The 144,179-nt window shown below is 42.1% G+C and overlaps 2 protein-coding genes and 2 long non-coding RNA genes across 5 annotated transcripts; 2 read left to right on the top strand and 2 right to left on the bottom strand.

The window, feature by feature from the left end:
* Window positions 1-6,095: 6,095 nt before the first annotated feature.
* On the bottom strand, window positions 6,096-24,402 carry LOC144672344 (uncharacterized). Its single transcript, XR_013574097.1, has 3 exons — window positions 24,265-24,402; window positions 23,508-23,591; window positions 6,096-7,625 (listed from the first exon to the last, which is right to left on the bottom strand). It is a non-coding gene; the product is annotated as an uncharacterized LOC144672344 (long non-coding RNA).
* Window positions 24,403-58,458: 34,056 nt separating this feature from the next.
* LOC144672404 (uncharacterized) lies at window positions 58,459-79,269 on the top strand. The gene is made up of 5 exons (XM_078534249.1): window positions 58,459-58,883; window positions 59,004-59,300; window positions 63,606-63,911; window positions 68,207-68,305; window positions 79,235-79,269. The coding sequence occupies exons 1-5, from the start codon at window positions 58,730-58,732 to the stop codon at window positions 79,267-79,269; spliced, it is 891 nt and encodes a 296-aa protein (XP_078390375.1). The 5' UTR covers window positions 58,459-58,729.
* A 451-nt stretch (window positions 79,270-79,720) lies between these two features.
* Window positions 79,721-109,419, top strand: LOC144672345 (uncharacterized). Of its 2 annotated transcripts, none has more exons than XR_013574098.1 (3): window positions 79,721-80,351; window positions 81,023-81,106; window positions 107,881-109,419. It is a non-coding gene; the product is annotated as an uncharacterized LOC144672345 (long non-coding RNA). The 2 variants fall into 2 exon arrangements; XR_013574099.1 differs by lacking the exon at window positions 79,721-80,351 and adding an exon at window positions 80,395-80,469 and having other exon boundaries at window positions 107,881-109,404.
* Window positions 109,420-119,831: 10,412 nt separating this feature from the next.
* On the bottom strand, window positions 119,832-142,628 carry LOC144672403 (uncharacterized). Its single transcript, XM_078534248.1, has 8 exons — window positions 142,589-142,628; window positions 140,335-140,628; window positions 138,480-138,776; window positions 137,481-137,771; window positions 137,064-137,360; window positions 133,306-133,611; window positions 129,229-129,473; window positions 119,832-119,888 (listed from the first exon to the last, which is right to left on the bottom strand). The coding sequence occupies exons 1-8, from the start codon at window positions 142,626-142,628 to the stop codon at window positions 119,832-119,834; spliced, it is 1,827 nt and encodes a 608-aa protein (XP_078390374.1).
* Window positions 142,629-144,179: the final 1,551 nt, after the last annotated feature.

Here is a 144,179-nt window from a genome sequence, read left to right as displayed (position 1 = left end):
CAGAGAAGCGGCAAGAGGCGTCTCCCATCCGACACGGATGACAAGGGCAGCAGCTCTTCGGATGATGAAGTGCCAGAGCGGCACCGACAGAAGAGGCGGCAAAGCTCCAGGGCGTTGGAGGACGAGACACCCGAGCTCCAGAAAATTGGAGACAACAAGGAGCCCAGCGCACCCCAACTTTGCCTGCAACCTGAGGAGGCCAGTGCACCACAGCCCCTGGAATCTGGGAGCAGTGAGGCAATCATCGCACCCCAGCTCCAGGAAGCCGGGAACAGCAACCCCCCAGAGGGGGTGAGTTTTGGAGAAGCTTCTCCAGCAAAGGTCACCTCAAAACCCGCTCACTACGTGAACCTCCAGATGCCACTGGAGCAGAACACGGCCAAGGAGATCTACCTCAGCCCATCCAAAGTGAAGGAATTTGAGCTCACTACGGGTATGAAGGAGCAGACTAAAGGTCTGGGACTCTCAGAGACAGTGGGTTTGGTAGGAGAATAAATGCTTTAATATGGGTTTAAAGATTGTATCCATAAATGTGCGTAGCATTAAATCTACTACGCGATGTGTTGCGACCTTGGACTACCTAGCCAAGGTCAAAGCTGACCTGTTGTTTCTGCAGGAGTGTGCGATACCGCACCTCAGCTCCTACAGGCAATGGTCACGATGGTGGTCCCACGGGCCATCGATCTGGTCGGGCGGAAACGACTCTCGTTCCTCCGGCCTGGGTATTCTGCTGCGGGGAGGCAACTTCACCGTCTCCGAGGTCAAGGAGGTGGTGGGCGGGCGACTCCTGGTAGCAGACGTAATGTACAAGAACGCTCCACTCCGGTTAATTAACGTGTACGGCCCGGCACAAGGGGCTGAGCGGCTGGAGGTTTTTCAGCAGCTCCCACTGCTGCTGGCGACCTCCAGGCCGGTCATTCTGGGCGGGGACTTCAACTGCATCATCGATGCGGCTGGACGATCCGGCAGGGCCGGAAGCAGATTGGACGCTACGTCCAGATCCCTGATGGAAACAGTTAAGGATGCCAAGCTGCACGACGTCTTCAGCAACCCTGCAGACGGAGCGCAGCGTAGATACACCTGGTCGCGGCCAGACGGGTCCATTCGTTCCAGGATAGACTTCCTGTTTGTGTCCCGTGCATTCACAGTCAGATCCACCGACGTCAAGCCGGTGTTCTTCTCTGACCACTGCCTCCTACTGGCGGACTGCCACTTGGAGGAAGACCTGAGGGTGGGCAGGGGGGCATGGAAGCTAAATGTGCAACTGCTGACCCCAGAGAACATTGAGGAGCTCAAGAGGGATTACAAAGGTTGGAGAACCGTGAAACCCCTCTTTGAGTCCCTGACACACTGGTGGGAAGTGATCAAGGGAAGCATCAAGAGGTTTTTCATCCTCAAAGGCACCCAGAAAGCTAGAAAGGAACAGAGGGAAATGTCCCGACTCCAGGAAAAGATGCAGAATCTGCTCCGGCTGCAGTCGATGGGGGTCGATGTCAAGGAGGAGCTCCAAGAGGTGAAGGGCCAGCAAGCCTCGCACTTTGCCTCGGAGGCCTCCAAGATCATCTTCCGTTCCAGAGTCCGCTCCGTGGAGCAGGATGAGACGTGCTCACGTTTCTTCTTCCAAAAGGTACACAGAGAGCGCTCTGTGATCAGCAGCCTGAAGGAAGAAGACGGCTCAGTAAAGTCATCACGGTCCGACATTCTGAGGATCAGCAAATCCTTTTATGCCGGACTGTATGACGTGAAGCCCACGGACAGCACGGCCTCCCAGTCCTTCCTGTCCTCTATCACGGAGGTCCTAGACCACAGTACGCGGGAGAGCCTAGACAAACCGCTAACCCCTGACGAACTGACTAAGGCCCTCGAGTCCTTCGAGAAGAGTAAAACCCCCGGAAGCGACGGCCTGCCGGCGGAGTTGTATTCGGCTCTGTGGGACTTGATCGGCCCAGACCTGCTAGAAGTGTACGAGAGTATGCTCCTGGCTGGCAGCATGTCAGAATCCATGAGGAAAGGCATCATCACCCTCATCTACAAGCACAAGGGGGAAAGGGAGGAAATTAGAAATTGGCGACCCATTTCACTGTTGAATATGGACTATAAGATTCTGTCCAAGGTCATCGCCAACCGGGTCAAATCCGCTCTGGAATTGGTGATTCACCCTGACCAGACCTGCTCTGTGCCAGGCAGGAAGATCTCTGACAGCCTGGCGCTGCTCAGGGATACGATTGCCTATGTACAGGACAGGGGTGTGGATACCTGCCTCATCAGCTTGGATCAGGAGAAGGCCTTTGACAGAATATCGCACACCTACATGGGGGATGTGCTCTCCAAAATGGGCTTTGGGGAGGGAATTCGAAATTGGATCCAACTGCTCTACACTAACATCAGTAGCGCAGTCTCAATCAATGGGTGGGAAACAGATAGCTTTCCGATTAAATCTGGAGTCAGGCAGGGCTGCCCTCTCTCGCCTGTCCTTTTTGTGTGCTGCATAGAACCCTTTGCCGAGTCCATCAGGAAGGATCCGGGCATAAGAGGAGTGACGATCCCAGGCAGTGGAGGCACTCAGGTAAAAGCCTCCCTGTACATGGACGACGTCGTCGTCTTCTGCTCGGATCCGCTGTCGGTGCGCAGACTGATGCACGTCTGCGACCAGTTCGAACTGGCCTCGGGAGCCAAGGTAAATCGTGGGAAGAGCGAGGCCATGTTCTTTGGGAACTGGGCTGACCGATCCTTTGTCCCCTTCACTGTCAGGGCTGACGGCCTGAAGGTGCTGGGGATATGGTTCGGAGGGACCGGGGCATGCGTTAGAAACTGGAAGGAGCGAGTGGCTATGGTGAAAAGGAAACTGGGCATGTGGGAGCGACGCTCCCTCTCCATTGCGGGTAAGAACCTGGTCATCAGGTGTGAGGTACTCTCGCTGTTGCTGTACGTGGCGCAGGTCTGGCCCATTCCACACTCCTGCGCGATGGCGATCACTCGAGCCATCTTCCGCTTTATCTGGAGGTCGAAAATGGATCGTGTCTGCAGGGACGCGATGTACAAGCCTCTAGATAAAGGGGGAAAAAACGTGCCCAACATCGCCCTCATCCTGATGGCCACCTTTGTGTGCGGCTGCATCAAGCGGTGCGTAGACCCTCAGTACGCAAACACCAAGTGTCACTACGTGCTGAGGTTCTACCTGTCCCCGGTGTTGCGAAGGATGGGTCTGGCCACGCTGCCGCGGAACGCTCCAAGTAGTTGGACCGTGCCGTACCACCTGTCCCTGGTGGAAAAATTTATGCAGAAAAACACCTTTGACCACAAGTCCATCAGGCAGTGGTCAGCACGTAACGTCCTAGAGGCCCTGAGGGATAAGGAGAGGGTGGACCCTGTGGGATGGTTCCCCGAGCAGACTGTCAAAGTCATTTGGCAGAATGCCTCATCGCCAGAACTTTCCAACAAGCACCAAGACGTAGCTTGGCTGGTGGTGAGAAAGGCCCTCCCCGTCAGATCCTTCCTACACGCCAGGAGTCTCACCCCCTCTGCACGATGCCCTCGAGGTGGCTGTGGTGGGGAAGAGACCGTTGTTCACCTCCTTGTGGATTGTGCCTTTGCAAAGAAAGTCTGGAGAGAGATGCAGTGGTTGCTGTCGAGGTTCATCCCGAGCAGTTCTGTGACACAGGACTCTGTGCTCTACGGGCTGTTCCCAGGGACACACACCGAGACAAACATCAACTGCAGCTGGAGGATCATCAACTCGGTGAAAGAGGCGCTTTGGTCTGCCCGAAACTTGTTGGTCTTCCAGCACAAAGAGTTGTCCCCGACCGATTGTTGCGGACTGGCACAATCCAAAGTCCAGGACTACGTGCTGAGGGACGCACTAAAGCTTGGGGCAGCTGCCGCAAAGGCGCAATGGGGAAGGGTCGCTGTCTAAGACCTTTCTACCACAGCGCACCGAGAGACTGGGAACTGTTTAGAGCCCCTCGGGCTGTACAGATCAAAATGAAAGGCTGTAAATGACTGTAATATTGTTTGTACTGATGCACCTGGTGATACATTTTGTAAAAGTTTAACCTGGATTGTACCCTTGTAATGTTGTTTTTGAAATGGTTTTGAATGTGATTGAAGATTTTTATGAATAAAGTATATTTTTACAAAAAAAAAAAAAAAAAATATATTGGCCGAGAGTGTGGCTCAGTTCATAGCACCCTCGCCTTTGAATCAGAGGGTTGTGGGTTCATGTCCCACTCCTGGAAACCAAGAACTGTGAATGTACTCGAAAAGAGTTACATGCGATCTGTTGATAACTCGAAAGGATATATTGGCCGAGAGCCCCAGCTCACAATGAATGTCTGCATTGAATATTAATTGTATTGAAGCACCTCAGAATGCAACATGACGTATGTTGATAACTCCAATACCATTGTCTGATTGCCTGTAATGACCATATTAAAATGATTGTAATATTCATTGACTGTATTGAAGCACCTCATGATCCATGTGTAAAAGTTGAATCTGATTGTACATTTGGTGATGGTGATTTTGAAATGTTTTGTAATGTTCTTCCAGATATTTTGTGAATAAAGTATATTTTTCAAAAAAAAAGCCTACTAAAGTTGCTGGGGATATGGTTCAAAAGGGAGCAGGGCATGTGTTAGGAAATGGAAGGAGCGAATGGCTATGGTGCAAAGAAAACTGGGCATGTGGGAGCGACGCTCCCTCTCCATTGCGGGTAAGAACCCGGTCATCAGGTGTGAGGCACTCTCGCTGTTGCTGTACGTGGCGCAGGTCTGGCCCATTCCACACTCCTGCGTGGTGGCGATCACCCGAGCCATCTTCCGCTTTATCTGGAGGTCGAAAATGGATCGTGTCCGCAGGGATGCGATGTACAAGCCTCTAGACAAAGGGGGAGAAAAAGTGCCCAACATCGCCCTCATACTGATGGCCACCTTTGTGTGCTGCTACATCAAGCTGTGAGTAGACCCTCGGTATGCAAACACCAAGTGTCACTACGTGCTGAGGTTCTACCTGTACCTGGTGTAGCGAAGGATGGGTCTGGTCATGCTGCCGCGTAACGCTCCAAGTAGTTGGACCGTGCCGTACCTCATGGAAAAATTGATGCAGAGAAACATCTTTGACCACAAGCCCATCAGGCAGTGGTAGGCACGTAATGTCTTAGAGGCCCTGAGGGAAAAGGAGAGGGTGGATCCTGTGGGATGGTTCCCCGAGCAGACTGTCAAAGTCATTTGGCAGAATGCCTCATTACCAGAACTTTCCAACTAGCACCAAGATGTAGCTTGGCTGGTGGTGAGAAAGGCCCTCCCCGTCAGATCCTTCCAACACGTCAGGAGTCTCAGCCCCTCTGCACGCTGCCCTTGAGTTGACTGTGGTGGGGACTAGACCGTTGTTGACCTCCTTGTAGATCGTGCCTTTGCAAATAAGGTCTGGAGAGAGATGCAGTGGTTTCTGTCGAGGTTCATTCCGAACAACGCAGTGACACAGGACTCTGTGCTCTACGGGCTGTTCCCAGGGACACACACCGAGACAAACATCAACTGCAGCTGGAGGATCATCAACTCGGTGAAAGATGCTCTTTGGTCTACCCAAAACTTGTTGGTCTTCCAGCATAATGAGTTGTCCCTGACCGAGTGATGCAGACTGGCACATTCCAAGGTCCAGGACTACGTGCTGAGGGACGCACTAAAGCTTGGGGCAGCTGCTGCAATGGCCCAATGGGGAAGGGTAGCTTTCTAAGACCTTTCTGCCACAGTGCACCGAGGCCCTGGGAATTGTATAGACCCATTGGGCTGTATGACTCACATTGAATGTATGCAGGGAATACTACATGGATCACAATTGTATTGAAGCTCCTCAGAGTGCAACATGATCGATGTCGATAACCTGAGTACCATTGCATTGTCTGACTGTAATGACTATGTTGAAATGTCTGTAATGTTCATTGGTTGTATTGAATCACCTCATGATCTATGTGGAAAACTTGAATATGATTACACTTTTTGTGATGGCCATTTTAAGATGTTTTGTAATGTTCTTCCAGATATTTTATGAATAAAGTATATTTTCCAAAAACAAAAGTATATTGTAAACACCAAAAGTTGAATTCTATTGCACTTCCTCTAATTTTCAATTTGAATCTTTTGCCCTCAGCCTGTATGTCTGATATGAAATGAATATTGTAAATCTGAAGAGAATTTCAATTGCACTGAGAGAATCGAGATTGGAATGTGTTGTATGGAGACCACTTGAATTTTAATGCACATTCTGGCATTTCCAAGTCAATGTTTTTTAACGTAATGTTACAAATTTTAAGGGTCTATATTTTTAGAGACACAAACATATGTGCACACTCTCTTGGTATCTCAGTCTCTCTCAAAGGTCGGTGATGAGACCCCTCTCTAACTCCGCTTCATTGACCCAAGGTGGTTGACAGGGCCCTCAACCGAGTCTGGTCCACCTCCCGCGCCTCTGCCCTCACACCATCCTCTCCCTCCCAGGACCATGATAGGGTCCTCCTTGTCCTCACTTAACACCCCTCCAGGCTCCGCATTCAAAGGATCATCCTCTGAAATTTCCGCCAACTCCAGCATGATGCCACCAGCAAACACATCTTCCCTTCAGACCCCCCGGTGGCATTCTGCAGGTATCGTTCCCTCCGGGACACCCTGGTCGACTCCACCATCACCCCCTACACCTCAATCCCCTCCCATGGCACCTTCCCATGCAATTGCAGAAGGTGCAACACCTGCCACTTTACTTCCCCTCTCCTCACCGTCCAAGGGCGCAAACACTTCTTTCGAGTGAAGCAGCATTTCACTTGCACTTCCCTCAATTTAGTCTACTGCATTCACTGCTCCCAATGTGATCTCCTCTACATTGCAGAGACCAAACTCTATCCGTCACTTGCTCGTCCTGCTTTCTACCCTTAATGTCACCATTAGCATATTCCTTAGCTAATATCACCACCATCAATACCCCTTTGTCCTTTTGTCTATGACATCTTTGGCAATCTCTTCTTTGCCTCCACCTATCACTGGTCCTCTATCCAGCTCTACCTGTCTCTCCTCCCTCAACCAGCTTATATTTCACCTCATTTCTATATTTCCATAGTTCTGACGAACAGTCATACAGACTCGAAACGTTAACCGTGTTCCTCTCTGCAGATGCTGCCAGACCTGCTGAGTTTTTCCAGCTATTTTTGTTTTTGTATGTTATTTCCGTTCCCCAGGTCACTCTCCTGTTCACTCCGGTATGTTTAATCGATGGGTTGTACTAACAGTGTCTGACTTCTGCGAAACTCCCAATCCAGAGGGGGGGGCGCTAGACTCCAAGTCGAAGGGTTGCTGAAATGGATAAAGCTCTCTGCCAAGAGAGTTGGAACATGGCTATTCAAAGAGCCCTACTGTTCTTGTTTTCCACAGTGCACAGTGGAGTTTTACTTGAAGCTGGCGCAGTTGGTCCTGGCCTTTGACCCTCTCTTCAACCTTCTTTGGCCAACTTCCCAGGTAGCAGCGGCCGCACAAAGCTCTGGACCTTTGGGGAGCTGATGGTGTGGCTGGTCTTGCAATATGTCAGGGGGGGATCATTCACGAAGGAATGCTTGATGCTCAGGCCTCTGGAGGACTTCCCTGTGTTGGGATGAAAATGTTTCATCATTTGGCAGTAGTGGAAAAATCACCAGATATTTTTACACCTGCATTAGCGGGTTTGGGAAGGGGTGTTGGTGGTGAGACGGTGACATATAGTGGTAATGTAAAGTGGGCTGGTAGTCCAGGAGGCCGGGCTAATGATCTAGTTACATGGTTTCACAATTGAATTTAATTCACTTAAATCATTTTTACAATCTGGAGTTGAAAACTAGTCTCACTACTAGTGAACCATGAAATTATCATAAGTCGCCAAAAAAAAACCCATCGTGTTCACTAATGTCCTTTAGGGAGGGAAATCTGCTGTCCTTACCCGGTCTGGCCTACACTTGACTCCAGACCCAGAGCATATGTGCTTTACCTCTGAAGTGGCCTAGCAAACCACTCAATTCAAGGGCAATTAGTGATGGGCAACAAATCCTGGCCTTGCTATTGACCCCCCATGAACAAATAACATTTTGCTGAATGTGAATCTGTGCTTTATATATCTCTGTTTATTCTAATGCTGGCAGTATCTTGTTTGTGATTTTTGGCTTTTTTTCGATATCCATTGGCATTTTCATTTCTCTCTACATGGCAATGTCTGCTGTGTGAATCAGCATTTTATTCTGTAGCATCAGTCCCTGGTAGTGAGTGTGGATTTTACACTATGTCTGTCAGTTTCTGGTACGTGGCCTTGGTCTCATTCTGCCTCTGTCATTTTGGACTAAGGCAGTGTAGATTTTCCTTTATGTCTGTCAGTTTTGGTGTATATGAGTGGATTAGCTTGGCCCCTTTCAGTTTCTGGTATGTGTGAGTGTCAAATCAGTCCCTGTCCTCTTCTAACATAGACACATGTGATTTTATTGTGTATCTGTTTGTCTCTGCTATGTATGTGTGTTGTGTGCTCTGCACCTGTTTCCTCCCTGGTTAGTCAACATAGATTTTTCTTTCTCTCTGTCAGTCTTTGGTGTGTGAGGGTGGGCTCCATATGTACTTCTCAGTTCAATCATGTAGGAGTGTTATTGCAATAATGCATCTTTCAGTTTCAGGAACAAGAGTTCCAGTTTAATACTGTCTCTGCCTGTGTTTTGTATTGGAGTGTTGGTTTTCTTCCATCCTGGCCAGCTCTGGCACAAGAGTGCTATTTTTCCTCTCTCTGTGCATCTCCACTATGTGAATATATGTTTTATGAAGCAACTCCCAATCACTGGTATGGGACTTTTGAGTTTCATACTGTACTTGTCAGTGAATGGTGAGAGTGCATCTTTTATTTTGCACCTATCTGTTCCTGTCATGTGAGAGCGGTACCTAATCTGTAACTGTCAGTTTCTGGATTGTGGATTTTATTCTGTTTCTGTCACTACCTGGTATGCATGTTTTTTTAAACATGTGTATATTTAATCATTTATGGGATGTGGGTATGTCCGGTTAGGCCAGCATTAATTGTCCATCATGAATTGCACTTGAAAAGGTGATGGTGAGCTGTCGTCTTGAACTGCTGCAGTCCATGTGGTATAGTTATGCAAAGTGTTGTTAGGTAGGGAGTTCCAGGATTTTGACCCAGTGACATTGAAGGAACAGCGATATATTTCCAAGTCAAAATGGTGAGTGGCTTATAGGGGAACCTGCATGTGATGGTGTCCCCATAAGTCTGCTGCTCTTGTCCTTCTAGATGGCAGCGGTCATGGGTTTGGAAGGTTCTGTCTAAGGAGCCTTGGTGATTTGCTGCACTGTATCTTGTATACGGTACACACACTGCTGCCACTGTGCATTGGCGGTGGAGCTAGTGAATGTTTGTGGATGGGGTGCCAATCAGGTGGGGCTGCTTTGTCCTGGATGGTGTCAAGCTTCTTATGTTGTTGGAGTTACACTCATCAAGGCAAGTGGAGAGTATTCCATCACAAACCTAATGTGCCTTGTAGACGGTAGACAGTCTTAGGGACTTGGGAGGTGAATTACTCTCCACAGGATTCCTAGCATCTGACCTGCTCTTGTACCCAAGGTATTTATTTGGCTGGTCCAGTTCAGTTTCTAGTCAATGGATACCCACAGAATGTTGATAGTGGGGAATTCAGTGATGGTCATGTCATTGAATGTCAAAGGGTGGTGGTTAGGTTCTCTTGTTGGAGAAGGTCATTGCCTGGCACTTGTGTGCCGTGGATGTTACTTGCCACTTGTCAGTCCAAGCCTGGATATTGTCCAGGTCTTGCTGCATTTGGACATGGATGTGGACACTGTTTCAGTATCTGAGGAGCTGTGAATGGTGCTGAATATTGTGCAATCATCATCAAGCATGCCCACAGTGAAGATTTTACTCTGCATCTGTCACTTCCTGCTGGCTGATTGTATCTTCAATCCAGTTACTGTCATTTACAGAAAATGACATAATTTTCACTCTGTTTCTTTCGGACTCTACTATTAGAATGCTAATTTACCCTGGCAAGTTTGTAGTCTGTGAGTGTGCTTCTAACTTATAACCAGTCTTTTCCACGTGCGTATGAGTTTCACACTGCCCTGTTGGTATGTGGTTTGTGATTATGGGTTTAAACTAGTACCTGTTAGTTTCTGGTGTGTGATATTGTGTTTTACTCTGTGCTTGTCAATCTCTGATACACTAATGGTGCATTCAATCTGTACTCGTCAGTATCTAGGATGTGATTCTGAGTTATGATGAAAAACTTTATTTTGCAGATATTGGACCATGTCTTTTTATATTCAGTTACTGATGTGGGCATGTGTCTTTTTATTTGGTAGCTTTTAGGTTCTGATAATTGACTGCGGGTTTTACTCTTTACATGTCAGAGTGTGTGCTATTTGAGTATATATTTTCTTCTCTAGCAATCCCCCTCTGCTATGGTTGTATTTAGCTCTCTTCCCACAGGTACCTAATCTGTGAATATGGATTTTATAATGTACCTGTCATTCTCTTGTCTGTGCTGGCCAGTTTTACTCTGTAGAAGCAAGCTTTTGGGATGATTTTGGATTTTAATCAGGACCAGCCAGCATATGGTTGGTAAACATGTTCTTGTTATCCATGTGAGAGCTTGTGTCATGCGAGTGTGTATTTTTGTATGTGTGCCTGTTAGGTTCAGGTTAGTGAGTGGAGCCTTGATAATGTATCTGACAGTTTTGTCTATATGCATGCGGAGTTTCCTCTTGTTTCTCAGGTTTTAATTTTCCATTTGAGTGTGGAACTTACATAGTTCAATCTGCTTCTGGTATGTGAATATATGTTGCATACATTGCTCGCCCACTTGTTTTACATGACAGTGTATTTTATTTGGCTTCTCTCAGTCATTACCATATCTATGCATGTTCTGTTCAGCCCCTGCTCTGGTGTGTGCCTGCACTTTTTCTCCATATCTACCACTTTTAAGTAGTTGGGTAAGTGTTGTAATCTGTACCAGTCAGTTTCTGCATATATGTGTGGTTTTACCCAATGTCCATCAGCTTCTAAGACCTGAGTGTATTTTTGCCACGGTAATTGACAGACTTAAGCATGGAAAGTTTACCCTGCAAATGCCAATTCCTGATATGTAAGTGTGATTTGAAAATATATATGTTAGTGTCCGGTAAGAAAGTTGTTTAAGAATTTTATGTTGCTCAGTGTTTTACTGGTGATTGTCCATTGTTCTCTTTCTCGTCCCCTTTCTGGTATGTGACCCTGGGCTATTCTGTGTACCTGTCAGTCTTTGCTATGGATGTTTCTGTGCTTCTCGCTCTCCATTGGGCTCTAGCAGGTGAGTGCAGCTTTCAATCTGCTCTTTCTGTTCCTGATTTGCGCTCGTGTGATTTATTTCGTCCCTCTCAGATTCTGACATTTGAATGTGTGTTTTTATTTCTCCCTGTATCTGTCAGTGTCTGGTCTATGAGTTGGTATTTTATTCTGTTACTGTCTGTCTCTGTTAGAAACATAGGTATATCGGCCCTTCGAGTCTGCTCCACCATTCAATAAGATCATGGGTGATCTAGTTGTGGTCTCATCACCACTGTCCTTTCTGTCCCCCATAACCCTTGATCCCCTTGCCTAACAAAAATATTTCAAACTCTGCTTTAAATAAATTCAAAGACACAACCTCCATGACTTTCTGGGGAATAGGCTGTGTGTGTGTGTGTGTGTGTGTTTTGTAATGTCTCTGTCAATTCCCAATATGTTTTTTGTGTTTTAATCTGTGCTTGTCAGATTCTATTATGTAAATCTGAATGTTGCTCTGAGCATTTAAATTTCAAACATGTGAATCTGTATTTTCATACTGTACCTCTCAGCTTTGGATAAACTGGGTTTTATACAATACCCCTCAGTTTCTGCTATGCGAGTATGTTTTTTTTTCCTGCATTTGACGGTCTCTGGTATTTGTCTATTTAACAATCTCCCCATCAGCATTGTATGTCAGTGTGGGTTTTATAATACATCTTTCATTCTCTGGTTTAAATTTTACTTTGTAACTCTCAGTTTCTTATCTGATTTGGGCTTTTACTCTGCAGACGTCAGCTTCTGTTATGTGTGAATTGTGTTCCGCCCACCCCCCGCTTCCTTGAGAGTTTCTTGTATGTGACTGTGGATTTAAATCTGTACCCGTTCGGTTCAGATTTGTGATTGTGAGTTTCATAATGTCCCTTCCAGTTTCATGTCTGGCATGTGTGACTTTTCCTTTTATATCTCCGCTTTAATTTTCCTTCTGAACCTACAGTTTCCTTTGTCTCATTCAGTTTCAGCTATACGAGCACATGATTTATACAGTGCTTGCCAGTCTATGGTGTCTGAGTGTAGATTAATTCTGTATGTGGCAGTTGCTGCAAATAATGTTTATGTTCTACTTTGTCCCTCACAGTTTCTGGATTGTGAGTTCAAATTCTAATCAGTAACTGCCGGTTTTTTATGGTGGGTGGGTCCATAATTGAATCAGTGATGGATTCACTTATGTAAGTGTGGCTTTTCTCTGCACCTGCCTGTTTGAGTTGTGAGTGTGGTTTCAATAAGGCTGGTGTCAGTGTCTGACATGGGAGTGTGGGCCATTCTCTGCATCACTCTGTCTTTGCTATGTTTGCATGGATGTTTCTCTGGCTCCTTCAGCTCTGGTATGCCAACGTACGTTTTCTTCCATATCTGACAGTCTCTGGTAGGGATTGTGCAGTTGATTCAGTATGTGAGTGTGGATATTGTAATGTAATTCTGACACTGTGTGTGAGAGTGGATTCCACTAAATACCTGTCAGTCTAAGGTGGAGAATTTTGATTCTTACTCTGCTAATGACTATCCCATGTATGGGTGCATAATTTTATTCAGCACCTGTCAATATCTTGTGTGTTTGGGATTTAATCAGCCTCTTTTAGTTTTTCCAATGTTTTTACATGTTCTACACTGTCCCTGTTTGTCTCTTGGGTGCAATTGCAGGCTGTGCTCAATAAATGCCCATTTGTGGTAGATGCTGAATGTTTCAAACAATACACCCTGTTGCTGGCAGTTTTACACTGTGTTTGTCAGTTTCTGAGATTTGTGCCTGTTCTCTGCCAATTTCAGATATGTGAGCAGGGTTTTACATTGTACCTCACTGTGTCTCATATGAAGGTCCACACCATGCCCACCCAACCATTGATATTCCTAAGTGATTTATTTGTGAGTGTGCATTGCTCCCTGCCTGTTCCCATTTCTGGTTTGGACTGTGAGTTATTCCGTGTGACTGTTTGTCTTTGCTTTCTGTTTTGTTTTATGCTCTGCTATGTCCCTCTCAGTTTCCAGTATGCAAGGGTGGCTTTTAAACTGTTTCTTCAGTTTCTAATTTGTCATTGGGTGAATGATTCAGTAGTGGCCAGTTTCTGGCATGTGCCTTTCTCTCTCTCTCTCTCTGCTGGTCAGTTTCTGATGTGAGTCTGTGTTTTATTCTGTATCTGTCAGTTTCCACTAGGTGAGTGTTTTGGTTTTCATCATCATATGTAATTGCATGTTTTAATCTGTACCTGCTATTTTATGATTTCTGTGTGCAGGTTTACATCCATATCTATCAGTCTCTGGTATGCAATTATTCATTTCACTCTGTACCTGTCAGTTTTGGAATTATGGGAGTACCTTCTAAACTGTAACTTTCAGCCTGTGATAAGTGAGTTCAGCTACTCCTCTGAGTGCATGTTTATTACTGCACCAGAGTGTCTTTGTTATGGCAGTGAGGGTTTTCTCTGAAATTGACTTTTTTGTGTCTATGTGTTTATTATAGTATGGATTTTTATGTAATTTCTTCAGTTTCTGCTGGGAGAGTGTATGATAATTATATACCTGTCAGTTTATGGTATACAATTTTGCATTTTAGTCTCTCCTCCTCAGGCCCTGGTGTGCAATAACAGATTTTACTCTGTACCTGTCTCTTTCCTGCATATGCATTTTATTCAGTTTCTAAGTCAGGAGAATACATTTTCCTTTGTATCCATCAATCAAGTGAATATGGATTTTACTCCAGTACTGTAATTTTGAGACATATGGATTTGGGTTTTACTCAGTACCTGTTAGAATCTCTTGGCTTGTGTTTGGGTATTAATCTATCTCTGTCAATCCCTAGTATAATGTACCTGTATCATTCTCTACCTGCCAGTTCTTGTTACATGCATTTGTTTTTTTTTCCCCCCATTTCTGCCACTGTCACTCTCTACTGCAGTATTCTGTGTTCTGCTGTCTCTCGGTCAGTCTCTGATATGTGAATTCTGGTTTAATTAGTCCCTGTCTGTTCCTGGTATGTGACTTTGTGTTATATATTGCCTCTGTCACATTTAGCAATGTGGAGGTAGGTTGTTTTCACTACCAATCAGTGTTTGCAGGATATTTGAATAATAATCTATCCCTGCCAATCTGAGTGTGTTTTTCTCTCTCCCTTTCAGTCCCCAGTATGAGGGTATATGTTTTAATCTGGAGCAACCAGTTCTTGGTGTGTGAGTGAGAGCTTTACACTATTTGACACTTTCTGGGGGTATGAATTTTGTTTTATCTGTCTCTCAGTCACTGGTAGGGCAGTGTGGATTTTCCTACACATCTCAGTTATTTCTCTGTGTTTGAGTTTTACTGTCCCCCTTTTAGATTCTGCTATGCGAGAGTGTGCATTCCATACCTGACATTTCCTAATGTAGAAAATACTTTGTTTGTGTTAGTCTCTGCTGTGTAGGTGTTTGTTTTACTCTGACCCTGTTAGTCCCAGGTATGGCAGGGAAGTGTTTTTTTTGGGTTGTCAGTCTCTTGTATGAGAGTCTGGAATTCATAATGTTTCTCTCAATTCACTGTAGCAGGAGTGTGGGATTTATACTGTGCCATTCAGTTCCTGCTATCAGAGTCCCAGTTTTATAATGTCCCTGTCAGTGTCTGATATGGGAGTGTATCTTTTCTCCCATATTGGCCACCACCTGGCATGTGAGTGTTAACTTTGCCCTGTGTCTCAGTCTCTGGTATGTGAAGGTGTGTTTTATGATGTGCCTTTCAGTTTCTGGTGTGACCCTGTATGTGTCATCCTTTACATGTCATGTTACGGTGCAGGTGTGCATCTTTTTGTTTTACACATGTCTGCTTTTGTCATGTGCGTGTGATACGTAATCAATATTTCTCTCTTTGTGTGGTTTATTCCATATCTGCCACACTCTGGTATGTGAGTGAGGATTCTTCTCTGCACCTGTCAATTTCTGCTGGCTGATTTTGTGTTTTATTCAATACCTGTCTTTTTCGTGTATTAGAGATTTTCCACTCTATATCTGACAGGCTCTGCTATGTGAGTGCTGACTTACAGAGTACCTGTCAAGTTTCTGGTTTGAGAGTGTAGTTTTAATATGTATCTGGACCTGGCTATGTGGGTGTGAGTTTCACACTGGCCTGTCCATATCTAGACTGTCGTTGTGGTTTTTAACCTTTACTTATCGAGTTTCTGGTATGTAACTTTGAGACGTTACTCTGCCCTTGTCATTCACTGATCGGAAAGGATTTTGTTTCCTTTGTAGCTGCCAGATTCTAGGATGTGATTCTAACTTGCTTTGTACCATTAATGTCTGGAAATGTGAGTATGTCATTTTTATATTCGACCTCTCAGTCTCTGTATAGGACTGTGGATTTTTTTGGCTGATTTCAGATTCTGATCAGCAGGGTTCTTACTATTTTCCTGTCAGAATCTGATATGTGAGTGTATTTTGATTAATACAGAAGCAGTCTCAGGTAGAGTGTGTTTTTACCTCTCTCCCTATCAGGTCTTGGAACAGGAGTATGGAAGTTGTAATGTACCTCTCATTCACTGGTGTAACCTGGCAGATTGTACTCTGTAACTTTTGACTTAGCTTGATTTGGGATTTTATTCTGTATTTTCTGTTTCTGATTTGTAAGCATCTTTTTTCTATGTATTTTTGAGCTCCCTGGAATGTGAGTGCAGGTTTTATTATGTACCGATTATGTTCAGATTAGTTTGTGGGGTGCTTCATAATGTACCAGTCAGTTTTATATATAAGCGTGTGGCTATTCAATTTGTTTCAATTTTTATTTTCCTTTTTTGGGTGAAGTTTTCTTTGTCTTGTTAAGTTTCAGGTATATGACGAATGTATGTTCTATCCAGGATATGACTCTGGGTATTAGAATCTCTCAATCTCTGACATATCCATGGATGATCAATTCTGTCCCTGTTAGTCTCTGGTATGTGAATGCAGATTTTTCTCCTTATGCCACTTTTTGGCAGTTGAGTGAATGTTTTCACCTTTACCAATTGGTTTCTGGCATTTGTGTGTGTTGTTACCCTGTGCCTGTCCATTGCTGAGATCATATGGTACCTGTCAGTCTTAAATTTGGAAGTATGGTTTCCATTTGAGACTGTCAATGCCTGATATATTAGTGTGGTGTTACAATGTTAATTTCAGTGATACATGATTTTTTACTGTGGTGTTACAATATTAATGTCAGTGATACATGATATATTAGTGTGGTGTTACAATGTTAGTGTCTGGTAACAGTTTTCTTTTTCTCTTTATAGTGCCCAGTTTTTTTTTTACTTGTGATTGTGTGTTGTTCTCTACATGTTCCCCTTTCTGGTATGTGACTGAGTGGTATTCCCTGTATCTGTCAATATTTTCTATGGCTGTTTATGTTCTGTTCTATTCCTGTCAGGTTATAGTTTGTAAATATGGCTATAAATTTGTCCCTTCAGTTTGGACTTTGTGGTCATGTGATTTCTTCAGTATTTATAAGGATCTGATATGTGAATATGTATCTGTTTTGTTTTTCTCTCTGTTTCTGTCAGTTTCTAACCAATGAGTCTGTGTTTATTTTTTCTTTATGAGTCTGTGTTTACTATACGAGTGTGTGCTTTGTGCTGTATTTATCAATCCCAGGTATGTACCTATGTGCTTTACACTGTAGCTGCCAGACTCTAGTATGTGATTCTGAACTTTCCTTCACGCATTTCATTTCCAGGTATGTGTGAGTGTGCATTTTTAGATCGGCCTCTCGGTCTTTGATACAGGAATGTGATTTTTATTTAGTAACTTTCAGCTATTGTGATGTGGTTATTTGTTCTCCTCTTTTTCCTTTTATTTGTTCATGGATGTGGGTGTCTCTGGCTGGGTCAACATTTATTGCCCATCCCTAATTGCCCTTGTTCAGAGGGCATTTAACAGTCAGCCACATTGCTCGAGTCTGGAATCACATGTAGGCCAGGCCCAGATAAGGACAACAGGTTTCCTTCCCTAAAGGACATTTTATAGATATGACAATCGGCAATGGTTTCACGGTCATCATCAGGCTCTCAATTCCAGATTTTTAGTGAATTAAAAGTTCACCATCTGTCATGATGGGATTCAAACCCAGGTCCCCACAGCATTAACCTGGGTCTCTGCAATGTTATGGCAGTTGTCAGCTTCTGGTACCTGAACATGTTTTTAGTTCTGTTCTTGTCAGCTTCTGGTATGAGCTTGGATTTTAATCTGTACCTGGTGGGAGCAGAAATCGGAGTCTGGACTTTCTAATATACCGCCAGTTTTAAATATGGGTGTGGGGCTTTTCCTTCTGTATCTCCACTTTCCTTTGCCCTTTGCATGCAGGGGTTACTTTGCCTCATTTATTTTCAGTTATGTGAGTGAATGGTTTACTCAGTACTTGCCAGTTTCTTAATGCGGGGGTGGGTTTACTCTGGATATGGCAGTTGCTGCAATTTCTGTTTTTTTTTCTGTCTCTGACTGTTTCTGGTTTGCGATTACAAGATTTGCTCAATACCTGATGGTTTTTGGTGGGTGTATGCATGATTCTATCAGTGAGATACATTCTATCATGTAAGTGTGGTTTTACACTGTACCTGCCAGGTTCTGAATTGTGTGTCTGATTTTGACATGGTGCATTTCAGTTTCTGACATAGGAGTATTGGATTTTCTGTCTCTGTCTGTCCTTGCTCTGCTTGTTTGGATTTTGGTCTGACTCTGAGTTTCTGTATTATTCCATATCTGGCAGTTTGTGGTACCCATTGTGCAATGTGTTCACTCCCTGGTATGTGACTGTTCTGCAATGTACTTCGCAGATGCTGATGTATAATATTGGTTTTCACTAAATAGCTGTCAGCTTCTGGTAGAAAATTTTGCTTTATTTACTCTGTTCATGACAACATGAGGTCCAGGTGTGTTTTACTCCTTACCTGTCACTTTATCATACGAGTGTTTTTTTTTTCTTTTTACCGGTATCTTTCAACATTTGCTAAGTGTGTGCAAGTTCTAATGTGTTCCTGTTCGAATGTAATTGTTGGTTTTACTCAATACCTGCCTGTTTTTGATAGGGCAGTGAATGTTTTAGTCAGTGTCTGTTGTTTTATATTTGCTGGCATTTAAGTGAAGTTTTAAACAATGCCTATTTGTTTTGTGAGATCTGCATGTGTTTTTCTATGATGCCAATTACTCTGAGGTATAGGAGTGCTGATTCACTCTGAAAATGCTCATTTCTGATCTGTGATTGCTGTTTTGCTTTGTACCATGCAGTGCCTAGCATGAGAGTTCCCCTGCCCAATTCCATGTATTCCTTCTATTCCTCACCTGTTTCCCTTTCTGGTATGAGGCTGTGGGTGATTCTCTGTTTATGTCAGTCTTTGCTAAGGGTGTTTATGCTCTGCTTTGACCCTGTCAGGCTCCAGTACTCAAAATCTCTCCTTCAATTTCCGGTTGTGAACAAACCAGACACCCACAAACCATTCAGTTTATGAGGTGATTTTAGTTTTCTTTGTGTCTGTCAGTTTCTGATTGATGTGCATGTTTTTTTTAAAACTTTAATTATCTAGTTATCTTATATCCTTTCGCCTCTACTAGGACAGTGCGCTTTGCCATGTCTCTGTCAGTCTCTAGTGTCTAACTGCATGTTTCACTTTGCACCTGCCATTTCCTGGTTTCTGAAAGCAGATTTTACACAAATATCCGTCAATCTCTGGTATGCGATTGTGCATCTTACTCTGTACTAGTTTCTGACATATGGGTGTGAATTTCTTACTGTACCTTTCAGCCTTTTGTATGAGAGACTGAGTATCATTCTGTATCCTTCAGCTGTTCATATGAGAATGTGCACATTTGACTGCCCTGATAGAACCCAACACTGCCTTGACAGACACTCTCTGTATTGCACAGTTTCTGTATGTTAGTGATTAGTTTTATGTACTTAACCATCACATGGCAGAAACTAATGTATGTTTATTCTATATCTGCTGGTTTCTGGTATGTGTGTATTTTAATGTCTCCCCATCAGTCTCTGGTATGAGGGTGTACCTTGTATCATTTACTGCTCAGTCCCTGGTGTCTAATAATGAATTTAACACTGTAACTCTTATTTGTTTGGTGTTTGTTCTGTTTGTCTCTCAGTTCCCTGTGTGCGTGCATTTGCATTTTCATTTCTGATAAGAGACAATAGTTTTCCCTTTACACCTGTCAATCAATGCAAAGTGAGGGTACATTTTACTCTGTCCCTCTAAGGTTCAGGTTTGTGGTTTTGGGGTTTTACTCAGTACCTGTTGGTGGCTGTTGTCATGTATTTGGATTTTAATTTATCCCTGGCATGTTAGTATATGTTTTCACCGCTGCCTGCCAATCCTTGCAATACAATTGTACTTTTGAATCTGTGTCATGGTCTGCTACATCATTGTGTACTGGAAACTCTTCCACTCAGTCTCCAGTATGTGAATGCTAGTTTAATTAGTACCTGTTCCTTTTTTGTGTGTGATTTTTTTTTATTGGACACTTTGCCTTTAAGATTTAACCTATGGGTGTAGGATTTATTCAGTATCTGACAGTTTCCGTTGTTTTATATTTGGAAGCTAATCTATCCCTGTCAATTTCTGAGTGTCTTTCCTCTGTGTCTTTCATGCTCTATTATGTGAGTGTGTGTTGTCTAGTGGAGCTGCCAGTTCTTGGCATGAGAGTGCTGCTTTGCATCCTGCAGGCTTCGTTACATTATTTTATTTTCTTTGGCCCTACCAGTCTGCAATTTAGCAGTGTCGACTTTAACATGATCCTGCCAGTTTCCTGTTTGTGAATATGTGTTGTTTTCATTATCGGTCACATTCTGGAATGTGATTGTGAGTTCTCGAGTGTGCATGCCAGTCTTTGTCATTTGAGTGTCAGTTTTCATTTACACCTGTCACTCTCAAGCATGTCCCATTCTGTGTCTGTAAGATTCTGTGATATGAAAGTAGGTTATTCTCGATACACTTAGTTTTGGAGCTGTGAATGCATATTACATCCAGTACCTGTCAAGCACTGGTATATATGTGTTTGTGACATACTGTTCATCTCTGGAGTAGCAATGCATATCTCATGCTCTTCCTGTTGGCTTCTGGTATCTGTGACTGAAGTGGCAGTTCCTGAGGCTTAAGTGAGGGTTTAAAACTGTACCATTCAACATTGTCATCTAAATGTTACAGTTAGCATCTCTGGGGTAGTATTTGTTATGCAAGACTTGAGTTGTGAGCTGTACTCATTTTTCTGGTCCATATACCCAATGTTATTTTTTCTGCACTGCTATTTTGTTGAGAGTTTGTGATTAAACTGTATCTGTGATACGTGAATTTGAATTTCATTAGTCTCCCTGCTTACAGCTTGCCTTCCAGCCCTTTCTTTTTGACTGGGGGATTCATGCTATATCTATAACTCCCTCACAGTGCCTGTGAGTGTATGTAGGAACTTGTTTACTTTTATTATGTGTAAGTCTTTCTTTGGTGCTGTAGGTGTGTGTGTGCCATTAATGATGTGTCTGATGCTGTCTGGTCCTGCATCTGGGTGAGATGTATTCCATATCTGTCAGTACCCAGTACAGTAGTTCAATTTGGATTGCATATTATATCTCTCAACCAATGATAACTGCACGATGGATCATTTCAGTGATTCAGAACCATTCATCAGATTTGGATTTGATTTGAATCAGTTGGTCTTATTATTTTCTATGTATTTCATTCAGAAAATTATGATTCACAGTATATGGTCCAGAATGCATGAGAAATTTATTCTATAGTACTACATCCATTGATTCCTGTCTGATTGTTGCTATATAAGTGTGGGATTCAGTATGTTGCTATCATATTTTGTTTATTTTAGTTAGGTATTATTTCTGTATCTGTCACTTGCTTATATTTTCTACAAATACTGGATTGATTTGACACCTAACAACATCTGTCCTTTGAGTGTATGCTTAAAAAAAATGTTTAGTCTCTGATATTGTCCGAGATTATGGCTTCATGGAACAGATACAATTCACAGCCAATTTATGCATTTTGGCTCTTTCAGCAACTCTCTTCTATTGAAAAAGCTTCTGTTTGTATACCTGAGACTTTTTAAAAAATGTGTTATATCTGTCTATGTATTCCAATATGACTCAGTGAACTAACGTTCTATATGAAGCCTGATTCTCTTGACCTGAATTCTGGTTTGAAATTATATTCGAGTTCAACAAAACATATGTGTAGGACATATGGAGGGACTGATTCTTGGTCTTTCCCTAAAATTGTCATGTGGATATGTAGCTGGTCTGTCCTACACATGTATATGGATTGACAGTGTCTGTAATAATCCAAAGCAGTGCAAGTGCCACCCTGTTAATACATGGGAAAGCAAGATATGCAGTGCCTGTATAATCCCACAATAACTGTGACACTTTCTGCGGACTGCTACTGCACATGAGCGTGAGATGCCTGCTGTATGATACTCCCATACTTTTGAATGGTTTTTGTTTTCAAAAGAGTATAGAATTACTAGTGTCTGTGGTATTCCATGGTAGTCTAGAAATGATCCAGTTGCTGAATGCTGATTTGATCGGAGGTAATGCAGAATCATCTGTATGATTCCTGGCCTATAATATGATTTGTTCGTCTGGAATCAAGAATTATACTACCAGGATCAGAATACAGAACTAATTGGGACCTTGATGCGTTGAAGTAAGTTACATTCAGAAAAAAACAGCACACTAAAAAAACCCAAAATACGATAGCAACACACTGACTCCCACAATTGTCTGGCAACAATCAGGCAGGAATCGATGGATGTAGTACTAAAGAATTAATTTCTCATGCATTCTGTACCATAGACAGTGCATCTTTTTTTTTCCGAATGAAATACGTAGAAAATAAGACGATGAACTGATACAAATCAAATCCAAATCTGACGAACAGTTCAGAAGTACTGAAATGATCCATCGAGCAGTTATCATTGATTGAGTGATATAATATGCAATCCAAATTGAACCACAGTACTGGAGACTGACAGATATTGAATACATCTCACCCAGATGTAGGACCAGAAGCATCAGACGCGTAATTAATGGCACACACACACCCACAGCGCCAAAAAAGACTTGCACATAATAAAAGAAAAAGGAATTCCCAGATACACTCTCAGCCACTAATAGATACAGCATGAATCCCCCACTCAAAGAAATAGGCTGGAAGTCAAGCTGTAAACAGGGAGACAAATGAAAACCAAATTCACATATCACAGATACAGCATAAATCACAAGCTCTCACAACAAATATAGCAACACAGATACAATAAAATCAAGTATATACCAGAAAAATGAGTACAGCTCATAACTCGAGTCTTGCATCACAAAGACTGCCCGGGAGATGCTAATGGTAACGGTTAGATTACACTGCTCAATGATACAGTTTTAAACCCTCACTTAATTTTCAGAAATTGATCCTATCACTGTAAATCATTCAACATTGAATGGCTACTGTTCAACATAGAAATGTTTCTGGGAATATTTATCCACACACATGGATGGAAAGTAGATAAATGGAGTTGAGTTGCAAAACTACGACGTGTAATTGGCAGAACAGATGGGCTAGAAGGTCTGGATGTCCTCTTTCTGATCCTCTAATTCTATGATATGTTGGTAATTTGGGACTGGAATCTAAATTTGGATAGTTGATGACAATAATAATCGAATGCACTGTAGAAGCACCACTTTTATTGCTCAACGTAACTGATAGATGCAGTTCTCAACTCCCTCACCCCCTCACCCCCTCCCCCCTTATCCTCCCCCTTCAGTATATCAGTGATTGTTTGAGATTATTTGTTTCTGTCTCTGGAGTTGTGTTGGTTCAAGCAATGACCTCATTTACTCTGGGGTGTGGGGGTCGTTCATTTTAAGAATACACATGCAGCCGAAAAAATGTGAACTGGTACCACATTAGTGTGCATCTGTTCTTGTGTCTGACCGAGAGAGTCAAAAGGGAACCTGTGAGCATGACTGTTTTTTACGGTTAAATTGTATCTGATTCTGCTGCTCTGGGTCACCGCAGGATTTACAGTGTGGCTCAAGAACTTTGTATCTCTGTGAGGCTCTCTGCTTCACCTGCCCATAACAGTACAAGTGATGCCAGTTCTGTGCTAGTGTGATTTGGGAGATAGTCCACCTACCGTTTGTCAGGAGGAGTTGACTGTAGTCTTCCTGCACCCCCAATGTAGTAACAATCCCAACTAGTCTGTGCCTAGCGAAGGACACTGTGAAGAGATTGGGAATGAAAATAATATATGTTACTCCACAGAGCAAGTTGCAGACGAGAATATCAATTGAGCTGTAAACTAATATGCCTGTTCCTAATAAGTTACACTATTTGGAGAGGGAAAGCAGAGATGCAAACTTTGCAATGTCTGGCAGCACTGCAATGCTGGAGCACTCAGCTTCAGAACACCAGTGTTATTTTAAAGGAAAGTGATACATAGTGAGTTTTCAATATTTATTCACAACCTAAAACCGTGCACTGGTCCAAGGCTGGGTCTTTATCAGACAGGACAATAGCTACGAATTAGTCAAGGTTCACATCTCCAACTCCTAAAGGACATTTGACAAATTCGTATTCACTTCCACGGATATAAGCAAGTGTTACACATCCATTGTTTTCTGTTGAAATTGAGTTCAAGGCTTTTGTTATGAACATAATGTCCTAGCCCCTGATGTAGCGTTAATATAGCTCTCAATCACCAACATCACACTTCTGGGGGATCCAATGCTCTGAAACAGATTTTCTTTTATACAGAGAGTCTTTTTTTACACACTTCTAGGTGCACTTTGAGAAACCCGACACTCAGTTCAATTCTCACGAATCGCTGCCACATAACGCGACCAGGACTCTCCTCTGGGGCAATGGTTTTCAGAGCAAGAATATTGACTCACCAACAGAGGGGGTCCCTCGCTGCCCAGCTCACTCCATGTCCCGGTAGCACTTCCTGCTCGCACTCTGAAGTCGGCTGCATCTGAACCAGACTGTCTAACGCCACCCGAGGAGGCGGTCACAAGGCGAGGTGCTGCTGGAAGGAGGCTGCCACCCCTACCCCTGCTGTGTCCAGCGATGCGGAATCGAGTAACTCCACAAATAGTCCCCGCTGGCAGTGCAAGGGGAGAGGTACACGCATGCGCCTCTCTTGTCAGTTTCCAGGATTATGTGTGTGTTGGGTGGTGTGGGTGGTAACAGCTTGTCTTTGGCGCATGCTCACTTTTCCTTGCGTCAATTTCTGTGCGTAATCCAGACGTCACAATGGTCCAGGAAACAAGACACGTCCTCTGGCTGGAAACTGCTTAATCACATTCATAGAGTCACAGAGATAGGCAGCACAGAAAAAGGCCCTTCTGCCCATCGAGTCACTTATTTACCATCCTCTCCATGGAATTCTTAGAACTAATTCCAGCACAGAAGCAGGTCCCTGCTGAAGTAAAAATGACACAACATTATTTTCATCCACATGTTTCCAATGTGAAATTTTTTAGCTTGATGGAGTCACAGAGGTCTACAGCACAGCAAAATGCCCTTCGGCCCATCCAGTCTGTGCCGGTCAAACATGTACCTAACTCTTCTAATCCCATTTTCCAGCACTAGGCCCATAGCCTTGTTTGCCATGGCATGGCAAGTGCACATTCAAATACTTCTTCAATGTTATGAGGGTTTCTGCCTCTACCATCCTTTCAGGCAGTGAGTTCCAGATTCCCACCACCCTCTGGGTGAAAAAAATTCTTCCTCACATCCCCTCTAAACCTCCTACCCCTTACCTTAAATCTATGCTATAGCGATGGCACTTTGAGTTTATGACAACATGTGAACGAATTTTGAAATGAAGCGGCAAATTTTTTTTTTTAATTAAAGAAGATTAAAGCAAAGTACTGCAGATGCTGGAAATCTGAAACAAAAACAAAAATGATTTGAAAAACTCAACAGGTCTGACAGCAGCTGTGCAGAGAAAGACAGAGTTAGTGTTCCAAGTCCAGATGCCTCTCCTTCAGAACTGAAGAGAAGTAAAAATGTGGTGAAATATATACTGTTTAAGGGGGAGGGGGGGACAGGCGAAGCTGGATAGAAGACCAGTGATAGGTGGAGACAAAGGAGAGATTGTGAAAGATGTCATAAACAAAAGGTCAAAGGGGTGTTGATGGTGGTGATACTGGTTAAAAGAGTTGCTAATGGTGACTTTAAGTGTGGAAAGTAGGATGAGCAAGTGACAGATGACCCTAGAGGGTTTGAGATGGGGGAATGGGATGGTGTGGAAGAAAAGATCAAAATAGTCTAAAAAAAGTAGGGATAAAACAATGAATGGAAATAAACTTAGATTTTTTTTTTAAAAAAAAGAAATAAGGGAGAAAAATATGTTAAAATTTAAAAACTAAATATTAGAAAAAAGGGGATCAAAAAGGGGTTGAGGATGGAGGAGAGAGTTCATGAATGGAAGTTGTTGAACTCAATGTTAAGTCCAGAAGGCTGTAAAGTGCCTAGTCGGAAGATGAGATGCTGTTCCTCCAGTTTGCGTTAAACTTCACTGGAACATTGCAGCAGGCCAAGGATGGGCATGTGGGCATGAGAGCAGGGTGCTGTGTTGAATTGGCCAGCGACAGGGAAGTCTGGGTCATGCTTGTAGACAGACTGAAGGCATTCCGCAAAGCAGTCACCTAGTCTGTGTTTTCCCTCTCCAATGTAAAGGAGACCCCACGGGAAGTAGTGAATACAGTAGACCAAATTGAGGGTAGTGCAAGTGAAATGCTGCTTCACTTGAAAGGAGTGTTTGGGCCCTTGGACGGTGAGGAGAGGGGATGTAAATGGGCAGGTATTGCACCTTCTGTGGTTGCATGGGAAGGTGCCATGGGAGGGGTTTGAGGTGTTGGGTGTGATGGAGGAGTGGACCAGGGTGTCCCGGAGAGAATGTTCCCTACGGAATGTCGATGGGCGGGAGTGGAGGGAGCTAACAGGAAGATGTGTTTGGTGGTGGCATCATGCTGGAAATGGCGGAGGATGATCCTTTGAATGCGAAGGATGGTGGGGTGAAAACTGAGGACAAGGGGGACGATACATTGGTTCTGGGAGGGAGAGGAAGGTGTGAGGGTGGATGCGCGGGAGATGGGCTGGACACGGTTGAGGGCCCTGTCAATGCCTGTGGGTGGAAAACCTCAGTTAAGGAAGAAGGAAGACATGTCAGAAGCATTGGTTTGCAAAGTGGCATCATCAGAACAGATTCGACAGAGGTGAAGGAACCGAGGAATGGGATGGAGTCCTTACAGGAAGTGGGGTATGAGGAGCTGTAGTCGAGGTAGCTGTGGGAGTCGGTAGGTTTGTAATGAATATTGGTGGAGAGAATCTTGCTGCAATATGGTGTAACTTGCAAATCTATTGACCAAAGGCTGGAAAGTGCGATTGTCAGGAAGATCCAATAATTTTCATAATACTATTGGAATTTCTTGTAAAGTAGGATCTATACCTATAGGCCTGTGTGTAGGTATGCATGTGTGTTTGTGTGTGGGACTGCCATGAAGCTATTAATGTATATAGTATTATTGGAACATATTTTTCTTTTAACATCGAGGTTTATTCTGTGGGTGTGTCTTAATTGGATTAAATCCAGCTAGTCTTGTGTGCTTTGAAGTGTACTAGTTTTGAGATGTAAGAGAGGCAGAGTCCATTTGCATTTTTGAATAGCGCCTTCAAGAAGAGGGGTGAAAGCTACCACCTAGCTAGCAGAGACCAAGCAGTACGTTTATACTACTTATAAATTTGGAACTATGAAAGTGGTTTTATTGTTAGAAGAGGTGGAGTTCAAAGAAGCGGGTGATACAGTGAGAAGTTACATTCAATGAGCTGTGCTGGACATAACAGACAGAAGCTTTGTGTGAGGGGCAGAGGCAATGTAAGATCAAAGTAGTTGTAAGCCTACAACTGTCTCCACAGAAACCAAATTGAGAGGAACCTCATTTTGAATTTTAAGGAAAAACCAAATGTTGCCTTTACACCGATGATTACTTATTTAACATTTCAAACCTAGCTCATCTTCCATTACATCAAAGCCTTCAGACCTGCTGCCTTTAATTTAATTAAGTCCCTGTTAGGACCCAGCAGACGCTAAAACTGATTTATTTAAAAATCTCAGAGGGAACCTTTAAATAACTGTTATAACCTATATTTTAAGTGGTATATTTGAGATGCAGCTCTAAATTCAGGAATCAGACAGCCATCTCTTGAAATATTTCATACTAAACTCAATGAAATATTTGGTTAAATTACAACACACTAAACACATATACATGATTACAAATGTACTACTTTCATAACTTTTAACCATTTTCCAAATTAATCAGCATTAAGGCAACAGCAACCCAATAGACTTAACCAGACACCAGGCAAAGCGAGAGGGACCTCATTTTGAGTTTGTAAGGTGCAAATGCTGTGGCAGCTGCTTTAAGTTTCCTTCTGGGATTTGGGTAGCTTGGCATTTTTCATCCACCAGCCATAACAGGGATTACACTTGATGGCTTTTTGTTGATAAATCTAGGCAAGATACGACAAATAACCTCCTTGCGTGCAGTACATTTCTATGATTCAAAGAGCGGGACATTCGTTATTTGTGCAATTGGCTAATTTTGTGCTGCATTATTTTATGATTCAATGATAAAATATAATATAATATGAAAAAGACACACATCTAGACCCAAAGGCTCTTTTCAGAGCAACTCCATCTTCACCTGAAAGAGCTGAGACTGGAAGAGGATGTGCCTCTCAACCGAGCTAATTTTGCATATCAGTGGCTTACAATAAACATTATTACCCTGTCCTTACCCCATCACACCGCATTTTAATGTGATTAAGATGGTACAACTGCCGGACCCGCAAATTCTACTAACACTGAACCCCAAAATGACAGTAACATTTAGGCCTGAACATCATTATTACTGATCCCCCAAATCCCACTAACACTGAGGCATGAAATCCAACCATTAGTGAAACCCCAAACACCACTAACATGGAAGCCCAATATCCCATGAATACTTAGGCCTGGAAGTACACTATCACTGAACCCCCAAATCCCACTAATACTGAACCCCAAATTGCACTAACACTTAGGCGCCAAAACCCACTATCACTGAACCCCCAAATCGCAATAATGCGTAGGCCCGAAAGCACACTTTCCCTGAAACCCCTAATGCCACTATCACCGAACTCCCGAAACAAAAAACCCACTAACACTTAGGCCCCAAACCGCACTCTCACTTAACCCACAAATCCCACTAACAATTAGGCACCAAATCAGACCATGACTGAACCCACAAATTCTACTAACACTGAACCCCAAAATGCCAGTTACATTTAGGCCTGAAACTGCACTATTACTGATCCTCCAAATCCCACTAACACAGAAGCATGAAATAGAATTATTACTGAAACCCCATATCCCACTAACACGGAGGCCAAAAAACCCACGAATACTTAGGCCTGGAAGCACATTATCCCTGAACCCCCAAATCCTAATAACACTGAACCCACTAACTCTTAGGTGCCAAATCCCACTGTCACTGAACCCCCAAATTGCAATTACATGTAGGCCCAAAAGCACACTTTCACTGGAAACCCTAATCCCACTATCACTGAACCCACAAATCTCACTACCACTCAGGCCCCAAACTGCACTATTACTGAACCACAAATCCCACTAACACTTAGGCCCCAAACTACACTATCACTGAACCCACAAATCCTACTAACACCTAGGCCCCAAACTGCACTATTACTGAAACCACAAATCCCACTAACACTTAGGCACCAAACGACACTATCACTGAACCCACAAATCCCACTAACACTTAGACCCCAAACTACACTATCACTGAACCACAAATCCCACTAACACTGAACCCACAAATCCCACTAACACCAAAACTCCAAAACCAAATAACACTTAGGCCCTAAACCACACTATCATTGAACCCACAAATCCCACTAACACTTAGACACCAAAACACACAATCACTGAAATGCCAAATCGCACTATCACGGAACCCCCAAATCCCTCTAATACTTTGGCCTGAACATAAACTATCAATGGAAATACAAATCCCATTAACAATTTGGCCCTAAATTCCACTATCACTGAACCCACAAATCCCACTAACACTTAGGCACCAAATCACATCATCACTGGACCCACAAATTCTACTAACACTGAACCCCAACATCCCAGAAATATTGAGGCCTGAAACATCATTATTACTGATCCCCCAAACCCCACTAACACTGAGGCATGAGATCCAACTATTACAGAAAGCCCTAACCCCACGAACACGGAAGCACAAAATCCCATGAATATTTAGGCCTGAAAGCACACTATCTCTGAACTCCCAAATCCCAATAACACTGAACACACAAATCTACTAACATTTAGGCCCATTATTCCACTATCACTAAACCCACAAATCCCACTAACTCATAGGTGCCAAATCCCACTATCACTAAACCCCCAAATTGCAATAACACATAGGACCGAAGCATACTTTCACTGAAACCCCTAATCCCACTATCACTGAACGCACAAATCCTACTAACACTTAGACTCCAAATCGCACTCTCACTGAAACCAAAAATCTCAATAACAGTTAGGCCCCAAAATCCAGTATCATTGAACCCACAAATCCAAAAACACGTAGGCCCGAAAGCACACTATCACTGAAATCACTAGTCCCACAAACACAGAACCCACAAATCCCACTAACACGTGGGCCCCAAGCCTCACTATCACTGAACCCGCAAACCCCACCAGCACTTAGGCCTCAAAACGCACTGTCACTGAATCCACCCAAATCTCAATAACATGTAGGCCTGAAAGCACACTGTCAGTGGACTCCCAAATACTTCTAATACTGAGGCCTGAAAAGCAACTATCAATGGATCCACAAATCCCACTAACACTGAACCCATAAGCCCCACTAACACTTAGGCCCCAAATCCCAATTTCACTGAACCCACAAATCTCACTAACACTGCATCCGCCAACAATTATCACTGAACTCACAAATCCTACTAATACTAAGGCCCCAAATCCCACAAACACTGAATGCACAAATCCCACCAACACTTAGGCCCCTAAAATAATTATCATTGATCCCACAATTTCCAGCTAAACATTGGTCTCAATTCCACTATCACTGAACCTTCAAATCCCAATAACACGTAGGCCTGAAAGCATACTGTCAATGAACCCGCTAATCCCACTAACACTAAACCCACAAATCCCACTAATACTTAGGTGCGAAATCACAGAATCACTGAACCTACAAATTCGACTGACACTGAACCCCAAAATCCCAGAAATATATAGGCCTGAGACATCACTATTACTGAATCCCATTAACACCGAGGCATTAGGTCCAACCATTACTGAAACCCGTAACCCCATGAACATGGAGGCACAAAGTCCCACAAATACTTAGGCCTGAAAGCACACTATCTCTGAACCCCCAAATCCCAATAACATTGAACCCACAAATCCCACTAACACTTAGACCAATAATTCCACTATCACTGAACCAAAAATCGCAATAACATGTAGACATGAAAGCACAACTTTCAGTGAAACCCCTAATCCCACTATCCCTGAACCCACACATCCTACTAACACTTAAACTCCAAACCGCATTCTCACTGAAGCCACAAATCACACTAAAACTTAGGCTCCAAAATCGACTATCATTGAACATACAAATCCCAATAACATGTGGGCCCCAAACCTCACTACCACTGAACCCAAAAATTCCACTATCACTGAACCCACAAATCCAACCAACACTTAGGGCTATAATCGCATTATCACAGATCCCACAAATCCCACTAACTCTTAGGCCCCAAACTTCACTTTCACTGAACACCCAAATCCCACTAACTCTGAACCCACAAATCCCACTAACACAGTGAAACGCCAAATCCCACTAACACTGAACACCCATATCCCACTAATACTGAACCTCCAAGTCCCACAAATACAGAACCCCAAATCCCACATTGACTGAACCCCCAAATCACAATATCACTGAACCCACAAATGCCAGTAACACATGGATCTCAAACCACCTAACACTGAACCCACAAGTCCCACTAACACTGAACCCACAAATTACACTAACACAGAACCCACAAATCTGACTAGCACTTAGGCCCCAAACCACACTTTCATTGAACCCACAAATCCTGCGAACAATTAGGCCTCAAAGCCATAACACTGAACCCCCAACTCCCACCAGCACTGAACCTACATATCCCTCTCACACTTAGGCCTCAAAACCCTAACACTGAACTCCCAACTCCCACTAACACTGAACTCCCAAACCACACTTTCACTGAACCCACAAATCCCACTAACAGTTAGGCCTCAAACCCCTAACAATGAACCCCCAATTCAACTAACACTGAACCCAGATATCCCACTAACACTGAATCACCAAGTCCCATGAACACTGAACCTACAAATCCCACTAACACTGAACCTACAAATCCCACTAACACGTGAGTCTCAAACCACCTCAATGAAACCCCACTAACACAGAAACCACATGTCTCAATAATATTTAGGTCTGATATGCAACTAACACTGAACCCCCCTATCCCACTAATACTGAAACCAAAGTCCCACAAGTGCAGAACCCCCAAATCCCACATTGACTGAACCCCAAATCCCAATATCAAAGAACCCCCAAATCCCACTAACACATGGAGCTCAAACCACCTAACACTGATCCCCCAAGCCCCACTAACACTGAGCCCACAAATCCCATTATCACTGAACCCACAAATCCCACTAACACTGAAACCCCAAGTTCCACTAACACTGAACCCAGAAAGCCCAATAACAAAGAAACCCCAAATCCAACTAACACTTAGGCCGGAAATCGCACTATCGCAGAACCCACAAATCCCACTAACACAGACCCCACTAATCCCAGTAGCACAGAACCCACTAATTCCACTAATACTGAACACCCAAATCCAAGTAACACTTAGGCCTGAAATTGCACTATCACAGAACCCACAAATCAAACTAACGATGAACCCCCAACTCTCACAAACACAGAACCCACAAATCCCACTAACACTGAACCCCAAATCCAACTGATATTTAGGCCTGAAATCGCACTATCGCAGAACCCACAAATCAAACTAACACTGGACCCCCAAAAATCACTAACACAGAACACACAAATCCCACTGAAACTTAGTCCACACACCACAATTTCACTGAACCCATAAATCTCACTAACACTTGGGCTCAAACCTCTAACACAGAAACCCAACTCCCACTAACACTGAACCCCAACTCCCACTAACACTGAACCACCAAATCACATAACATGTGGGTCTCAAATCCCTAACACGTGAGTCTCAAACTGTCTAATACTGAACCCCCAAGTCCCACAAACACTTAGGCCCCAAACCGCACTTCTACTGAACCCACATATCCCACTTCCACTGAACCCACAAATCACACTAACACTGAATCCCCAAATCCAACTAACACTGAATCCCCAAATCCAACTAACACTGAATCCCCAAATCCAGCTAACACTTGGACTTGAAATCGCACTCCCGCAGAACCCACAAATCACACTTATATTGAATCCCCAAATCCCTTAACACTGATCCCCCAAATCCCACTATCACTGAACCACAAATCCCACTAACACTGAACCCACAAATCCCACTAACACCAAAACTCCAAAACCAAATAACACTTCGGCCCTAAACCACACTATCATTGAACCCACAAATCCCACTAACACTTTGACACTAAAACACACAATCACTGAAATGCCAAATCGCACTGTCACTGAACCCCCAAATCCCTCTAATACTTTGGCCTGAACATAAACTATCAATGGACATACAAATCCCATTAACCATTTGGCCCTAAATTCCACTATCTCTGAACCCACAAATCCCACTAACACTTAGGCACCAAATCACATCATCACTGGACCCACAAATTCTACTAACACTGAACCCCAACATCCCAGAAATATTTAGGCCTGAAACATCATTATTACTGATCCCCCGAACCCCACTAACACTGAGGCATGAGATCCAACTATTACAGAAAGCACTAACCCCACGAAAACGGAAGCACAAAATCCCACGAACATTTAGGCCTGAAAGCACACTATCTCTGAACTCCCAAATCCCAATAACACTGAACACACAAATCTACTAACATTTAGGCCCATAATTCCATTATCACTGAACCCACAAATCCCACTAACTCATAGGTGCCAAATCCCACTATCACTAAACCCCCAGATTGCAATAACACGTAGGACCGAAAGCACACTTTCACTGAAACTCCTAATCCCACTAGCACAGAACCCACAAATCTCACTAACATTTAGGCTCCAAACTGCAGTCTCACTGAAACCAAAAGTCTCAATAACAGTCAGGCCCCAAAATCCAGTATCATTGAACCCACAAATCCAAATAACACGTAGGCCCGAAAGCACACTATCACTGAAATCACTAGTCCCACAAACACAGAACCCACAAACCCCACCAGCACTAAGGCCTCAAACCGCACTGTCACTGAATCCACCCAAATCCCAGTAACGTGTAGGCCTGAAAGCACACTGTCAGTGAACCCCCAAATACTTTTAATACTCAAGCTTGAAAAGCAACTATCAATGGATCCACAAATCCCACTAACACTGAACCCATGAACCCCACTAACACTGCATCCGCCAACAATTATCACTGAACTCACAAATCCTACTAATACTAAGGCCCCAAATCCCACAAACACTGAACGCACAAATCCCACCAACACTTAGGTCCCAAAATACATTATCATTGAACCCGCAATTTCCAGCTAAACTTAGGTCCCAATTTCACTATCACTGAACCCTCAAATCCCACTAACACTTAGGTGCCAAATCACACCAGCACTGAACCCACAAATTCGACTGACACTGAACCTCAAAATCCCAGAAATATTTAGGCCTGAAATATCACTTTTACTGAATCCCACTAACACTGAGGCATTAGATACAACCATTAATGAAACCCCTAACCCCACGAACACAGAGGCACAAAATGCCATGAATACTTAGGCCTGAAAGCACACTATCTCTGAACCCCCAAATCCCTATAACATTGAACCCACAAATCCCCCTAACACTTAGGCCAATAATTCCACTATCAATGAACCCACAAATCGTAATAACACGTAGACCTGAAAGCACAACTTTCAGTGAAACCTCTAATCCCACTATCACTGAATCCACGCATCCCACTAACACTTAAACTCCAAACCGCATTCTCAAATCCCACTAACTCCAAAAGGCTCCAAAAGCCACTATCATTGAGCACACAAATCCCAATAAAATGTGGGCCCCAAATCTAACTATCACTGAACCCACAAATCCCACTATCACTGAACCCACAAATCCAACCAACAGTTAGGCCTGAAATCGCAATATCACAGATCCCACAAATCCCACTAACTCTTAGGCCCCAAACTGCACTTTCACTGAAGACCCAAATCCCACTAACACTGAACCCACAAATCCCACTAACACTGAACCCATAAATCCCACTGACACTGAAAATCTATATCCCACTAACACTGATCCCCAATATCTGACTAATACTGAACCTCCAAGTCCCACAAATACAGAACCCAAATCCCACATTGACTCAACCCCCAAATCACAATATCACTGAACCCACAAATGCCACTAACACATGGATATCAAACCACCTAACACTGAACACCCAAGTCCCACTAACACTGAACCCCCAATTCCCGCTAACACTGAACCCACAAATCCCACTAACACTGAACACATAAATTACACTAACACAGAACCCACAAATCTAACTAGCACTTAGGCCCAAACCATACTTTCATTGAACTCACAAATCCTGCGAACACTAAGGCCTCAAAGCCATAACACTGAACCCCCAACTCCCACTAACACTGAACCCACATATCCCTCTCACACTTAGGCCTCAAAACCCTAACACTGAACTCCCAACTCCCACAAACACTGAACTCCCAAACCACACTTTCACTGAACCCACAAATTCCACTAACAGTTAGGCCTCAAACCCCTAACACTGAACCCCCAATTCCACTAACACTGATCCCACATATCCCACTAACATTGAACACCCAACTCCCACTAACACTGAACCTACAAATCCCACTAACACTGAACCTCCAAATCCAGCTAACACTTAGGCCTGAAATCGCACTATCACAGAACCCCCAAATCCCACGTTGACTGAACCCTAAAATCCCACTAACACGTGAGTCTCACAGTGCCTCAATGAAACCCCACTAACACAGAAACCCCAGGTCTCAATAATATTTAGGTCTGATATGCAACTATCACTGAACCCCCGTATCCCACTAATACTGAAACCAAAGTCCCACAAATGTAGAACCCCTAAATCCCACATTGACTGAACCCCAAATCACAATATCAAAGAACTCCCAAATCCAACAAATGCATGCCGCTCAAACCACCTAACACTGATCCCCCAAGTCCCACTAACACTGAGCTCACAAATCCCACAATCACTGAACCCACAAATCCCACTAACACTGAACCCCCAAGTTCCACTAACACTGAACCCAGAAATCCCAAGAACAAAGAAACTCCAAATCCAACTAACACTTAGGCTGGAAATCGCACTATCGCAGAACCCACAAATCCCACTAACACAGACCCCACTAATCCCACTAATAGTGAACACCCAAATACAAGTAACACTTATGCCTGAAATTGCACTATCACAGAACCCACAAATCAAACTAACAATGAACCACCAACTCTCACTAACACTGAACCCCCAAATCCAAACAACATTTAGGCCTGAAATTGCACTATCGCAGAACCCACAAATCAAACTAACACTGAACCCCCAAACATCACTAACACTGAACCCACAAATTCCACTAAAACTTGGGCTCAAACCACTAACACAGAAACCCAACTCCCACTAACACTGAACACCCAAATCACACTAACATGTGAGTCTCAAACCCCTAACACATGAATCTCAAACTGCCTAATACTGAACCCCCAAGTCCCACAAACACTTAGGCGCCGAACCGCACTTCCACTGAACCCACAAATATCCCACTTCCACTGAACCCACAAGTCACACTAACACTGAATCCCCAAATCCAACTAACACTGAATCCCCAAACCCAACTAACACTTGGACTTGAAATCGCACTACCGCAGAACTCACAAATCCCACTTACATTGAGTCCCCAAATCCCTTAACACTGATCCCCCAAACCCCACTATCACTGAGCTCACAAATCCCATTAACACTTAGGCCCCAAGCCGCACTTTCACTGAACCCCCAACTCCCACTAACAGTGAACCCACAAATCCCACAAACACTGAACCCCCAAGTCCCACTAACACTGAACCCCCAAGTCCCACTAACACTGAACCCACGATTCCCACTAACACTGAACCCCCAAGACCCACATACACAGGAGCCACAAATCCCACTAATGCTGAACGGCCAAATCCAACTAACACTACTCTCTCAAACTGCCTAATGCTGAACCCCCCAAGTCCCACTAAGGCTGAACCCACAACTCCCACTAACACTGAACCCTCAAATCCCACTAGGACTTAGGGCCCAAACCGCATTTTCACTGAACCCACAAATCCCAATAACACTTAGACCCCAAATCCATAACACTGAGTTCCCATCTCCCACTAACACTGAACCCCAAAATCCCAACAACAAGTGGGTCAAACCTCTAACACTGAACTCCAACTCCCACTAACACAGAACACACAAATCACACTAAAACTGAACCCCCAATTCCCACTAATACTGAACCCACAAATCCCACTAACACTGAACCCATAAATTACACTAACATAGAACCCACAAATCTGACTAGCACTTAGGACCAAACCACACTTTCACTGAACCCTCAAATCCTGCAAACACTTAGGCCTCAAAGCCATAACACTGAGCCCCCAACTCCCACTAACACTGAACCCACATATCCCTCTCACACCTAGGCCTCAAAACCGTAACACTGAACTCCCAACTCCCACAAACACTGAACTCCCAAACCTTCTTTCAATGAACCCACAAATTCCACTAACAGTTAGGCCTCAAACCCCTAACACTGAACCCCCAATTCCACTAACACTGATCCCAGATATCACACTAAAACTGAACACCCAACTCCCACTAACACTGAACCTACAAATCCCACTAACACTGAACCTCCAAATCCAGCTAACACTTAGGCCCGAAATCGCACTATCACAAACCCCCCCAAATCCCACGTTGACTGAACCCTAAAATCCCACTAACACCTGAGTCTCAAACCACCTCAATGAAACCCCACTAACACTAACACAGAAACCCCAGGTCTCAATAATATTTAGGTCTGATATGCAACTATCACTGAACCCCCGTATCCCACTAATACTGAAACCCAAGTCCCACAAATGTAGAACCCCCAAATCCCACATTGACTGAACCCCAAATCCCAATATCAAAGAACCCCCAAATCCCACTAATGCATGGAGCTCAAACCACCTAACACTGATCCCCCAAGTCCCACTAACACTGAGCTCACAAATCCCTCACTCACAGACCCACAAATCCCACTAACACAGACCACACTAATCCCACTAGAACTGAACCCACTAATCCCACTAATACTGAACACCCAAATCCAAGTAACACTTAGGCCTGAAATTGCACTGTCACAGAACCCACAAATCAAACTAACAATGAACTCCCAACTCTGACTAACACAGAACCCACAAATCCCACTGACACTGAACCCCCAAATCCAACTAACACTGAACCCAGAAATCCCAATAACAAAGGAACTCCAAATCCAACTAACACTTAGGCTGGAAATCACACTATCGAAGAACCCACAAATCCCACTAACACAGACCCCACTAATCCCACTAGCACTGAACGCACTAATCCCACTAATACTGAACACCCAAATCCAAGTAACACTTAGGCCTGAAATTGCACCATCACAGAACCCACAAATCAAACTAACAATGAACCCCCAACTCTCACTAACACAGAACCCACAAATCCCAATAACACAATCCCCAAATCCAACTGTCATTTAGGCCTGAAATCACATTATCGCAGAACTCACAAATCAAACTAACACTGAATCCCTAAATCCAACTAACACTGAATCCCCAAATCCAACTAATACTTGGACTTGAAATCGCACTACCGCAGAACCCACAAATCCCACTTACACTGAACCCCCAAATCCCTTAACACTGACCCCCCAAACCCCACTATTACTAGGCTCACAAATCCCACTATCACTGAACCTACAAATTGCACTATCACTGAACACACAAATCCCAATAACACTTAAGCCTGAAATTGCATTATTACAGAACCCACAAATCCCACTAACACTGAACCCTGACATCCCTCTAACACTTAGGCCTGAAATTGCAATATTACAGAACTCACAAATGCCATTAACACTTAGGACCAAAACCATACATTCACTGAACACACAAATCCCAATAACACTTAAGCATGAAATTGCATTATCACAGAACCCACAAATCCCACTAACAATGAACCCTGAAATCCCACTAGCACTTAGGCCTGAAATTGCAATATTACAGAACTCACAAATGCCATTAGCACTTAGGACCAAAACCATACATTCAATGAACCCACAAATCCGACTAACACCTAGGCCTCAAACCCCTAACCCTGAACCCCCATATCCCACTAACACTGCATCCACAAATTACCCTTACACTGAACCCCCACATCCCACTAACACTGTACCCACAAATCCCACAACACTGCACCCACAAATCAAACTAACACAGAACCCCCAAATCTCACTAATACTTAGGCCCCAAACCGCACTTGCACTGAACCCACACATCCCACTAACACTTAGGCCTCAAAACCCTGACACTGAACCCCCAACTCCCACTAACACTGAACCCACAAACCCCAATAACACTGAACCCGCAAATCCCACTAACCCTTAGGCTTCAAAACCCTAACACTGATCACGCTCCTGTCCACTCAGAATACTGTGCTTCCCAATTCAGTTTTTTGAAGTAAGAAAGTTGCAATGTGCACAGAAGATTAAATATTTCATTTTCAATCATTTATAATTGCAAAACCAACGTTATTTTGACAAAATACTCAACAGCAGTTGAAATTGTTTATTCTGATTTACTGATTCTTAAGCACAATTTTCTGACACACAACATTTTCTTTTTCATTTTGAATTTAATGAATGATCCTTTTTTTTCTCCCTGATAACTACATTCAGAGGTTGACGTACCATTTACGTGTTGAGATATGTTATCCAATTCCTGTCTATTAACATGGATTGAACTATGTTTCAGGTCGCCGAACAAAACCGGAGATTGCCCTGAATCTACACTTCACAACCGTTGCAAGGGGAGAACTGCTTTTGCTGACATGCACTAAGTTTCGAACAGCACATTTTATCTGTGCACCGTGACCAACGCATGTCCAGTGACCACACCCATCATCCTGAAGGGAAAATATTCAGCAACGTTTAACCTCACAGAGATATTGAACCCCGGGATAAATCAATGCAGATGCATGTACAACACGGTGATCTCAGGGCAACTGATAGATTCTGAACAAAGTGACCCCGTGACCTTGAAACTAGCAGGTGCGTGTGCCTGTGTGCGCACGTTTTTACTGTACTTTAAGGGCACCTGTTCAAGAAGAAAGACATGTTCAATCTAACTATGGATGCACGGTACTTCATTGCATATTCTTATCTCCTAAACTCGTGAAATATTTCCATTTATTGCTTATATTTATCATTGCATTTCTCAGATCATCAATTGATTGCATCTACCAGCTGCATATGCCTCTCTCGTTGACCCAACAATTATCATCGTCTAATTCAAACTCAATGTTTTTCATGAACAAAAATATAAATAACTGGAAAAACGCAGCAGGTCTGACAGCATCTGTGGAGAGGGATACAGTTGACGTTTCGAGTCCGTATGACCCTTCATCAGAACTAAAAAATACAGAAATGACAATAAATATAAGCTGGTAGAGGGGGGTGGGACAGGAGGAGCTCGATAAGGGGACAGTGATAGGTGGAGGTCAAAGATTTCATAGACAAAATGACAGAGGGTTGTTGACGGTGGTGATATTATCTAAAGGTTGCGCTAATGGGGACATTAAGGGCAGCAAGCAGGACAAGCTAGTGGCAGATGGCCCTAGTGTGGGTGGGGTGGGGTGGGGTGAAGGGATCGAAATGGGAAAAAAGGTTGGGATGAAACAATAGATCGAAATAAATTTAAAAATAAATGGGAAAATAAAAATAATTTTTTTTAAAAATTATAAATTGTTGGAAAATGGGGGATCGGAAAGGGGGTGGGGATGGAGAAGAGAGTTCATGATCTGAAATTGTTGAGATTGTTACAAATTGTTATTACAATTACAATTGTTACAAACAGCCGAAAAGACATGTGCTTGAAACGAGCCGCCAGTTTTTGGGAGGTGTGGCCAACATACCGAGCATCTCACCGGCACAGTCATTCATATACCACATTACTCATGTGATAGGCAGAACGTATTTTTTGGCTTGACAGCAGCGTCCTGTTAGTGGTGAATAATAATAAAAATAATGATAATGATAAAAATGATATTAATAATTATATTGATAGTATTAATAACAACAATAGTGATAATAATGATAATAGTTATGATAATGATAATAATTATGATGATAATAATAATAATTGGGCATCAAATTGTAAATCAAGCCAAAAAATAGTTACGGTCAGAGAGATATCTGATTGATATGTCTGTAAAGGAGATGTAATGTAAATATCTCTCTAAAGGAGCCATCATATAAACGAAGGGCAGCATAGCTCCGATCTCAGGGACTGCAAACATTAATAGATAGAATAGTAGATGTTAATGCGAGTATGGTCATTCATTTCAATATTTAATGAAATAATCATGCTTGCATTTTCAAGACTATTAAAACAATGCTCATGGATTTCCCTGGCATTAAAGCTTGAATGATATGATTAAGTTTTCTATGATTCGCATTAAAAGCTACAAATCATGTGGGACAACCAACTGAATGCCTGTGTTATTTCTATGGATGTTTTTCCATCGGTTAATCTACTCGATCCGCTTTACTTGCATTCCGAAGTAGTATTACTGATATCTTAACATTTAAAATGTTAACATTGATAATATTATCCTCATATAGAATAGAGAAAATAATCGGTCATTAATTATGAGCTGTGGATATGCAATGGACCGAAATTAAAGTCGAATGTCTTTAATATATTCCCCAGAACGATAGTATCAACAAGAAAATGTGTTTATTTTGAAAATGTAAGGTAGCCCGACATCCTGAGGGGCCTTCGCTGGAGCTTTATCAGAGACAAGTTGACACAGAGACAATTAGGGTAGCTAAGCAAAGCCATGGACAAAGAGGTAGGCCTTTCTTCCCTTAGTCAATGGTCCAATCGCTAAATGGAGAAATGACAATTCAGAAAGAATGTGTCAAGGAGTTGAAGAAAAAGCATAACACTAGCTTAGGTAGTGATCTAGTTAGGCGCTAAATAGCGCACAGAAGCCGTATCTACTATTTATCGGATCAATTGAAGTTGCCTAATCATATATATTCTAATTTGCCGCACACAGACTAATCTGCTGATCCCAGTCGTCCAGATCCTTATCTTTCTTTTGAAATGTCCAAATATTTATTGCGTAATATGACGTCCATTATATTCATTACCATCATCAGCAGCATCATTATTATCATTAACAGCAGTAATATCGTAATCACCATCCTCATCATCACCATCAACTTCTGCTTCAAGGTGACACTTTCATTACATTCAGCAAAGAAACGCTTGTGTGATGACGCGACGGATGACGTGTGCCAGGCGGACCAAATCCAGGGAAACGCGGTTTCTCTATCACAACGGTTTTGCAATTTGTATTCATTGAGAGTTGCGTGCACTGAATTTAGAACTAATAGGTCCACCGAGGCTTTTAGAGATTTTTAAAAATTAACTTAAAATATTTATTAAAAAATAAAAGATTTCGAGCACATACATAAGACTACAAATTACTTACTATTATAATAACCCTTACAATTCCTAATTAATCTGACGCCCAGTTGCGATCCCATTAAGGCAATGGTCCAAATATAGATTTTAGATTTTAAGTAGATCCAGCAAATTAAAACAATACCCTGGAGAGTGGAATTCCAAATGGCTATTCTCCAGCTTCAACTCCAGTAGAAAACAGACTTATGAACAAATACCATTGGCTTCATTAAGGCTATTTCATACTCTACTTTTAGACCTTACCAGGTCTTCTCCTCCCACAAAGCCTTCCATGCTCCTTTATATATGTTTCTCTCTTTTTGATATGTAAATGTTATTGTTTCACATTTCTTTGAAACTTTTATCTTCCTCATAATGTAAACATTTTCATGGTGCCAATTTTGCCATTAACCGTTGGGAAAAATAAACACATTCCTTAGCCTTGTTTATCTGGCGATCTGTAAACAAACTAAAATCCACTTGAAATCCAAATCTCCATTCATCTATCTAAAAGTCACGCACAGAGAGACCCGACTACGCTTACCTCCATAAACCTATTTTAAGAAAATTGGAAAAATATTATGAAAATTATTATACTTTCATGGCAATCGATCAGTAAGGGTCGATGGTGCCTTATTGGTGATATCACTGGAGTGGCAGTTTATGCTCTGGCGGGGAAGCATTAACATAGCAGCTTATATGCTTTAAATGTAAGTTATGCAAAATAAATATGAATTGACACCTTAGTCATGGTAACCATGAATTTCTCATAGCATTTGGTTGAGAAAAGTAATGTGCCTCATGTCACATCAGCGCCAGAGCAATGTGGCTGACTGGTACCTGCTATCAAAGGCAATCGAGTTATGGGAACAGACACTTGCCAGTGGCTCCCACATCCAATGAAAATATATTGAAAGAAATATCATTTGATTTCGAAGCTTATCTTTCAAAAAATGTCTTCTAGTTGGTGGACAATGGCTTAATGAGCAACAAAGGGGGAGTTAGCAGCTCTTCAGCAGAACGGTTGCACGGTAACTAATGATGAAATAGCAAAGATAATTACTACACAAATTCAAGTGGACAGCCTGATTAAAGAAAACAATCCTCGACACTTGTAACAGTAACACTGGTATCTCCCTGGATAAATGTTTTGCCGATTAACGGTGGGAAATCCGCACAACAAATCCTTAACTGAGAGTAAGCAAGTTTCCAGATGAAAAAACATCTGGAATAAAACTTTCTCTCATCAGGCGGCTACTTAGCTCCTCTTCAGATCCCTGATTTATTGCCCCTTAGTTCGTTTCTCTATTGAGACTATAAGAAATACTAAAGGATGGTGTTAAAGTGGGGCATGATAACCATTGTTGCTGGCAGTATTGGTTTGATTTTTTAAAAATGGTGCTTATTTCCCTTAACACTGAAAGTCAATTGACAAGATGCCTTTAAAAAATCGAGGTGCAGTATTAAGTAGCATTGTGGATCGGCCACACGTCATTGTAATACTTTATTTCTGTGAGCTGTATCTTAGTTGAAGAAAGAAGGTTGAAGAAACAACTCTTTGAGCTGCAGTACTTTCGTTACATTGTCCATGTTTATGTTATGTGTAGAAGTCGAAACACAGCCTTTCAAATCTTTTGGGAAAATAATTTCAAACGTTCTTAATTGTGGCGATATTATACACAAACACTTTTTTTTCTTCCCAGCGTTTGTTAACAAACAATATTTGGAGTAATGTGTTGGCATTTTGGCTCTTTGTGTGGAGGAGTGTTCACGATGGCCCAGTATTCCTGCCATTAAACCGAGTCAAGGTGAAAATTGCTCGTTGACTGTTATTCACAATTTTGTTCCTGGCAATAATAGTCCATGTATGTGTATGTATGTGTGTGTATGTATGTGTATGTATGTATGTGTATGTATGTATGTGTATGTATGTGTGCATGCATGTGTGTATGTATGTGTATGTGTGTGTACGTATGTGTGTGTATGTATCTGTATGTGTGTGTATGTGTTTGTGTGTGTATGTATGTTTATGTGTGTATGTGTATGTGTATGTGTATGTAGGTATGTGTGTATGTATGTGTGTGTTTGTATGAATGTGTATATGTGTGTGTGCATGTGTATGTATGTATGTGTGTGTATGTATGTGTATGTGTGTATGTATGTGTATGTGTATGAATGTGTGTATGTATGTGTATGTGTGTGTGTATGTGTATGTATGTAAATATGTTTAAAGGAAGAACGACAATAGGCAGGATAAAATACAATTTTAAAAGGGGCTCAAGATCAAAGAGTGGCGGCCCAGATGTGCAAAAACCTTTAACTGTAGCTAGGCTCGATTCCAGTGCTTAATTATGGTCACAAGACTTCAGAAAGGATATGAAAGCGTTACACAGGGTAGCGAAACAAGAATAGTCCCAGGGACAGCGCCTTCAGTTTCGTGGACAGGTTGGAGAAACTGGGCGAGTTCTCCAGCGAGAAGTGCAGATTGAGAGGAGAGCTGATAGAAGTGCACAGAGCCACCAGGGAACTGGACTGCGGAGACGGGGACAAAACGTTCCTCTTGTCTGAAATTGGCGGAATCCGGAGGACACCAATTGATAGTGATTGTTAAAGGAGCTAACAGAAAAAAGAAGGGGGGAAAAACTCTTCTTTACACACACAAAAAAAAATTGGATTTGAAGTGCACTGAATGAGGAATGTTAAATTATGGCATTCGAAAGGGTATTGCAGGCGGACTGAAACCGAGAAGTTGTGCTGAGCTGTGGTCTACCGTGAGGGAGTGAAACCAGCAGTGATGGCTGAATGGGCGCTATCAGTGCTGTAACTAATCCCTGATTCTATTATTCTTGGGAGGCGTTATCCATTATTTTATTATGCTTCCGCAGCCATGTAAAGCTCACCCCGCCTCTCGCTCTTCTGCAAATTACGTTAAAGGTGTGTCACTTGGTTAATGGCCCATCTGATGCTGGGAACACATTGTGCTCACTTTCTCCATCAAAACTCTGCTGAGTTTCAACACGCCTATTAGTTCACCCCATTCAGCTTTCTCCCAGCGTTAAACATGTCCAATTTCTAATCAATCCGGGCAACTGGATTTTGAAATCCCCCGTACCTTTACAGGTAATCTGCTCTACCCGTTTCTAAAATAATGAAATGCTGGAAAAGTTCGATGCCCAGAATTGGCCACAACGATTCAACTGGCGCTCATTAATTGGAAGATAAAGGATTAGCATAATTGATTTACTTTATTAAGCACCTTTTCCAAAAGCCTGGCAGCTCTATGTTCTATTTTTTAAAGAAACTCCTGAATGTGCCTTACCATTTTTATCACTGGAACCTTTAAATGTGATCGCTCACAGCATAAGCAAAACAGGAGAGAAAATGCCAGGCATGTCGGTAAATATTAAAATAACACTTGAATGGCTACGATGTAGAGGGAGCGTATTTTGCCCTAGGAACAACTTCTAATTAAATCAAATTATATAGTCGAGGGTAATTTTAAAGCTAATACTCTTGAAAGAAATGGTATAAACTTTCCAATATGTATCGTGGCTCAATTTACAGCTGGAAGCCTTTAATACGATAGGTTGGATAAGAAAACAAATATATCTCTACACAAATAAAATGTTATCTATTTACTTGCAGGTTGATTGCACGTTCGACTCGGCCAATCTAACACTTTCACATTCAGAGCCGCACAACCCTTTAAACAGAGCGGATTAACCTCCTTATTCCATCGTAAAATAGCGACAGCGTCCAAAGCAGGAAGGTTACGCCAGTTTTTACCGACTTACATAATTAATCGCACACTTAATCAGGAAATCCTGCTACCCATTTATGTTGGGTGCCAATGCTGAGCCACAATGTATGGTATTCATTGTTGTTCACTGCTTGGGAATGAATACTGGCACCTGGACCCAGAAGCAGAGTGTCGCATTAATATGAAACTCCAAAACCGAAACAAACTGGGCGAATTGAAATTCACACAGCATCCCTTTTGTCACCTCAGCGCTCTGTGACTGCTAACTGCTCCGTAATTCACGACCTGTTTTGTGTGATGAAATGATTCATTATATCGTTTCAGCCGTTGGTTCGGATTTCCCTCTGTCGACATCGTCAAATGGTTTGATCATCTCAAATAGATAGCTTCTTTATTTTCGACCCTGAATCTGTATGTTTACCGTACCAAAATCTAACCTAACCTAACGGAGCACAGAACCACGATGAAAATAATGAAATAGATCAGTTGCTGAAATATGGCTGGAGTTTGCTCAGTTTGTAGGTGCGTCTTACCAATGCCGGACATTTATACTGTAATCTACATATTATAGGAATAAAACATGAAAATAAAGGATTTTTTTCCTAAATGATATTCTTATTCCTTTGCTCCCAAATTTCACTACTTGATGGGAAAATTCCCTTCCCACACCTGAACAGAAAGCTAAAAGCATCAAACTGATTATGCTTCAAGCACTCGTTCTCTCAGGTGTAAACAAAAGTTGTTGGACTTTTAAATATTTGGCACTTGTTACATGTGATGATAATGTTGATTAACAAAGTGTTGTGGCACAGCAGATGGTAAATGTTAAGCTGCTCAAATCCAAAAGAGAAACTTGAAAGCAATTGCCACAACTATTTAGCAATTTGTGCTATTATTTCGAGTTGTGTGCCTTGAATTCAGTAGTAATAAGTCCACCGAATGTTAGAGGGTTTTTACAAAACTAAATTAGACATTTGTCAATAAAAGAAACAATTTGAAGCACATATATAAGTCTACAAATTAATACATGGTATTTCCTTTCTCCCCTAATTAAACTAACCCATAGTTACACCATCGTTAAGGCAACAGTAAAACACATTAATTTTAAAGACCTAGGCAAAGTAACATGATACTTTGAACAGACAAATTCAAACTGAGTTTTCTTCAGTTCGTGTAGACAGCAACTTGAGGCTTAGAGGCTGGAGGCTTGTTACACACTTGTTAGATCTTAGAATTCCTGCCCTTACACAGAGCCTTCTCTCCTTTATATATGTTTTCCCCTTTGAATGCAAACTCCCATTGTTTCACTATGCCCTTGGACTTTATTTCCCTAATAATACAAACCTATTGTCGTACCAAGTTTACCAGTAATCTTTGGAGAAAAAAATAGACACGTTGTTTCTTAATTTCTCCTGGTTAGGTGAGACATTTCACCCCCTATTTCGAATTTCAAGATACTGTGGTTTAAAAATGCAAATGATCCCTTTGCACCTCACATTCTAAAAACAACCCATGTTGACCTATTTATCATTTCAAACATAGCTTCGCTTCTTACATCAAAGCCTTCAGACCAGCTGTCTCTAATTCAATAAAGTCCCTCACACACAGACACACACACATACATTGACACAGACCCCACTCAAGCTCTGCTTTACAATAAATTCCAAATAACAAAATGAACATTATTATATCTTCCTGTCAAATGAATGACAAGCCATGTTGCTTTCGCGAAATATAAAGCAGGTTATTGTTAGAATGCACCCAACACATTGCATGGCGTTGTGGTAACATCACTATACTTGTAATCCAGAGGCCCGTACCAATACTCCTGGGACACGGGTTCAAATATACCATGGCCGCCCATGAATAATTAAATGCAACTAATTAAACAATGCAATAAATTGGATTAAAATCCGTGTCTCCTTTGGTCTACAGCATCCGCTGTTCCCAATGTGGTCTCCGCTACACCGGGGAGAGCAAACGCAGACTGGGTGACCGCTTTGCGGGCCTCTTCCTCTCTGTCCGCAAGCACAACCCAGACCTTCCTGTCGCTGGCCATTTCAACACTGCACCCTGCTCTCATGCCCACATGTCCGTCCTTGGCTTGCTGCATTGATCCAGTGAAGCTCAAAGCAAACTGGAGGAACAGCACCTCATCTTCCGACTGGGCACTTTACAGCCTTCCGGACTTAACGCCTCTCCCACTCCCCCAGCCCTACACCAAGTCTCCAGGAGCCGTCAGCAATGCTTGTCATATATGACCACATAATCCTTCTCCAACAACATCCCACTGTCCTACAGTTCCAAGTGACTGCATCGGCTCCATTCATGTCGGTCCAATGCAAAGTGCTCTTTTGGGCGTTGCCAGAGTTAATCGGATAAACAGCCAAAGGAGAGATGAGGAGGTTTTTGTTTTACGGAGCGTTCTTAAAATGCAAACGTGTGGAATCAGATCACACGGGCACTTTAATCAGGGTGCTTGAAGAGGGTTACTCGCAAGGTTACGGGGGCAATGTTATGGCTTTGAAATTGGCCTCAGTACCTACACCTCATTCTGTTCTTTGTGATACTATGAACAGCTTTAACACAAGAGTACGTTCCCCGAACCACTATCTCCTTGCATGTATATGCCGGGACTCGCCGTCACTTCAACCCCAGCAATGTGCTAGAAATGAAAACTGTCTGGACTCAATTTTAAACTTCGGCCAAACTTTTACCTCTACAACGTTGCAAGTTTTAAAAAAAGTAAAATCGTCTTCAACTGTGTTTAAAATACGGTAAGAAACAACTGTTCATGCTCTGCTTTCTAAAAATAGGCTGTGTCGATGGCAAGCAGCAGTCTCTCAATCCAAACCGACACGCGCCCACAGAAGTTCATAAAGTCATCCACACACACGTACACTCACAATCACTCAAACACACACACGTACACTCACACACACACACAATCACTCAAACACACACACACGTACACACACACACACACACACACAATCACTCAAACACAAACACATGCACAATCACTCCAACACACACACGTATACGCGCACAATCATTCAAATATACACACACAGAGACACAAACACACACAGAACACATAATATGTCAAGGAGACGAATAACATGAAAGTGCTCTATACACCATTAACTTCCATCTCTACTCATGCACATTGATGCCCCATTGCCTTTGGAATACTTGGTAGTTCACTGTGCTGATCTGTTGATGTCCGTTTCAGTCGTCACGTAGACGACTATTTTGGTTAACCTCAACTGAATGCTGACTTCCTGGTCACTGATGTCTTATTTTCTGTTTTTTTTTGTGAAAACACGCAGTTTAAACAATACGCCAAACATTCGATGAAAGCAAGACTTGAAGGCAGGCAATTAACGAGTGAGTAAATTGTTCACATGTATGAAGATTGCATTTACTGTGATCCAAAATCAATAAATGATCTTACTTTATTTCTGAGGTAAATGTAGAAAAGGTTTGATTATTTGATTGTCACTGCAATAATAATTCATTTGTTCTTTTTATTTTTATCGTGACAGAAATGTAGTCAAACACTTTAAACTAATTGATTTTATAATTAATGATATTTTAATGAATCATGAATCTGATTAATGTCATATCAGGACCTTCCTGGTCTGCCGCCTCAGCTGAATGTGAAAATCCCATTGCATTATTGTAGGGCAAGAGAAATCATTCATGTTCTGGTCGAACATTTTCCCTCAATCACCATTACTGAAATAAGTTTGCTTGTCAACTTCATGTTGTTGTTTGTCGGAGCTGGCTGTACCGGATTTCGCTGCCTTTCACTTACATTACAATAAGGATAGCATTTATATCTGTGTGTGCTTTTTTTTATTGATTGCAAAGAATTCTGTGCAGGCATGGGCCTGTGAAAAACACTATTGAAAAGCAAAAAAATTGTTTAGATTATTTTATAACCGTGAATATTTATCCATACTGGTCGGATCAAAGTCATTCTGGCCTCATTCTGAGTTGTCACCTGCATTCTATTATTATATCCCAAGTGTCCTCTTCAGACCATTGGATTTTCCTACTAATATTTCTCAAGATATTAAGTTGTTGACTGTCGATTCTAGCCCAAAATTGCCCTAGTCTCACACCTACTTATTTTCTTCTCCTGCTCTTGGACCTTTATGTCAATGGCTGCAGGTAACTCAACGTTTACAAACAGAGGGAATAGTACTTCATGTGTGCATCATTTATTGAGAAGGACGCTTCTGGAAGATGCGAGTTATTCACGCTGATCATCTCTCACTCTTAACAAATTTCCAGAAAGGCAGGTGCATTAGCAGATATTTAACTGCGCGACTGTTCAGTCTGATCAGATCCAAGGGGCCGCTGCCAAGTGCTCTCATCAGTATCGATGCTGGGAGGTAGCGTCAGGTTGCTAGTCGCTTTAATGTGAATTGACCAGTCAATGCAACATGAGGAGAGAAGAGCAATGGCATTACAAGGACAAACACAATTCTATGGAGAAGAAACTGTAGAGTTTCTGTTCAGTTTTTCCACGAGTATCTGTCACCTTTTGAACCCATCGGGACACATTGGACCATTTAGCCTCTTCAGTAAGGATGAGGCAATGTTTTAATACGCTGGCAGCTCTTCATTTACGTGGGCTGAGACGCCATTAATGAAATCCATGTCTGTTTTGAAAGAAGGGGCGTGGAATTCCAGTGGCGATCTGGCCAAATTCTATCCCACATGCTGATTTAACGAGGAAGATTAGTTGGTCATTCACCCAATTCATGATGGCGCAATTTACCTGCTCATTAACCGGCCGTTGAGTTTTTCTGGCGATGCAACATTAATTAATCTTCAAAGCCCAACATCAATCCAATGCAAAATCAGAAAGTGCTGGGAAAATCCAGCAGGTCTAACATCATCTGTGGAGAGAAAATATAGTTAGTGTATAGAGTCACTATCCCTCTTCCTCGGAGCATTTGCGGACTCTGTGACATTGTTCCATTTGCTACATTCCACATGTGCTAAAAATCTAACCGCAGAAGCGGAGGTCATCCTGCTCTCGCATTCCTGAAGGCATATCCAATTCGACCCGTTCCCCAGCACTTTCACAGTAGCCGTCTTTTTTATTTCATTGTATACCTTTTTTTTCTATCTCTACTTTCAAAGATAATATATTTTTTCTTTGCTTCAGACGTAGAAGCAATGTGGCTAAATATGTATACGTTTGATGTTAAGTTTCATATTCTCCCTGGACAGTTTTCCAAAAAATCTCTGCTCACTAGACATCAAAATTCATGCCAATGCAAATTGTTTCTTCCTACCTACTTAACTGCGGATGCATCTATCAAATTTCCCCTTCTAATTTCCAATCTTGTTACAACAGCCGGCTCAACAATTTTTTCACACATTAACGGTAACAGTTCTTGAAATGTGATCCCACCTCCCTTCCCCCATCCCAACAAAACCGTGACATTCTTCCTCAAGTCTAATGAAAGGAACTGGAAGCGATAATCCAGCTGTTGCATGACCAGTAAATTATTAATGTTTAGCATCATGCCTGCTTTCGTATGCCTTCCCTCTATTTACTTATAAAGCCTCGTGCCTGGTATGCCTTTATTATAGCCTCATCAGCTTGTCCCGCCAACTTCAAACTGCCCCTCCACAGGCGGCCCAGCCCTCGGTTTGTGCACTTGTTGAAAACTAATGCATTTACCCGTTGGGCTGCCGCATTTAATGCAGCGGGTGCATTAACATAGAGGTGTCGTTTTAAAGTCGTATGCTAGGGGAGCATGTGTAATGCTCTGGGGAAAGTGGGTTCGAGTCCTACCATCGCATGGAATTTGAACCCAATGAAAATTGAAAGTCTAATGATATCTACAAAGTGATTATTGTAAAAATCAACTGGTTCACTAATGCAATCCAGACAAGGGAACCGGCTGCACTTACCTGACTCCAGGATCACTGGGGGACGCTCTGAACGAAAGCAATAAATGCCAACCTAAGCACCACCAAGAACAAATAAAATATGTTGATTATTTGTACACTTATTGGAAACAAATCATTGGGTTTATTTTTCATTTCTTAAAATCTTTCCAGCAGAGATTTCTACCAAATGGATTGGAGTAAAAATTTTCTCTTCTTGTGTAAGTACTTGAAAATTATCTTCCAGTGAATTGTTGGCATTCGGGAGTGTGATACCAAACAGATAATTCCTGGTGTTGCTCACTTGTTTCATCATTTCTCAGATGGTTGTGGTGATTTACCTTCATGAACATAAACCGAGTTTCTTAATGTTAATGATCATTTTGCTGTTTTGTAATGGAAATAGAGTTCTTACTATGTTTTGACCGACGCAGTTGGTAAAGCGGAGTTATTTAAAAATCCCAAAGGAAAACTTTAAACAACTGTCCTAACCTATCATTTTAAATGTTATGTTTGAGATGCGACTCTAAATTCAGGAATCAGACCACCAGTTATCGAGGCTTTAAATTGAACTGAATTAAACATTTGTATTAATTTACACGGGTTAAAATATATATACACATGTCTTCAAATTACTGCTATCATAATGTAGAACAAATTCCCAAACTAATCTCCATTCAGGCAACAGGCACCCATAGACGTAACCATACACCAGGCAAAACATTTCCACCTTACCAATTCTAAATGAGGTTCCTTTCACTTTGGCTCCTGTGGAGATAGTTGGAGACTTGCAGCTGCCTTATGATCTTACATTGCCTCTGCTCTGCACACCCGAAAACTGCTGAAGTTATACCTACCGCTGCCCATTGAATGTTAATTCTCATTGTACCAGCAACCTCTGAACTAAACCTCTCTAACAATAAAGCCCCTTTCACAGTACCAATTTTATTAGTAATATAGGCACATGGCTTGGTATCTGTTATATCGGTAACATTTGTCACCCCACTTCTTGAATGCACTATTCAGAACATGCAAATGCACGCTACTTCTCTCACATATCAAAACTAGTACACACCAAAACACCCAGACTGGCTGGCTTTAACCCAATTAAGACACATCCACAGACTAAACCTCTATGTTAAAAGAAAAATATTTTCCAATAATATTATATACATTAACGGATTCATGGCAACTATATTTCATTAGTATTTTGTGAAATGTAGTTTCACAAGGGCGCTGCATGTTACGAGAATTGCTGTCATTGCTATTTTCGGAGTTGCTATTTTTGACGTTAACAAAGCTACGTTTTTTTCCCATTCATTTTAGTGCTGCTGTTTGGGGGCTGTTTTGTTCTTTGCAAAGGTCAGTAACAGTGCTGTTCGTCAGGCCGATGTCTTTTCACAGATCTCCTGTTGCCAAATTATTGACATTGACTTTAACCCATAGTTTCTTGTACCGGCCAATGGCATGATCAATTATTTATGAAAGATGCAATCTGCACAATGAATTCGTAAATGTCTTGTTGTTATTGCTTCATTAACATTGCTTTAATATAATGTTTTTTCCCAGCTATTTGTTATAATGCTACTAAAAGGAGAATCGTTCATTATTAATCGTAATCATATTTGGAATAATGGTAATCGTAGTGGTATTTTGATGATAAGCAACTTCTGATCGGGCAACACAAACAAAGCACGGATATCATTGGAGTTTTGAGATACATTAAAACATGTTATGCAGCCATGCCATGCAGTCTACCTTTACAGTGTGAACATTTCCCCAGTGCAAAATGATATTGGAGTGAATCGTGATTCCCTACCTTGCTGTCGCCTGCCAATACCGGACAGCCTGAATAGCGTGCATTAAATTCACTCTGACTAATTAAATTGAACATCAAAATTCTGCTTCAGCTTGGCTGTTGATTAGATAGCCAATGCTGTGATGTGACCCACGTTTATGTTCAAACAGAACTCCCTAGTCGATCCGCGAAATCTTTGCACTAGAAGGAGCCATAACGCAGAGTCGTCTTATTTGGGGTTCGTTTCAATTTAAGCTCTGTTCTAGGTTATGACCACACTTTTTTTTTTACAAAGCGAGCTATTGTCCTTAATATATCCTTACCTATCAAAATTTCAGATGATGCTCATTATTACCAGAAAATTTGATATTTAAAAAAAAAACTTTCACTGCCTCAGCAGTAGGCCCATTACCTGCTAAGAAGGGTTGAATTTGGAATGATTGTTCAATTGATCTTCATGGTTTAGAAAATTAAACTTGGGACGGAATCTCAATACGTCCTCCTTGACAATGTTCACGCTTTCCTTATAAAATGCAAAACCTCATTTTGTCCTGACGGCAGCATCCTATTAGTGGCGAATACCACTCGTGTTGTTACTGCATAGTAGCAGAGTGGAATGGCTAGTTTCACCTGTTGCTCACGTCTTTGGAGATATCTTGCCCTTCCAGGGAAATCTGAGGTAGACTCAAAGCCAATTGACGATTTTCAGTCTGCTTGGCAGTGTGGCACGATTGTGTGTACGGAAGCTACATACATTAATACACGGGGCCCTGTCATTTGCAGACAGAAAGGGCACGTACACATGTTGCGCCTGTTTCAGCTAAACAAAACATGTGACAGCCATTCGCCGGCTTATTGATCAGGGCCATGCCTTGGCCAATCAGGGTCAAGCTGCCTGGTTTAAATACTAAGCAACTTTTGGCAGTTAATTGTCAGCCATCATCGCTGGTGCATTCTCCAGGGCAACTACGCTTACCAACTTATCAGCATTCTCTTCACATAGCGTGTAAATTGTTGTTTCCGCCTTATCTTGATATTCTTACGACTTGTCCTGATGAGTGCAATCCGAAAAGATTCGACATGTATCGTTTATCGGCAATACTTTACTTTTCCCTTTGCTTTTCTAAGTTCTCTTTATTTAGTCCTTGTTTTTAAACTTGAACTTCAATTGGGACATTAGTTCCAGGCGCTCCAATGGTTACTCCAAACCTTCCTCGAACTTGCTGCACCTCATATGGAATGCACCTTTCGCACCTGCATGTAGGTAAGTAATATCCAGCACCAATTACCCTCCCTCCCAACCACCCACCCACCCAAGGACCCACCCAAGCACCCACCCAAGCACCCAAGCACTGACTGCCCTCCTCCCGGGACGGAAAATCTCCATGATTCACTGCAGGATGCTCCAGCTCAACGGCAAGTGTGTTCACACGCCTCAGGCCTTCATTGCAAAGACACAGTGAATTATTTACCCTATTTAGGGGAAAAGGGGGAAACAATTTAGAATGCATTTCTACAGAAAGAGCCTGCTTAGTAAACACAAATCTCAACGTATTTGTCATTTCCCTATATTTTGAAACTGGGCAACAGTTTCTAGTGATGCAAAGACCTATATTAGTGCACTGCGACATTGCACCCGCTTTATAATGGAAATGAGCATGTTCTAGATCATACGAATGCAATGCATTCTTGATATAACTTTGGCTTAAATATGCACATTTGCTGTGTTCGTGAAGGTCAAAGGAAGTCGAGGGTCGCCCTGGATCCACCGTTGGAAGGATTTATTAAAGGTCAACATGTCAATATTACGTGTACCCTTGATTTTGGGTGTTCAACAGCATGGGTATCCGTGTACAGAAACGCTGATAATCAATATCTTGTTAAAGCTCGAACGACAGGCGATCAATGTTCTTTTAGCATCGAAATTGAAGTAACTAATAATTCATGTTTCACCTGTGTCTACTCGCTACCTGATCCCTTCAACCCGATCAACTCTTTCCGGAGTGACCCCGTGAGTGTTACAGCACTCGGTAAGCTTTTGGATGATTTACATAATCGAAAAATACACGGAACCGAATTAATCAGTGATGGTAATAGTCTTGCCGATATCTTATTGAGAATCAAAGTTTAACGTCATAATGAGCGAAAACTTACCGCAGTTCAGAATATAAACTTTTTTTATATTATTCGGTTCATTTACACTCCTGTTTAGATTGCAGTTTTAAAATAACTGTTCATTTTAACAGTGTGAACATCGGAGTTAAAATGCTTGGCAGGTAACTCAATATAAGGATTATATTTTGAACAGTATTATTTAAAGAACACGCTAGTGAATGTCGGCTGCTCTATTTTTTCCCGTCAATGTTACCACACAGTTTATAGCTCCACTCCTTTATTTAAAAGACTGTTCTCTACACTGTGAGCAACTGAGAGATTTTTCCCAGATTTTTGAACCATAGAACCATAGAACACTACAGCACAGGAAACAGGCCATTCGGCCCTTCTAGTCTGTGCCGAAATATTATTCCGCTAATCCCATTGACCTGCACCCAGTCCATAACCGTCCAGACCTCTCCCATCCATGTATCTATCCAATTTATTCTTAAAACTTAAGAGTGAGCTCGCATTTACCACGTCAGATAGCCGCTCGTTCCATACACTCACCACTCTCTGAGTGAAGAAGTTCCCCCTAATGTTCCCCCTAAACCTTTCCCCTTTCACCCTAAAGCCATGTCCTCTCGTGTTTATTTCTCCTAATCTAAGTGGAAAGAGCCTACTCGCATTTACTCTGTCTATACCCCTCATAATTTTGGAAACTTCTATCAAATCTCCCTTCATCCTTCTATGCTCCAAGGAATAAAGTCCTAACCTGTTTAATCTTTCCCTGTAACTCAACTCCTTAAGACCCGGCAACATCCTAGTAAATCTTCTCTGCACTCTCTCAATCTTACTGATATCCTTCCTGTAGCTAGGCGACCAGAACTGCACACAATACTCGAAAGTTGGCTTCACCAATGTCTTATACAACCTCACCATAACATCCCAACTCCTATATTCAATACTTTGATTTATGAAGGCCAGTATGCCAAGAGCTTTCTTTACAACCCTGTCTACCTGTGACGCCACTTTCAGGGAATTGTGTATCTGAACTCCCAGATCCCTTTGTTCCTCCGCACTCCTCAGTTCCCTACCATTTACTGTGTATGTCCTACCTTGGTTTGTCCTTCCAAAATGCAAAACCTCACACTTTTCCGCATTAAATTCCATCTGCCACTTGCTGCCCCATTTTTCCAGTTGGTCCAGATCTCTCTGCAAGCTTTGGTAGTCTTCCTCGATGCCCACAACGCCTCCAATCTTAGTGTCATCAGCAAACTTGCTGATGTATTTGCATCTGCATTTTTCTCTTTTTTTACAACTATAACCGCTTTGTTTCGCAATTTTGCCTATCCTTCTGGCTTCATTTGTCCCAATGAAATAACTAAGAGTACTAAAGTGAGGTGATTCAACATGAACACCATGCTGTTTAGTTTGCATTGTCTAAAGTATCTGTCCGTTGTTCGACGCTATTTTCCGTGCGCTTTTCTCAGATCGCCCGAAAACTCCGACCATTGCGTTAAACAACCGTTTCCCGGTGTTGGTTAAGGGACAACTGGCCAAGTTCACCTGTGCTGTAAGTTCTAAGTATTCATGCGCCCGGCTGTGCTTGCATAGGAACGGCGGAGGAATATTCAATGAAACAGTTCAGAGTGACGCCAATCACCACAACGCAAACTTTGAATTCGCACCAACAGCTTCTGCATATTACACATGCAGCTGTGAAATGCGGGTATCAGGAAAGTGGCTGAAATCAGAGCAGAGTCAACGGATCGGTGTTATTGTGATAGGTAAGGAGGCGGTGCTCATTCTTAATCAATATTAACACTTGATATGTTTTCTAGAGCTTAAAGTTGAGATTTCAGTCGAGAAGTTCAAATTCCTCTCAATATTGGTCTGGAATTCGCTGCCCAACTGTTACTGCACTTAGTGCAAATCTGGAATGATTCTGCCCATCATGTCTGAGAAAGATTTGGAAAAGCAGCCATTTATTCATAAATTTCTCACAAAGAAATTTCATTGGGACAATTTTTTTTTTGCCTATAAACGTGTCAATCACCCAGTCCATTAAATTATCAATAGCGGAAACTGCAAGCACTTGACAACTCTATCTTATGTAAATACACATTGTGCAATTGAGAAATAGATCTAGAAGAGAAAACGGTCAATCAAGCAATGGTTTCCCTTGGGCATCCTGTTTCAACAGGCTAATGAATGTCTGGACTGTCAGCAAATAATACATAATGAAGCTTGAGTGAGTGGGGAGCATGAGGTGGCATGAGTTGATGGTGGAGGAAGGAACTCTAAACCCTTTTAAAAAGTACCCTGATCTGCACATTAAGTGCTGTTATCTGCAGAGCTATTGGCTGGGTTCAGGATGGTGGGATTAGAAAGTGCACCTGGGTGTCCTCGGGCTGGCATGGACAAGATGGGCCGAATGGCCTCCTCCTGTTCTGTATTTTTTCTGTGGTTCTATTGCACGCGACTCATTTTTTTTATTTGACTCCCTGACAGACCATCCGCGGAAGCCGAAAATCTCTATCAATCCGTCGGAAAATATATTTGTCAAAGGTGAATTCCTTAACATTACTTGCAGCGTCGATTTTCACTCTTCCGTTAATGGATTTTCTTTGTACTTTGACGGAGCGGGAATGTCCAGTCACTACAAGGAAGGGAAGAGCGATTTTGCCACGTTCCAAATACAGCAAAAGATTTCCGCCGATTACACCTGTGTCTGCTGGATAAGGGTTTACGACCAATGGAAATCTTCCGTGCAGAGTGACAAGATCTCCGTGACTGTAATCGGTAACTGAAAGATTTTCTGCCTAAGATTCAATTCGAAACGGCGAATCAATTGCTAGCACTTTCAATTGCTTGTTTTCCATGACATTTAAACTCGATTTCATTACCGTCTCGTTAAACCAGATCGTCCACCAAAGCCGTCCATCCGTTTAAATGAGACTGAACGCGTTTACCTGAGAGGGGAAGCGATCAGTGTAACCTGCCGGGCTGGAGATCACGGTGCAATCAGTCACTTTCATCTGTACCAAGGCAGCGATGGTCATCCTGTAGCTCAGAGGAGCAAGACCCCTGGATACACATTTGCTCGTTTCCCAATTGTAGCCAAGAGGTCGGGAGATTACTGGTGTGTTTATCAAACAACCATAGGAGGGCGCCTCATAGACTCCGAAAAGAGCACAACTGTGCACGTGGCTGTAATAGGTGAGTTGAACAACGTTTTGAAGTTAGGTTACTGACGTTTAGGGAGGAGGCAGCGGCATAGTGGTCTTATCAGAGTAATGGTGTTCCAGGGACCCAAGCGATGCTCTGGGGACTTGAGTTCGTGTCCCACCACAGCATAGGGTGACATTTAAATTGAGTTTTTTTTAAAAAATCTGGCATTGAGATTCTGCTGATGAAATTATCATCATAGGAATACCCATCTCGTTCACTGGTGTCCTTTAGGGGGTGATACCTGCCATCCTCACCTGGTCTGGCCTACTTGTGACTCCAGATCCACAGGAAAGTGGTTGACTCCGAACAAGGGCAATTAGGGGTGGGCAATAAGTGCTGACCTAGCCAGCCGCACCTACAATCCATGAACAAACAAATTTTAAAAATAACATCTCCAATGAAAGTAGACAAATACCTATTCGCCCTAAAGCCATATAACCGCTCTTGAAGGAAGACCTTGCACTGATATGTAACGCTTTTTGAGGTCTGCGAACGTCCTGGAGAACGCTAGAGTCACTATTGTGCTGTAGCAACCTCGACAACCGGTGTAAACACAGGGAGGAGATCATTACATTTCGTGAAAGAGCTGAGGAGTTCCATAACTTGCATTTTCCAATATATGCCCCTTATCTATCAGCATACAATCTGGTATATTATTAGATAAGGAACATAGGCTGTATGTTCTATGTTGATGTGCAAAGAGACCTGGGTGTCCGTATACACCAATCACTAAAAGCAAGCATGCAGCTGGAGCAAGCAGTTACAAAGACAAATGGTGGTTTAGGCTTCATTTTGAGAGGACATTATTATACAAGCATAATAATGGTTAAAATCTAACTTTATTATTGGAAGCTAACATCTCACATTATAGTATACTAACACTTAAGATTATTAAATATATTCGTTATAGAAGAGTAAAATGGGATAACTTAGAAGAAAGTCACAGTATAGAAAAAGACCCAAATTAGACAGGCTGTAGGAAAATTGAGTCAAGTTGTAAAAGGTTTACCTCTGTCTAACGATGAAAAGCTTATGTTACTGTTTCTAACCTTATATCTACATATGTAATGCTCTTTGGATCAAGGATGTTATCTCAATGACTTTCCATGCCGCGGTTAATTACCTGGTAGAGAGAGACATCCACGTTATATTCTGACACAGTTTTTCACTGTCAGCATTCAAGGCCTTGTCCTTTCCCTGCGAGCAATCGCTTTATAACTTGACTCAATGTTCCTACATCCCCTCTAATTTGGCACTTTTTCTATACTGTACCCCACTTCTAAGTCATCCCGTTTTACACCTCAATAACGAAGAATATCTAATAATATCAAGCGTTAGTATACTGCAATGTTCGGTGTTAGTTTCTCATAACAAAGTTAGACTTTAACCATTATTATGCTTGTCAGTAACCTAATAATCCGACAACTCCCATGACTGATTTCCCGAGCCCTCATAATTGATTCCAGCTAAACTAGTCAATGCTAAGGGGTCTATCGATAGCCACGCTCAACAATAAATTATCACACCGAGTTATATCCCTAATCCCTGTTCAGGAGCGCATTCTAATGTATATTGTGCACATAAATACAAAAAATGAAAGCAACAGATTTTGTATGGATTTGAAAACAAACAGTTCTCTGTCCACCTTTATCCTTCGTACAATCCTTACTGAGTATTACTCCCCTCAATTCTTCAGTTGTCTTAATCTAAATTCCATTTCACTTTAATTTTACTCATTTTGTCCTTTACCAGTGCATTTAATGCTTTGCTGATTGTTTTAAAGTCAATTTCTCTCTGTAGAATGTCCATGATGGATACCGTGCCTTAATTCTCGTGGCCCCTTTAAGCACTCTCTGTCCTGCTGTATTTCAAGTAGCTGTGCATGTCTGGGACCCGTTCTTAAGCGTATGGAACAATGCGTTTCTCCAAGTCAGTAGTTTCACACGTAGCTAGTCACAGCTGCACGCTCACCCCGGTATCCTAATATCACGCCAGGAATTATCGTCCTTCAGGTGACCTTACCGGGAGATCAAAGGGAGCCCCTGTCTCAAGATCTTTGCTTATCTTCCCCTGCCAAATGCCGATATCCTGGGTAGTGTCCACATCATAAAAACACGTTTTCTTCATAAGGACATCGTCAAGGACACAAATAGCTTCCAGAGAAATCTAACGGACAACTCACCCCAAACACCCTTCCCCTTCAGTTCAATGCACACCAATACCAGTTGGTTATGTTCCATTGAGTTGCATCCGCACTGCGTTATTCCAATTCACATTCGATAGTGTGATTTTCAACTTTTCATTTTTCATTCTCAATGGGTCACGTCATTGAATGCCATTCTCTCTCAACCAGGAGCCCTGGGAAAATCTATTCTGTCCAATGCAATATTCACATAATATCATTAAAACATAAATCATACATTCCCATCGGATTCCAAATTTTGTTGGTTTTGTCCGGAATTTTAGATGGCAGCTTTTTTCATGTATTTTTTCCTTTTTTGCTGTATTTTTTCCCTCCTCTACCCTTTTCTTTTTTGCATTTGGATGACTGCTATGCAGCCAATAACACTTCCTTTGAAAATTAAATCGTTAAATTGCACCTGATTTTGTGTTCTGAGCCCCAAAATCATCTCACATTCAAATGCAAACTTTGATGGACTGGTGGGCTTTTCTAATGTTTATTTTAGTTCTTCTAAAATATTATTGATTCACAGAAGCCTCCTGGAGTCTTTATATATTGGCATTTTAAAAAATGTGTTTATATCCCTAATTTTCCGGTAAATCTCCCTTTTGTTAATTGAAAGAACATCTCATATTAATTTACTTCTTTTAATCCAATATAAGAAAACATTAAGTCCAAACTTGTTTGGTTCTAAATGGAGCTTTTACAGCAGAGACAGAAGTGTTTGCAATGTTTAGAGGTGACTTGCATACATCCTGTTCTCAAACACATTGCCTAGGAGAATAGCAAACGGTAACAAATGGACCGAATGGTTTAAGCAAAGCATTGGAAAGGAAAATCCGTCTAGTTGAATATAAATGCAAAATACTGCCGATGCTGGAAATATGAAATAAGCATAGAAACTGCTGGGAATACTCAGCAGGTCTGGCGGCATCTGTGGAGAGAGGAAGGTAACGATTCGAAACGTTGATTCTGTTTCTCTCTCCACAGAGGCTGTCCATCTTGTTTAAGTTTGATATCTGTTAATAAGCTATTGGCTTTGTAATGTTTAATAGTAGCATTCAGAAGGACTTGGAGTATTATTTGAAAATGAATAATGCGTTGGTTTACGAGGACATGGCGGATGGGATGGCAGTAGACGACTTGCTTATTTTTGGTGCCGGCGCAGACACGGAGAATAGAATAGCCTCCTTCCCTGCTGTAACAGTTCTGCGTATTCTGTGAAAAGTAAATGAGCGGTAAGGGGGCAGGTAAATAAGTAAATGTCCAGGTGAGGTGTTGTTTCCCTACATAACAGCCAAATTCAAAAGGAATTAAGAGAGAATAAGAAATAACAGTAAATAAATACATGAAACAAAATGGAGACAGATATTATCATTTCTATTCAGTTAAAGGCTGCAGAAAGCTCAGTTTAATGATAAAGTTCTATTGCCTGAGCTTGTATTGAACTGCTTTGGAACACTATAGCAGGCCGAGAACAGGAGCTATAGCCCGGGAGCACAGCAATGAGTTCACGCTTAGCTAGCAGTGGCTCCCCTGATGAACCATTGTGACGTGAATCCTACAGCATCGCGTTGTGTTTCTGCACAGAATTTCCGATGGCTAACGTTGCCACATGTAAAGTAAGTCTTCTTTGTTCAAAATAGCTGCTATCACCGAGTGGATTACATTGAGCCGTTGTCTGACAATAACATCATCAGTTGAGGGCTGGACCCAGTCATTGTGCAACAGGAGCATAACTTCATTCTGTATGGATTTCAACTATACTAACATTTAATTCGTTTCCTGAATTGCTTTTCTGACCTCCACACCAGCCTTTAAGGATTTGTGCATTTGAATAATAATATCACTTTACCCCAGCGAGTGGAAATTAACACTGCATCTCCCTGCACTTTGAGAAGCATTTGCTTCCCTGGTAATTACTTGGAACAATAAAATGGGATAGGTGGACAATAAATAATTAATTAAATAATATTCAACGTGCATTTTCTTACCTCGAACCCAATTGAATCGTTATTTAACAAAGGGGGATTATTATGTTATATAATCATAATTATTATTAATAAACTATTTCACTATTGTTCAATATTGAAATTTACATTCTTTTTCAGATCGGCCAATAACACCAGAGATTTCGTTGAATCAGGATTTCACTACAATTGTAAGGGGGGAATTGTTGCTATTGATTTGCAAAGCTCCACCTCAAGATTCGGAGAGGACATTTTATCTGTACAAGTCGAACAACTCGTTTTCATTGGCACCACCCATAAACGTGAAGGGTAGATATTCGGCCACGTTTGACATCACCGAAGCAGTGACTCCTGGGGTACAACATTACAGGTGCATGTATAACACGATGGTTTCAGGTCAACTGCTGACTTCTGAACAAAGTGATCGCATGACATTGACTATGATAGGTGAGCGAATATTAATGTGTGCTTTTTGTAAAATAACACCCCTTTCAAAGGTAAAATATTTTTTTGTTGGAAAACCATTTTTGCTTTTCAATTTTTTTCCCAACATGAAACACTGCTTAATTTAATCAGTTGTTTATATTTGTCAGCACCTTTTAAGAATTTTCCTTCATTTACATTTCTGAATACAGTTATTCATTAGGCATGGGTGCATCGAGTACCTTCTGTTTTGCAACTGCTTCATCCTCTATCGTTGGCCCATGTTCCACCACTAACCTTATTCTAACTCTTTTGGGCACTAAACATTCTCTCAAATTCAATTTATTTTGGACGCCCCATTGTCATTTTTCATGTTACTCATCAATATACTGTAATGCCAAGGGGGAAAATAAAGGACGATTCATATCCATGATCAGCATGACCTATAGATTTGATATGATTAAATTTAGGAACAAAGGAACATAGGAGAGTGGAGTAGGCCATTCAGCCCTTCGAATCTGCTCCGCCATTCAATTGGACCGTGATTCACCTGGTTGTGACCTCAACTCCGCTTTGAATTCTGCGGCTGAATCCCATTGACTCCAATGTTGTTATGCCCCCTTTGATATCACACTCGGCCAAATGTGACCATGATGTCAAGGGCAGTCTCTCTCTTTCGTTCAACTCTTTTCTGAATGTTTGGACGAAGGCTGGAATAAGGTGAGGACCTGACTTTCCCTGGTGGAACCCAAACCGAGCGTCAGTAAGCAGGTTGGTTCTGAGTATGTGCTGCTGGACAGCACTGTGGACGACACTTTGCAGATGGAGGAGGTTCTAATGGTACATTTATTTTCCATTGATCCTGTCAAAGTAGACAAGTTCACATTTCCCAATGTTATACTCCATCTGTCTATTTTATTCCCACTCACTTAATCTGCTTTATCTCTTTAGAGACCTGCTCTTGACAACTTACTTTCCTACCAATCTTCAGGTCATCGGCAAATTTAGCTACCATATATTCAGTCCCTCCATCCAAATCATTGATGTACATTGTAAATAGGAGAGGCCACAGCACTAATCCCTGTGGCAATCCACTTGTTAAAACTTGCCAACCCCAAAAGGTCTCATGAATCCGTTCTCTGCTTTCTGTTAGCTAAAAGGACTTTTCATCCATGCTAATATGTTAATCCTTTTCCATGCAATCGTATCTTCCATAGCAGTCTTGCATGTGACACCTTGTCAAATGCCTTGTGAAAATGCAGTTCACCACATCGACAGGTTCCCCTTTATCTGCCTTGCTTGTTACTTCCTGAGAAACTCCAATGAATGAGTTAGACACTATTTCTCTTTCATAAACCCATGATGACACTGTCTGATCAAATTACGAGTATCTAAATATTCTGCTACAAGTACCTTAATAATGGTGACTAACCATCTCCCTATGACAAACGTTAGGCTGGCAGGCCTGTACTTTTGTCCTTTCTGTCTCCTGCTTTTATTTACTAAAGGTGGTCCAGCAGTTATTTTGCAATCCACTGCGACCCTTCCTGACTCTGAGAATGTTTCAAAGATTATAACCATTGCCTCTATCATCTCCATGGCCACTTCATTTAAGATTCGAGGATTAGAACAGACATTTTATTTTTTTGCTTCAATCATGGGATTTGGGCATCGCTTGCTAGGCCAAGCAATTATTGCTCATCCCCAATTGCCCTTGAGAAGCTGGTGGTGAGCTGCCCCTTGAGCCGCTGCAGTCCATGTGGTGTAGGTACACCCACAGTGCTGTTAGAGAGGGAGTTCCAGGATTTTGTCCCTGTGGTGTAGGTACACCCACAGCGCTGTTAGGGAGGGAGTTCCAGGATTTTGTCCCTGTGGTGTAGGTACACCCACAGCGCTGTTAGGGAGGGAGTTCCAGGATTTTGTCCCTGTGATGTAGGTACATCTACAGTGCTGTTAGGGAGGGAGTTCCAGGATTTTGACCCAGTGACGGAGAAGGTACGGCAATAATTTTCCAAGGCAGGATGGCGGGTGGTTTGGAGAGTGACTTCCAGTGGCGATGTTCCCATGTGACTGCTGCCCTGGACCTTCTAGATGGTAGAGGTTGTGGATTTGGAAGATGCTGTTGAAGGAGCCTTGGTGAGTTGCTACAGTGCATCTTGTAGATGGTACACACTGCTGCTACTGTGCGTCAGTGGTGAAGAGAGTGAATGTTTGTGGATGAGGTGCCAATCGAGTGGGCCTCTTTGTCCTGGATGGTGTGAAGCTTTTTGAGTGTTGTTGGAGTTGCACTCATCCAGGTAAGTGGAGAGTATTCCATCACTCTCCTGACATGTGCCTTGTCGATGATGGACATGTTTGGGGAATGAGGAGGTTAGTTACTGGCAGCAGGATTCCCAGCCTCTGACCTGCTCTTGTAGCCACAGTATTTATATGGCTGGTCCCAGTTCAGTTTCTTGTCGATGATAACCTCCTGAATGTTGAATAGTGGGGGATTTAGTTATGGTAATGCCATTGAATGTCAATGCGCAATGGTTAGATTCTCTCTTGTTGAAGATGGTCATTGCTTGGCACTTGTGTGGCGCCAATGTTACTTACTGCTTATCATCCCAAGCCTGGATGTTATCCAGGTTTTGCTGCATTTGGACATGGACTGCTTCAGTATCTGAGGAGTCGCGAATGGTGCTGAACATTGTGCAATCATCCACGAACATCCCCACTTCTGACCTTATGATGGAAGGAAGGTCATTGATGAAGCTGATGAAGATGGTTGGGCCGATGACACAACCCTGAGGAACTCCTGCAGTGATGTGATGGAGCTGATATGATTGACCACCAAAAACCACAACAATCTTCCTTTGTGTTTGGTATGACTCCAACCTGCAGAGTGTCCCGCCACCACCCACCGCCCTCCTCCAAACTCGATTCGAATTGGCTCCAGTTTTGCTAGGACTCCTTGATGCCACACTCGGTCAAATGCTGCCTTGATGTCAAGGGCAGTCACTCTCACCTCACCTCTGGATTTCAGGTGCTTTGTCCATGTCTGAAGCAAACCTGTGATGGGATCAGTGGCACTGCCGGAACCCAAACTGAGCCTCGGTGAGCAGGTTATTGCTAAGCAATGAATAAATCGCAATATGACAACAAGAACCATGTTTGCATCAACTTTAGCAAGGTGCAAATTGATCCCTAAGATGATCGCAGGAAATGGATTTTGAGCCTAACTCTTTGGTTCAATTTCGAACAGAGGCAATCTTTGAAGACTTGCTTTTGATGGTATTAGTCCTGTCGGTAGGTTACAGATTGAATAAAGGTACAATTTGTACTTGTGCCTGTACAATAACAGTTCATTAGAATAGTTAGAATAACTATTAATTATAATTTATGCCCTGTCTTACTGAAATAAGTTCAGCAAACAAAATGACTGAAACAACCGAAGTGAAAAAAGGTGAAAGAAAATATAAAACATGTTTTACAGATTTGCACAATCTCATCAAGAGTTCATTCACGATGATTGTTGATGATTTTATTTGATATTTCGTTTGGCACTTATTTTAGACCGTCCCTCAAAACCGATCTGTCTATTGGAACTCCAAGGCCCTGCTACTGAGACTGGGCAAAATATTACCGTCAACTGCATTGCGCCGAACACTTACCCCCCGCCCGTGACATTTCATTTCTACGCAAATTCTGAAGATCAGCTTCTTTTGCCTCAAGTAACAAACCAGCATAATTTTTCTGTCATCTATCTCACTGTACCTCGTTTACAAAACAAGACTGGATATTACACCTGTCAATATAAAGTACAGATTGCGGGGAGATGGATAGAGTCAGAGAGATCTGATCCTCAGAGGCTCGTCCTATCAGGTAGGAGGTCGCCGATATAATGTAAATCCTTAATTATATGGTTCAATGCGCTATTGATAAATATTATGCTTCCTTTAAAAGATTTGCCAGTTCTCCACAATGCTGATTTCGGTGTATTAAGCAAGAATAATTTAAGGAAGTGTTGACGTCGATTGCTATTTCAGGCTTGTTTCTTTTAATATAACTATAAGTCAAGTGAAGTAAGTGTAGAAATGTAACAATACCAAGTTGTCAAATAGCAACTGTAATGAGCAGCCTATCATCATCAGTTTGATCTCTTGATTTGAATATAACCCAAAGAAGCCTGCAATGTGTCGTTGAATGCACCTTTATCAGTCTCAGTTTGCGACGTTTCATTTATTTTAAGGACTTAATAATGAGATGTCAGTTTGCAAAAACACCATTCTGTCCGTCTGCGTAATATTATAGACTCTATTCCTCTCGGTAAATTACAGGTGGAATAAAGATACAACTCCTACTTATCCTGGGGTCTGCGGAGATTCTCTTTCTGTTCGTCACGGTTTCGACATGTAGCCTCTGGATCAATAAGACAGGTAATCAATCAATTGTTGTCAATAAGTAACATGATTCGAATATGGGTCTGTTTATTGTCTGGTGCCCATTAATTGTGTTGTTGTTGAACCCATTGTCATGAAACGTCACTGCTAGCAAATTTACATCGCGTTTAGAACACACAGGACATGCCCCATATTCGTGCGTAGTAAAAATCAACCCACGCTGTTAGTTTCAACAAGCGTTAAGAAAATGAGTGATATATTCGTCTCTTGTTGACTATTATTATTTAGCCAAAGGAGGAACCTATTGCTTGCTAGCATTTATTGTCCTTCCCGAATTGTCCTTGAGAAGGTGGTGGTGAGCTGCCTTCTGTAACAGCAGCAGTCCGTGTGGTGTAGATACACCCACATTGCTGTTAGGAAGGGAGTTCCAGGATTTTGACCCAGCGACTGTGAAGGAACGGCTGATATATTTCCAAGTCAGGATGGTGAGTGACTTGGAGGGGAACTTACAGGTGGTGGTGTTCCCATCTATCTGCTGCCCTTGTCCTTCTAGATGGTATTGGTTATGTGTTTGGGAGGTGCTGTCGAAGGAGCCTTGGTGCGTTGCTGCAGTGCATCGTGCAAATGATTCTATATTTCCGTTCGATATTCAATTTTCATTCATCTGTAAATAGATATGTCTGAAATATAATTTATTCGATTTATCTAATGCCCATCTCCTGTTTATCCTATGGTGGAACGAAACAACTCAGCGAGAAAAAGGTGAGATACATTTATAAGTATTTTCACCTGTTATCATAAGCTTTAATTTGCAAAACACTCACCTCTTAATTATTTTAAACGGGGGAAAAACAACGAAGACAAAATATTTCATAATAATGTTATGGGATGTTTACATTATGAGAAGATGTATAATTTAATGTTTATCCAGAATTTGATAGAACTTGGTTACACAATTATAAAATTTAATTGCATAATAATTCTATTAGCAACCCCAATGCAGTGAGTTTTATAAATTCCTCACTCAGCCTCTTGTAAATTCTGGGCAGCAGAATTTCGGAAGCAAAGCAAGGAAGGATATAAATGACCTAGAAGATATTTAGACAAACGGTACCCGAGTTGAGCAGATTCAGTTGTGTGATAATTCTGGAAAACCAGCAGTTTTACGCTTCCAAAAGATAGGAAGTTGAAATGAGGTGTTTTAACCGATGAGACCTTTGATAGAGTTCATGGGGAGAGAGGGATTCCACTGACAGAAGTATAGGTAACGGAAGAAACACTTGTTTAAGTCCATCGGCAATTTGCATTCTTACACACTGACGACTAAAGGACTGAACTGTGGAATTATGAAACTTGAACCCATTGGCTTTGAAAGGATAAGGTATAAATTAGTGGGAATGTAAGGAGCAAAGTGGGAATTGCGTATTCCAATTGATTTCTCTTCTCATCAATGATGGCCCTGATAGAGATCATTTATAATTACGAAAGTTTTTGATGGGGAAGATACAGATTGCGTGTTTCCACTTGTCTGGGGGCAAACACGAGAGGCCAATCGAACAATATAGTCGCCAGAGAATGAAACCAGTAAGTGTAATCCCTCACCTGGAGGGTGGCGCGAATGTGGAACTCGCTACCACAGGAAGTGGCTGGAGCGAACAATAGGGATGCATTTAATGAGTGACAAGCCGATCAGTAAGAGAGAAGGGAAGGAATGATTATGCTGCTGGTGTTACTGATGTAATGAGGAAGAGTCTCTTGTGGAACATGCCCAGAAATAGACTCAGAACATCATATGTATTATAACATATGCTTTATACGACACGAGTGCAACTTCCACTTGGTTGTATTCCATTCGCTGTTGAGATAAAGACTCATTATCATTTTAAACTGTTTCCCGCCGTCCATTTTAATTAGCATTTTCACTCCACGGATAACTCAATTCATCAGGTCCTTCTGGTTCCGAGATTTTCACTGTAAAGAAAATGAATTGTTTAACACCTATTCAGGCACAGGTACTGCCGCTGTCTATCTACATACCAATCAGTGACCTTTTTGCTGATTGTGAGATTAGGACGAATAAAATGAAGTATACACATTAAAATTGCACGTTCTCGGTTCCAGGGAAGAGACAGCAACTTTGGAACAAGACAGTACGACCGTTTCACCTGAGCGTGAGTTACCATTGAATTGATTGTACCGGATATGAAGTAATAATAAATGTAAACTGCTCACTCGAGAGAATGGAAACACAGGTGTCCCCTGTGTTTTCTATTGGTATCAGTGAGGGAGAACCGACAGTTTTATAGTGTCTAATGTTATCAGTCCACGGGGAATAATAGGGGAAAATACTTAACATTCGAGATGATCGCCTCAATCTAATAAAAATGTACCAATTAATTCAACATTGTGGCGCAAGGATCTCTTTAACTTAAAGGGGCCCTTTCACAATTAAATAATAATGAATCATAGGATATCATTTACTTTGTAAACAATACTCCAGCCATGATTATCACCGACATTATTTGTTCGCCTGCAATTATCGAAAGAGGACTTCAAATGTATACACCTTATTTGTGACTCCATTCAGATAAGAGCAAGTATATACACATTTATACACATTATATAAGTAACACTAATGATCGTTTTTTATTTGACACAAATGGCAATGGATATGTGGAACTCTTTGACTGAAAGGGTAGTGGAATCACAAAATCTCAACACGGTTAAATTTGACAAAAGCTCGTGGATATGCCACAAATAGGCCACTCGGCCCCTCGACCCTGTTTTGCATTCAATTAGTTCATGGCTGATTTGATTGCAACATCCCGCTTACCTCTTCTAAACTTACACCCTCTTCTTCACTGGTAATCTAACTATCTCTGCCTTAAAAATATATATATATCAAAAGTTTCTGCTTCCATAGTATTTTGAGGAAGAGGTTACAAAGACTCAAGACCATCTGATACAAAATAAACCTCCTCAACTATGTCTTAAATGGGCGACTTTTTATTTTTAAACAGTGGTCCCTAGGTCTAGATTCTCGCATAAGAGGAAACAACATTTCCATATTAATCCTGTCAAGACACCTCACGAACATTGGCCCATCGAGTCTGCACCGACACGTGAGAAAAACCTGACCTACCTACCTAATCCCATTTACCAGCACTTGGCCCATAGCTTTGAATGCTAAGACGTGCCAAGTGCTCATCCAGGTACTTTTTAAAGGATGTGAGGCAACCCGCCTCCACCACCCTCCCAGGCAGTGCATTCCAAACCGTCACCACCCTCTGGGTAAAAAAAGTTTTTCCTCACATACCCTCTTAAACCTCCTGCCCCTCACTTTGAACTTAGGTCCCCTTGTGACTGACCCTTCGACTAATGGGAACAGCTGCTCCCTATCCACCCGGTCCATAAAGATTGGATGGGCTGAATTAGTTTTGTTTGGGATAGAGTGGGCTGAGGGCAGACTTAATGAGGTATGCAACTAAGAAGGGCCAAAGGTGACTGAGTTGGGCTTATTTCTGTTAGCAGGTAGGTCAATAACCAGAGACCACCGATTTAAAGTAATTGGCAGGAGAGGGAGGGATGTTATTTTTATGCTCGGTGATAGGTGTCTGGACATCACCTTCTGAATTGGTGATAGTGACAGAAAAGCTCAGAACATTTGAAAGCAGAACATCAACACAACAAAAATAAAAACAGATTTAGAAATGCACTTGAATTGCATTCACCTACCACGCGACCGACCACAAGCTGCAAGGTGGGCTGAGATTGGATGTCTCTTTTCCAGCCTCGATGGGCCGAATGGCTGTCTGATGTGCGCTCTAACGGTTCATGATTCAGTTTTCTTCCCTCTCCCTCTCTAAGGCGGTTCACCAGCCTTATCAAGCGCAGTTAGGCGGGGAGGGTAAATGTCCACATTGTCAACTACGTCAACATCACTGACAGGCCATAGTTTTGGGCTAAGGGGTGGTAGATTTAAATCAGAGATGAGGAGGAATTACTTTTCTCAAAGGGTCGCGAATCTGTGGAATTCACTACCTCAGAGTGCAATGGATGCCGGGACGCTGAATAAATTTAAGGAGGAGATAGACAGATTTTTAAATGACTAACGGGTTGAACGGTTATGGGGAGTGGGCGGGAAATTGGAGATGAGGCCGAAATGAGATCAGCCACGGTCGTAATGAATGGCGGGGCAGGTTCGAGGGGCTGAATGGCCTACTCCTGCTCCTAGTTCTTATATTCTTATGTTCTTATGAATACCAAAAAGCACAATGAAAACCAGCGGCTGACGATTTCAATTAAATGATATTAGCCAATTGAAATAATTGTTTTGTTTTTCCTTCTTTCAACTCGAACATACGTATGACATGGTCGATTTAACGGATTTAAACACAAAACCTCGTGAATCCTGCAAGAGAGAGTCATCCCTTTATGCGACTGTGGAAGTTATGCCTGTTTGATCATTGTTATAACAAATTCTCATAAACGCTCACGCTTCCGGCATATTTTAAGTCCGAGTTTTCTGCAGAATATATATATATAAATATATTTACACCTGTGTCACGGTCAATGTAAATTTAACCTTAATTATCATTTATTTACCGGTTTGTTTGTTAGGCGGATTGGTCTCCGCTGCTCTTTTCGCGGCCTCTAGATGTCGCTCTCCGCTGAAATCAACGCCGTTCTTTCTAAGCTTCCCTTAATACCTGACATTTTCCTAACCCGTGCAAGTTCATGATTTGAATGTATGTGGTTAATAACTGGAAGAACTGTAACTAAGCTTGCAGCCTGTCATAAAGTTAAGCGGTTTCCAAAATCAGGTTGTTTGCGGTTTTCTCGATTATTACCCTGCATTATTATTTTTTAAAATAATATTCGCCTGTTCCCGCGTTGCTCCTGTGTCCTCCTCCCCGCACCCACTCTTTGCCAGTCTCCCCGCGGCTTCGCCCAACCGAAACTCAGCTCCAAGTTCCGTTCAGCCACCGACATACATGACAAGACTCAGATTTTAATTTTCGATGCGTATCAAAATCTATGTTTGTTTTTTACTTCCCCCTTCCTATCTCTGTGACCTTCAACTGTGCACCAGCACTTGCTGATCTGCCCTTTTCAATTCTGGACTCCTAAATCACCCAATTTCGGCGGTCAAATTTTGCTAGCCTCGGCCTTAATCTCTTAAATACCCCCCTCCCCACCCAGTCACACACACACACACACACACACAATCATCTTTGGTTCTCTTAATCGATTATTTCATTAAGGTGCGGTTTCAATCGAAGCTCTTCGATTAAGTTTCCTGTCACGGCGTTGTGACATCTTCCTCTGTGTCTCAGTACCACATTTTGTGTGGTTACGCTCCTGAAGCGTGTCACTGGGGGGAGAGTGGCGTAGTGGTAATGCCTCTGGACACCTAACGCAGAAGCCTGGACTAATGATCTGGGGGCAATGAATAAAGGTGATGGAATGTAAAGGTAGTCTCAGTAATTTCAAGTATGAAACTATCATCATTTATTCAAAAAAAAAATCATCAGCTTCATCATTGTCCTTTAGGGTTGCCGTCCTTTCCCGGCCTGGTCTACATGTGACTGAGACCCCTAACTCCCCTATGAATTGACCGAGCAAGCCACTCAGTTCCGGGGCAATTAGGGATAGGCAACAAACAACATATGCTGGCCTTGCCAGCGACGCCCACATCCCAATAAAGAGAGGGACAAAACTACTTCTGTGAGTGGATGTTAGGTTTGGTGAGATTACATTCCTGTTCAGCAACTGGAGCCGAACTTCTACATTAAATGTATTGCACAGGTCCAGCCTGTCCTTGTTGATCGCGTTTATTTTTGTGTTCAGACCGGAGCTCATGGTTTCTGCCCCGGTTTTCCTACCTGCCCTGAGTGTGAAACGCCTCCAAGTTCTGCTCCCTTGGTGGAATTCATCTGTTTGCGCCTCTTATAAGTGCGGGCAGAATGCACCAAAAAAACCCGTGTCAAACTTATCATAGAGGAGATGTTTTGAGCTGCGTTTCATTGGATGTCAGGAATTTCGGGAAGTTACAGAGAACGTGAAAGGCCGTAGAAAACAGTCAGTGTTTTATTGTGTGGCCGGTTGTTAACTGTTGTCTAACTGCAGAGATTGCTGCAAATGTGCTGTCATGTTGGCCTCGATCAGAGCCAATTAAAATGAACAAAACAAATCTTCGGATGTAATTTGAATGACTTCATCAAGATTTCACATAAAGCCTTTTTTAAAATGTTTTACAGTCACTGGACTGGTATTCCGGAGACCCAGGGTAACGCTCTGGGGACCCGGGTTCGAACCCCACCACGGCAGATGGTGAAATTTGATTCCAACACGAATCTCCAATTGAAAGTCTAATGATGACCATGAAACCATTGTCGATTGTTATAAAAACCCATCTGGTTCACTAATGTCCTTTAGGGCAGGAAATCTTCCGTCCTTAACTGGACTAGCCTCCATGTGACTCCAGGCCCACAGCAAGGTGTGGTTGGCTCCTAAAATGCCCTCTGAACAAGGGTAATTAGGGATGGGCAATAAATGCTGGCCTAGCCAGCGACACCCACATCACATGAACGAATGAAAAAAAAACCCGCACAGAACAGGAAAAGGGGGACACCAGTCCTTGACACCATTCCGGCCTTCAGTTCGATCGTACGCCTGTTTTCCATGTTCCTTACTGCCCTGCCTAACCACAATATATCAATCACAGCTCTGAAATGTTCAGTTAATCGATTGTGAAAAAAGCAACAGTTTCATTTCCCCCCGCAACGCTTCGGACTTAAAACATTGGCGCCCCTTTGTTGATCTGCTGATTATAGACTATATCTCCACAAAGACCAAAACATCTTTCCTGAAGCCAGGTGTCGAACGGGGTTAAAAATCAATAAGTCAGGTAAAGCCTGGACTGCATTTTCTGATTCCTGGATGGAATATAGTCACCTCCTGGCGAGGAGAGCATTTGCTGCCCATCCCACATTCTCCTTGAACTGACTGGCTTGCTCTGTCGCTTCAGAGGGCGGTTAAGAGTTAACCAGGCAGCTGCGGGTCTGGAGTCAGATGTAGATCAGACAAGGACCGCAGATGTCCCTCCTTAAAGGGGCACAGGCGAACCAGTTGGGCTTTTAGAACAATCGATGATAATTGTCAGGGGCATCATTACTGAGACTAGCTATGTATTGCAGATTCAATCATTCAACATAAATTCTACCAGCACGGGTTCTGATCCCGTGCCTCAACAATATTAGCTTGGGCCTGTGCATTGCTAGTCACTGACAATACCCACTAAGTCATTATCTCCTCCTATGCAACTTATACGCAGGTGGGCTGATGTCACACCGAAAGCGGAGGATCACTCAAAGAGGGTCATATTTACTATATATTACTCGGCGTCTCACACCGTTAGAAAACAGACATGCGTTCGAAAGACGTATTTTACGACCTCAGCGGACATTAGGGCACCACACAGCGATTAGCGGGAGGTGGTGGCATAGTGTTATTGTCCCAGGGTAATGTTCTGGGGACCTGGGTTCGAATCTCACCACATCAGATGGAGATTTTGAATTCTATATTTAAAAAAAAACTGGAATGAAAAATCTGATGATGAAAACTAACACCCTTTAGGGAAGGAAATCTGCCCTCCTCACTCGGCCTGGTTAGCATTGACTCCAGACCCACAGCAATGTAGTTGACGCTCAAATACGCTCTAAAGAGGGCAATTAGGGTTGGGTAATAAAAACTGTGCCAGTCAGCGACACCCACAGCCCATGAACGAATTTTGAAGAAGCTGCCTTAGCACTTTTGAAATATCTTCAATGGGGTGCAACATGTTCTAAATCGTACCCAATCCCAAAGACTTTTTTGTTGGGTAAATGTACAGTGTTCAGTTGCTATGTTGCTATGTGACCGGCAGGAGGAGTGTTGGCTCCAGGTTAAGCACGGCCAGGCAGAGAGTCAATCGTGAAAACCTTACCTGCTCCTACTCTTCTGCGTATCCATTTCAGTAGCAGAACAGAAGCGGAAACGGATCAAACGACAATTGCTCCGATATACCTTGAGAAATTCAGCAATTCTGATAAGCGGCTTGTCACTATGTATAATTTAATAAGAGCCTTGAAGCATGTGGCTGCTCGGAAAGCAAACACAATATAAGAGTCGGAAAAAAATGTGAGGCAGTGTAAATAAATCAGGAAAACGGCCTGTTTCATCAAGGACCATGGCATGCAAAGTTCTTCAGTCAATATGTGTGTATTTGTATTCACTTAACTTCATGCCTACATTGTATTTTATCATTGAATCATAAAATAATGCAGCACAAAATTAGCCGATTCCAAAAATAACTGATGTCCCGCTTTTTGAATCAAATGTACTGCACGCAAGGAGGTTATTTGGCCTGTCTTACCTGGTTATATCAACGAGGAGCAAATCAAGTGTAATCCCTGTTCTGGCTGGTGGGTGATAAATGCCAAGCTACCCAAATCCCAGAAGGAAACTTAAAGCAGCTTCCACAGTATTTGCACCTCATGAATTCAAAATGAGGTCCCTCTCGCTTTGCCTGGTGTCTGGTTAAGTCTATTGGGTTGCTTTTGCCCTGAGTGCAGCTTAATTTGAGAATGTGTTAAAAGTTATGATAGTAGTACATTTGTAGTCATGTATATGTGTTTAATGTGTTGTAATTTAATCAAATATTTCATTCAGTTTAGTCTGAAACGTTTCGAGAGCTGGCTGTCTGATTCCGGAATTTAGAGCTGCATCTCAAAAATACCACTTAAAATATAGGTTATGTCAGTTGTTTAAAGGTTCCCTCTGATATTTTTTAAACAATTCGGTTTTAGCGTCTGCTGGGTCCTAACAGGGACTTAATTAAATTAAAGGCAGCAGGTCTGAAGGCTTTGATGTGAAGGAAGATGAGCTAGGTTTGAAATGTTAAATAAGTAAACATCAGTGTAAAGGGAAGATTTGTTTTTTTTTCTCCTTATGAATTCAAAATGAGGTTCCTCTCACTTTGGTTTCTGTGGAGACAGTTGTAGGCTTACATCTACTTTGATTTTACATTGCCTCTGCCCCCTCACACAAAGCTGCTGTCTGTTATGTCCAGCACAGCTCATTGAATGTAAATTCTCATTGTATAACCCGCCTCTTTGGCCTCCACCTTTTCTAACAATAAAACCACTTTCATAGTTCCAAATTTATAAGCAGTATAAACGTATTGCTTGGTCTCTGCTAGCTAGGTGGTAGCTTTCACCCCACTTCTTGAAGGCTCTATTCAAAAATGCAAATGCACTCTGCCTCTCTTACATCTCAAAACTAGTACACATCAAAGCAGACAAGACTAGCTGGCTTTAATCAAATTAAGACATGCCCACAGACTAAAACTCTATGTTAAAAGAAAACTAATTTCCAGTAATATTATATACATTAATAGCTTCATGACAGTCCCACACACAAACACACACGCACGCCTACACACAGGCCTATAGGTATAGATCCCACTATTACTCTTCTTTACAAGAAATTCCAATAGCATTATGAAAATTATTGGATCTTCCCGACAATCACAATTTCCAGACTTTGGTCAATAGATTTGCAAGTTGCACCATATTGCAGGATGATTCTTTCCATCAATATTCATTACAAGCCTACCGACTCCCACAGCTACCTCAAATACAGATCCTCACACCCTGCTTCCTGTAAGGACTCCATCCCATTCTCTCAGTTCCTTCGTCTCCATCGCATCTGTTCTGATGATGCCACTTTGTAAACCAGTGCTTCTGACATGTCTTCCTTCTTCCTTAACTGAGGCTTTCCACCCACGGTCATTGCAGGGCCCTCAACCGTGTCCGGCCCATCTCCCACGCATCCGCCCTCACTCCTTCCTCTCCCTCCCAGAAACATGATAGGGTCCCCCTTGTCCTCACTTTTCACCCCACCAGCCTCCGCATTCAAAGGATCATCCTCCGCCATTTCAAGCATGATGCCACCACCAAACACATCTTCCTGTTAGCTCCCTCCCCTCCCCCCATTGACATTCTGTAGGGAACATTCTCTCCGGGACACCCTGGTCCACTCCTCCATCACCTCCAACACCTCATCCCCCTCCTACGACACCTTCCCATGCAACCGCATATGGTGCAGTACCTGCACATTTACATCCCCTGTCCTCACCGTCCAAGTGCCCAAACACTCCTTTCAAGTGAAGCAACATTTCACTTGCACTTCCCTCAATTTGGTCAACAGCATTCACTACTCACAATGCAGCCTCCTCTACATTGGAGAGGCCAAACGCAGACTGGGTGACCGCTTTGCGGAACACCTGCGGTCTGTCTGCAAGCATGACCCAGACCTCCCTGTCACTTGCCATTTTAACACACCACCCTGCTCTCATGCCCACATGTCTGTCCTTGGTTTGCTGCATTGTTCCAGTGAAGCCCAACGCAAACTGGAGGAACAGCACCTCATCTTCCGACTAGGCACTTTACAGCCTTCTGGACTTAACATTGAGTTCAACAGCTTCCATTCATGAAAACTCTCCTCCATCCTCATCCCCTTTTTGATCCCCTTTTTTCTAATATTTAGTTTTTAAATTTTAAGATTTCCCCCCCCCCTATTTCTTTTATTTCTTTTATTTTTTTTCAAGTTTCTTTCCATTCATTGTTTTATCCCCACCTTAAGGTCTATTTCGATCTTTTCTTCCACACCATCCCATTCCCCCATCCCAAACCCACTAGGGTCATCTGTCACTTGCTCATCCTGCTTTCTGCATTTAATGTCACCATTAGCAACTCTTTTAGCCAGCATCACCACCGTCAGCACCCCTTCGATCTTTTGTTTATGAAATCTTTCGCAATCCCTCCTTTACCTACACCTATCACTGGTCTTCTATCCAGCTTCGCCTGTCCCCCCCTCCCCCTTAAACAGTATATATTTCACCAAATTTTTACCTCTCTTCAGTTCTGAAGGAAAGTCATCTGGACTTGGAACGCTAACTCTGTCTTTCTCTGCACAGATGCTGTCAGACCTGTTGAGTTTTTCGAACCATTTGTTTTTGTTTCAGATTTCCAGCATCTCCAGTACTTTGCTTTTATCTTCTTTAATTAAAAAAAAATTGCCGATTCATTTCACACTTCGTTCACATGTTGTCATAAACTCAAAGTGCCATCGCTATAGCATAGATTTAAGGTAAGGGGTAGGAGGTTTAGAGGGGATGTGAGGAAGAATTTTTTTCAACCAGAGGGTGGTGGGAATCTGGAACTCACTGCCTGAAAGGATGGTAGAGGCAGAAACCTTCATAACATTGAATAAGTATTAGGATGTGCACTTGCCATGCCATGGCAAACAAGGCTATGGGCCTAGTGCTGGAAAATGGGATTAGAAGAGTTAGGTACTTGTTTGACCGGCACAGACTGGATGGGCCGAAGGGCATTTTGCTGTGCTGCAGACCTCTGTGACTCTATGAAGCTAAAATTTCACATTGGAAACCTGTGGATGAAAATAATGTTGTGTCGTTTTTACTTCAGCAGGGACCTGCTTCTGTGCTGGATTTAGTTCTAAGAATTCCATGGAGAGGATGGTAAATAAGTGACCGGCGCAGACTCGATGGGCAGAAGGGCCTTTTTCTGTGCTGCCTATCTCTGTGACTCTATGAATGTGATTAAGCAGTTTCCAGCCAGAGGGCGTGTCCTGTTTCCTGGACCATTGTGACGTTAGAATACGCAGTGAAATTGACGTAAGGAAAACTGAGCATGCGCCAAAGACAAGCTGTTACCACCCACCCCCCCCAACACACAAACCCTGGAAACTGACAAGAGAGGCGCATGCGTGTACCTCTCCCCTTGCACTGCCAGCAGGGACTATTTGTGGAGTTACTCGATTCCTCATCGCTGGACACAGCAGGGGGAGAGGGGGGCAGCCTCCTTCCAGCAGCCTCCTTCCAGCAGCACCTCGCCTTGTGACCGCCTCCTCGGGTGGTGTTAGACAGTCTGGTTCAGATGCAGCCGACTTCAGAGTGCGAGCAGGAAGTGCTACCGGGACATGGAGTGAGCTGGGCAGCGAGGGACCCCCTCTGTTGGTGAGTCAATATTCTTGCTCTGAAAACCATTGCCCCAGAGGAGAGTCCTGGTCGCGTTATGTGGCAGCGATTCGTGAGAATTGAACTGAGTGTCGGGTTTCTCAAAGTGCACCTAGAAGTGTGTAAAAAAAAAACTCACTGTATAAAAAAACTCTGTTTCAGAGCATTGGATCCCCCAGAATTATCTGATGTTGGTGATTGAGAGCGATATTATAGCTACATCAGCGGCTAGGACATTATGTTCATAACAAAGGCCTTGAACTCAATTTCAACAGAAAATAATGGATGTTTAACACTTGCTTATATCCGTGGAAGTGAATACGAATTTGTCAAATGTCCCTTAGGAGTTGGAGATGTGAACCTTGACTAATTCGCAGCTATTGTCCTGTCTGATAGGGAACCAGCTTTGGACCAGTGCACGGTTTTAGGTTGTGAATAAATATTGAAAACTCACTATGTATCACTTTCCTTTAAAATATCACTGGTGTTCTGAAGCTGAGTGCTCCAGCATTGCAGTGCTGCCAGACATTGCAATGTTTGCACCTCTGCTTCCCCTCTCCAAATAGTGTAACTTATTAGGAACATATTAGTTTACAGGTCAATTGATATTCTCGTCTGCAACTTGCTCTGTGGAGTAATATATGTTATTTTCATTACCAATCTCTCCACAGCGTCCTTCACTAGGCACAGACTAGTTGGGGTTGTTACTACATTCGGTGTGCAGGAAGACTACAGTCAACTCCTCCTGACAATCGGTAGGTGGACTATCTCCCAAGTCACACTAGCACAGAACTGGCATCACTTGTACTGTTATGGGCAGGTGAAGCAGTGAGGCTCACAAAGATACAAAGTTCTTGAGCCACGCTGTAAATCCTGCGGTGACCCAGAGCAGCAGAATCAGATACAATTTAACCGTAAAAACAGTCATGCTCACAGGTTCCCTTTTGACTCTCTCGTTCAGACATAAGAGCAGATGCACACCAATGTGGTACCAGTTCACATTTTTTCGGCTGCACATGTATTCTTAAAATGAACAAACCCCCACGCCCTAGAGTAAATGAGGTCATTGCTTGAACCAACACAACTCCAGACACAGAAACAAATAATCTCAAACAATCACTGATATACTGAAGGGGGAGGATAAGGGGGGAGGGGGTGAGGGAGTTGAGAACTGCATCTATCAGTTATGTTGAGCAAGAAAAGTGGTGCTTCTACAGTGCATTCGATTATTATTGTCATCAACTATCCAAATTTAGATTCCAGTCCCAAATTACCAACATATCATAGAATTAGAGGATCAGAAAGAGGATATTCAGACCTTCTAGCCCATCTGTTCTGCCAATTACACGTCGTAGTTTTGCAACTCAACTCCGGTCATCTACTTTCCATCCATATGTGAGGATAAATATTCCCAGAAACATTTCTATCTTAGACAGTAGCCATTCTACACTGATTTACAGTGATAGGATCAATTTCTGAGGCTTAAGTGAGGGTTTAAAACTGTATCATTGAGCAGAGTAATCTCACTGTTACCATTAACATCTCCCGGGCAGTCTTTGTTATGCAAGACTCGAGCTATGAGCTGTACTCATTTTTTTGGTATATACTTGATGTTATTTTATCTGCGTTGCTATATTTGTTGTGAGAGCTTTTGATTTACACTGTATCTGTGATATGTGAATTTGGTTTTCATTTGTCTCCCTGTTTACAGCTTGACTTCCAGCCTATTTCCTTGAGTGAGAGATTCATGCTGTATCTATTAGTGGCTGTGAGTGTATGTGGGAATTCCTTTTTCTTTTATTATGTGCAAGTCTTTGTTGGTGCTGTGGGTGTGTGTGTGCCATTAATTACGCATCTGATGCTGTCTGGTCCTGCATCTGGGTGAGATGTATTCCATATCTGTCAGTCTCCAGTACTGTGGTTCAATTTGGATTGCATATTATATCTCTCAATCAATGGTAACTGCCTGATGGATCATTTCAGTACTTCATCAGATTTGGATTTGATTTGTATCAGTTCGTCTTGTAATTTTCTATGTATTTCATTTGGAAAAAAAATGATTCACAGTCTATGGTACAGAAAGCATGAGAAATTAATTCTTTAGTACTACATCCATCGATTCCTGTCTGATTGTTGCAGACAATTGTGGGAGTCAGTATGTTGCTATCGTATTTTCGGTTTTTTTAGTGTGCTATTTTTTTCTGAATGTAACTTACTTCAACGCATCAAGGTCCCAATTAGTTCTGTATTCTGATCCTGGTAGTTTAATTCTTGATTACAGACGAACAAAGCATATTATAGGCCAGGAATCATACAGATGATTCTGCATTACCTCCGATCAAATCAGCATTCAGCAACTGGATCATTTCTAGACTACCATGGGGTACCACAGACACTAGTAATTCTATACTCTTTTGACAACAAAAACCATTCAAAAGTGTAAGAGTATCATACAGCAGGCATCTCACGCTCATGTGCAGTAGCAGTCTGCAGAAAGTGTCACAGTTATTGTGGGATAATATAGGCACAGCATATCTTGCTTTCCCATGTATTAACAGGATGACACTTGCACTGCTATGGATTATTACAGACACTCTCAATCCATATACATGTGTAGGACAGACCAGCTACATATCCACATGACAAGTTTAGGGAAAGCCCAAGAGACAGATCCTCCATATGCCCTACAGATATGTTTTCTTGAACTCGAATATCATTTCAATCCAGAATTCAGGTCAAGAGAATCAGGCTTCATATAGAATGTTAGTTCACAGAGTCATATTAGAATACATAGACAGATATAACTCATTTTAAAAAAGTCTCAGGTATACAAACAGAATTGACCTCAAGCTTTTTCAGTAGAAGAGGGTTGCTGAAAGAGCCAAAATGCATAAATTGGCAGTGAATTGTATCTGTTCCATGAAGCCATAATCTCGGACAAGATCTGAGACTAAACACTTTTTTAAGCCTACACTCAAAGGACAGATGTTGCTAGGTGTCAGACCAATCCATTATTTGTAGAAAATATAAGCAAGTGACAGATACAGAAATAATACCTAACTAAAATAAACAAAATATGATAGCAACATACTGAATCCAACACTTATATAGCAACAATCAGACAGGAATCAATGGATGTAGTACTATAGAATAAATTTCTCATCCATTCTGGACCATATACTGTGAATCATAATTTTCTGAATGAAATACATAGAAAATAATAAGACCAACTGATTCAAATCAAATCCAAATCTGATGAATGGTTCTGAATCACTGAAATGATCCATCGTGCAGTTATCATTGGTTGAGAGATATAATATGCAATTCAAATTGAACCACTGTACTGGGTACTGACAGATATGGAATACATCTCACCCAGGTCCAGGACCAGACAGCATCAGACACATCATTAATGGCACACACACCTACAGCACCAAAGAAAGACTTACACATAATAAAAGTAAACAAGTTCCTACATACACTCACAGGCACTGTGAGGGAGTTATAGATATAGCCTGAATCCCGCAGTCAAAAAAATAGGCTGGAAGGCAAGGTGTAAACAGGGAGACAAAAGAAATTCAAATTCACGTATCACAGATACAGTGTAAATCACAAACTCTCAACAAAATAGCAGTGCATCGAAAATAACATTGAGTATATGTACCAGAAAAATGAGTACAGCTCATAACTCGAGTCTTGATAACAAGGACTACCCGGGAGATGCTAACGGTAACCTTTAGATGACAATGTTGAATGATACAGTTTTAAACCCTCACTTAAGCCTCAGGAACTGCTACTTCAGTCACAGATACCAGAAACCAACAGGGATAGCATAAGATATGCATTGCTACTCCAGAGATGAACAGTATGTCACAAACACATATATACCAGAGCTTGACAGGTACTGAATGTAATATGCATTCACACATCCAATACTAAGTGTAGCGAGAATAACCTACTTTCATATCACAGAATCTTACAGGCACAGAATGGGACATGCTTGAGAGTGACAGGTGTAAATGAAAATCCACACTCAAATGACATAGACTGGCATGCACACTCGAGAACTCACAATCACATTCCAGGATGTGACCGATAATGAAAACAATACATATTCACAAACAGGAAACTGGCAGGATCATGTTAAAGTCGACCCTGCTAAATTGCAGACTGGTAGAGGCAAAGAAAATAAACTAATGTAACCAAGCCTGCAGGATGCAAAGCAACACTCTCATACCAAGAACTGGCAACTCCACAATACAACACACACTCAGATACTAGAGCATGAAAGAAACAGAGGAAAGACACTCAGAAATTGACAGGGATAGATTAGCTTCCAAATATAAAACAACAGACACTGTCAGATACTGAATAAATCCTACACCCATAGGTTAAATCTTAAAGTCAAAGTGTCTAATAAAAATAAAATCACACAGAAAAAGTACCAGGTACTAATTAAATTAGCATTCACATACTGGAGACTGAGTGGAAGAGTTTCCAGTACATAATGATGTAGCAGAGCATGACACAGATTCAAAAATACAATTGTATCGCAAGGATTGGCAGGCAGAAGTGAAAAAAAATACTATCATGCCAGGGATAAATTAAAATCCAAATACATGACAACAGCCACCAACAGGCACTGAGTAAAACCCAAACCCACAAACCTGAACCTTAGAGGGACAGAGTAAAATCTACCCTCACTTTGCATTGATTGACAGGTGCAAAGGGAAAACTATTGTGTCTTATCAGAAATGAAAATGCAAATGCACACACACAAGGAACTGAGAGACATACAGAACAAATGCCAAAAAAAATAAGAGTTCAGTGTTAAATTCATTGTTAGACACCAGGGACTGATCAGTAAATGATAAAAGTACACACTCATTCCAGAGACTGAGAGGGAGACATTAAAATACACACATACATACCAGAAACCAGCAGATATAGAATAAACATACATTAGTTTCTTCCATGTGATGGTTACTACTCAAAGTAAACTCACATATAAGGATCTGATAGGTAAAGAGTAAGACCCACGCTGATCAGAATCTGAAATCAGCCAAAAAAATCCACAGTCCTATACAGAGTCTGAGAGGTCAATATAAAAATGACATACTCACATTTCCAGACATTAATGTTACAAAGCAAGATTAGAATCACATCCTAGAATCTGGCAGCTACAAAGGAAACAAAATCCTTTCTAATCAGTGAATGACAAGGACAGAGTAACATCTCAAAGTTACATACCAGAAAACTCGATAAGTAAAGATTAAAAACCACAATAACATTACAGATATGGACAGGCCAGTGTGAAACTCACACCCAGGTCGAGGTACAAATTAAAACTACACTCTCAAACCAGAAACTTGACAGGTACTCTGTAAGTCAGCGCTCATAAAGCAGAGCCTGTCAGATATAGAGTGGAAACTACTCTGATACACGAAAAAGACAGGTATTGAATAAAACACAAAAGCAGCCAGCAAGAAATTGACAGATGCAGAGAAGAATCCTCACTCATATATCAGAGAGTGGCAGATATGGAATAAACCACACAAAGAGAGAAATATTGATTACGTATCACACGCACATGACAAAGCAGACATGTGTAAAACAAAAAGATGCACACCTGCACCGTAAAATGACATGTAAAGGATGAAACATACAGTGTCACACCAGAAACTGAAAGGCACATCACAAAACACACCTTCACATACCAGACACTGAGACACAGGGCAAAGTTAACACTCACAAGCCAAGTGCTGGCCAATATGGGAGAAAAGAAACACTCCCATACCAGACACTGACAGGGACATTATAAAAGTGGGATTCTGATAGCAGGAACTGAATGGCACAGTATAAATCCCACACTCCTACTACAGTGAATTGATAGCAACATTATGAATTTCAGACTCACATACGAGATTGACAACCAAAAAAAAACTTCCCTGTCATACCTGGGACTAACAGGGTCAGAGTAAAACAAACAACTACACAGCAGAGACTAACACAAACAAAGTATTTTCCACATTAGGAAATGACAGGTATGGAATGCATACTCTCGCATAGCAGAATCTAAAAGGGGGAGAGTAAAATCCATACACATATACAAATAACTGAGATGTGGAAGAAAATCCACACTGCCCTAGCAGTAACTGAGAGACAGATAAAACAAAATTCATACCCCCAGAAACTGTCAAATAGGCGAAAGCTCACACTCACACACCAAGAACTGGCAGCTCCAGATTAAAACATTTACCCTCATACTGGGGACTGAAAGGGAGAGAGAAAAACACACTCAGATTGGCAGAGATAGATTAATATTCAAATATCTGGCAAACACTGATCGGTAGTGAAAACAACCTACCTCCACATTGCTAAATGTGACAGAGGCAATATATAACACAAAGCCACATATCAGGAACAGGTAGGGGCTATTTAAACCAGAATTCACATATCGGAGACTGACCGAGAGACAGCAGAACACAGAATACTGCAGTAGAGAGTGACAGTTGGAGAAATGGGGGGAAAAAACAAATGCATGTAACAAGAACTGGCAGGTAGAGAATGATACATATACATTATACTAGGGATTGACAGAGATAGATTAATACCCGAACACAAGCCAAGAGATTCTAACAGGCACTGAGTAAAACCCAAATCCAAATGTCTCAAAATTACAGTACTGGAGAAAATCCACATTCACTTGATTGATGGATACAAAGGAAAATGTATTCTCCTGACTTAGAAACTGAATAAAATGCATATGCAGGAAAGAGACAGGTACAGAGTAAAATCTGTTATTGCACAGCAGGGCCTGAGGAGGAGAGACTAAAATGCAAAATTGTATACCATAAACTGACAGGTATATAATAATCATACACTCCCTCAGCAGAAACTGAAGAAATTACTAAAAATCCATACTATAATAAACACACACACACACACAGACACTCACAAAAAAAAAGTCAGTTTCAGAGAAAACCCTCACTGCCATAACAAAGACACTCTGGTGCAGTAATAAACACACACACAGAGGAGCAGCTGAACTCACATATCACAGACTGAAAGTTACAGTTTAGAAGGTACTCCCATAATTCCAAAATTGACAGGTACAGAGTAAAATGCAGAATTGCATACCAGAGTCTGATAGATATGGAAGTAAACCTGCACACAGAAATCATAAAATAGCAGGTACAGATTAAAACATGCAATTACATATGATAGTGAAAAACAAACACTCGCCTAGTGGAAACTGACAGATACGGAATAAAAGACAGACTCGGATCAGAAACTGACCAGCAGAGATAGAGAGAGAAAAAACGGGATACATGTCAGAAACTAACCGCTACTGAATCATTCACCCAATGACAAATTAGAAACTGAAGAAACAGTTCAAAAGTCACACTTGCACACTGGAAACTCAGAGCGACATAGCAAAACATGAAAGAAAATGTATAGCAAAGACAAACAGGCACACTGAATAATTCTCAGTCCAAACCAGAAATGGGAACAGGCAGGGAACAATGCAAATTCACAAATAAATCACTTAGGAATAACAATGGTTGGGTGGGCATGGTGTGACCTTCATACCAGACACACTGAGGTACAATGTAAAACCCTGTTCACCTATCTGGATTGGCAGAGAACAGGCACAAATCTCAGAAACTGACAAACACAGTGTAAAACTGCCAGCAACAGGGTGTATTGTTTGAAACATTCATCACCTACAACAAATGGGCATTTATTGAGCAAAGCCTGCAATTGCACACAAGAGACAAACAGGGACAGTGTAGAACACGTAAAAACATAGCAAAAACTAAAAGAGGCTGATTAAATCCCAAACACATGAGATATTGACAGGTGCTGAATAAAATGCAGCCATACATGGGATAGTCATTAGTAGAGTAGGAATCAAACTTCTCCACCTTAGACTGACAGGTAATTAGTGGAATCCACTCTCACATAGTGTCTCAGAATTACATTACAATACCCACACACACATACTGAATCAATTGCACAATCCCTACCAGAGACTGTCAGATATGGAATAAAGCTTACATTAGCATACCAGAGCTGAAGGAGCCAGGGAAACATCCATGCAAACATAGCAAAGACAGACTGATGCAGAGAAAGGCCCACACTCCCATGTCAGATACTGACACCAGCCTTATTGAAACCAGACTCACAACTCACACTGACATAAGTGAATCCAGCACTGATTCATTTATGAACCCACCCACCAAAAAAACTGGTAGTTACTGCTTAAAATTTGAACTCACAATCCAGAAACTGCGAGGGACAGAGTAGAACATCGACAAAATTTGCAGCAACAGCCGTATACAGAATAAACCTACACTCAGACACCAGAAACTGGCAGGTACTGAATAAATCATGTCCTCATATGCCTGTGTATATATTATACCCGTATAATTTGCAATCCAAATTGAACCACTGTACTGGGTACTCACAGTTATGGAATACATCTCACCCAGATGCAGGACCAGACAGTATCAGACAAATCATTAATGGCACAAACACCCACAGCACCAAAAAAAGAATTACACATAATAAAAATAAAACAAATTCCTACATACACGCGCAAGCACTATGAGGGAGTTATAGATATAGCATGAATCCCCCACTCAAACAAATAGGCTGGAATGCAAGCTGTAAACAGAGAGAATAATGAAAACCAAATTCAAGCATCACAGATACAGGTAAATCACAAACTCATAACAAAGATAGCAGTGCAGAGAAAATAACATTGAGCATATGCACCAGAAAAATGAGTACAGCTCATAACTCGAGTCTTGAATAACAAAGATTACCCGGGTGATGCTAATGGTAACAGTTAGAATACACTGCTCAATGATACAGTTTTAAACCCTCACTTAAGCCTCAGGAAAAGCTACGTCAGTCACAGATACCAGAAACCAAGAGGAAGAGTATAAGATAGGCATTGCTACTCCAGAGATGAACAGTATGTCACAAACACATATATACCAGTGCTTGACAGGTACTGAATGTAATATGCGTTCACACGTCCAAAACTAAGTGGTATCGAGTATAACCTACTTTCATATCACAGAATCTTACAGGCATGGAATGGGACATGCTTGAGAGTGAGAGGTGTAAATGAAAACCCACACTCAAATCACAGACTGGCACGCACACTCGAGACTCACAATTACACTCCAGAATATGACCGATAATGAAAACAATACATATTCACAAACAGGAAACTGATAGGATCATGTTACACTCAATGCTAAATTGCAGACTGGTAGGGACAGAGTAGAATGCACAATTATGTAACTGAGCCTGCTAGATACAAAGCAACACTCACACACCAAGAACTGGCAGCTCCAGAATACAACACAAACTCACATACTAGAGCATGAAAGACACAGAGGAAAGACAATAAGAAATTGACAGGGATAGATTAGCTTCCAAATATAAAACAACAGCCACTGTCAGATACTGAATAAATCCTACACCCATAGGTTAAATCTGGAAGGCAAAGTGTCTAATAAAAAAAAAATCACACAGAAAAAGGGACCAGGTACTAATTAAATTAGCATTCACATACTGGAGACTGAGTGGAAGAGTTTCCAGTACATAATGATGTAGCAGAGCATGACACAGATTCAAAAATACAATTGTATATCAAGGATTGGCAAGTAGAGGTGAAAACATATACTATCATGCCAGGGATAAATTAAAATCCAAATACATGACAACAGGTACTGAGTAAAACCCCAAACCCACAAACCTGAACCTTAGAGGGACAGAGTAAAATCTACCCTCACTTTGCATCGATTGACAGGTGCAAAGGGAAAACTATTGTGTCTTATCAGAAATGAAAATGCAAATGCACGCACACATGGAACTGAGAGACAAACAGAACAAACACCAAACAAATGACAGTTACAGTGTTAAATTCATTATTAGACACCAGAGACTGAGCAGTAAATGATAAAAGTACACCATCATACCAGAGACTGATGGGGAGACATTAAAATACACACACACATACCAGAAACCAGCAGATATAGAATAAACATACATTAGTTTCTGCCATGTGATGGTTAAGTATATAAAACTAATCACTAACATACAGAAACTGTGCAATACAGAGAGTGCCTGTCAAGGCAGTGTTGGGTTCTATCAGGGCAGTCAAATGTGCACACTCTCATATGAACAGCTGAAGGATACAGAATGATACTCAGTCTCTCATACAAAAGGCTGAAAGGTACAGTAAGAAATTCACACGGATATTTCAGAAAGTGGTACAGAGTAAGATGCACAATCGCATACCAGAGATTGACAGATATTTGTATAAAATCTGCTTTCAGAAAGCAGGAAATGGCAGGTGCAAAGTGAAACATGCAGTTAGACACTAGAGACTGACAGAGACGTGGCAAAACGCACTGTCCTAGTAGAGGCGAACGGATATAAGATAACTAGATAATTAAAGTTTTAAAACAAAACATGCACATCAATCAGAAACTGACAGACACAAAGAAAATAAAAATCACTTCATAAACTGAATGGTTGGTGGGTGTCTGGTTTGTTCAGAACCAGAAATTGAAGCAGAGGTTAAAGGTACTGGAGCCTGACAGGGACAAAGCAGAGCATAAACACCCTTAGCAAAGACTGACAGAAACAGAGAATAACCTACAGCCTCATACCAGAAAGGGAAAAAGGCAAGGGAGAGTGTACATTCACAAACACATCACTTAGGAATACAAGGAATTGGGCAGGGGAACTCTCATGCTAGAAACTGCATGGTACAAAGCAAAACAGCAATCACATATTTAAAAATGAGCATTTTCAGAGTGAAACAGCACTCCTATAACTCAGAGTAATTGGTATCATAGAAAAACACATGCAGATCTCACAAAACAAATAGGTATTGTTCAAAACTTCACTTAAATGCCAGCAAATGACTGGTACTGGCTAAAACATTCACGGCCCTATCAAAAACAGGCAGGTATTGAGTAAAACCAACAATTACATTCGAACAGGAGCACATTAGAACTTGCACACACTTAGCAAATGTTGAAAGATACCGAGTTAAAAGAACAAAAAACACTCGTATGATAAAGTGACAGGTAAGGAGTAAAACACACCTGTACCTCATGTTGTCATGAACAGAGTAAATAAAGCAAAATTATCTGCCAGAAGTTGACAACTATTTAGTGAAAACCAATGTTATACATCAGGATCTGCGAAGTACATTACAGAACAGTCACATACCAGGGAGTGAACACATTGCACAATGGGTACCACAAACTGCCAGATATGGAATAATACAGAAACTCAGAATCAGACCAAAATCCAAACAAGCAGAGCAAGGACAGACAGAGACAGAAAATCCAATACTCCTATGTCAGGAACTGAAATGCACCATCTCAAAATCAGACACACAATTCAGAAACAGGCAGGTACAGTGTAAAACCACACTTACATGATAGAATGTATCTCACTGATAGAATCATGCATACACCCGCCCAAAACCATCAGGTATTGAGCAAATCTTGTAATCGCAAACCAGAAACAGTCAGAGACAGAAAAAAAAACCCAGAAAGTGCAGCAACTGCGATATCCAGAGTAAACCCACCCTCGCATTAATAAACTGACAAGTACTGGGCAAACCATTCACTCACATAACTGAAAATAAATGAGGCAAAGTAACCCCTGCATGCAAAGTGCAAAGCAAAGTGGAGATACAGAAGGAAAAGCCCCACACCCATACATAAAACTGGCAGTATATTAGAATGTCTAAACTAAGATTTCTGCTCCTAACAGGTACAGATTAAAATCCACGCTCATATCAGAAGCTGACAAGAACAGAACAAAAAACTTGTTCAGGTACCAGAAGCTGACAACTGCCATAACATTGCAGAGACCCAGGTTAATTCTCTGGGGACCTGGGTTCGAATCCCATCATGACAGATGGTGAAATTTTAATTCACTAAAAATCTGGAATTGAGAGCGTGATGATGACCATGAAACCATTGCCGATTGTCCTATCTATAAAATCTGGTTCACTAATGTCCTTTAGGGAAGGAAACCTGTTGTCCTTATCTGGGCCTGGCCGACATGTGATTCCAGACTCGAGCAATGTGGCTGATTGTTAAATGCCCTCTGAACAAGGGCAATTAGGGATGGGCAATAAATGCTGGCCCAGCCAGAGACACCCACAACCTATTTACAAAGAAAAGGAAGAAGAGGAAAACAAATACTCAAACGACAAAAGCTGAAAGTTACTAAATAACAACCGCATTGCTGTATCAAAGACCGAGAGGCCAGTCTAAAAATGCACACTCATATACCGGGAAATTAAATGTGTGAAGGAAAGTTCAGAATCACTTACTAGAGTCTGGCAGCTACAGTGTAAAGCACATAGGTACATACCTGGGATTTATAAATACAGCACAAAGCACACACTCGTATAGTAAACACTGACAGAGAAAGAAATAATAAACACAGACTCATGGGCCAGAAACTGACAGGAACAGAGAGAAAAACAAAACAGAAACATATTCACAAGTCAGAACCTTATAATTATTGAAGAAATCACATGACCACAAAGTCAAAAATGAAGGGACACATTTAAAGCCACATTTACATGCTATAAACTGACAGGAATAGAACAGAACATAAACAGCCATAGAAAATATTGACATACACAGGGAATACCACTCAGTCGCATACCAGAAAGGGGAACATGTAGAGAACAATCCACAATCACAAGTTAAAAAACTGGGCACTACAAAGAGAAAAAGAAAACTGTTACCAGACACTAACATTGTAACACCACACAAATATTTTAGGGATCACTAACATATACATTCTAACACCACACTAATATACCAGGTATCATTAACATTAAAATATCACACTAATTTATCAGGAACTGACAGTCTCAAAAAAATATCTTGCCAGGCACTAACATATACATTCTAACACCACACTCGTGTATCAGGTATCACTAACATTAACCTTGTAACACCACACTAATATATTATGTATCACTGACATATACATTGTAACACCACACTAATATATCAGGTATTGACAGTCTCAAATGGAAACCACACTTCCAACTTTGAGACTGACAGCTACCATATAATCTCAGAAATGGACTGCCACAGGGTAACAACACACACAAATGCCAGAAACCAATTGGTAAAGGTGTAAACACTCACTCAACTGCCAAAAAGTGGCATAAGGAGAAAAAGTTGCTTTCACATACCAGAGACTAACAGGGACAGAGTAGATCATCCATGGACATGTCAGAGATTGAGAGATCCTAATACCCAGAGTCATGTCCTGGATAGAACATACATTCATCATATACCAGAAACTTAACAAGACAAAGAAAACTTCACCCAAAAAAGGAAAATAAAATGAGAAAAATTGAATAGCCAGACTCTTATATATAAAACTGACTGGTACATTATGAAGCACCCACTAACCAATCTGAACATAATTGGTACATAATAAAACCTGCACTCACATCCCAGGAGTTCAAAAATACATAGAAAAAAGATGCTTACAAATCAGAAACAGAAAGTACAGAATAAAATCCCAAATCAAGCTAAATTGAAAGTTACAGACTACAATCTGCCAGGTTACACCAGTGAATGAGAGGTACATTACAACATCCATACTCCTGTACCAAGACCTGATAGGGAGAGAGGTAAGAACACACTCTACCTGAGACTGCTTCTGTATTAATCAAAATACACTCACATATCAGATTCTGACAGGAAAATATTAAGGCCCACGCTGATCAGAATCTGAAATCAGCCAAAAAAATCCACAGTCCTATACAGAGACTGAGAGGTCAAATATAAAACTGACACACTCACATTTCCAGACATTAATGATACAAAGCAAGATTAGAATCACATCCTGGAATCTGGCAGGTACAAAGGAAGCAAAATCCTTTCCGATCAGTGAATGACAAGGACAGAGTAATGTCTCAAAGTTACATACCAGAAACTTGATAAGTAAAGATTAAAACCCACAATAACATTCTAGATATGGACAGGCCAGTGTGAAACACACACCCACATAGCCAGGTCCAGGTACAAATTAAAACTACACTCTCAAACCAGAAACTTGACAGGTACTCGGTAAGCCAGCACTCACGTAGCAGAGCCTGTCAGATACAGAGTGGATACTACTCTGTTATATGAAAAAGACAGGTATTGAATAAAACACAAAGTCAGCCAGCAGAAAGTGACAGATGCAGAGAAGAATCCTCACTCACATACCAGAGAGTGGCAGATATGGAATAAACCACACAGAGAAATATTGATTAAGTATCACACGCACATGACAAAAGCAGACATGTGTAAAACAAAAAGATGCATACCTGCACTGTAAAATGACATGTAAAGGATGAAACATACAGTGTCACAGCAGAAACTTAAAGGTACATCATAAAACACACCTTCACATACCAGAGACTGAGACACAGGGTAAAGCAAACACTCACATGCCAGGTGCTGGATAATATGGGTGAAAAGATATACTCCCATACCAGACACCAACAGGGACATTATAAAAGTGGGACTCTGATAGCAGAAACTGAATGGCACAGTATAAAGCCCACACTCCTACTACAGTGAATTGGTAGGAACATTATGAATTTCAGACTCACATACAAGAGATTGACAACCAAAAAAAAAAACTTCCCTGTCATACCTGGGACTAACATGGTCAGAGTAAAACAAACAACTACACAGCAGAGACTAACACAAACAAAGGATTTTCCACATTAGGGAATGTCAGGTATGGAACGCACACTCTCACATAGCAGAATCTGAAAGGGGGAGAGTAAAATCCATACACACATACAAATAACTGAGATGTGGAAGAAAATCCACACTGCCCTACCAGTGACTGAGAGAGACAGATAAAACAAAATTCATACCCCCAGAAACTCTCAAATAGGGGAAAGCTCACACTCACACACCAAGAACTGGCAGCTCCAGATTAAAACATCTACCCTCATACTGGGGACTGAAAGTGAGAGAGGAAAACACACTCAGATTGGCAGGGATAGATTAATATTCAAATATCTGGCAAACACTGATCGGTAGTGAAAACAACCTACCTCCACATTGCTAAATGGGACAGAGGGAATATATAACACAAAGTCACATACCAGGAACAGGTAGGGACTAATTAAACCAGAATTCACATATCGGAGACTGACCGAGAGACAGCAGAACACAGAATACTGCAGTGGAGAGTGACAGTGGCAGAAATGGGGGGAAAAAACAAATGCATGTAACAAGAACTGGCAGGTAGAGAATGATACAGGTACATTATACTAGGGATTGACAGAGATAGATTAATACCCAAACACAAGCCAAGAGATTCTAACAGGCACTGAGTAAAACCCAAATCCATATGTCTCAAAATTACAGTACTGGAGAAAATCCACATTCACTTGATTGATGGATACAAAGGAAAATGTATTCTCCTGACTTAGAAACTGAATAAAATGCATATGCAGGAAAGAGACAGGTACAGAGTAAAATCTGTTATTGCACACCAGGGCCTGAGGAGGAGAGACTAAAATGCAAAATTGTATACCATAAACTGACAGGTATATAATAATCATACACTCCCTCAGCAGAAACTGAAGAAATTACATAAAAATCCATACTATAATAAACATACACACACACACACACACACAGACACTCACAAAAAAAAGTCAGTTTCAGAGAAAACCCTCACTGCCATAACAAAGACACTCTGGTGCAGTAATAAACACACACTCAGAGGAGCAGCTGAACTCACATATCACAGACTGAAAGTTACAGTTTAGAAGGTACTCCCATAATTCCAAAATTGACAGGTACAGAGTAAAATGCAGAATTACATACCAGAGTCTGATAGATATGGAAGTAAACCTGCACACAGAAATCATAAAATAGCAGGTACAGATTAAAACATGCAATTACATATGATAGTGAAAAACAAACACTCGCCTAGTGGAAACTGACAGATACGGAATAAAAGACAGACTCGGATCAGAAACTGACCAGCAGAGATAGAGAGAGAAAAAACAGGATACATGGCAGAAACTAACTGCTACTGAATCATTCACCCAATGACAAATTAGAAACTGAAGAAACAGTTTAAAAGCCAAACTTGCACACTGGAAACTGAGAGCGACATAGCAAAACATGAAAGAAAATGTATAGCAAAGACAAACAGGCACACTGAATAACTCTCAGTCCAAACCAGAAATGGGAACAGGCAGGGAACAATGCAAATTCACAAATAAATCACTTAGTTCTGCCGAAGGGTCATGAAGACCCGAAACGTTAACTGATTTCTTCTCCACCGATGCTGCCGACCTGCTGAGTTTTTCCAGGTAATTCTGTTTTTATTTAGGAATAACAATAGTTGGGTGGGCATGGTGTGACCTTCATACCAGACACACTGAGGTACAATGTAAAACCCTGCTCACCTATCTGGTTTGGCAGAGAACAGGCACAAATCTCAGAAACTGACAAACACAGTGTAAAACTGCCAGCAACAGGTTGTATTGTTTGAAACATTCATCACCTACCACAAATGGGCATTTATTGAGCAAAGCCTGCAATTGCACCCAAGAGACAAACAGGGACAGTGTAGAACATGTAAAAACATAGCAAAAACTAAAAGAGGCTGATTAAATCCAACACACAAGATATTGACAGGTGCTGAATAAAATGCAGCCATGCATGGGATAGTCATTAGTAGAGTAAAAATCAAACTTCTCCACCTTAGACTGAAAGGTATTTAGTGGAATCCACTCTCACATAGAGTCTCCGAATTACATTACCATACCCACACTCACATACTGAATCAATTGCACAATCCCTACCAGAGACTGTCAGATATGGAATAAAGCTTACATTGGCATACCAGAGCTGAAGGAGCCAGAGAAACATCCATGCAAACATAGCAAAGACAGAGTGATGCAGAGAATGGCCCACACTCCCATGTCAGACACTGACACCAGCCTTACTGAAACCACACTCACAACTCACTCTGACATAAGTGAATCCATCACTGATTCATTTATGAAGCCACCCACCAAAAAAATTGGTAGTTACTGCTTAAAATTTGAACTCACAATCCAGAAACTGCGAGGGACAGAGTAGAACATCGACAAGATTTGCAGCAACAGCCGTATACAGAATAAACCTACACTCAGACACCAGAAACTGGCAGGTACTGAATAAATCATGTCCTCATATACCTGTGTATATATTATACCCGTATAATTTGCAATCCAAATTGAACCACTGTACTGGGTACTGACAGTTATGGAATACATCTCACCCAGATGCAGGACCAGACAGCATCAGACACCTCATTAATGGCACACATACCCACCGCGCCAAAAAAAGACTTACACATAATAAAAATAAAACAAATTCCTCCATACACGCGCAGGCACTATGAGGGAGTTATAGATATAGCATGAATCCCCCACTCAAACAAATAGGCTGGAATGCAAGCTGTAAACAGAGAGAATAATGAAAACCAAATTCAAGCATCACAGATACAGGTAAACCACAAGCTCATACAACAAAGATAGCAGTGCAGAGAAAATAACATTGAGCATATGCACCAGAAAAATGAGTACAGCTCATAACTCGAGTCTTGCATAACAAAGATTACCCGGGTGATGCTAATGGTAACAATTAGAATACACTGCTCCATGATACAGTTTTAAACCCTCACTTAAGCCTCAGGAACTGCTACGTCAGTCACAGATACCAGAAACCAAGAGGAAAAGTATAAGATATGCATTGCTACACCAGAGATGAACAGTATGTCACAAACACATATATACCAGTGCTTGACAGGTACTGAATGTAATATGCGTTCACACATCCAAAACTAAGTGGTATCGAGTATAACCTACTTTCATATCACAGAATCTTACAGGCACAGAATGGGACATGCTTGAGAGTGAGAGGTGTAAATGAAAACCCACACTCAAATGACATAGACCGGCACGCACACTCGAGACTCACAATCACATTCCAGAATATGACCGATAATGAAAACAATACATATTCACAAACAGGAAACTGATAGGATCATGTTACAGTCAATGCTGCTAAATTGCAGACTAGTAGGGACAGAGTAGAATGCACAATAATGTAACCACGCCTGCTAAATACAAAGCGACACTCACACACCAAGAACTGGCAGCTCCAGAATACAACACACACTCACATACTAGAGCATGAAAGAGACGGAGGAAAGACAATAAGAAATTGACAGGGATAGATTAGCTTCCAAATATAAAACAACAGACACTGTCAGATGTTGAATAAATCCTACTCCCATAGGTTAAATCTGGAAGGCAAAGTGTCTAATAAAAAAAAAATCACACACAAAAAAGGAACAGGTACTAATTAAATTAGCATTCACATACTGGAGACTGAGTGGAAGAGTTTCCAGTACATAATGATGTAGCAGACCATGACATAGATTCAAAAATACAATTGTATAGCAAGGATTGGCAGGCAGAGGTGAAAACATATACTATCATGCCAGGGATAAATTAAAATCCAAATACATGACAACAGGTACTGAGTAAAACCCCAAACCCTGAACCTTAGAGGGACAGAGTAAAATCTACCCTCACTTTGCATCGATTGACAGGTGCAAAGGCAAAACTTTTGTCTCTTATCAGAAATTAAAATGCAAATGCACGCACACAAGGAACTGAGAGACAAATAGAAGAAACACCAAAAAAATGACGGTTACAGTGTTAAATTCATTATTAGACACCAGGGACTGAGCAGTAAATGATAAAAAACACCCTCATACCAGAGACTGATGGGGAGACATTAAAATACACACACACATACCAGAAACCAGCAGATATAGAGTAAACATACATTAGTTTCTGCCATGTGATGGTTAAGTACATAAAACTAATCACTAACAAACAGAAACTGTGCAATACAGAGAGTGTCTGTCAAGGCAGTGTTGGATTCTATCAGGGCAGTCAAATGTGCACGCTCACATATGAACAGCTGAAGGATACAGAATGATACTCAGTCTCTCATACAAAAGGCTGAAAGGTACAATAAGAAATTCACACCCATATTTCATAAAGTGGTACAGAGTAAGATGCACAATCGCATACCAGAGATTGACAGATATTTGTACAAAATCTGCTTTCAGAAAGCAGGAAATGGCAGGTGCAAAGCGAAACATGCAGTTAGACACTATAGACTGACAGAGACGTGGGAAAGCGCACTCTCCTAGTAGAGGCGAACGGATATAAGATAACTAGATAATTAAGTTAAAAAAAAACATGCACATCAATCAGAAACTGACAGACACAAAGGTAACAAAGATCACCTCATAAACTCAATGGTTTGTGGGTGTCTGGTTTGTTCAGAAGCAGAAATTGAAGCAGAGGTTAAAAGTACTGGAGCCTGACAGGGACAAAGCAGAGCATAAACACCCTTAGCAAAGACTGACAGAAACAGAAAATAACCCACAGCCTCATACCAGAAAGGGAAACAGGTGAGGAATAGAAGGAATAAAAGGAATTGGGCAAGGGAACTCTCATGCTAGGCACTGCATGGTACAAAGCAAAACAGCAATCACATATCAGAAATGAGCATTTTCAGAGTGAAACAGCACTCCTATACCTCAGAGTAATTGGCATCATAGAAAAACACATGCAGATCTCACAAAACAAATAGGCATTGTTCAAAACTTCACTTAAATGCCAGCAAATATAAAACAACAGACACTGACTAAAGCATTCACTGCCCTATCAAAAACAGACAGGTATTGAGTAAAACCAACAATTACATTCGAACAGGAACACATTAGAACTTGCACACACTTAGCAAATGTTGAAAGATACCGAGTAAAAAGAAAAAAAAAATCACTCATATGATAAAGTGACAGGTAAGGTGTAAAACACACCTGTACCTCATGTTGTCATGAACAGAGTAAATAAAGCAAAATTATCTGCCAGAAGCTGACAACTATTTAGTGAAAACCAATATTATACATCAGCATCTGTGAAGTACATTACAGAACAGTCACATACCAGGGAGTGAACACATTGCACAATGGGTACCACAAACTGCCAGATATGGAATAATACAGAAACTCAGAATCAGACCAAAATCCAAACAAGCAGAGCAAGGACAGACAGAGACAGAAAATCCAATACTCCTATGTCAGGAACTGAAATGCACCATATCAAAAATCAGACACACAATTCAGAACCTGGCAGGTACAGTGTAAAACCACACTTACATGATAGAATGTATCTCACTGATAGAATCATGCATACACCCACCAAAAACCATCAGTAATTGAGCAAATCTTGCACTCACAAACCAGAGGCAGAAAAAAAAACAGACTCATTGCAGCAACTGCCCTATCCAGAGTAAACCCACCCCTGCATTAAGAAACTGGCAAGTACTGGGTAAACCATTCACTCACGTAACTGAAAATAAATGAGGCAAAGTAACCCCTGCATGCAAAGTGCAAAGCAAAGTGGAGATACAGAAGGAAAAGCCCCACACCCATATTTAAAACTGGCAGTATATTAGAATGTCCAAACTCAGATTTCTGCTCCCAACAGGTACAGATTAAAATCCACGCTCATACCAGAAGCTGACAAGAACAGAACAAAAAACATGCCCAGGTACCAGAAGCTGACAACTGCCATAACATTGCAGAGACCCAGGTTAATTCTCTGGGGACCTGGGTTCGAATCCCATCATGACAGATGGTGAAATTTTAATTCACTAAAAATCTGGAATTGAGAGCGTGATGATGACCATGAAACCATTGCCGATTGTCATATATATAAAATCTGGTTCACTAATGTCCTTTAGGGAAGGAAACCTGTTGCAGTTATCTGGGCCTGGCCGACATGTGATTCCAGACTCGAGCAATGTGGCTGATTGTTAAATGCCCTCTGATCAAGGGCAATTAGGGATGGGCAATAAATGCTGGCCCAGCCAGGGACACCCACACTCTATTAACAAATAAGAGGAATAAGAGGAAAACCAAAACTCACATGACAAAAGCTGAAAGTTACTAAATAACAACCACATTCCTGTATCAAAGACCCAGAGGCCAGTCTAAAAATGCACACTCATATACCTGGAAATGAAATGCGTGAAGGAAAGTTCAGAATCACATACTAGAGTCTGGCAGCGACAGTGTAAAGCACATAGGTACATACTTGGGATTGATAAATACAGCACAAAGCACACACTCGTATAGTAAACACTGACAGAGAAAGAAAAAATAAACACAGACTCATTGGTTAGAAAATGACAGAAACAGAGAGAAAAACAAAACAGAAACATATTCACATGTCAGAACCTTATAAATACTGAAGAAATCACATGACCACAAAGTCAAAACTGAGGGAAAATTTTAAAGCCATATTTACACGCTATAACCTGACAGGAATAGAACAGAACACAAACAGCCATAGAAAATATTGACAAATACAGGGAATACCACTGAGTCACATACCACAAAGGAGAAGGTGCAGAGAACAACACACAATCACAAGTAAAAAAAACTGGGCACTACAAAGAGAAAAAGAAAACTTTTACCAGACATTAACATATACTTTATAAGACCACACTAATATACCAGGTATCACTAACATATATATTGTAACACCACACTAATATATCAGGTATCACTAACATATACATTGTAACACCACACTAATATATCAGGTATCACTAACATATACATTGTAACACCACACTAATATATCAGGTATCACTAACATATACATTGTAACACCACACTAATATATCAGGTATCACTGACATTAACATTGTTAGACCACACTAATATATCAGGTATCACTAACATATACATTGTAACACCACACTAATATATCAGGTATCACTAACATATTCATTGTAACACCACACTAATGTATCAGGTCTCACTAACATATACATTGTAACACCAAACTAATATATCAGGTAACACTAACATATTCATTGAAACACCACACTAATATATCAGGTATCACTGACATTAACATTGTTACACCACACTAATATATCAAGTCTCACTAACATATACATTGTAACACCAAACTAATATATCAGGTATCACTAACATTAACATTATAACACCACACTAATATATCAGATATCACTAACATATTCATTGTAACACAACACTAATGTATCAGGTATCACTAACATATACATTGTAACACTACTATAATATATCAGGTATCACTAACATTAAAATTGTAACACCACACTCATATATCAGGTATCACTATCATTAAAATTGTACATTGTAACACCACACTAATATATCAGGTATCACTAACATTAACATTGTAACACCACAATAATATATCAGGTATCACTATCATTAACATTGTAACACCACACTAAGATATCAGGTATCACTAACATACTCATTGTAACACCACACTAAGATATCAGGTATCACTAACATCTACATTGCAACACCACACTAATGTATCAAGTATTGACGGTCTCAAATGGAAACCACACTTCCAAATTTGAGACTGGCAAGTACCATAGGATCTCAGCAATGGACAGGCACAGAATGAAAACACACACAAATGCCAGAAACCAATTGGTAAAGGTGAAAACACTCACTCAACTGCCAAAAATTGGCATAATAAGCAAAATCTGCATTCACATACCAGAGACTAACAGGGACAGAGTACATCATCCATGGACATGTCACAGATTGAGAGATTCTAATACCCAGAGTCATGTACTGGATTGAACATACATTCATCATATACCAGAAACTTAACAAGACAAAGAAAACTTCACCCAAAAAAGGAAAATATATTGAGAAGCAAATTGAAAAGCCACTTTCTCAATTCATTGATGGATACAAAGGAAAATGTATCCTCCTGGCTTAGAAACTGAATAAAATGCATATGCAGGAAAGAGACAGGTACAGAGTAAAATCTGTTATTGCACAGCAGGGCCTGAGGTGGAGAGACTAAAATGCGAAATTGTATACCACAAACTGACAGGTATATAATAATCATACACTCCCTCAGCAGAAACTGAAGTAATTACATAAAAATCCATGCTATAGTAAACACACACGCACACACACACACACAAACACACAACCACACACACCCCCCCTCCCCAGCCCCACATCCGCCCCCCGCCCCCCCGCCCCACACACACACACACACACACTCTCCCACACCCATAACAAAGACACTCTGGTGCAGTAATAAACATGCACTCAGAGGAGCAGCTGAACTCACATATCATAGGCTGAAACTTACAGTTTAGAAGGTACCCCCATAATTCCAAAACTGACAGGTACAGAGCACAATGCAGAATTACATACCAGAGACTGATAGATATGGATGTAAACCTGCACACAGAAATCAGAAAATAGCAGGTACAGATTAAAACACGCAATTACATATGATAGTGAAAAACCAAATACTCACCTAGTGGAAACTGACAGATACAGAATAAAATACAGCCTCACATCAGAAACTGACCAGCAGAGAGAGAGAGAGAGAGAGAGAGAAAGGCACATGTCAGAAACTGACCGCTACTGAATTATTCACCCAATGACAAATTAGAAACTGAAGAAACAGTTTAAAAGCCACACTTGCACACTGGAAGATATGGTAAGGACTGAGAAAAGCCATGTAAAAAAACTGTCATGTAAACCAAGTGGGCGAGCAATGAATGCAACCTATATTCACATACCAGAAGCAGAATGAACAATGTAAATTCCATGTTCAAATAGAAAATTAAAACCTAAGAAACAAGAGGAAACTCCACATGCATATAAACAAAACTGTCAGACACATTACCAAGGCTCCACACACTAATCTGAACCTAACAGGCACACATACAAAAATACACACTCGCATGACACAAGCTCTCACATGCAAAACAAGAACATGTTTACCAACCATATGCTGGCTGGTCCTGATTAAAATCCAAAATCATCCCAAAAGCTGGCGTCTACAGAGTAAAACTGGCCAGCACAGACAAGAGAATGACAGGTACATTATAAAATCCATATTCACATATTAGGTACCTGTGGGAAGAGAGCTAAATACAACCATAGCAGAGGCGGATTGCTGCACAAGAAAATATACACTCATACAGCACACACTCTGACATGTAAAGAGTAAAATCCACTGTTAATTATCAGAACCTTTAAGCTACCAAATAAAAAAAAACACATGCCCATATCAGTAACTGAATATAAAAAGACAAAAGATATCTGTAAAATAAAGTTACACAGCAAAACTCAGAATCACATCCTAGATCCTGACGAGTACAGATTGAATGCACCATTATTGTATCAGAGATTGACAAGCACAGAGTAAAACACAATATCACACACCAGAAACTAACAGGTACAGGTTTAAATTCATAATCACAAACCACATACCAACAGGGCAGTGTGAAACTCATACCCACGTGGAAGAGACTGGTTATAAGTTAGAATCACACTCACAAACCACAAACTAGCCAGGGTAAATTGGCATTCTAATAGCAGAGTCCGAAAGAAACAGAGTGAAAATTATGCCCTTTTCTGAAAATGAGTTACTGAATTGAAGATGCATTCAGCCAGCAGGAAGTGACAGATGCAGAGTAAAATCTTCACTGTGGGATTGCTTGATGATGATTACACAATATTCAGCACCATTCTCAGCTCCTCAGTTACTGAAACAGTATCCATGTCCATGTCCAAATGCAGAAAGACCTAGATACTATCCAGGCTTGGACTGACAAGTGGCAAGTAAAATCCACGTCACACAAGTGCCAAGCAATGACCTTCTCCAACAAGAGAATCTAACCACCACCCTTTGACATTCAATGGCATTAACATCACTGAAACTCAACTATCAACATCCTGGGGGTTAAGAGTGACTAGAAACTGAACTGGATTAGCCGTATAAATACCCTGGCTACCAGAGCAGGTCAGAGGCTAGGAATCCTGTGATGAGTAACTCACCTCCCAACTCCCCAACAGTGTCTACCATCCACAAGGCATGTTAGGAGTGTGAGGGAATACTCTCCACTTGCCTTGATGAGTGTGGCTCCAACAACATAAGAAGCTTGATACCATCCAGCACAAAGCAACCCACTTGATTGGCACCACATTCACAAACATTCACTCCCTCCACCACTGACCCACAGGAACAGCAGTGTGTGTATCATCTGCAAGATGCACTGCAGGAAATCACCAAGGCTCCTTAAACAGCACCTTCCAAACCCATGACTGCTACCATCTAGAAGGACAGGGGCAGCAGACATGTGGGGACACCACCACCTGCAAGTTCCCCTTTAAGCCACTCACCATCATGACTTGGAAATATATCGCTATTCCTTCAATGTCTCTGGGTCAAAAAACTGGAACTCCCTCCCTAACAACACTTTGCATACCTATATCACATGGACTGCAGCAGTTCAAGATGACAGCTCTTTTCAAATGCAATTCGTGATGGACAATTAATGCTGGCCTAACCAGACATTCCCACATCCCATAAATGATTAAATATACAAATTTTTAAAACGTGCATACCAGATAGTGACAGAAAGAGAATAAAATCTCTATTCCAGAAAGTGACAATTACAGATTAGGTACCACTCTCACATGACAGGAACAGATAGGTGCAAAAAAAAAGATACACAGTCTCACCATTCACTGACAAGTACAGTATGAAACTCAGAGTCCCACACCAGAGACTGAGAGTTGCATGATAAAACATTTATTCACATAGTGGAGATGCACAGAGAAAGCAACAATAGCACTCCTGTACCCAGAGCTGACCAGTATAGAAGAAAAGCCACACTCCAATACAAAACACTGGCAGGGACAGCATTAAAAATATATCGCTATTCCTTCAATGTTGCTGGGTCAAAATTCTCATACTCCCTACCTAACAGCACTTAGCGTGCCTATACCACATGGTTGCAGCAGTTCAAGATGACAGCTCACCATCACCTTTTCAAGTGCAATTCGTGATGGACATTTAATGCTGGCCTAACCAGACAATCCCACGTCCCATAAATGATTAAATATACACATTTTTAAAAACGTGCAGACCAGAAATTGGCAGAAACAGAATAAAATCTCCAATCCAGAAAGTGACAATTACAGATTAGGTACCGTTCTCACATGACAGGAACAGACAGGTGCAAGAAAAAAAGATGCACAGTCTCACCATTCACTGACAAGTACAGTATGAAACTCAAAGTCCCATACCAGTGATTGGGAGTTGCTTCATAAAACATATATTCACATAGTGGAGATGCACAGAGAGAGGAAAAATAGCACTCCTGTACCCAGAGCTGGCCAGGATGGAAGAAATGCCACACTCCAATACAAAACGCTGGCAGGGACAGTATTAAACTGGAACTCTTATACCTGAAACTGAAAGATGCATTATTGCAGCAACACTGCTACACTAGGGAACTGGGAAGTACATATGGAGCCCACCCTCACACACCAAAGACTGACAGAGAGAAATAAAAATCTATGTTGACTAACCAGGGAGGAAACAGGTGCAGAGCACACAACACACATACATAGCAGAGACAAACAGATACAAATTAAAATCCCATGGGTCTGTGTTAGAAGAGGACAGGGACTGATTTCACACTCACACATACCAGAAACTGAAAGGGGCCGAGCTAATCTACTCACATACACCAAAACTGACAGATATAAAGGAAAATCTACACTGCCTTAGTCCAAAATGGCAGAGGCAGAATGAGACCAAGGTCACGTCTCAGAAACTGACAGACATAGTGTAAAATCCACACTCACTACCAGGGACTGATGTATAGAATAAAATGCTGATCCACAGAGCAGACACTGCCATGTAGAGAGAAATGAAAATGCCAATGGATATCGGAAAAAAAAGCCAAAAATCACAAAACAGATACTGCCAGCATTAGAATAAACAGAGATTCATAAAGCACAGATTCACATTAAGCAAAATGTTGTTATTTGTTCATGGGGGGTCAATAACAAGGCCAGGATTTGTTGCCCATCACTAATTGCCCTTGAATTGAGTAGTTTTCTAGGCCACTTCAGAGATAAAGCACATATGCTCTGGGTTTGGAGTCACATGTAGGCCAGACCGGGTAAGGACAGCAGATTTCCTTCCCTAAAGGACATTACTGAAACAGATGGGTTTTTAAGGCAATTTATGATAATTTCATGGTTCAGTACTAGTGAGACTAGTTTTCAACTCCAGATTGTAAAAATGATTTAATTGAATTAAATTTAATTGTGAAACCAGGTAACTAGATCATTAGCCCGGCCTCCTGGACTACCAGTCCACTTTACATGAGCACCATATGTCACCGTCTCACCACCAACACCCCTTCCCAAACCCGCTAATGCAGGTGTAAAAATATCTGCTGATTTTTCCACAACTGCCAAATGATGAAACATTTTCATCCCAACACAGGGAAGTCCTCCAGAGGCCTGAGCATCAAGCACTCCTTCTGGAATGATCCCCACCCCCCTGACATATTGCAAGACCAACCGCACCATCAGCTCCCCAAAGGTCCAGAGCTTTGTGCGGCCGCTGCTACCTGGGAAGTTGGCCAAAGAAGGTTGAAGAGAGGGACAAAGGCCAGGACCAACTGTGCCAGCTTCAAGTAAAACTCCACTGTGCACTGTGGAAAACAAGAACAGTAGGGCTCTTTGAAGAATCATGTTCCAACTCTCTTGGCAGAGAGCTTTATCCATTTCAGCAACCCTTTGACTTGGAGTCTAGCGCCCTCCCATGTCTGGATTGGGAGTTTCGCAGAAATCAGACACTTTAAGTACAACCCATCGATTAAACATACCGGAGTGAACAGGAGAGTGACCTGGGGAACGGAAATAACATACAAAAACAAAAATAGCTGGAAAAACTCAGCAGGTCTGGCAGCATCTACAGAGAGGAACACAGTTAACGTTTTGAGTCCGTGTGACCGTTCGTCAGAACTATGGAAATATAAAAATGAGGTGAAATATAAGGTGGTTGAGGGGGGAGAGACAGGTAGAGCTGGATAGAGGGCCAGTGATAGGTGGAGGCAAAGAAGAGATTGCCAAAGATGTCATAGACAAAAGGACAAAGGGGTGCCTATGGTGCTGATATTAGCTAAGGAATGTGCTAATGGGGACATTAAGGGTAGAAAGCAGGACGAGCAAGTGACAGATAACGTTTGGTCTCTCCAATGTAGAGCAGACCGCATTGGGAGCAGTGAATGCGGTAGACTAAATTGAGGGAAGTGCAAGTGAATCACTGCTTTACATGAAATGAGTGTTTGGGCCCTTGGAAGGTGAGGAGGGGGAAAGTAAAGGGGCAGGTGTTGCACCTTCTGCGGTTGCATGGGAAGGTGCCATGGGAGGGGATTGAGGTGTAGGGGGTGATGGAGGAGTGGACCAGAGTGTCCCGGAGGGAACGATACCTGCGGAATTCCGCCGGGGGGGTGAAGGGAAGACGTGTTTGCTGGTGGCATCGTGCTGGAGTTGGCGGAAATGGCGGAGGATGATCAGTTGAATGTGCAGGCTGATGGGGTGATAAGTGAGGACAAGCGGGACCCTATCATGGTTCTGGGAGGGAGAGGAAGGTGTGAGGGTGGATGCGCGGGAGATGGGCCAGACACGGTTGAGGGCCCTGTCAACCACCTTGGGTCAATGAAGTGGAGTTAGAGAGGGGTCTCATCACCGCCCTTTGAGAGAGACTGAGACACCAAGAAAGTGTGCACATATGTTTGTGACTCTAAAAATATACACCCATAACATTTGTAACATTACATTACAAAACGTTGACTTGGAAATGCCAGAATGTGCAATAAAATTCAACTGGTCTCTGTACAACACGTTCCAATCTCGGTTCTCTCAGTGCAATTGAAATTCTCTTCAGATTTACAATACTCATTTCATGTCAGACATACAGGCTGAGGGCAAAAGATTCAAATTGAAAATTAGAGGAAGTGCAATAGAATTCAAATTTTGGTGTTCACAATATAGTTTTTTTTTGGAAAATATACATTATTCATAAAATATGTGGAAGAACATTACAAAACATCTTAAAATGGCCAACACATAATCATATTCAAGTTTTCCACATAGATCATGAGGTGATTCAATACAATCAATGAACATTACAGACATTTCAACATAGTCATTACAGACAGTCAGACAATGCAATGGTACTCAGTTTATCGACATAGATCGTGCTGCACTCTGAGATGCTTCAATACAATTGTTATACATGTAGTATGCACTGCATACATTCAGTGTGAGTCATACAGCCCAATGGGTCTATACAATTCCCAGGTCCTCGGTGCACTGTGGCAGAAAGTTCTTAGACAGTGACCATTCCCCATTGCGCCTTTGCCGTGCCTGCACCAAGCTTGAGTGTGTCCCTCAGCACATAGTCCTGGACTTTGGATTGTGCCAGTCTGCAACACTCGGTCGGGGACAACTCTTTGCACTGGAAGACCAACAAGTTTCGGGCAGACCAAAGAACGTCTTGATGATCCTCCAGCTGCAGTTGATGTTTGTCTCGGTGTGTGTCCCTGGGAACAGCCCGTAGAGCACAGAGTCCTGTCTCACGGAACTGCTCGGGATGAACCTCGACAGAAACCACTGCATCTCTCTCCAGACCTTCTTTGCAAAGGCACAATCCACAAGGACGTGAACAACGGTCTCGTCCCCACCACAGCCACCTCGAGGGCAGGGTGCAGAGGAGGTGAGACTCCTGGCATGTTGGAAGGATCTGACGGGGAGGGCCTTTCTCACCACCAGCCAAGCCACGTCTTGGTGCTTGTTGGAAACTTCTGGTAATGAGGCATTCTGCCAAATGACTTTGACAGTCTGCTCGGGGAACCATCCCACAGGGTCCACCCTCTCCTTTTCCCTCAGGGCCTCTAGGGCATTACGTGCCAATCACTGCCCGATGGGCTTGTGGTCAAAGGTGTTTCTCTGCATACATTTTTCCATGAGGGACAGGTGGTACTGCACGGTCCAACTACTTGCAGCGTGGCCAGACCCATGCTTCACTAGACCGGGGACAGGTACAGGTAGAAACACAGCACGTCGTGACACTTGGTGTTTGCGTACCGAGGGCCTATGCACAGCTTGATGCAGCCACACACAAAGGTGGCCATCAGTATGAGGGCGATGTTGGGCACATTTTACTCTCTTTCATCTCGTGGATTGTACTGTCCCTGTGAACATGATCCATGTTCCACCTTTAGATAAAGCAGAAGTTGGCTCCGGTGATCACCATGGCGCAGGAGTGAGGAATGGACCAGACCTGCGCCATGTACAGCAACACAGAGTACCTCACACCTGATGACCAGGTTCTTACTCACAATGGAGAGGGAGCGTCACTCCCACATGCCCAGTTTTCTTTCCAACATCGCCACTCGCTCCTTCCAGTTTCTAGCCCATGCCCTGCTCCCTCCAAACCATATCCCCAGCACCTTTAGGCCAATATATTTTTTTTTTTGTAAAAATATACTTTATTCATAAAAAACCTTCAATCACATTCAAAACCATTTCAAAAACAACATTACAAGGGTACAATCCAGGTTAAACTTTTACAAAATGTATCACCAGGTGCATCAGTACAAACAATATTACAATCATTTACAGCCTTTCATTTTGATCTGTACAGCCCGAGGGGCTCTAAACAGTTCCCAGTCTCTCGGTGCGCTGTGGTAGAAAGGTCTTAGACAGCGACCCTTCCCCATTGCGCCTTTGCGGCAGCTGCCCCAAGCTTTAGTGCGTCCCTCAGCACGTAGTCCTGGACTTTGGATTGTGCCAGTCCGCAACAATCGGTCGGGGACAACTCTTTGTGCTGGAAGACCAACAAGTTTCGGGCAGACCAAAGCGCCTCTTTCACCGAGTTGATGATCCTCCAGCTGCAGTCGATGTTTGTCTCGGTGTGTGTCCCTGGGAACAGCCCGTAGAGCACAGAGTCCTGTGTCACAGAACTGCTCGGGATGAACCTCGACAGCAACCACTGCATCTCTCTCCAGACTTTCTTTGCAAAGGCACAATCCACAAGGAGGTGAACAACGGTCTCTTCCCCACCACAGCCACCTCGAGGGCAACGTGCAGAGGGGGTGAGACTCCTGGCGTGTAGGAAGGATCTGACGGGGAGGGCCTTTCTCACCACCAGCCAAGCTACGTCTTGGTGCTTGTTGGAAAGTTCTGGCGATGAGGCATTCTGCCAAATGACTTTGACAGTCTGCTCGGGGAACCTTTAGGCCAATATATTTTTTTTTATTGTAAAAATATACTTTATTCATAAAAAATCTTCAATCACATTCAAAACCATTTCAAAAACAACATTACAAGGGTACAATCCAGGTTAAACTTTTACAAAATGTATCACCAGGTGCATCAGTACAAACAATATTACAATCATTTACAGCCTTTCATTTTGATCTGTACAGCCCGAGGGGCATATACAGATTTTTTTTTTTTTTTTTTGTAAAAATATACTTTATTCGTAAAAAATCTTCAATCACATTCAAAACCATTTCAAAGACAACATTACAAGGGTACAATCCAGGTTAAACTTTTACAAAATGTATCACCAGGTGCATCAGTACAAACAATATTACAATCATTTACAGCCTTTCATTTTGATCTGTACAGCCCGAGGGGCTCTAAACAGTTCCCCGTCTCTCGGTGCGCTGTGGTAGAAAGGTCTTAGACAGCGACCCTTCCCCATTGCGCCTTTGCGGCAGCTGCCCCAAGCTTTAGTGCGTCCCTCAGCCCCTTAGGCCAATATATTTTTTTTTTTTTTTTTTGTAAAAATATACTTTATTCATAAAAATCTTCAATCACATTCAAAACCATTTCAAAAACAACATTACAAGGGTACAATCCAGGTTAAACTTTTACAAAATGTATCACCAGGTGCATCAGTACAAACAATATTACAGTCATTTACAGCCTTTCATTTTGATCTGTACAGCCCGAGGGGCTCTAAACAGTTCTCAGTCTCTCGGTGCGCTGTGGTAGAAAGGTCTTAGACAGCGACCCTTCCCCATTGCGCCTTTGCGGCAGCTGCCCCAAGCTTTAGTGCGTCCCTCAGCACGTAGTCCTGGACTTTGGATTGTGCCAGTCCGCAACAATCGGTCGGGGACAACTCTTTGTGCTGGAAGACCAACAAGTTTCGGGCAGACCAAAGCGCGTCTTTCACCGAGTTGATGATCCTCCAGCTGCAGTTGATGTTTGTCTCGGTGTGTGTCCCTGGGAACAGCCCGTAGAGCACAGAGTCCTGTGTCACAGAACTGCTCGGGATGAACCTCGACAGCAACCACTGCATCCCTTAGGCCAATATATTCCGCGTTAGTCACACAGCCTGACGCGTTCTCTTCTACTCCCATCCCCCGCTGTCCTATGGCTGAACGGCCTTGGATACCCACCTTTAGCTGAAAGTAGGTGGAGTGAATAAGAGGCGGGTTGGGGTCGGTGACTGAAATGCATTAGAGGAGCCGGCGGCTGGATGAGGAGTCCCGGTTATTGGGTGGATGGCTCTTCGCGTGAGATTGTGACGTCAGTGACATTTGATTGGTTCCCCCCTACAATCCTCTCACCGATAGAGCTGGAATTAAACCAATCAGCGTTCCGGTCTTGCTCAATCCTTCATTAGCATAAAAGGGCCCGAAGCCAGGGGGCGGGGCCTATTCACCTTGGCCTCAGTGAGAGTAAATACAAGACCACTCCCAAGCGAATGGTCATCAAACGGGGCGGGGAGAGGCGGAGGGAAACCTGTTACGCTCCTCCCGCGCTCTCCCTCCTCCCCCTCACTATCCCGTTCCCCTAACTCTGTCTCTCTCCCCCCTCTCATTCTCCCGTTCCTACCAACTCTCTCTACCCCTCGCCCCCGAACTCTCTCTCCCCCTTGCCCCCCAACTCTCTCTTACCCTTTCCCCAACTCTCTCTCCCTTTCCCCCCAACTCTCTCACCGCCTTCCCACCAACTCTCTCTCCCCTTACCCCCCAACTCTCCCTCCCCTTACTCCCCCAAATCAATCTCCCCCTTCCCCTCCGAGCTCTCTCTCCCCTTCCCCCCCAACTCTCTCTCCCTTTCCCCCCAACTCTCTCTCCTCCTCCCCCCAACTCTCTTACCCCCTTCCCACCAACTCTCTCTTCCCCTTCCCCTCAACTCTATCTCCCCCTCCCCCCAACTCTCTCTTCCCCTTCCCCTCAACACTCTCTCCCCTTCCCCCCCAACTCTCTCTCCCCCTCCCCCAACTCTCTTACCCCCTTCCTACCAACTCTCTCTTCCCCTTCCCACCAACTCTCTCTTCCCCTTCCCCCCAACTCTCTCTTCCCCTTCCCCTCAACTCTCTCTCCCCCTCCCCCCAACTCTCTCACCCCCTCCCCCCAACTCTCTCACCCCCTTCCCACCAACTCTCTCTCCCCTTACCCCTCAATTCTCCCTCCACTTACTCCCCCAAATCAATCTACGCCTTACCCTCCGAGCTCTCTCTCCCCTTCCCCCCCAACTCTCTCTTCCCCTTCCCCTCAACTCTCTCTCCCCCTCCCCCCCAACACTCACGCCCCCTTCCCCCCCAACTCTATGTCCCCCTTCCCCCCCAACTCTCTCTGCCGCTTCCCCCCAACACACTTTTCCCCTTCCCCCCACCCACCCTCCCTCCGCCCCCCTCCCTCCCTTCCCCGGGTGTGTGTGTCTTAATTGGATTTAAGCCAGCTAGTCTTGGGTGCTTTGATGTGTACTAGTTTTGAGATGTAAGAGAGGTAGAGTGCATTTGCATTTTTGAATAGAGCCTTCAAGAAGTCGGGTGAATTCTACCACCTAGCTAGCAGAGACCAAGCAGCACGTTTATATTACTAATAAACTTGTCACCATGAAAACGTTTCTCTTGTTAGAAGAGGTGGAGTTCAATGACGCTGATGATAAAGTGAGGATTTACATTCAATGAGCTGTGCTGGACATAACAGACAGCAGCTTTGTGTGAGGGGGCAGATACAATGTAAGATCAAAGTAGCTGTAAACCTACAACTATCTCCACAGACACCAAAGTGAGAGGAACCTCATTTTGAATTCGTAAGGAAAAAAAAACACATTTTCTCTTTCCACCGATGTTAACTTATTTAACATTTCAAACCGAGCTTATCTTCCTTAATATCAAAGCCTTCAGACCTGCTGACTTTAATTTAATTAAGTCCCTGTTAGGACCCAGCAAATGCTAAAACCGAGTTAGTTAAAAATCTCAGACTTTAAACAACTTTTATAACCTATATTTTAAGTGGTATGTTTGGAATGCAGCTCTAAATTCAGGAATCAGACAGCCAGCTCTCGAAAGGTTTCACACTAAACTAAATGAAATATTTTATTAAGTTATAACACATTAAACACATATACATGACTACAAATTTACTACTTTCATAACTTTTAACAAATTCCCAAATTAAGCTGCACTAAGGCAACAGCAACCCATAGACTTAACCAGACACCAGGCAAAGTGAGAGGGACCTCAGTTTTGAATTCGTAAGGAGCATAAACTGTGGCAACTGCTTAGTTTCCTTCTGGGATTTGGGCAGCTTGGCAGTAATCATCCACCAGCCATAACAGGGATTACACTTGATGGCTTTTCGTTGATATAATCAGGCAGGATAGGCCAAATAACCTCCTTGTGTGCAGCACATACTCCTCCTGTCGGTCACATAGCAACATAGCAACTGAACACTGTCCATCCACCCAACATATCAGTCTTTGAGCTCGGGTATGATTTAGAACATGTTTCAGCCCATTGAAGACATTTCAAAAGTGCCGAAGGAGCTTTTATAAGATTCGTTCTTGGGCTGTGGGTGCCCAGTTTTTATTGTCCATCCCTAATTTCCCTAGTTCAGAGGGTATTTGAGCGTCAACTACATTGTTGTGGGTCTGGAGTCAATGCAAACCAGGCCAAGTGAGGAGGGCAGATTTCCTTCTCTAAAGGGTGTTAGTTTTCGATCATCAGATTTTTCATTCCAGTTTTTTTTTAAAATACAGAATTCAAATTCCTCCATCTGCTGTGGCGAGATTCGAACCCTGGTCCCCAGAACATTACCCTGGGACAATAACACTATGCCACCACCTCCCGCTAATCGCTGCGTGGTGCCCTAATGCCCGCTGAGGTCGCAAAATACATTTTACGAATGCATGTCTGTTTTCTAATGGTGTGAGACGCCGAGTAATATATAGTAAATGTGACCCTCTTTGAGTGATCCGCCGATTTCGGTGTGATATCAGTCCACCTCCGTATAAGTTGCATAGGAGGAGATAATGGCTTAGTGGGTATTGTCAGTTATTAGTAATGCACAGGCCCAAGCTAATATTGTTGAGGCACGGGATCAGAACCCGTGCTGGTAGAATTTATGTTGAATGATTGAATCTGCAATACATAGCCAGCCTCAGTAATGATGCCCCTTGTCCTCACTTATCACCCCACCAGCCTTCGTATTCAAAGGATCATCCTCCGCCATTTCCGCCAACTCCATCATGATGCCACCACCAAACACATCTTCCCTTCACCCCCCCTGATGGTATTCCGTAGGGATCGTTCCCTCGGGACACCCTGGTCCACTCCTCCATCACCCCCTGCTCCTCAACCCCCACCTATGGCACCTCCCCATGCCCACGCAGAAGATGCAACACCTGCCCCTTCACTTCCTCTCTCCTCACCATCCAAGGGCCCAAACACTCCTTTCAAGTGAAGCAGCATTTCACTTGCATTTCCCCTAACTTAGTCTACTGCATTCGTTGCTCCCAATGCGGTCTCCTCTACATTGGAGAGACCAAACGCAAACTGGGCGACCGTTTTGCAGAACACCTGCGGTCTGTCCGCAAGAAAGACCCAAACCTCCCTGTCGCTTGCCATTTTAACACTCCACCCTGTTCTCTTGCCCACATGTCTGTCCTTGGCTTGCTGCATTGTTCCAGTGAAGCCCAACGCAAACTGGAGGAACAGCATCTCATCTCCCGACTAGGCACTTTACAGCCTTCCGGGCTGAATATTGAATTCAGCAACTTTAGATCTTAAACCTCCCTCCCCCCATCCCCACCCAGTTTCTTCCCCCTCCCCCTTTTTTTTCAATAATTTATATAGATTCTTCTTTCCCCACCTATTTCCATTATTTTTAAATCTAAAACTAAAACCTTGTTAGTCTTTCCACCCCACCCCCACTAGAGCTGTACCTTGAGTGTCCTGCCATCCATTCTTAATTAGCACTTTTCTTAGATAATATCACCACCTTCAACACCTCTTTGATCCTTTTGTCTGTGACATCTTTTGGTAATCTGCTCCTATCACTGCTTGCTTATCTCCACAACCACCCCACCCTCAACTTCTCTCCCTCCCCCCCACCCGCACCTTAAACCAGCTTATATTTCTCCTTTCTCCTAACTATGCTTCAGTTCTGCCGAAGGGCCGTGAAGGCTTGAAACGTTAACTGATTTCTTCTCCGCCGATGCTGCCAGACCTGCTGAGTTTTTCCAGGTAATTCTGTTTTTGTTTTGGATTTCCAGCATCCGCAGTAGCTTTTAGCTTTTTGTTTTTATCTCAGTAATGATGCCCCTGACAATAATCATCGATTGTTCTCAAAGCCCAACTGGTTCGCCTGTGCCCCTTTAGGGAGGGACATCTGCGGTCCTTGTCTGATCTACATCTGACTCCAGACCCGCAGCTGCCTGGTTAACTCTTAACCGCCCTCTGAAGTGACATAGCGAGCCAGTCAGTTCAAGGAGAATGAGGGATGGGCAGCAAATGCTCTCCTCGACAGAAGGTGTCCAGATCCCATCCAGGAATCAGAAAATGCAGTCCAGGCTTTACCTGACTTATTGATTTTTAACCCCGTTCGACACCTGGCTTCAGGAAAGATGTTTTGGTCTTTGTGGAGATATAGTCTATAATCAGCAGATCCACAAAGGGGCGCCAATGTTTTAAGTCCGAAGCGTTGCGGGGGGAAATGAAACTGTTGCTTTTTTCACAATCGATTAACTGAACATTTCAGAGCTGTGATTGATATATTGTGGTTAGGCAGGGCAGTAAGGAACATGGAAAACAGGCGTACGATCGAACTGAAGGCCGGAATGGTGCCAAGGACTGGTGTCCCCCTTTTCCTGTTCTGTGCGGGTTTTTTTTTCATTCGTTCATGTGATGTGGGTGTCGCTGGCTAGGCCAGCATTTATTGCCCATCCCTAATTACCCTTGTTCAGAGGGCATTTTAGGAGCCAACCACACCTTGCTGTGGGCCTGGAGTCACATGGAGGCTAGTCCAGTTAAGGACGGAAGATTTCCTGCCCTAAAGGACATTAGTGAACCAGATGGGTTTTTATAACAATCGACAATGGTTTCATGGTCATCATTAGACTTTCAATTGGAGATTCGTGTTGGAATCAAATTTCCCCATCTGCCGTGGTGGGGTTCGAACCCGGGTCCCCAGAGCGTTACCCTGGGTCTCTGGAATACCAGTCCAGTGACTATAAAATTTTAAAAAAGGCTTTATGTGAAATCTTGATGAAGTCATTCAAATTTCATCCGAAGATTTGTTTTGTTCATTTTGATTGGCTCTGATCGAGGCCAACATGACAGCACATTTGCACCAATCTCTGCAGTTAGACAACTGTTAACAACCGGCCACACAATAAAACACTGACTGTTTTATGTGGCCTTTCGTGTTCCCTGTAACTTCCCGAAATTCCTGAGATCCAATGAAACGCAGCTCAAAACATCTCCTCTATGATAAGTTTGACACGGGTTTTTTTGGTGCATTCTGCCCGCACTTATAAGAGGCGCAAACAGATGAATTCCACCAAGGGAGCAGAACTTGGAGGCGTTTCACACTCAGGGTAGGTAGGAAAACCGGGGCAGAAACCATGAGCTCCGGTCTGCACGCAAAAATGAATGCGATCAACAACGACAGGCTGGACCTGTGCAATACATTTAATGTAGAAGTTCGGCTCCAGTTGCTGAACAGGAATGTAATCTCACCAAACCTAACATCCACTCACAGGAGTAGTTGTTTCCTCTCTTTATTGGGATGTGGGCGTCGCTGCCAAGTCCAGCATATGTTGTTTGTTGCCTGTCCCTAATTGCCCCTGAAATGAGTGGTTTGCTCGGTCACTTCATAGGGGAGTTAGGGGTCTCAGTCACATGTAGACCAGGCCGGGAAAGGACGTCAGATTCCCTTCCCTAAAGGACAATGATGAAGCTGATGTTTTTTTTTAATGAATAAAAGATGATAGTTTCATACTTACAATGACTGAGACTACCTTTACATTCCATCACCTTTATTCATTACCCCCAGTTCATTAGTCCGGGCTTCTGCGTTAGGTGTCCAGAGGCATTACCACTACGCCACTCTCTCCCCAGTGACACGCTTCAGGAGCGTAACCACACAAAATTTGACACTGAGACACAGAGGAAGATGTCACAACGCCGTGACAGGAAACTTAATCGAAGAGCTTCGATTGAAACCGCACCTTAATGAAATAATCGATTAAGAGAGCAAAAGATGATTGTGTTTATGTGTGTGTGTTTATGTGTGTGTGTTTGTGTTTAAGTGTGTGTGTGACTGGGTGGGGAGGTGGGTATTTAAGAGCTTGCGGCCGAGGCTAGTAAGGTTTGACCGCGGAAATTGGGTAATTTAGGAGTCCAGAATTGAAGAGGGCAGATCAGCAAGTGCTGGAGCACAGTTGAAGGTCACAGAGATAGGAAGGGGGAAGTAAAAAAACAAACATAGATTTTGACACGCATCGAAAATTAAAATCTGAGTCTTGTCATGTATGTCGGTGGCTGAACGGAACTTGGAGCTGAGCTTCGGTTGGGCGAAGCCGCACAGAGACTGGCAAAGAGTGGGTGCGGGGAGGAGGGCACAGGAGCAACGCGGGAACAGGCGAATATTAATTAAAATTAATAATAATGCAGGGCAATGATCGAGAAAACCGCAAACAACCTTATTTTGGAAACCGCTTAACTTAATGACAGGCTGCAAGCTTAGCTAGAGTTCTTCCAGTTATTAACCAAACACATTCAAATCATGAACTTGCACGGGTTAGGAAAATGTCAGGCATTAAGGGAAGCTTAGAAAGAACGGCGTTGATTTCAGCGGAGAGCGACATCTAGAGGCCGCGAAAAGAGCAGCGGAGACCAATCCGCCACACAATCAAACCGGTAAAGAAATGATTATAATTAATTGTTGACCGTGACAGAGGTGTAAGTAATATATATATAAATATATATATTCTGCAGAAAACTTGGAATTAAAATATGCGGGAAGCGGGAGCGTTTACGACAATTTGTTATAACAATGATCAAACAAGCATAACTTCCAATCTTGGGACAGCCTCTATTTTATAGTCGCATAAAGGGATGGCTCTCTCTTGCAGGATTTACAAGGTTTTTTTGTTTAAGTCCGTCAAATCGACCATGTCATACGTATGTCCGAACTGAAAGAAAAAAAAACAATCATTTCAATTGGCTAATATCATTGAACTGAAATCATCAGCCGTTGGTTTTCATTGTGCTTTTTGGTATTCATAAGAACATAAGAACTAGGAGCAGGAGTAGGCCATTCAGCCCCTCGAGCCTGCCCCGCCATTCATTACGACCATGGCTGATCTCATTTCGGCTTCAACTCCCATTTCCCGCCCTCTCCCCATAACCTTTCAACCCGTTACTAATTTAAAAATCTCTCTATCTCCTCCTTAAATTCATTCAGCGTCCCGGCATCCACTGCACTCTGAGGTAGTGAATTCCACAGATTCGCGACCCTTTGAGAAAAGTAATTCCTCCTCATCTCTGATTTAAATCTACCGCCCTTTGCCCAAAACTAGGGCCTGTCGGTGATGTTGACGTAGTTGACAATGTGGGCATTTATCCTCCCCGCCTAACTGCGCTTGATAAGGCTGGTGAACCGCCTTAGAGAGAGAGAGGGATGAAAAATGCATCATGAACCGTTAGAGGACACGTCAGACAGCCATTCGGCCCATCGAGGCTGAAAAAGGGACATCCAGTCTCAGCCCACCTTGCAGCTTGTGGTCGGTCGCGTGGTAGGTGAATGCAATTCAAGTGTATTTCTAAGTCCGTTTTGTTTTGTTGTGTTGATGTTCTGCTTTCAAATGTTCCGAGCTTTTCTGTCACTATCATCAATTCAGAAGATGAGGTCCAGACACCTATCACCTATTGGTCGAGCATAAAACTAACTTCCCTCCCTCTCTTGCCAATTACTTTAAATCGGTGTTCTCTGGTTATTGACTTACCTGCTAACAGAAATAAACACAACTCATTCACCTTTGGCCCTTCTTAGTTCCATACCTCATTAAGTCTGCCCTCAGCCCACTCTATCCTCAAAAAACTAACTCAGCCCACCCAATCTTTATGGATCGGGTGGATAGGGAGCAGCTATTCCCCTTAGTTGAAGGGTCGGTCACAAGAGGACATAAGCTCAAGGTGAGGGGCAGGAAGTTTAGGAGGGTATGTGAGGAAAAACTTTTTTACCCAGAGGGTGGTGAGGATCTGGAATGCGCTGGCTGGGAGGGTGGTGGAGGCGGGTTACCTCACATCCTTTAAAAAGCACCTCGATGAGCACTTGGCACGTCATAACATTCAAGGCTATGGGCCAAATGCTGGTAAATGGAATTTGACGGGTAGGTCAGGTGTTTCTCACGTGTGGGTGCAGACTCGATGGGCCGAAGGGCCTCTTCTGCACTGTGATTCACATAGCTATGATTCATCATCCCTGGCATTACCATCGTGAATTCCCCTCTGTCTCTACTGTGACCACTGATGCTGCACAAAGAGTTAAACATTCTTATCCCACCTTCCAGCTCTTGGTCCGTAGATTTTTTTTTTCCAAAAATCACCTAGATTCGGTAATGGTTCCATTAGATTGGAATATAGCAAATGGAACTCCATTATTACAAAAGGGAGGGAGGCAGAAAGCGGGAAAATACAGACCAGTTAGCTTAACATCTGTTAGAGTGAAACGTTAGAAGCTCTAAGTTTTGGCATTGCACTTAGAAAAATCCAAGTTAATCAGGTAGAGCAAATATGGTGTTGTGAAAGGGAAGTCGTGTTTAACCAATTAATTGCAATTATTTGAGGGAGTCACAGGTGCTGTGGGTAAGGGGGAACCTGTGGATGTACTGGACTTAGATTTCTACACGGCATTTGATAATGAGCCACATCATAGGGTTATCACAGAAAGTAAAAGCTCATGGTGTAGGGGGTAACAGATTGGCATGGATAGAAAACTAGCTCGCCAACAGGAAACAGAGGGTGGGCATTAATGGATCTGTGTTCCTGATTGACAGGTTGTAACGAATGATGTGCCACAGAATCAGTGCTGGCTCCATAATATTTTTGTTTACAATTTATATAAGTGGTTTGGATGAATGGACTGAACGTTCGGTTGCGAAATCTGCCGATCACACAAAGATAGGTAGGAAAGTAAGTTGCGACTAGGACACAAGGAGTCTAACAAGGGGCATATATGGGTTAAGTGAGTGGGCAAAGATCTTCCAATGGATTATAATGTGGATAAATGTGAGATTGCTCATTTTGGTAGGAAGAATATAAAAAACAAAAGCATATTATCTAAATGGTGAGAGATTGCAGAGCTCTGAGATCCCGAGGAATCTGGGTGTCCGAGTGCATGAATCGCAAAAGGCTAGTATGCAGGTACAGAAGTAACAATGAAAGCTAATGAAATGTTATAGTTTATTGCGGGGGACATTGAACATCAAAGTGGGAAAGTTATGCGTCAGTTGTACAGGGCACTGGTGGGACAACATGTGAGGTGCTGTGTACAATATTGGTCTCCTTATTTAAGGAAAGATGAAAATGCGCTCGGAGCAGTTCAGAGAAGCTTTACTTGACCAATACCTGGAAAGGGCGGGTTGTCGCGTCAGGAAAGGTTGGACCGGCAAGTCTTGTGTCCACTGGAGTTCGGAAGAGTAAGAATCGACTTGATTGAAACCATTAAGTTCGTGAGGTGTCTTGACAGGATTAATATGGAAATGTTGTTTCCTCTTATGCGAGAATCTAGAACTAGGGACCACTGTTTAAAAATAAAGAGTCGCCCATTTAAGACTTTGTTGAGGAGGTTTATTTTGTATCAGATGGTCCTGAGTCTTTGCAACTCCCTTCCCCAAAATACAATGGAAGCAGAAACTCTTGATATATATATTTTTAAGGCAGAGATAGTTAGATTACCGGTGAAGAAGAGGGTGTAAGGTTAAGAGAGGCAAACGGGATGTTGCAATCAAATCAGCCATGAATTATTGGATGGAAAACAGGGTCGAGGGGCCTATTCCTGGCATATCCGTGAGTTTTTAAAAAAATTTAACCGTGATGAGGTTTTGCGAATCCACTACCCTTTCAGTCAAAGAGTTCCACATATCCATTTCCATTTGTGTAAAATAAAAACCGATCATTTGCGTTGTTTATATAATGTGTATAATTGTGTATATAATTGCTCTTATCTGAATGGAGTCACAAATAAGGTGTATACATTTGAAGTCCTCTTTCAATAATAGCAGGCTAACAAATAATGTCGGTGATAAGCATGTCTGGAGCATTGTTTACGAAGTAAATTATATCCTATGTTTCATTATTATTTAATTATCAAAGGGCCTCTTTAAGTTAAAGAGATCCTTGCGCCGCAATAGAATGTGCAGAATCCCAACGTCACTGCGGACTTGAATGAACAATAAAACCCAAAGTGATGGAGGACAACCGCAGATCCAACTCAAGCCTATTTAGCCGGGACCCTAAATTATAACTGGCCTCCCGTGTATTTCGCTGCACTAGTTAATGACATTAAATTAACAGGGTGCTTCTTTGGCCCCACACATTTTTTCTTATACCTTGGGAATAATGGAGGTTAATAAAGGTACATAAAATATTGCAAAGAATAACACTCTTACATTTTCCGGGACTGGGGTGCGGTTCCAGTTGATCAGTGTATCTGCAAGATATTCATATGCATGTCAACTATACATAGACGTCTATATATAGCGTAAACAGCTTTCCGAGAAATATAATTAAGAGAGTAATGTCAGTTGGAATAGATCAGAACGAATACGAAGTTATCCCTCCATGCTGAATTAATTGGTACATTTTTATTAGATTGAGGCGATCATCTCGAATGTTAAGTATTTTCCCCTATAATTTCCCGTGGACTGATAACATTAGACACTATAAAACTGTCGGTTCTCCTTCATTGATACCACTAGAAAACAGAGGGGAGACCTGTGTTTCCATTCTCTCGAGTGAGCAGTTTACATTTATTATTACTTCATATCCGGTACAATCAAGTCAATGGTAACTCTCACTCAGGTGAAACGGTCGTACTGTCTTGTTCCAAAGTTGCGGTCTCTTCCCTGGAACCGAGAATGTGCAATTTTAATTTATATACTTCATTTCATTCGTCCTAATCTCACAATCAGCAAAAAGGTCACTGATTGGTATGTAGATAGACAGCGGCAGTACCTGTGCCTGAATAGGTGTTAAACAATTCATTTCCTTTACAGTGAAAATCTCGGAACCAGGAGGACCTGATGAATTGAGTTATCCGTGGAGTGAAAATGCTAATTAAAATGGACGGCGGGAAACAGTTAAAAATGATAATGAGTCTTTATCTCAACAGCGAATAGAATACAACCAACTGGAAGTTGCACTCGTGTTGTATAAAGCATATGTTATAATACATTTGATGTTCTGAGTCTATTTCTGGGCATTGAATAACAGAAAGGGTTTTTATTTTTTTGGATCACAGAGGATTCACTGAGAAACAGACCGTTCGGATCAAACAGCCATTGGAAGGATGCATGTTCCACAAGAGACTCTTCCTCATTACATGAGTAACACCAGCAGCATAATCATTCCTTCCCTTCTCTCTTAATGATCAGCTTGTCACCCATTAAATGCATCCCTATTGTTCTCTCCAACCACTCCCTGTGGCAGTGAGTTCCACATTCGCGCCACCCTCCAGGTGAGCGATTTCAATTACTGGTTTCATCCTCTGGCGACTATATTGATCGATTGGCCTCTCGTGTTTGCCCCCAGACAAGTGGAAACACGCAATCTGTATCTTCCCCATCAAAATCTTTCAGAATTTTAAATGATCTCTATCAGGACCATCATTCATGACAAGAGAAATCGATTGGAATACGCAATTCCCACTTTGCTCCTTACATTCCTACTAATTTGTACCTTACTCTAACAAAGCCAATGGATTCAACTTTGATAATTCCACATTTCAGTCCTTTAGTCGTCAGTGTGTGAGAATGCAAATTGCCGATGGACTTAAACAAGTGTTTCTTTCGTTACCTATACTCCTGTCAGTGGAATCCCTCTCTCCCCATGAACTCTCTCAAAGGTCACATCAGTTAAAACACCTCAATTCAACTTCCTATCTTTTCGAAGCTTAAAACAGCTGGTTTTCCAGAATTATCACGCAACTGAGTCTACTCAACTCGGGTACCATGTATCTAAATATCTTCAGCGTCATTTATATCCTTCCTTGATCTGCTTCCGAAATTCTGCTTCCCAGAATTTACAAGAGTCTGAGTAAGAACTTTATAAAACTCACTGCATTGGGGTTGCTAATATAATTATTAAGCAATTAAATTTTATAATAATGTAATCAAGTGCTTATCAAATTCTGGATAAACATTAAATTATACATCTTCTCATAATGCTAACATGCCATAACATTATTATGAAATAGTTTGTATTCGTTTTTTCCCCCTATTTAAAACAATTAAGAGATGAGAATTTTTCTAATTAAAGCTTATGATAACAAGTGAAAATACTAATAAACGTATCTCACCTTTTTCTCCCTGAGTTGTTTCGTTCCACCATAGGATAAACAGAAGATAGGCATTAGATAAATCGAATAAATTATATTTCAGACATATCTATTTACAGATGAATGAAAATTCAATATAGAACGAAATTATAGAATCATCTACAAGATGCACTGCAGCAACTCACCAAGGCTCCTTCGACAGCACCTTCCAAACACAAAACCAATACCATCCAGAAGGGCAAGGGCAGCAGACACATGGGAACACGGCCACCTGGGAGTTCCCCTCCAAGCCACTCACCATCCTGACTTGGGAATATATCGGCCGTTCCTTCACTGTCGCAGGGTCAAAATCCTGGGACTCCTGCCCTAACAGCACTGTGGGTGTACCTACACCACATGGACAAAATCCTGGAGCTCACTCCCTACCATCACTGTGGGTGTACCTACACCACAGGGACAAAATCCTGGAACTCCCTCCCTAACAGCAGTGTGGGTGTACCTACACCACATGGACAAAATCCTGGAACTCCCTCCCTAACAGCAGTGTGGGTGTACCTACACCACATGGACAAAATCCTGGAACTCCCTCCCTAACAGTACTGTGGGTGTACCTACACCACATGGACAAAGTCCTGGAACTCCCTCCCTAACAGTACTGTGGGTGTACCTACACCACATGGACAAAATCCTGGAGGTCCCTCCCTTACAGCACCGTGGGTTTACCTACACTACATGGACTGCAGCATTTCAAGAAGGCAGCTCACCACCACCTTCTCAAGGGGCAATTAGGGACGGACAATTGAATGCTGACTCAGCCAGCGAAGCCCACATCCCGTGAATGCATATATATATATATATGTATATGGAATAACAATATCAGGTTCAGCATTACATAGGAAAGGTAAACAAACGTGTGTTCTTTCGTTATTGATGATACATTAAACTCAACTTGATAGCTTACCTCATTTAGACGTACATCGGCGGTGAGTTTCCAGTTGCCAATTATTTAGAATTCATTTTCTCACACATGCGAACATACAAACATACGAATTAAGAGCAGGGTGAGACCACTGGACTTCTCGAGCCTGCTTCACCATTCGACAAGATCAAGTCTGATCTGCTCGTGATCTCAACCCTGCTTTCCCCTCTGGCTTATACCTTTTGTCTCACAATCTATCTAACTCAGTCTCAAAACTAACCAAAGGTACTGCCTCCGCTGCGGTCCGGAGAACAGAATGACACAGATTAATGAACCTTTGGGAAAATAGAAGTCTTATTTGTTTCTCTCATGTCCGTCTTAAACTGGGCCCGCCTAATTTTTGTTTCTCAAGTGAGATGAGGAGATTTTTTTTCACCCAGAGAGCGGTGAGCCTGTGGAATTCGTTACCACAAGAAACAGTTGAGAACAAAACATTGTGTGTTTTTAAGAAGGAGTTAGATATAGGTCTCGGGGCGAAAGGGATCAAAGGGTATGGGGAGAAAGCGGGACCAGGCTGTTGAGTTGGATGATCAGCCATGACCATAATGAATGGCGGAGCAGGCTCGAAGGGCCGAATGGCCTACTCCTGCTGCTGGTTTCTATGTTTCTATGTAGGTGAGGGGGAAATATCCACTCTGAATGCATCCAGTCGAGCCTTCTCAGTACCTCACATGCTGAAGAATAGATTTACTTCGGGGGCAAAGACGGAGTTAAAGAGAGGGCGTAATGTCAGAAATTGGAGATTGCTTTTGGAAAATGTGAGTTGATTCACTTTGTCTAGAACGAAGATGGATAAGCACCATAAACTGGAGAGGGGGGAAATTGAATTCGGAGTCCATATGTACGTAACAACGATAACTTGCAGGCGGGTAGTAAAAGCGATGGAGAGTCGAATGGAATTTTGCCCTTGCATTCAGAGAACTGCAATACAAAGGGGAAAATGTTTCCTGTTCTCTGCAGCGATGCAGTTCCGTCCAGAACCCGTATTAGTAAAGCGTTCGGATCTAGGCACCACATTTCCGCAAATATCTCGGCATTGTAGGACTGGAGGCGATCTAGAATTTCCGTCCAGATTTGACCAATGTTATGTTGAGCTTCAGAGGATGAATTTTGAGGAAAGATTACGTAACTTTACGAACATCCCATTGAGATTGGGATATCGGGGAGTGGACGAATCAAGGAGGCTCAAACGTTAAAACGATTTGATGGGGCAGATGTGGAACAAGGAAATTCATTCAAATTCGAGTTCATCCTTCGAGGAGTAAAATCAGGAAGGATTATTACATTTTTTTAAAAAAAAAGTCAATTTTCGCATCCTTCTTTCCCAAAACGTGTGGGTGCGTTAATCATTCAGATTCAGAGTTTAGTTTGAAGACAAACGTGTTAACGGATATAGGGTAAGGTTGGGAATTGATCTGAGATGTAGATGAGCCAAGGAGCAGTTGAATGGTGCAGCGAATCTGACGGGTTGTGTGTCCCACTCCTCTGCCTGCTTTAGCTAAATGCTAAGTGCATGTCCATCCATTTTCCAATTGCCAAACAACTTTTTGCCCAAATTTAGAATTATTACTAAATACATGGACCTACCTCTCTACGGGTTCAACGAAAGCTAATGATACCCTTTTAAAAAAAATCATTAGATGTGGGCGTCGCTGGGAAGGACCAGCATTTATTGCCCACCCCTAATTGCCTTTGTTGAGAGGGCATTTAAGAGTCAAGCCCATTGCTGGAGTCACATTGAAGACTGGCAGTTATCCTTTCCTGAAGAACATTAGTGAATCAGATGGGTTTTTACAACAGTGGACAATATTAAACCTTCAGCTCAAGATTTTGAATAAATTCAAATTCTACCATCGTGGGTTTCGAACCTGGAGTTCTCTGGGTTTAGTTGGATAACGAATCTAACGATAGGACCACTACACCACCACCTACCCGGAAGGCATGTTTAGCGAAGGTTAATGCTACCGACAGTAACTATTGTCATTCGGGTTCACATAATCACAGGACAGTTACATCCACTGATCGCATTATTATTTGTTACAAATTAATTGGTGGGCTAGTTCTTGACTTCATCAATTAATCTTCCTTTTTTAACAAGCATGATCCTGCTCTTGCTGCAAAGGCTAGCAAGCAATAGCTTCCTCCTTTGGCTAAATAATAATAGACGAATATATCACTTATTTTCTTAACGCTTGTTGAAACTAACAGCGTGGGTAGATTTTTTAAGACAGACGAATATGGGGCATGTCCTGTGTGTTCTAAACGCGATACAAATTTTCTATTGTGAAGTTTCATGACAATGGGTTCAACAACAACACAATTAATGGGCACCAGACAATAAACAGACCCATGTTTGAATCATGTTACTTACTGACAGCAATTGATTGATTACCTGTATTACAGATGCACAGGCTACATATCGAAACCGTGACTAAAAGACACAGAAGCACCGCAGACCCCAGGATAAGTTGGAGTTGTAAGTTTATTCCACCTGTAACATATCGAGAGGAATAGAGTCCAAAATGTTACGCAGGCGGCCATATAATGGTGTTTTTGCAAATTGGCAACTTATTATTAAGCCCTTAAAATAAATGTAACACCGTAAACTGAGACTGACACAGGTGCATTCAGTTACTCATTGCAGGCTATATTCAAATCAAGAGATCAAACTGATGATGATAGGCTGCTCATTACAATTGTTATTTGACAACTTGGTATTGTGACATTTCTACACTTACTTCACTTGACTTATAGTTATATAAAAAAACAAGCCTGAAATAGCAATTGACGTCAACACTAAATTATTCTTGCTTAATAAACCAAAATCAGCATTGTGGAGAACTGGGAAATCTTTTAAAGAAAGTACAATATTTATCAATAGCGCATTGAACCACATAATTAAGGATTTGCATTATATCGGCGACCTCCTACCTGATAGGACGAGCCTCTGAGGATCAGATCTCTCTGACTCTATCCATCTCCCCGCAATCTGTACTTTATATTGACAGGTGTAATATCCAGTCTTGTTTTGTAAACGAGGTACAGTGAGATTGATGACAGAAAAATTATGCTTGTTTGTTACTTGAGGCAAATGAAGCTGATCTTCAGAATTTGCGTAGAAATGAAATGTCACGGGCGGGGGGTAAGTGTTCGGCGCAATGCAGTTGACGGTAATATTATGCCCAGTCTCAGTAGCAAGGGCTTGTAGTTCCAATAGACAGATCGGTTTTGAGGGACGGTCTAAAATAAGTGCAAAACGAAATATCAAATAAAATAATAGACAATCACTGTGAATGAACTCTTGTTGAGATTGTGCAAATCTGTAAAACATGTGATATCATTTATTTCACCTTTTTTCACTTCGGTTGTTCTAGTCATTTTGTTTGCCTAATTATGTCAGTAAGACAGGGCATAAATTCTAACTAATCGTTATTCTAACTATTCTCATGAATAGTTATTGTACAGGCACAAGTACAAATTGTACCTTTATTCCATCTGTAACCTACCGACAGGAATAATACCATCAAAAGCAAGTCTTCAAAGATTGCCTCTGATCGAAATTGAACCAAAGGGTTAGGCTCAAAATCCATTTCCTACGAGCTTGTTAGGGAACAATGTGCACCTTGCTAAAGTCGATGCAAACATGGTTCTTGTTAACTATATTTATTATTTTTCTCCACAAAACGACTCATTTATGTTGTTTGTCGACTTGCTCTTTCAAGACTCAGTTTGCATTTTTATTACATTTTCCAATTATAAAAGATAATCATACTTATACATTCTTACATATCGCTGAAAATCAAGAGATGAAAAGTCGGGCGAAGCTTAAAAAAATCTGCATCACTAGCTAGATTGGCTGGGAAAATAATTAGACCTAAATACTGACAATCCCCAGGGTCTGATGACCTGATATGTCAGAGACGAGGAGAGGGACCACATGGCCTAATTCTGCCCCTATTTAATATGATCTCATGTTCACACGGCATCGACCTAGGCACCGGAGATGACAACGGAAACCTCAGCCCTGTTGCCCCTGTAAAGTCCTCATTACCAACATCTGGGGGCTGGTGCCAAAAGTGGGAGGGCTGAATCACAGGCTAGACAAGCAACAGCAGGACATAGTCACACTCATGCAATCATACTTTACAGAAAATATCCCAAACACCAGTTTCGCCATCCCTTGGTACTCTCTGTCCCACAAGCAGGACAGACACAGCAGGCGTGGCGGCACAGTGGTACTGAGTCTGGAGGGGGATGCAGTGGGAGTACTCTGCATCAATTCCAGATCCCATGAAGCCTCAGGGCACCAGGTAAAACATGGGCAAGGGAACCTCCTGCTGATTGACACGTACCGCCCTCCCTCAGCTGATGGATATGTGCTCCTCCATGTTGAACGCCACTTGGAGAAAGCTCTGAGGGGGGCAAGGGCGCATAATGTACTCTGGGTGGGGGACTTCAATGTCCATCACCAAGAGCAGCTCGGTCGAACCACTACTGAACAAGCCAACCGAGTCCAAAAGGACTGGGTCTGCAGCAGATGTTGAGGCAACCAACAAGAGGGAAAACGCATAGTTGACCTCATCCTCACCAACCGTCGTGGGGCCGATGCATCTGTCCATGGCAATATCAGTCAGACTGACCACCGTACAGTCCTTATGGAGACGAAACCCCGTCTAAACTTTGATGATACCATTCATCACGTTGTGTGGCACTACCAGCGTGATAAATGGGATAGATTTCGAACAGGCCTATGAACTAAAACCTGAGCAACCATGAGGCGCTGTGGGCCATCATTAGCAACATAATTGTACCCGACCACAATCCACAAACTCATGGTCCGGCATTTACCCCTCTCTACCATCACTTCCAAGCCAGGGAATCAAGCCTGGGTTAATGAAGACTGCACGAGGGCATGCCAAGAGCAGCACAGGTTATAATTAATAATGATGTGCAACCTGGTGAAGCTATAAAGCAGGACTACTTGCGTGCTAAACAGCGTAAGCAGCAAGCAACAGGCAGAGGGAAGCAATTCCACAATCTGATCGGATCTAAGCTCTGCAACCCTGCCACATCCAGCAGTGAATGGCGGTGGACAACTAACCAACTCACTGGAGGAGGAGGCTCCACAAATATCCCATCCTAATAATGAGGGAACCCAGACTGAAGCATTTGCTACAATCTGCAGCCAGAAGTGCTGAGTGGTTGATCCATCTCGGCCTCCTCGAAGGTGCACAGCCTGACAGGTGCCAGTCTCCAGCCAATCCGATTCACTCCAGGTGATATCACTATACGGCCGCAGGCACGGGAGACATAGAAAAGGCTATGGGCCCAGACAATATTCCGACAATAATTCTGAAATATTGTGCTCCAGAACTTGCTGCACCCCTACTAAAGCTGTTCCAGTACAGCTACACTTGCATCTACCCGGCAATGTGGAAAATTTCCCAGTTATGGCATGTAGAGAAAAAGCAGGGCAAATCCAACCCAGCCGATTACCACCCCAACAGGCCACTCTCGATCATCAGTAAAGCGATGGAAGGGGGACTTCAATAATACTGCCAAGCGGCACTTGCTTAGCAATAACCTGCTCAGTGACGATCAGTTTGGATTCCGGCAGGACCACTGATCTCATCACAGCCTAACGTGTGCCATAGGGAGATTGCTAGTCACCATTATTAAGGTACTTGTAGCAGAATATTTAGATACTCACAATTTGATCAGACAGTGTCATCATGGGTTTATGAAAGAGAAATAGTGTTTAACTCATTCGTTGGAGCTTTCTCAGGAAGTAACAAACAAGGCAGGTAAAGGGGAACCTGTCGATGTGGTGAACTGCATTTCCACAAGGCATTTGACAAGGTGTCACCTGCAAGACTGCTATGCAAGATACGATTGCATGGTATATAATTAGCATATTAGCATGGATAAAAAGACTATTTAGCTAACAGGAAGCAGAGAACGGATGCATGAGACCTTTTGGGGTTGGCAAGTTTTAACAAGCAGATTGCCACAGGGATCAGTGCTGTGGCCTCTCCTATTTACAATGGACATCAATGATTTGGGTGGAGGGAAGGATTATATGGTAGCAAAATTGTCCGATGTCCCAAAGATTGGCAGGAAGGTAAGTTGTCAAGAGCAGGTCTGTAAAGAGATATAGCAGGTTAAGTGAATGGGGATAAAACAGACAGATGGAGTATAACATTGGGAAATGTGAACTTGTCTACTTTGAGAGGATGAATGGAAAAGAAATGTACCATTAGAACCTCCTCCATCTGCAAAGTGTCGTCCACAGTGCCGTTCAGGAGCACACACTCAGAACCAACCTGCTTACTGACGCTCGGTTTGGGTTCCACCAGGGAAACTCAGGTCCTCACCTTATTCCAGCCTTCGTCCAAACATTCAGAAAAGATTTGAACGAAAGAGAGAGAGGCTGCCCTTGACATCATGGCCACATTTGACCGTGTGTGATATCAAAAGGGGCATAACAACATTGGAGTCAATGGGAATCAGCCGCAGAATTCAAAGCGGAGTTGTGGTCACAACCAGGTGAATCATGGTCCAATTGAATGGCGGAGCAGGTTCGAAGGGCTGAATGGCCTACTCCACTCTCCTATGTTCCTTTGTTCCTAAATATAATCATGTCAAACCTGTAGCTCGTGCTGATCATGGATATGAATAGTCATTGTATTCCCCCTTGGCATTACAGTATATTGATAAGTAACATGAAAAATGACAATGGTGCATCTAAAATTAACTGAATTTGAGAGAATGTTTAGTGCACGAAAGAGTTAGAACAAGGTTAGTGGTGGAACATGGGCCAACGATAGAGGATGAAGCAGTTGCAAAACAGAAGGTACTCGATGCACCCATGCCTAATGAATAACTGTATTCAGAAATGTAAATGAAGGAAAATTCTTAAAAGGTGCTGACAAATATAAACAACTGATTAAATTAAACAGTATTTAATGTTGGAAAAAAAAATGAAAAGCAAAAATGGTTTTCCAACAAAAAAAATGCTTTACGTTTGAAAGGGGTGTTATTTTACAAAAAGCACACAGTATTGTTCGCCCACCTATTATAGTCAATGTCATGCGATCACTTTGTTCAGAAGTGACCAGTCGACCTGAAACCATCGTGTTATACATGCACCTGTAATGTTCAACCCCATGAGACACTGCTTCGGTGATGTTAAACGTGGCCGAATATCTCCCATTCACGTCTATGGGTGGTGCCAACGAAAATGAGTTGTTCGACTTGTACAGATAAAATGTCCTCTCCGAAACTTGAGGTGGAGCTTTGCAAATCAATAGCAACAATTCCCCCCTTACAATTGTAGTGAAATCCTGATTCAACGAAATCTCTGGTTTTATTGGGAGATCTGGAAAAGAATGTAAATTTCAATATTGAACAATAGTGAAATAGTTTATATAATAATAATTAAGATTATATAATATAATAATCCCCCTTTGTTAAATAACGATTCAATTGGGTTCGAGGTAAGAAAATGCAGGTTGAATATTATTTAATTAATTATTTATTGTCCACCTATACTATTTTATTATTCCAAGTAATTACCAGGGAAGCAAATGACTCTCAAAGTGCAGGGAGATGCAGTGTTAATTTCCACTCGCTGGGGATAAGTGATATTAACATTCAAATGCTCAAATCCTTAAAGGCTGGTGTGGAGGTCAGAAAAGCAATTCAGGAAGCTAATGAAAAGTTAATATAGTTGAGATCCATACAGAATGATGGTTCCGGTTGCACAATGACTCGGCCCAGCCCTCAACTGATGATGTTATTGTCAGGCAACAGCTCAATATATTCCACTCGGTGATAGCAGCTATTTTGAACAAAAGAGACTTACTTTACATGTGGCAACGTTAGCCATCGGAAATTCTGTGCAGAAACACAACGCGATGATGTAGGATTCACGTCACAATGGTTCATCAGGGGAGCCACTGCTAGCTAAGCGTGAACTCATTGCTGTGCTCCCGGGCTATAGCTCCTGTTCTCGGCCTGCTATAGTGTTCCAAAACAGTTCAATACAAGCTCAGGGAATAGAACTTTACCATTAAACTGACCTCTCTGCAGCCTTTAACTGAATAGAAATGATAATCTCTGCCTCCATTTTGTTTCATGTATTTATTTTCTGTTATTTATTTTTCTCTCTTAATTCCTTTTGAATTTGGCTGCTATGTGGGGAAACAACACCTCACCTGGACATTTATATATTTACCTGCCCCCTTACCACTCATTTACTTTTCACAGAATAGACAGAAATGTTACATCAGGGCGGATGCAACTTAATGGAACATAACCAACTGGTATTGATGTGCATTGAACTGAAGGGGAAGGGTGTTTGGGGGGAGTTATCCGTTAGATTTCAATGGAAGCTATTTGTGTCCTTGACGATGTCCTTATGAAGAAAACGTAATTTTACCGTCTGGACACTACCCAGGATATCGGCATTCGGCAGGGGGAGATAAGCAAAGATCTTGAGACAGGGGCTCCCTTTGATCGCCCGCTAAGGTCACCTGAAGGACGATAATGTCTGGCGTGATATTGGGATACCGGGGTGAGCGTGCAGCTGTGACTAGCTACGTGTGAAACTACTAACTTGGAGAGACACATTGCTCCATACGCTTAAGAACGGGTCTCAGACATGCACAGCTACTGGAAGAACAGCAGGACAGGGAGTGCTTAACGGGGCCACTAGAATTAAGGCACGGTATCCATCATGGCACCGACACATTCTACAGAGAGAAATTGACTTTAAAACAACCAGCAAAGCATTAAATGCACCGGTAAATGTGAAAATGAGTAAAATTAAAGTGAAATGGAATTTCGATTAAGACAACTGAAGAATTGAGAGGAGTAATACTCAGTAAGGATTGTACGATGGATAAAGGTGGTCAGAGAACTGTTTGTTTTAAAATCCATACATAATCTGTTGCTTTCATTTTATGTATTTATGTACACAATATACATTAGAACTACCTGCGCTCCTGAAATGGGATTAGGGATATAACTCGGTGTGATCATGTATTTTTGAGCGTGCCTATCGATAGACCCCTAAGCATTGACTAGTTTAGTTAGAATCAATTGTGAGGGCTCGGTAAAGATATCTTCCCCTCAATCGTGGGAGTTGTAAGATTATTAGGTTACTGACAAGCATAATAATGGTTAAAGTCTAACTTTGTTATGAGAAACTAACACCTAACATTGCAGTATACTAACGCCTGAGATTATTAGATAGTCTTCGTTATCGAAGAGTAAAACGGGATGACTTAAAAGTAGGGCAGAGTATAGAAAAAGTGCCAAATTAGAGGGGCTGTGGGAACATCGAGTCAAGTTATAAAGAGATTGCTCGCAGAGAAAGGACAAGGCCTTGAAGGCTGACTGTTAAAAACTGTCAGAATATGACGTGGATGTCTCTCTCTACCAGGTAATAAACCACGGCATGGAATGTCATTGAGATACCATCCTTGACGCAAAGAGCATTACATATGTAGATATAAGGTTAGAAACAGCAACATAAATTATTCATCGTTAGACAGCAGCAATCTTTTTTATAACTTGACCCAATTTTCCTACAGCCTGTCTAATTTGGCACTTTTTCTATACTATAACCTCCTTCTAAGTTATCCCATTTTACTCTTCTATAACGAATATATTTAATAATCTCAAGTGTTTATACACTATAATGTTAGATGATAGTTTCTAATAATAAGGTTAGATTTTAACCATTATTATGCTTGTCAGCAACTTAATAATCTTACAACTCCCATGATTGAGAGGAAGATATATTTATCAGGCCCTCACAATTGATTCTAGCTAACCTACTCAATGCTCAGGGGGGCTATCCATGTGCACGCTCAACAATAAATGTCCTCACCCAGTTATATCCCTAGTCTTTTTTTCAGGAGCGCAGCTAATTGTAATGTAGTAGCGCATAAATACATAAAATGAAAGCAACAGAATATGCATGGATTTTTAAAAAATCCGGTTCTCTGTCCACCTTTCTCCATCCCATGAATAACGCTTACGGCGTATTACTGCTCCCTTTCTTGCTTGTTTTCAGTGATTGGTGTATACAGAATCCCAGATCTCTTTGCACATCAACAAAGAACATACAGCCCATGTTACTTATCTAATAATGAAGCAGATTGTATGCTGATAGATAAGGGGCATTGATTGGAAAATGCAAGTTATGGAACTCCTCAGCTCTTTCACTAAATGTAATGAACTCCTCCATCAGTTTACACCGGTTGTGGAGGTTGCTACAGCACAATAGTAACTCCAGCATTCTCCAGGACGTTCTGAGGCCTCAAAAAGCGTTACATATCAGTGCAAGGTCTTCCTTCAAGAGCGGTTATATGGCTTTAGGGCGAATAGGTATTTGTCTACTTTCATGTGAGTTGTTATTTTTTTTATCTGTTTGTTCATGGATTGTAGGTGCGGCTGGCTAGTACAGCACTTAGTGCCAGCCTCTAATTGCCCTTGTTCGGAGGGCACCTAAGAGTCAAACACATTGCGGTGGATCTGGAGTCACAAGTAGGCCAGACCAGGTGAGGATGGCAAGTATCACCCCCTAAAGGACATCAGTGAACGAGGAGGGTATTCCTATGATGATCATTTCATCAGCAGACTCTCAATGCCAGATTTCTTAAAAGAAAACTCAATTCAAATATCACCCTACGCTGGGTCTTGAACCCAAGTCCCCAGAGCATCGCTTGGGTCCCTGGAACACCATTACTCTGATAAGACCACTATGCCGCTGCCTCCTCCCTAAACGTCAGTAACCTAAATTCAAAATGTTGTTCAACTCACCTATTACAGCCACGTGCACAGTTGTGCTCTTTTCGGAGTCTATGAGGCGCCCTCCTATGGTTGTTTGATAAACACACCAGTAATCTCCCGACCTCTTGGCTACAATTGGGAAACGAGCAAATATGTATCCAGGGGTCTTGCTCCTCTGAGCTACAGGATGACCATCGCTGCCTTGGTACAGATGAAAGTGACTGATTGCACCGTGATCTCCAGCCCGGCAGGTTACACTGATCGCTTCCCCTCTCAGATAAACGCGTTCAGTCTCATTTAAACGGATGGACGGCTTTGGTGGACGATCTGATTTAACGAGACGGGAATAAAATCGAGTTTAAATGTCATTGAAAACAGGCAATTGAAAGTGCTAGCAATTGATTCGCCGTTTCGAATTGAATCTTAGGCAAAATATCTTTCAGTTACCGATTACAGTCACGGAGACCTTGTCACTCTGCACGGAAGATTTCCATTGGTCGTAAACCCTTATCCAGCAGACACAGGTGTAATCGGCGGAAATCTTTTGCTGTATTTGGAATGTGGCAAAATGGCTCTTCCCTTCCTCGTAGTGACTGGACATTCCCGCTCCGTCAAAGTACAAAGAAAATCCATAAACGGAAGAGTGAAAATCGACGCTGCAAGTAATGCTAAGGAATTCGCCTTTGACAAATATATTTTCCGACGGATTGATAGAGATTTTCGGCTTCCGCGGATGGTCTGTCAGGGAGTCAAATAAAAAATGAGTCGCGTGCAATAGAACCACAGAAAAGTTAAAGCACAGGAGGAGGCCATTCGGCCCATCTTGTCCATGCCAGCCCGAGGACACCCAGGTGCACTTTCTAATCCCACCATCCTGAACCCGGCCCATAGCCCTGCTGCTAACAGCACTTAATATGCAGATCCAGGTACTTTTTAAAAGGGTTTAGAGTTCCTTCCTCCACCTTCAACTCATGCCACCTCATGCTCCCCACTCACTCAAGCTTCATTATGTATTCTTTGCTGACAGTCCAGACATTCATTAGCCTTTTGAAACAGGATGCCCAAGGGAAACCATTGCTTGATTGACCGTTTTCTCTTCTAGATCTATTTCTCAATTGCACAATGTGTATTTACATAAAATAGAGGTGTCAAGTGCTTGCAGTTTCTGCTATTGATAATTTAATGGACTGGGTGATTGACACGTTTATAGGCAAAAAAAAACATTTTTTTGTAAGAAAGTGATGAATAAATGGCTGGTTTTTCAAATCTTTCTCAGACATGATGGGCAGAATCATTCCAGATTTGCACTAAGTGCACTAACAAGTGGGCAGCGAATTCCAGACCAATATTGAGAGGAATTTGCACTTTTCGACTGAAATCTCAACTTTAATCTATAGAAAATCCATGCAATGTTAATATTGATTAAGAATGAGCACCGCCTCTTACCTATGACAATAACACCGATCCGTTGACTCTGCTCTGATTTCAGCCACTTTCCTGATACCCGCATTTCACAGCTGCATGTGTAATATGCAGAAGCTGTTGGTGCGAATTCAAAGTTTGCGGTGTGGTAATTGGCGTCACTCTGAACTGTTTCATTGAATATTCCTCCGCCGTTCCTATGCAAGCACAGCCGGGCGCATGAATACTTAGAACTTACAGCACAGGTGAACTTGGCCAGTTGTCCCTTAACCAACACCGGGAAACGGTTGTTTAACGCAATGGTCGGAGTTTTCGGGCGATCTGAGAAAAGCGCACGGAAAATAGCGTTGAATAATGGACAGATACTTTAGCCAATGAAAACTAAACAGCATGGTGTTCATGTTGAATCACCTCACTTTGTACTCTTAGTTATTTCATTGGGACAAATGAAGCCAGACGGATAGGCAATATTGGAGAATAAAAAGCGGTTATAGTTGTAAAAAAGGAGAAAAATGCAGATGCAAATACATCAGCAAGTTTGCTGATGGCACTAAGATTGGAGGCGTCGTGGGCAGCGAGGAAGGCTTTTAAAGCTTGCAGTGAGATCTGGGCCCACTGGAAAAATGGGGCAGAAAATGGCAGATGGATTTTAATGTGGAAAAGTGTGAGGTGTTGCATTTTGGAAGGATAAACCAAGGTCGGACATACACAGTAAATGGTAGGGAACTGAGGAGTGCGGAGGAACAAAGGGATCTGTGAGTTCAGATACATAATTCACTGAAAGTGGCGTCACAGGTAGATAGGGTTGTAAAGAAAGCTCTCGGCATACTGGCCTTCATAAATCAAAATATTGAGTATAGGAGTTGGGATGTTATGGTGAGGTTGTATAAGACATTGGTGAGGCCAACTTTCGAGTATTGTGTCCAGTTCTGGTCGCCTAACTACAGGAAGGATATCAGTAAGATTGAGAGAGTGCAGAGAAGATTTACTAGGATGTTGCCGGGTCTTAAGGAGTTGAGTTACAGGGAAAGATTAAACAGGCTAGCACTTTATTCCTTGGAGCATAGAACGATGAGGGGAGATCTGATAGAAGTTTCCAAAATGATGAGGGGTATAGACAGAGTAAATGCGAGTAGGCTCATTCCACTTAGATTAGGAGAAATAAACACGAGAGGACATGGCTTTAGGGTGAAAGGGGAAAGGTTTAGGGGGAACATTGGGGGGAACTTCTTCACTCAGAGAGTGGTGAGTGTGTGGAACGAGCTGCCATCTGACGTGGTAAATGTGGGCTCACTCTTAAGTTTTAAGAATAAATTGGATAGATACATGGATGGGAGAGGTCTGGAGGGTTATGGAACGGGTGCAGGTCAATGGGATTAGCGGAATAATATTTCGGCACAGACTAGAAGGGCCGAATGGCCTGTTTCCTGTGCTGTAGTGTTCTATGGTTCTATGGTTCAAAAATCTGGGAAAAATCCCTTAGTTGCTCACAGTGTATAGAACAGTCTTTTAAATAAAGGAGTGGAGGTATAAACTGTCTGGTATCATTCACAGGAAAAAATAGAGCAAACGAAATTCACTAGCGTGTTCTTTAAATAATACTGTTCAAAATATAATCCTTATATTGAGATATCTGCCAAGCATTTTAACTCCGATGTTCACACTGTTAAAATAAACAGTTATTTTAAAACTGCAATCTAAACAGGAGTGTAAATGAACCGAATAATATAAAAAAAGTTTATATTCTGAACTGCGGTAAGTTTTCGTTCATTATGACGTTAAACTTTGATTCTCAATAAGATATCGGCAAGACTATTACCATCACTGATTAATTCGGTTCCATGTATTTTTCGATTATGTAAATCATCCAAAAGCTTACCGAGTGCTGTAACACTCACGGGGTCACTCCGGAAAGAGTTGATCGGGTTGAAGGGATCAGGTAGCGAGTAGACACAGGTGAAACTTGAATTATTAGTTACTTCAATTTCGATGCTGAGAGAACATTGATCACCTGTCGTTCGAGATTGACTAAGATATTGATTTTCAGCGTTTCTGTACACGGATACCCATGCTTTTCGACACCCAGAATCAAGGGTACACGTGATCTTGACACGTTGACCTTTAATAAATCCTTCCAACGGTGGATCCAGGGCGACCCTCGACTTCCTTTGACCTTCACCAACATATCAAATGTGCATATATACGTCAAAGTTATATCAATAATACATTGCATTCGCATGACCTAGAACATGCTCATTTCCATGAGAAACCGGATGCAATGTCGCAGTGCACTAATATAGGTCTTTGCATCACTAGAAACTGTTGCCCAATTTCAAAATATAGGGGATTGACAAATACGTTCAGATTTGCATTAACTAAGCAGGCTCTTTCTGGAGAAATCCATTCTAAATTGTTTCCCCCTTTTCCCCTAAATAGGGTAAATAATTCACTGTGTCTTTGCAATGAAGGCCTAAGGCGTGTGAACACACTTGCCGTTGAGCTGGAGCATCCTGCAGTGAATCATGGGGATTTTCTGGCCCGTGGAGGGGGGCAGTCAGTGCTTGGGTGGGTGGGAGGGAGGGTAAGTGGTGCTGGATATTACGTATCTACATGCAGGTGCGAAAGGTGCATTCCATATGAGGTGCAGCAATTTTGAGGAAGGTTTGGAGTAACCATTGGAGCGACTGGAATTAATGTCCCAATTGAGATTCATGTTTAAACACAAGGACCAAATAAAGAGAACTTAGAAAAGCAAAGGAAAAGTAAAGTATTGCCGATAAACGATACATGTCGAATCATTTCAGATTGCACTCATCAGGACAAGTCGTAAGAATATCAAGATAAGGCAGAAACAACAATTTACACGCTATGTGAAGAGAGTGCTGATAGGTTGGCAAGTGTCGTTGCCATGGCGAATGCACCAGTGATGATGACTGATAATTAACTGCCAACCATTGCTTAAGATTTAAACTAGACAGCTTGGCCTTGATTGGTCAAGGCGTTGTCCTGATGAATAAGTCGGTGAACGGCTGTCACTTGCTTTGTTCAGCTGAAACAGGCGCAATGTGTGTACATGCCCTATCTGTCTGCAAAGAATAGGGCCCCGTGCCCACTCTACCTCAGATTTCTCTAGGAGGCCAAGGTGTCTCAAAAACGTTTAGTTGTATAGAACCTCGGTGAGACCACAGCTGGAGTACTGTGTGCAGTTCTGGCCGCCACATTATAGGAAAGATGTGATGGCACTGGAGGGGGTACAGGGTAGTTTCACCAGGATGTTGCCTGGGATGAAACATTTCTGTTATGAAGAGAGGTTGGATAGACTTGGGTTGTTTCCGATGGAGCAGAGAAGACTGAGGGGCGACCTGATCGAGGTGTACAAGATTATGAGGGGCATGGACAGGGTGGATAGGGAGCAGCTGTTCCCCTTAGTTGAAGGATCAGTCACAGGGGAATAAGTTCAAGGTGAGGGGCAGGAGGTTTAGGGGGGATGTGAAAAGAATCTTTTTTACCCAGAGGGTGGTGACGGTCTGAAATGTGCTGCCTGGGAGGTGATGGAGGTCTTTAACATTATAGGGAGGTTTGAGAGTACAGACATGGAGAAGATGTTTCCACTTGAGAAGTCCAAAACAAAGAGTCATAAATATAAGGTAGTAATTAATAAATACAGCAGGAAATTCAAGAGAAGGTTCTCTACCCAGAGAATGGTGATAATCTGGGAGGTGGTGGAGGCGGGTTGCTTCACACCCTTTAAAAAGTAACTGGATGAGCACCAGGCACGTCATAACATTCAAGGCTATGGGCCAAGTGCTGATAAATGGGATTAGGTAGGTAGGTCAGGTCAGCCATGTCGGTGCAGACTCGATAGGCTGAAGGGCCTACTCTGCACTGTGTGATTCTGTGATTCTGTGAACAGGTGAAGCTAGCCATTTCACTCTGCCACTATACAGTAACAACACAGCGGTATTCACCAATAATAGGATATTGCATTCAGGCCAAAATGACGTTTTGCACATTGCACAAATGAGTGATGTGGAATATCAATTTCAGTGCCGTTGTGATGCTACGCATGTTGGCCTTTCGTCCCAAATACTGGCGGATGGTATCAAACAGCATGTCCGAGTTGCTGTTCTTACCTGGCAGAGTAAACTGTGCCCAACGAACCCGTGCCTGCATAGCTTAAAGCACAGTGTCCATCATTATATGTGATTCTGCGATTGGACAACAATTACGATATAACCCCCATTGTTCTTATACGTTATCTGACAACCAATTTAAGGCTGTCAGTGGGTTCACGGTGTGGCCCTCTTGCGTGTAATGGAAGCTACAGTTATTAATACGCAGAAACCTGTTCTTTGCAGACAGATAGGACATGTACACACATTGCACCTGTTTCAGCTATGCAACATAAGTGACAGCCATTCACTGACTCATTCATCAGGGCAATGCTGTAACAAATCAGCCTGATTTAAACCCCAATCAATGCCTGGCAGTTAACTGTCAGTCATCATCCCTGGTGCATTCTCTATGGCAGCACCACTTGCCAACCAATCAGCACTCTCTTCACATAGAGTATAAATTGCTATTTTCCCCTTACATTGGTATTCTTGCTTGGCCTCCTGCTAAGTACAAGACAAACAGGTTTGTGATACCTCCCTTTCACTAAAGGAGAAGTATGGAATAAATTATATGCAACAATGAAGAGCTGGTAGGAATAATTTAAAACAGCCAGAGGCCAATGCAATTTGGGAGTTATTGTTTAAGAATGGCCTGTGGAAGGTAGTGTGTCTTTCAGATCAAAGGAGAATACAACGATTTAATGGATAGAAGGACACATGTTATATTACCATATATGCTTCAGTGTTTAAAACAGAAAGCCAGAGTATTATTTAAATTGTGATATCTTGGGGAATGTGGGTGCACAAAGTTATCTGGTTGCCCTTGTACACCAGCCAATGAATGTAAACAGGCAGGTGCAGCAAGCAATTAGGAAAGGAAATGGTACATTGGCCTTCATTTCAACAGAATTTGAGTTCAGAAGTAGGGATGTATTACTGCCGTTATACAGGGCCTTGGTGAGACCACATCTGGAGTATTGTGTGCAGTTTTGGCATCCCTACCTAAGAAAGGATGCACTTGCCATAAAGAGAGTGCAGTGAACGTTCATGGGTCTGATACCTGTGATGGCAGGACTGTCATATGAGGTTCGACTGGGCCTGTGTCCGCTAGAGTTTAGAAGAATGAGAGGGGATCTGATTGAAACGTACAAAATTCTCACAGGGCCAGGCAGACTGGATGCAGGTAGGATTTGACCCCTGGTTGGGGAGTCTAGAATCAGGGGCCACCATCTCAGGATACAGGGCAGGCCTCTTCGGACTGAGATGAGGAAAACAATTCTTCACCAAGAGGGTGGTCGACCACAGGAGGCTGCGGAGGCCGGGACACTGAGTATTTTCAAGACATAAATTGATATTTTTTTGGATATTAGGGGCATCAAGGGGTATGGAGAGAAAACGGGAATATGGCGTTGAAATAAAGGATCAGACATGATCATATTGAATGGTGGAGCAGGCTCGAAGGGCCGAATGACTTACTCATGCTCCCAGTTTCTATGTTTCTATCAGCAACACAATGCTTTGTAAATATAGTGACTGAATTGCATGCATTTAAACACATTTATTTCTATTTATGCGCCAATTGAAACAATGTAATGAAAATTTCTATAAT

Source organism: Cetorhinus maximus, chromosome 38, assembly GCF_964194155.1.
Source record: "Cetorhinus maximus chromosome 38, sCetMax3.hap1.1, whole genome shotgun sequence".
In the NCBI taxonomy this organism is placed as follows: Eukaryota; Metazoa; Chordata; class Chondrichthyes; order Lamniformes; family Cetorhinidae; genus Cetorhinus; species Cetorhinus maximus.
This window is presented reverse-complemented; position numbering and strand designations above follow the sequence as displayed.

What these genes read in the sequence shown, in the direction of transcription:
- LOC144672404 (XM_078534249.1), top strand. Translation starts at nt 58,730, where the DNA reads ATGTCCAGTCACTACAAGGAAGGGAAGAGCGATTTTGCCACGTTCCAA. An exon ending in CATGACATTGACTATGATAG is followed by an intron (nt 63,912 to 68,206) that starts GTGAGCGAATAT and finishes GGTAAATTACAG; the next exon opens with GTGGAATAAAGATACAACTC. An exon ending in CCTCTGGATCAATAAGACAG is followed by an intron (nt 68,306 to 79,234) that starts GTAATCAATCAA and finishes ACCTCTCTTCAG; the next exon opens with TTCTGAAGGAAAGTCATCTG.
- LOC144672403 (XM_078534248.1), bottom strand. Translation starts at nt 142,628, where the DNA reads ATGCAGGCACGGGTTCGTTGGGCACAGTTTACTCTGCCAG. An exon ending in CGTGAGTGTTACAGCACTCG is followed by an intron (nt 138,777 to 140,334) that starts GTAAGCTTTTGG and finishes CGCTTTTCTCAG; the next exon opens with ATCGCCCGAAAACTCCGACC. An exon ending in GATCGGTGTTATTGTCATAG is followed by an intron (nt 137,772 to 138,479) that starts GTAAGAGGCGGT and finishes ACTCCCTGACAG; the next exon opens with ACCATCCGCGGAAGCCGAAA.